This window comes from Tympanuchus pallidicinctus, unplaced genomic scaffold (genome assembly GCF_026119805.1).
Source record: "Tympanuchus pallidicinctus isolate F22 unplaced genomic scaffold, pur_lepc_1.0 scaffold9, whole genome shotgun sequence".
Taxonomy (NCBI): domain Eukaryota; kingdom Metazoa; phylum Chordata; class Aves; order Galliformes; family Phasianidae; genus Tympanuchus; species Tympanuchus pallidicinctus.
The window spans coordinates 7,770,322-7,892,217 of NW_026294813.1; the positions used below are offsets into that span (position 1 = coordinate 7,770,322).

General features: G+C 38.5%; 3 protein-coding genes across 5 annotated transcripts; 2 read left to right on the plus strand and 1 right to left on the minus strand.

Annotated features, from left to right (window-relative positions):
* The first annotated feature begins 40,144 nt into the window (after positions 1 to 40,144).
* On the plus strand, positions 40,145 to 48,372 carry LOC128074421 (molybdopterin synthase sulfur carrier subunit-like). 2 transcript variants are annotated; one of them, XR_008203192.1, is made up of 5 exons: positions 40,145 to 40,243; positions 40,400 to 40,521; positions 43,274 to 43,420; positions 44,479 to 44,614; positions 48,264 to 48,372. XR_008203192.1 is itself a non-coding variant. In XM_052670244.1 (4 exons), exons 1-3 carry the CDS (start codon positions 40,232 to 40,234, stop codon positions 43,398 to 43,400), a joined length of 261 nt encoding a protein of 86 aa, XP_052526204.1. In that variant the 5' UTR covers positions 40,145 to 40,231; the 3' UTR covers positions 43,401 to 43,420; positions 48,264 to 48,372. The 2 variants fall into 2 exon arrangements, 1 of the variants encoding a protein (XP_052526204.1); XM_052670244.1 differs by lacking the exon at positions 44,479 to 44,614.
* LOC128074419 (molybdopterin synthase catalytic subunit) lies at positions 44,494 to 48,372 on the plus strand. The gene is made up of 4 exons (XM_052670241.1): positions 44,494 to 44,614; positions 45,384 to 45,537; positions 46,932 to 47,055; positions 48,264 to 48,372. The coding sequence occupies exons 1-4, from the start codon at positions 44,494 to 44,496 to the stop codon at positions 48,330 to 48,332; spliced, it is 468 nt and encodes a 155-aa protein (XP_052526201.1). The 3' UTR covers positions 48,333 to 48,372.
* A 4,320-nt stretch (positions 48,373 to 52,692) lies between these two features.
* Positions 52,693 to 121,241, minus strand: ITGA2 (integrin subunit alpha 2). Of its 2 annotated transcripts, XM_052670223.1 has the most exons (30): positions 121,113 to 121,241; positions 101,993 to 102,116; positions 94,858 to 94,967; positions 93,313 to 93,404; positions 89,506 to 89,620; positions 88,984 to 89,111; positions 87,557 to 87,705; positions 84,664 to 84,814; positions 84,098 to 84,263; positions 83,041 to 83,114; positions 81,969 to 82,107; positions 79,826 to 79,971; positions 78,991 to 79,134; positions 76,749 to 76,952; positions 75,692 to 75,828; positions 73,622 to 73,761; positions 72,381 to 72,532; positions 70,913 to 71,023; positions 70,266 to 70,348; positions 69,317 to 69,458; positions 67,587 to 67,679; positions 66,509 to 66,585; positions 66,333 to 66,416; positions 63,577 to 63,679; positions 62,595 to 62,705; positions 62,002 to 62,106; positions 61,611 to 61,724; positions 59,351 to 59,440; positions 56,390 to 56,506; positions 52,693 to 55,663 (listed from the first exon to the last, which is right to left on the minus strand). In XM_052670223.1, exons 1-30 carry the CDS (start codon positions 121,147 to 121,149, stop codon positions 55,574 to 55,576), a joined length of 3,528 nt encoding a protein of 1,175 aa, XP_052526183.1. In that variant the 5' UTR covers positions 121,150 to 121,241; the 3' UTR covers positions 52,693 to 55,573. The 2 variants fall into 2 exon arrangements, with proteins under 2 accessions (XP_052526183.1, XP_052526184.1); XM_052670224.1 differs by lacking the exons at positions 101,993 to 102,116; positions 121,113 to 121,241 and adding an exon at positions 97,817 to 97,906.
* Positions 121,242 to 121,896: the final 655 nt, after the last annotated feature.

Below are 121,896 nucleotides of genomic sequence, written 5' to 3' on the forward strand. Positions count from 1 at the left end.
GATGAGGAATGCTGGAGGTCAGAAGAAAGATGAAATGGGAACTGCATCAGGTTACCATAAAGAAGATCTGTCTTTTTGAGAGGAAATATTCCTGCAACTGTTTCTTAATTTTGGATTAAAATACTTGGTATTTTGGACTTCTATTATGAAGTCTGAGAGGAAAACTAAGGCTTCTTTCTCATTTAGGGTTTAAATCTGAAATTGTTTTCAGTAGACACAGGTTCTATGTCTATTATGGGTATATCTTTCTTTGGAAACATTCACTGAAATAATAATTATACTTTCAACAAACATTTATTTTTAATTACATTGTATAATTTCTCAAGAACTAAAGGAACGAAAAAAGTAATGAAAAATGACTAAAAAAGACCCACAAGAAAGAACTGAGGGTCAACATGAAGAGAAAGTCTGTTCAGCTCTAGGGATCTCACCATAAAAAGAAAATGGACCTCTTTGAATGGAGCTTATGGCCAGAGAAGGGCCATAAGCTAAGGGTTAAAGAACTCTCCTATGAAGAAAGGTTTAAGGATCTGGATTTATTCACCAGGAGATGGGACTTTAAGCAACCTAATCTAGTGGAAAGCGTCCTTTGTCCACTGCAGGGGGATTAGAACCAAATGGTCTTTAAGCTTCCTTCCAATCCAAACCATTCTGTGATTCATTCTATGATCAAAATAATTACGTCAAAAAAAAAAAAAAAAAACTTAAAATCAATTTTTTTTTTTTTTTTTTTTTTGTAATGGAGAGAGAAGACTTCATTTTTTCAAGTGTACTCTTTCAGTGAGGGTTGAGGATACTGAACATCTTACAAGATCATGCTCTGGGACCATTCCACTGCAAGTCAGTGGAATGACATTACAGAAAATTGGGCTGAAAAGAGGATCAGATATGTAATATACCCCAGGAACTCAGAAAGTTCCAGTTTTCTTCATATATTCTTATATTATGTGCACTATTACCAATTACATGAATGCCTTCAGGATTTCATTTTCTAACTGCAAGCCATTTCAGTGCAGATATCACTTTAAAAAGAGTGTAAAACCAGGTGAAAGTAAATGCACACAGTTCTACAGTCAGGAGATTAGAAGATAACTATCCAAGAAAACCTAAGTGCATTTCACACTTGGCTTCTGGACTGAGAATTAATTTTTTGCGAGATTTCAAATGATTTTATTGCAGCTACTAAAACAATACACCACTAAGCCACCAAAATGATATTTTTGGAATGAACTGAACTTTCAGTAAAATTTGATACTTCCAAAATACTTTTTGTAATCACTTGAGAGAGATTTTTATTTTTGTCTTTTTTTTTTTTTTTTTCCTTGTGAAGTGAGAAGAATGTGCAAACCAGTATGGGCTAGTAAAGCATATGACACAAAGTTTGGCTCTACTGAAGTCGTAATTGGATGAGACTATGATCCACCCACAGAAATAACACAAATCCTTTAACAAGAGTCTTAAGAACAGTTAACTAAAGCCAACATAGCAACAAACTTCCCCTGAAAACACACCTTATCTCAGGAAGTGAAAACTATTCAGTGTCTAAATTTCAATTAACTTTGTCACGCTTTTCAGAATCACAGCAGTTGCAAGCTTGATTCACGTTATGATGACAGATAATTGCTTTTACAGGTCTGGCTTGGTGGAACTGTGGAAAAAGCCTTGCCAGACTATATTACATGAGTGAAAAACATTAAATAGACAGCTAACATGTCTCATCTCTTCCTCTACCTCCTCTCTCTATTTTTCTCTATCTTTTGTAACCTCCCATAGAGGTTTATGTGTGTGCATCTGTGTGTGTCTTTGTGTCTGTGTCAGTAAAAGCCCAAACATTAGATCACAAGTTCTTGTTTATATAAGCTTCAATTTACCCTTCAGGCAGAAACTTAGAGATTTCCAAACACACAGATGCTTGCCACTATCCAAATTCAATTTGAAATGCTCTGCACAACATCTCCTTTAACTTAGCTAACCTTGTATTGTTTGAATACTTCACAACCTGTTTTGATTGCCAAACATCATTACTAACTTTGCCATTGTTAACAAAGCTAATTGAAACACAAATAAATGGAATTCCATAAAACGTCAAATCTTCTTTAAAAATGCATTCATTTTATTAAGCACATGAATCTGATTTCACAAAGACTTATTAGGTAAGGTTTTTACAAAAAAACTGTAAAAAAATGTTGCTACCTGGTATGATCTAGATCGTAAAGAAGATCCTCCAGGAGTCTGTAGGAATGGACCATAATCTGACAAGAATCTCAGGGCTATAATTTATTCACATAGAGCAAAATCTAAGGAAGAGATACAGAAACCTCAGGAAAAGGAAAGTTTACTTAGGGAATTGACAAAGAATGTTTCCCTTATGGGAAGATTTGAAAGTCTGTAGAATACAAGGATAGAAGCACTAAACTTTGCAGGCTTTGGGGAACATAAGATTTTTTGATTGTGACATGCTATGGTTTCTTTCAGTGGGCACACAGTGGAGGCAGAGGTTCTGTGCTCTAGAAATAACTTATATTGGAGAGATTTGGGAAGAGATAATCAGTATTGCTAACTTTCAAAAAATCCCATACAGTAAATAATTCTGAGGTTTCAGGATCTCACCCCTTATGAATTCATTTCAAGGCGATAAATAAAGCAAAATACAACTAAGTAAGAGAAAAGGGAAGCAGAAACTTTAGCATTATTAATCTCCATTCTTCTTCTGTCAGGCAAAGCATGGTTTATGAAGAGGCAGCACATATCCTTCCTGAAAATCATGAAAATCTGAGTCTGTAGCAATGCCATCATTAATTACATTGCTTGCTGAATCAGGAGATGTTAATCTCTATAGAGGTTCTTCTACAGCAGGTCCCTCTGCTCCTCTCCGAACCTCCTATGCCTCCTAGAAAAGGGATGTGTGTTCCCTGTCTGTAATTTCCATTCTGTGGAATGGACATACATAAGTTGTTAAAATAATTAGCTGACCCATTTTAACTGTTGTTATTTTTTCACTAATGAGCTGGCTGCTGCAGGGTCAGCTGGAGTAAATTTGCAGCAGAGCATTTACCCTGTGACAGTGGACTATGGCACAGTATTGCCCTGCAGTATACCAGAGATGATGCTGTTCACATTTCAGTAAAAGACTTGCAGGATGACCTGGCTGCACTGAGTGATGCAGCAGGATTCAGTGTGGGCATGGGGTGCTGCTGTAAACAGCTGATACTCTAGAAATTCACTTCCTAATGTATCCAATTATCTACCTATATGTTTTTGATATCATACTTCTCTACCTATATGCTTTTGATATACATTGAAAATATGCTTTTCTGTGCCCACAGGATATCTTTATATTGTCCCTTTCTGGCACAACATAAATCAATGGCAGGAATTGTTGCATAGCTTGAAAAATGTAGGCACAGTACATTCTCCAAGATTCATAGCAACATATGTCTGTGTATCTTGTTCAGAGCCGTGCCTGAAACATGTTAATGTATGTGTACAAGTAAAGGCACGTAAAGGGGGTTTTGGTTTAGGCACATTTTATCACTGGATTTATATGGGCATGAGGTAACACCTACTTTTTTCTTCAAAGAACTAATCCACATGTATAATCAAAACAAGTCTTTATTCTGCTCACTAAATATATACCAGATGTATCTCTTATAAATGTTACATTTTGTAGCATGGTGGGATTTCCTAGTACCTGTGAGTTATGTCAACCTTGATGCAAAAGGAAAGAAAAATGAAGAGCATTGCATTGTAGGATATAGGGTGTCCTAGACATTGTCACAGACTAGTCTGTAAATATAGTAAACAGCTACATTATCACCCTATTGATTTACTTTGTGCTACATGATGGCTTGATTGTTGTAAACAGATCATGCCACTAAAATAACAAACAAAATTGATTGTACTGAAGCACACACATTGTAATTTCCACTGGCTTTTAGGTTTGTTTTGCTATACACTCACATATCATAGGGTTGTGATTAGCAGTTCTTCATGGTGTAACAAGGGAATAAAGATGTGAAAACGTTGTGAATACACTTTGTTGCATCCTTGAGAATGAAATTTAAGTGCTGAGTTGCTCGCAGTTTGAAGGCGTTGTAGAAAACTAATCATCTGCGCGTACCTTAGCTCTTGCTAGCTAAACACTCAGGCACTCCTTTCAGAACCTTTCTTACACACTAAGAGTCAACCCTTTAAAAAGTTTTGATTATTGCAGAAGTTTCAACTATTTTAGTTTCCCTGCAAATCTCGTTTGCCTTTAAAGGATGTCAGATATATGCCCTTTTCTCACCAGGTCCAGGTGACCCAATAAAAGGGCTTTACTCCCTTGCTTACCAGCAGAAAATCCTGCGTGTAGTCCAAGAGATACAAAACAAACTGGAGAGAGAAAAACATAACACAGCTTCAAAGCTTTCTGAGATGTTTATCCTCTCATTTGTGCATCTGCTAGAAAGTCTCTGTTTTCACTTAATGTATTAAAAAAAAAAAAACAGCAAAAATAGAAAAGCAACTCGTGAACCAATTACTAACAAGTAAAAGTATAACAGATGCAAACAACGAACTGCAATATTTTTTACCATATGTTTCCAATCAATCTTATTCCTTCATCAGTTGGAAACAAAGCATAATGTTGTGGTTCTAACAGTAACTAACCTTGATCTATCAAACCATAGAAGAACTAATAGTACTTCGACAAGCCATTTGTTCTATTTATCATAAACAGTCAACAGGATTAAGTATGAGTCACCATTCATTTAGAATTATGTTATCTAATGATTCCCATTTCAGCTACTTTTCTAATTGCCCTCTGGTGTTCATACATGCCTATTGCTCATTTGTTAGTTTTTGCTCTGTTCAGATGGTATTTTGTTTAATAACCTCCAATTTCATGAACACAGGTCTGGAGGTGAATGGGTAGTGATGGGGAAGAGGACCTGAGGAAAGGGCTGTGCAAGACTGCAGCTGCTTCCTGGGAGCACAACCGGTGTGGCTATAGATCCCTAAAGTCCTCCTGAGAAATCTACCCACACATGTAGACACCTGCACAACATGGCATTTTTACTGTCTTTAAAACAAGCTCACTCATCTTGAGGTTAATTGCTAAAGCCCCACATATTTGGATCTCTATAATACTGCCTGGGAATCTCAACATGCTTTTAGAAATCAAAGACTCTCTTCTCTTTCTCTTTTCTTTCTCTTTTATTTTACACCTAAGCATTATTCCACATCTTAGAGTTTGTCAGCAAGCAAGATGCATTGGAGGATATTCGGGGTGAGGAACTGAAAAGAATCCCACAGTTTGAAGCTCCAGGTGGAAGGCAAGGCTGGATAATCTCCAAACAACCCTTCCAAGCACCTTTTCTATCACTCTCCCTTGCAGCTTCCTTTTAAATGAACAGAGACATGTCAGTAAGAGCTGCAGGTGCACTTGTCACATGTTTGTACTGTGAACTTTAGAGGCTAATAAGGTACAAGTCTCAGAAAAGGTGCTCTCAAAATTCTTGTTGGGATTCTACCATCTCAAAACATGAATCTAAATCTCAAGATATTGATGCTATGCTCACAGACCGCTCACAGGTTACTTGAAGTGCAGCTCCCTGTGCATACAGCAGTGCAGGTAAGTGCTAGCACTTTGAATGTCACAGTATTTACATGCACACTGTGAATAGTTCAGACTTTGAGCTCCATCTTTCACTTTCCAACCAGCTTTCTGCACTAAGTACTGCTCAGGCTGGTGTTTTGGGTGGTGAATATAATCTCTCTTGCTTTGTGGAGGTATGAACAGCAGAAATTTAGCATTGTAGGTCTGCCAGATTCTCAGCTCTCTGAACCACCTCATCTTGTATTTGCCAAATTTTCTTGAGTGTTGGCTTATTTTCATGAACTCAGTGAACTTTGAACTTAAAAGCAAGGTGAGAAAGCAGTGAGATTAAATGTAAATATGGTTTTCAGATCTAACTGTGACTTTGGGCCAGCTCCAAAAGAGGACTTAAGCACTTTATATGAGATCTAGTTGGAATTCAGGAACCTAAGTTCAAAACCCAACACTGGAAATACGTGCCTAACCCTGGAGGCACCTAAAGTTATTTGGTGTCTGACTTTTTTCTTTTTAACTTTTCTTTCAAAACTGTTCAGTTTGCGTGTCTATATTGACCCATCTTGACATGGACAGTCAGGCTGAGTTCCCTCTTCAAGAGGTTACTCAGAGCTCTTATCTTTTTTTCTTGGAGTGAAATGTTCTGACACCAGGCTATAAGTGTTCTGGGTAGAAGTGCTACACAGAAGTGCCACCGCTACAGCACTATGCAGAAAAACCCTCAAGTTTTATGGAATGACTCAGGAATTTAATAGTTAAGTGGCTCAGCTCTATTAGAAAAGATATGAATTCTGTTCTTTGTTCCAAAGATGAAGTCTGCACTTCAGATAAAATAGGTAAAATACAGGAGTGGTCATGGAAACAGGCATCAGAACTGTGCTTCCTCACTGTCAGTCTAGCTACTAGACTATACAGTCGTGCTCTGCCTCTCTCATTCTGTCTTCAGCATTTTCTGCACAGCAGCAGATTTCCCAAAGGAGTGAGAGGAATGATTTTTTGTATCTCTCACAACAGCGTATTTGGATTAGGTAACCTCTTAGTGATCCATCTTCTGGAAAGTGGGATAAGAGAGATTAAACCACTCTGAGACGAGGAAAGAATTAAGTCTGTTTCCCCTGAGTGCACTCACTACCTGCTGTACACAGATTCTGGCTATGTTTTAATAGAAAAAAAAAATGAGTTCTGACTAGTTCATTAGAGACATATACCTTCCCGTGAGGATCCTGCCTGTACATAGCAAGCACATAAAAGAAATTTCTTGCAGCTCTGAGTAAAGGGTGAGACCTAAGACACACAAGAACCTTGGGGTCTCTTTTTTGGCTGGCTTCTGGCACCTTTATACTGACTGACATAATGTAACTCCTGGTTAACTAGTTCTTAGTTTTTTGTTGCTGCTCAAAGATGCTTAAATTTTCAAGGACAATTTATTGGCAATCAATTTGGGATGCTGAAGTTGGAAAGATTTTGAAAACCCAGATAGGGTATTTCAAATGTATCTAACCATGAGTATGGGCATACTGAAATTTCTCTCTTCATATCTCCAGGTTTTCCTGCCCTTATCCTGCTGTTTACCAGAGGAATGGAGAACGTAGGCAAGGCTTTGGTTCCACAATGAGTGCCTTGGTTTCTGCTTCATTTCTTCTTCCCTTCATTTTTTCTATTTCTCCACTTCATCATTTTCTCCCAGAGAGGGCTGTGGAGGTTCTGTTACCAGAGGGCAATTGCTCTGCCTCCTCTCCTCTTTTGGGTTTATCTGCCACACCAGTTAAAACACAAAGGATCCACAATGAAGTCACCAAGAGGAGGCATGTAGAGACTTCTCATGGACAATCACCTTGACTATTTCAGTATCAGACTTCTTGTGGCATTACAAGTTCATGAATAGATGAATTTTCTGTCTCCTCTGCAGAAAAAATACCTGTGCTTGCATGACCATTTCTTCTGCAGAGGAGAAGAATATGTTTCCTGAAAAGATATTTTTGCTTATTTTTGAAGCATTCCTCCAACGTAAAAGTCTGTGATTTCTCTATAACTCAGCCAAGAATTTCTTCACTAAATATCAGATAACATTTTAATTTTTTCTTCATCAAGGAAGTGCATGGATCTTGACTGGAAACAACTTCATCCTATTTCAGATCCTCTCTTGAAATTTGTATGTGCTGTTACGAGATTGGTAATCGCCTGGTTTACAAGTGACTGAATAAAGGACATATATTCATATTTACAATGAGAAGAGGTAAACAGACAGATGGATTCAATGTCCTTTACAGAAATAAAAGTGGTTAAAGCATGCGTGCACAAAGAGAGATTAGATTACACATCTCCCCCGTTTTCTGTTCAGCATCAAGCCATTATTAGCCAAACAAAATTCCAGTAAGAGCATCATGACTAATTATTAATTATAAAATGGGGCCATACTGAGCACTTTCTGGCTTTACTCCATGGTATCACCCCTGATCTGAGGCTCAACATCATACTTCACAAAAATCCAAGCCAATAGCAGAAGTGAAGGTCTTAGTATCTGGGCTTCTTTTCTCCTGCAGAAATAAAGAGGATAGCACTACAATGCTTCCACATGTGACTGGGTGTACTTGCTTGCTTAGGCTGAAAATGCAGCATACGGTGCTCTTTCTCCCTTACGCTGTAAGCAAGGACAGTAGTTTGCTCTCCAAGGAAAGAATATCAGAACTTAATTCCATGCCACTGCCTGTATGCTGTTCTTGTCCATTTATTATGAATTAACACAGAAAGTTTGAGGTTGGAAAGAACTATTGGAGGCCATGTTGTCTGTGCCAGAGTTGCTATTTTAGGCTTTTTTCTGTTTTTTGGTGAGATGTAACCAGGTTTTCAATACATAAGGCATGCTTTTGTCACAGCTGTGAATTTCCAGCAATATAACTCTCAATTTTAATACCATGTCTGGAGCTGTTGTCTCTTTGTACTTCCTGCTCTTACTCTCTTTGATAGATACTATTATACGCAGCTCACAGGACCATGCTGCTGTCTGTAGATATCCGACCTTCCTTCATTCTGTCACTGTGGTCATTAATGTTTTTAGAAAGTAAGAAAAGACACAGAGCTTTAAAAGGGAGAACAGTTCAAGGTTCAAAAGGTTTCTTTTTTTTTTTTCTTTTTTTTTCTTTTTCTTTTTTTCACACAGAAGAATCTTATGCATACAGAGGTGGACCATCTTATGATGGACACGCTGTGCCACATGCTGTATCTTTCAAAGATGAAAATAAGACAGAGGAATGAATACAATCAATCTGCTGTTTTTTGGACACAAAGGGAGTTGGAGTTGCAAAATATACAGTGTCCCAGAATACTGCATTTTGCATTTTGAGCTCTTCATATGCTTAAACTCCTACTGAATATCTTACATTCCTACTGAATCAGAAGATACTCACTTGTATTGCCTGTTCCCTACAGCCATATGGGATACACTGTGCTCATTAAATATGCTGCTGACTCTGTATTGTGAGGAAGAAGTAGGTGGTGAGTAAGGGTAAAAGCCACAGATAATGGATCAGAACACTTCTTTTATCACAGAAATGTAACCACATGTAAAAGCATTGTGATGGAAGTTGTTTGAAGCAGAAATAGCAGTAGCAAACACAACTCTTTAAAGTGTTGAACTCAAGGAATCTTCTAGTACCATGAGCAAGGGCAAAGAAGAAGTAAGGTGAGCCCAAATGGCTCCAACAAAGGTGAGAAGACCTGGATTTCCTGAAAACATATTTTTGCTTATTTTTGAAGCATTCCTCCAACGTAAAAGTCTGTGATTTCTCTATAATTCAGCCAAGAATTTCTTCAATAACGATACTTATGCTCTAACTCAGCACACAGTAGATACATGCTGGTATTCCTATTCTCATAGAGAGTTTCGTTGTTTTGAAAATCAGGGCAATGGACCCACCATACAAAAACAAAACAACTACTAACAAAAAAAGCTATCATCACTTACACTGTTTCATCTGTATGAAAAAAGTAAAAAATTGCACTGATAGTCTTTGCTTTACACCACTGCAAATGTGGAAAACAGATAAAAAGTGCTTCTCCATTACAAAAAATTGATCTGTCCTTAACAGAAACGCTATGACTACCACAGTACAAGATCTTAGACACAGCAGTTTATAACTGTCATAGAATCAGTAAATATCCCAGAGTGGAAGAGACCCACAAGGATCACTGAGTCCAACTTCCTTTTTCCAAAGGAAAATCCAACATTCAAACTCCATGTCTGAGAGCACTGTTCATGCGTTCCTTGAACTCTGGCACTTGGGGTGGTGACCACTGCCCTGTGCAGCCTGTTCCATGCCCACCACCCTCTGGTGCAGACCCTGTCCCTAACCTCCAGCTGCCCCTCCCTTGCCACAGCTCCATGTCACTGATAGAGAGAGTGGAGCTCAGCACTGTCTCTCCGCTCCCTGTAAGCCATGAGGCCTCCCCTCAGCTCTGGACTGAGCAAACAAAATACCTTCAGCTGCTCATCAGATATCTTCTCCTTTAGATCCTTCACCATCTTCACAGCCCTCTTTTGGATGCTCCCTAATAGTTGCATTTCCTTCTTATATTGTGGTGCCAAAAACTGAACAGGGTGATTGAAGTGAGGCTGCACAAGCCCTGAGTTTTCACACATTTAGGTAGGTTGTATAGATAACAGGAAAACATGGGGCTATGAGTAAGCCACCTCACGCTGGAAACAGAAGCTGGGGTTTCTTCAGCACTATTTTACCTTGCATTTGTTCTTCAGTCTTTCATTCTTGGAACATGAGCTAGATTGGTGCGAATACTGTGTAGATTAGCTGCTTGTGGTAACTCTCTTGTTTCCACTCTTCAGGAAATTCACTCCTTAGTGGGAGCAGGAGTAAGCTAATTTGTACGAGAGTGTGGTGGTTGAGGATTGACTATGGAGTGGCCAAAATGATGCATGGCTCTGTGTCAGTGATCTTATGTGACAAAGTCCTGGTGTAGGTGAAATCAGAGAACCCACCTCTTTCCTAATCAGTCCAAAACAGCAACATCAAATCTTTATTTGCCTTACAGGCTGATTCCTGTGCATATACTTTGTACACCACAAGCCCCTCTTTTGACAGAAGTACTTTCTTATTAAGAAATCAGATACCATCAGTTACAAACAATAACTCATTAGAACAATGCTTGTTATGCTTCTTAACTTCTGTTTTAGTGTCAAAATTGTAATGCGTAAGAAAATTTTCTCAGCTAGTAAAATCCTCTAATTTCAGCAGATAATGCAACAACTGGAGGGTAAGAATGTGGCAAATCCTTCTCTTCTGTTGTAGAGATTTTCAGTGAAAATTCCCATCCTTCTCTGACTTACAGCGTCTTGGGTATTCTCACTGATAGGAATAAGCAGTTTCAGGTGGGATTGAAACTGCATGTGCTTCTCATAAAGGTAAGTATGTCCAAATATGTAAGAAAATACTGATCAACTTTTAGTACCTTTAATTAAAACTGGGTTGTTACTGAAAAGGTATGTTTTAAACTGAATTCTGATCTGAATCAGTGGTGTTTCCAGTACAATAGCTAAACTGGATGTAAAAGCAAGAAGGATACTGATGACGTGACTCAGACTACAGACTCCCACCTCAACATTATGTTTATTTCTGTATTTCTGCCCATTGCGTTGCACTGCAATATTTTTGATGCTCTTGATTCACTTCCAGAACCTGAACAAAAGTAGCAATGTTTGTCTATTGCTGGTGTTGTGAGGTTTTGTGGACATTCTGCACTGGGAAAATGCAGACACCATAAAATACAGGAAGCCAGACTGTCAAATGAGGACAATCAAACTGAACAGCCTGTTCTCTATTCAAGCATTTAATTATGCTAACAGCTAATGGAAATGAATGTGCACCTGTGCTCTTGGTGAAAATAGAGGGAACTGTATGAGGTTGAGGTTATTAACGTGGGTGTCCATGTATAGCAGTACGTTTTTTAAATTCATACAAACTAACTTGAAAGTTCAGAACTTATATTTTCTTTTTTAATATATAATTCTGTGAAAATATATATATATTTTCATATATACTTATAGCACATCATTTATGCATGTATGTGATTTATAATTCTGCTCCCCTATGTCTGTATTAGGCAGTCTTTTGCTTTCAGGAATGATTTGTGAGTGGCTGAATCCTGTTCCAGAGCTAAGAGTAACATTTTTGCAAGCTGAGTATGTGTTGTTTAGTTGGAAACTGGACTGTTGTACAATGTCCTTCTGCGCTTCTATCCTGCCATTACCCTTATAGGTTCCCTCTCTGGGCCCTTTCTAGGATCCTTTTCTTGTTTTAGTTTGTACGAATGAGCTTTTTTATAAACAAGTTTACTTTATTGTTGATGGTATTTGTCAACAGCCAGAAACACTTCCCAAGAAGCACCATAGCTCAATAAATATGTTCCAAAAGTATCCTAATGAAAATAAACAGTCAAATGAAATATTTCTTGGATCAAAACAGAGGTTAGCAAGTATCAACGCCTATGTACACCATAGCTGGCTCCTTTTCATTTCCTAATTTGATCTAGTACACAAATACAAAAAAATAGAAATTTGATTTCATGACTACATACATGTATATATAAATATATATATACATTTTAATGAGACTTGGTAACTCAATCTGCCAACACTTGTGTTGCATTAAAAACAGGATATTGTGTCTCTCTCAAAACTGTACCAGATAAAACTGTTCCCTCCAAATGAGAGGATTTTGCTTTGCAGGAGGGTGGTAACATATGCCTGCCACCATGTATAGCAGAACATTTCTTGAGAAATCCTTTCTATGAGTCTTTTATATAGGTGTGATTTCTTCTTTGTATGCTTACTATTAAGGTTAATTTTATTTAATTTGCCTTCACTGTATTTTTGCATGTAAAGAATAAGGTAGTACTGGCAAACTGTTGACAATTCATAATAAGCATAATTCCTGTGAAAATATGTCATAGCCCCTTAGAAGAAAAAATTGTTGGAAGAAATAGTAAACTGTTTTCTTTATGGATTAAAGCAGTGCTATGAAAAGTATGTGAATAGATCACCACACACATTTCTGCCTATGAAGGTTCTATTTACTTGTTTGTATTATAGGTGCCTTAAGAGTAAGCCTTCAACTTTCAGGAGCGAACACATCATTCCAAGATTTGGCATCTGCATTTAATACACTTAAGAGGAACAAAGTCGAGATATAACTTTAGTGAATACCATTGTATCTGCAAAACTGAGCGACTGCTGCTAATGCGTACTGCCACCACATGGTCTGTTAAATGAAAAGCACCACTTTCCTGCCGTTGCCTAGACAATGCAACCAGTATTCTCAGAAACAGCTTATTTGAAAATCATGTTTTAATTCATGAAATAATTTGGTACTCTACTTAGTATTTCAGGAGTGTAAAGTAGGAAAGCAGGTGTGTCTGATCCACAGTGGAATTATTACTGGATTTAAAAAAAAAAAAAGTTTAATCTTTTGAATCGCCTGTTCTCTCCTTCATCCTTTTTGTTCTAATGTGTACTGCACTGTTCCCTCAGTGACCCTGGAATATCTCCTGTCCTGCAGTTTCACCTTTCATTGCTGCATGAAGGAGCGCTCCTTTCCCCTATGTTTTTCCAGAGATTTTGTTCCTCAAGCCTATTTGGGAACATTACCTTGCCAGGGATTTCCCTTCATTAGGGAAAAGAAAGGAAAACAAAACAAACCCAAACTAACCTTGGAACTCCCCTTCGGTTTGCAAGGGTTTGTTTACTAAATACGTCTTATCAAATTCAAGTGCTGCCTCACAGGCCTTGCTGTACATATGAAGCCTGCTGGGGTTGAATGCTGGCTAATGGCAGATGAGAGGGCCAAACTGGGCCACTGACAGACACCATCCAATATCATAAACTCCCTCTAAGTTCCTGTGCATGATTTAGTGCTGTTTTTTTCAGTTTGCTTGTTTTTTATTTTTTGCTTTTTTGCCAGTCCACAGCAACCAGACACAGATGCCAGTCTCACCTGTTTTATGTCCTTGCATTTGTTTGCTGTATGTTCTGTCTCCTAAATTATATTTTAAATTCTGCAGAATAAAGTTTGTGTCTTCTCATAAGTTTGTATGATGCACAGCAGGACCCAGCATTAGACATCTGGGTACTATTACAAAACAAAAAATGAATCATGCCAATAATAAATAGGGCTTAAAAAAAAAAAAAAAAAAAAAAAAAAGGCAGCAAAACTTATGGTCAGATTTTGGCGTTTGTAGCATGGGAATCTAAGAAGTCCATCTCCTTTCTCATGGTCTCATGCACAGACTGTCCTAATTTTGATACATGGGATAAATTAAAAAACACATAGTAAAAAAGACTATTATTTGGGGTAAGCACATCTCTTGTGCAGTACATACGTATTGTAAATAGTGCACAAGAACTATAAGTGACTTCCAGGCACTTTCCCACTACAGACATACCAACACTGGCTCAGACACCCATATAGTGAGTAGAAGTTTTGCTTCAACCAAGACTTCTCTGCAATAGATTCAAGTGCTGACCATTTACAAATGGTAAAGGAAGAGTAGACAAAGAGCAAGATAAAGCACTGAGACAACTAAGAGTTACACACAGGAGGTATATGAATGGTTTGGTATAATGCTTCCTTTATTTTCTGGCACCGCTTTTCATAAAATAAAGCTGTTATTGTAGTCCATGTATGTCAGCTTGAGGTAGCAATGGTAAGGAAGGATCAAGACACAGTGGAGAAAAAGATGTAAGTGACATCTGAGGCAAAGCAAAGAACTGTACTTCTGAGATGAATGGGGCACCGTATTAAGAAATACATCGCAGTGCAGTAACAGTATATGTAGGTGCTCAGAAGATGATTAAATGGCAGCAACAGAAGAAAAAAGTTGCCATAAATCGCTTTTATCCTTATTATGCACAGAATAATTTGTAAATATGAGGGTTAATTTTTGTTTTTATGAAAGGAAATTCTGCAATATAAATACCTGAGGCCAGAAGATGGGTTCTAGCGTGCCAAAACCACGCTCTAATATACTGTTCCAGGCAGTTCAGTCACAAAACTAGACCTCAGTTAACATAAATGTAAATGCATGCATTTAGGCATCTGAGCACACCTTGCATTTTGTAGACTTATAAAGGAAAGTTAATTCCTTTCAATTAAAGATAGTTATGAAAAAATTATATCCTGGAGGGGAAGACATAACTAATACTGAGGTTTTATCCTCTACTTGTCTGTGGCAACAAAACAGAGAAAAAAAAAAAAAGATTAAAAAAAAAAATCAAGTAAATGGGAGACTTTATGAAACCATGGAAAAATTAGTCTCAGTTCACATATCCTCTGGAAAATTTATCACTGTGATTTTTCAGAATTAATTAGAGTTCTGACTCTGTTCCTAAGATAGAAAGCCAAGTATCAGTCACAATAAAACAATAAGCATTGCATATAATGTCTTTACCTCAAAAGTCATAACTACTGCAATGTCCTGTCTTTTCTGGACCTTTGGTACCCATCTTGCTATTAACATAAACCTTCTGCAACTGTAGCTAATAACATTGTCTTGAGCATCAGAACCTCTTCCATATTGATTTACGGGCCAAAGAAGCATTGCCTAAAAAGCTGAGGAAATAAAGCCTCCCAGAGAGGACAATAGGTTTTTTTTTACAAAACATATGTGCTGAATTTCCATGTTTTTACTCTTCTCAATTGGTTTCACTCAAGACACATTGCAAGTTAATCACTTTCTCATTTTTCAAAAATGCATATAACTCCTGGAAAATAATCACTTTTTGATTTTGTAAAATCACAAAGTGATTTTGCTTTAGTCGAAGGAGGAAAAAAGAGAAAAAAATAGAAGGAAAAGAAAAAAAGAAGAACACTTAGCAGAAACGGAAAGACTTGTGCCAGACAGACTGGATCTGCATTTGTAATACCCTTGCTTCAGGGTATCTGGATGTATCCACAGATTTGATTCAGACCATTAGAGAGACAGAACCCAACTGTAAAATTCTAAGTGAGATCTGAGCAATGCTTAGAGTGTATTTGGATATAGAGTGTTGGCTGACCTATTTAAAGGATGATATTGTGCAAGAGATTACTCCATTATCTAGGCAAGTGCCAAGATATATTTAATAGGAAAAAGTAGCCAAAACCTAGAAGTTTTTCTAATGTGTAAAATCTGCTTCTTTCTTTCTCCTAAACCACTCATGGTCAATTCACAAACATAATGGAAATTAAATTCATTGAACAAAATATGTGCTGTAAGTTAAGCAATTGTCTCAAGCAAGTTCTCTGGAAGCTTTGTCCATTCGATGGCAAATGATTCCAAAGATGCATACATGGATATAACTTCTGATTTCCTTCAGCCCTCAGGATGCTAATCTCTGAGTACTCTACCATATGTAGCATATTTATTCTCCTGAGACCACTGTGATGTAGAGAGAGAGAGTATTAAATCCATCTTAAGAGTGAAGAATAAGAGACAGAACACTGGGATCAAATAGGTGATCTGTGCTTGAGCAGATCAAAGCCTTCCTGATCACAGGCTAAATCCTTAATTATTTAATTTCCCCCTATCCTCCCTTCAGAATAGTTTTTTCAAGTGGAGGTGTTCTGTAGAGCTGGCCAAAAAAATATTTTTTTCTACTTTTGTAATCCATAGAGCATTTTCCCAGAACGGAAGATTGGAAGGAGTTGTAGAGTGAGATCTGAGATACAGGGAATGTGACTACATCTGTAATGTGAAGGTATCTTTTGTGGTATCAGTAAGGTAGAAATTCAAGAGAAGCGTCAAGGAAGGAATGGACAGGAGACTTACCCTGTAGCATTAGTCAAAAATCCACAGGAGTAATGCCTTTCAGTTTGCAGATTATATCAAACTCAAGCACACTAGGTAACAGGTATTACCTACCACACTCAGCTCACCTTGTCAGCGCTTCAGACAGTTTTCATGATAATTTGTCTGACTTTTAATTCTGACCCTGTTGCCTCTTTCAACCTTTTGTTCTCACAGTGCTTAGCCCTGAAACATACCTTTAATTTAGGCACTAAAATTAAGAGGTTACACTGTACATATCAAATCAGTTTTCCATTGTTTCTGTTTCTCATTTTTGCTAATTTCCACAAATTCTAGACTCTAGTTATACTAGGTTGCTCTTTTTTTTTTTTCTTTTTCTTTTTTTTCCCAGGCTGGAAACTCATATTCCTTACCTCTTGGTGTGGACTTTATAATTACTTCCATCTTCCTGAATGTTTGTTTCACTTCCCTTTGTTCTATCATCTGCAAACTTAATTGCTATAGTTTTCCTAACTTCTTCAATGAATCAGTATTGACATGACTCATCCCTGTGACACTGCATGAATAATTTACCAGCAGCTTGACCTACTACCATTAACTATTACTCTCTGTTTATAAACCTTCAGGTAGTGAATGCTCTGCTCATATGCATTCCATTAATTAATTAATTAATCCATTAATTTTCCAAGTTTTCAGGAAGCAATGAACAAGTTCTTTTCTTATATCTGCCTACATCTACCTTATAAACAAGGTAGACTTATGGACTTATGTACCTTACTAATTGTCAATAAACAGAGGATGAACCATCTACCTCTCCTTTACTACTCTCATATGACTTATTTTTCAATAATTCTTTTCAGCAAGAACATTTGATCAGGCTGCAAAGGGTTCAGTGCATCAAATGACCCCTCTCATGGGGGTCACTGTCAATCCATAAAGGAAAAGATTTAAGTTATTTTTAATGAGTTTGCTACTAGTAAAGGCCAGTAGACACAGTCAATTACCATGGCTCAGATGACTTATAACAACTTAACTGTATTTTTGAAACCAAGAGTGCTGAACCTATACTGTAAATGCACATAGCTCACAGTTACATTGTTTTTTATATTTCACTGTACCAATATGTGAACATATATCATACACCACGGAGAGCAAATAAAAAAATGCTTTTACAACTGCCAGCTTTTTCACTGAATGACACCTTGATTCAGATTCAGATGTGATAAGATTTCAAATGGTTATATACAAATAGCCTTTCTAATAAATTACACCAGTTAGAAGACTTGGGACTGTTTAGTACTTGGGAGAAAATGAACATTTTGATTAAACATTTTAGTGAATAACCATTTTTCTCCTCAGAGTGAATTTTGAATTAGCCCTTCAAAGGATAACTGTGTTTCTTCTTCTTTTCTTTCCCCTGCTGCTGAAGGTACTGTTTCTGAGAAGAGGCGAAATGAAGTCTTGAGAAATGAAATACTTATATCCCTATTACTGATTCACGTATTTACAAGAAATCCTTTAAACACATTGACCAAATGCAAATGCTAGTAATTGGATCCGGTCTCCCTAAATATTCCCATTGTTGTTTCTTATGAAGCCATTTTTCTTAACTTCCTTTCTTCAAAAAAGCTGTTATTCCTGGCATGGTCTGGTTTACCCTATTCCTCTCCAGCAGTAACTGTATTTCAGTGGTGGGTAAAGAATGATTTTTATATGTAGTCTGTAAAACTCTTTGGGATATGTCATGATGAAAGGTACTCTGTGTACAACACCATTATTAACTTATTATATTTCATCAGGTTATTCTATTTCATATCATGTCACTCCACTGAAAGACCCTTGCCAAAAACAAAAGGAGTACGATATCACTAATTGAAAAAACAGACTCTTTCAAGAGGCAATGTAGCATATAGATAGCATGGAAGTCCCTGGGAGTTCAGACTGGCATGGCTGTGGCGTGGTGGGACATCTGCGATGTCAGCATGTGTTATGTGTAAAACTATATTTTTTAATGTACTGTGGGATGAAGAATAAGAAATGAATTAGATTGCGAAATATGCTTAATATATCAACTTTTGAGTTAATATCTCTTCAGAACTACTGGAAATGATCATTTATATTTTATTAGTTTATGCAGATGGATGTAATTTGGCAAATTCTGAAACAGTTTGTTAAGCATTTTAGCAGTCTTAATGAAAAACATCTGAGTCTTCTTAAGCGGAAAGCTTCTATTCAATTACTCATTACTTGAAGAGATAAAATAAAGCCATTTCTTATTTCCATTTATTTTGCTGGAAAGTCAATGCTTATTAGCTTTATTAATACTTTTTTTTTTTTCCCTCTTTTTTTTCTAGCTAGTTCTTTTTAATGCTACAATGCATCATCTAGTTTTTGTAAAATTTATGGGAGAGTGTTTCCCATGACAAATAGAAGTTAGGATCTGAATGTTTTTTTTTGTAAGAATTTTAACAGTGACTCCAGAAACCCCAATCAAATTCTACCAGACCTGCTGGTTTTCTACATCTATTTTAAGACAGCTTATTTTAAAGGAGGAAACTATGAGGGCTGCTCTGAAAGTAATGCCTCCAATTTTTTGACTTTTGCTCAAAACATCAGAGGTGGGTGTCTGTTGTATGACAGTAGAGGCTGAACCTTCCCACCAATATACCATTATATTCTGTTGCCACAGCAGCAATAATGGCAACAGAGGGGCAGTCTGGCAGAATGACATCTGACATGGAAGTGTGTATGAAACAAAGATGTGTCACTGAATTCCTCGAGGAAAAATTGGCACCCACTGACATTCATTGATACTTAATGAATATTGGTGGAGACCAAACAGTGGAAGTGAGCACAGTGAGGTGGTGGGTGTTTCAGCAGTGGTGACAGCCAGGGTGGGCCACCTCTGCTGGTGCAGATTTTTATGAGAGTGACATTCAGGTTCTTGTTCATCACTGGCAAAAATGCACAGTTAATGGTGGTGACTGTATTGAATAAGAGTGTTTTGTAGCTGAGAATTTGCTCTATCCAGTAGTGTTATTGTGCTCTTTGTGTGAGTTGTTATTTCCATGGAAATAAATAGGAGGCATTACTTTCAGAGCAACCTATGTAGATTCAATTGAGCAAGATTAAGTAAATTTTGGAATAAAAAAAATCACATCAACACTTTATTATTTGTTTTGCAAATCTTCACACAAAGAAATAAGTACTGCTGTGATTTATTTATTGCACTCCCAAAGCCTCATAAATCAACAGGACTTCTGTGACAAAATACTAACAAGTTTTGTTTTGAAGGTTGTAGTTAATACTCTAGCAAAGACAGTTTCCTTCCCTTAAGGCTGAGGCATGGATTTTTTCCAAGCCTTAAGCAAGAGGTACTTCCAGAAAAGATCAGGATTCTGCTTCTTGTCTTAAGAGCCACCTTCTGCTTTGGCCACCACAGTGATCTGAGGAGGCAGTGGTTTCACCAGGTCTTTGTCTCCTAGATGTGTGTTTCCTAGGACATTGGCCAACACAGCCAGTCTCCTTGTTTTGCATGTCTACAATTTCCAAGTTATCAGGTGGTCCTAAATCATTATCCTTCTTTTAACTGAAAGGAATGCTGTCCAAGATGGATCAGATTCTTTGTTAAATAATGCTGTTTTCGGCACAGGGGAGTTAAAACTGAACAAAGGTCATCTGCCTTTTCACTTTTATAGTTCTGGCCTAAGTTTGAAAGCTGTCTTTTTCTTAGTCCAGCTTAAAGCCATCCACAGACTGTTCAAAATTACATGAGACTCAAGTAGTTCTTTATAGGATTCTTCATGGGCAAAGAAGTAGCTAGTAAATGCACCATGGCCACAACCTCTGCAATAGCTGAGTCCTTACCAGTTCATCACCTTTATAGGGTTAAAAGTGGTACTTGGGTTAAATTTGTTAACACTACTGTGTGCTAAGTGGCAGGTTGCACTCTCTTAACAGTTCTTCTTTAAATACATATTTATGTACTTTTAACACAGAAATAAAAAAAACTATGCTAAAATAATGTATATATTTAATTACAAAACAAGGTCTCTGATTTCAGCAACTGAAGCAGCTAGACCAAAATATTTTTACCATGGTTCTGTTAAAATCACATAGGGTATTATTCTCAGCCCCCTGTGGCTGTAAGCACAATGGGTGGACTGAGCATTCACTCGGCATATGCTACTTGGCTTTAAGTCAGACTTCTTAACAGTATCTCTGTGGCATTTTCCCCAGGCCAATTCCTTTTGTTGTGTTTTTCTTTTACAGCAAAAATAAAATAAAATAAAATACATGTCACTGAAGAACCACATTAGAAACTATCTTAAAATTGTGGCATATCCTTCATCTCAATGAAAATGCCCCCAGTGTTCCATCTTGATGAAAATATTGTAGGGCTGTATCAAAATGTATCTTATAACAAAATAAGCAAAAACTCAAAAAAAAAAAAAAAAAAAAAAAAAAAGACTTGCTACACTAGAGTGTAAACACCAATTTTTCTAGAGTTTTAAATGTCTGATGAAAGACAAGAAAATCAGCAGATGTAAAGCAATAAGGAACAAGGTGAGAAGGCTCCAGCAAGAGTGAGAAGGAAGCTCTGAGCAGAGGCTGCTGAACAGTCATATGTGCCAATACCTTGTATGCTGGTAGTAAGACTGATTTTAAGACAGTTGTTCATTTATGCCCAGTAAAAGAAGTATCGCATATGACCCACATTAATTTCCAAAAATATTGGGTTAAGCTAATCAACTGTAAACTTTTGCAGATTTCATTGACTGGCATTTGTTTGGTAAAATTTTCAACTTATTCCTTACACAAGTAATAATAAAATTAATAAAATACAGATATTAACTTTCCCATCTCTTCTTTCCAAACTTGTCTATACTTTTGGTTTAAGATTTGTTTACTGCAGTGTGTTACTTAAATAGTTTTAATCTTCAATAAATGGTCAGAAGTTTACTTTTTTTTATGACAACTGCATGTTTTTCATGGGTCAAGAAAGAGGCCTTAGGAGAAATGCTGGGATGGAAGAGAGAGGGAAGTGTTTTGAATGTTGTTGGAGAATTAATTCAGAACTCAATTCTTTCAGGCTTTTCATGATGTTTTCTTTTTGGAAGGACATCAGAGATATTTCATTCATGTGACCCCTATGGCATGGAGGACAATGCTTCGATTTTGATTTAATTTTTTTTTTCCCTTTATTATGCTATTTTATTCTTCTTTTTTTTTTTTTTCTTTTTTTTTTCCTGTTATTTTCAGAGGTCTTTGTTACAAATTACATGTGATATTTAAACTTTGCTGTAATTACCAACATTTTTTCTTTTTCTTTATCAATGTTCTCACGTCATACTGTCTAAATATTTTGAGAGCTCCTTAGGGACTGATACAGGGCAATTAATATCTACTGTTGATATTCTTTTTTTCTTGTGCTCTTAGGATCTTATCTCTAATCTAGATTAAAGGGATGGAGGAAAGAGAGGAATTCAAGTATTTGGATCAGGATTGAGAATAAAACTGTCTTCAAAGTCGTGGTTGGTTGTTTTGTTTGAGCCTTCTGCAGTGACAGAGACTATCTAAGGACTCTGAATTTGGATCCAGGTTTGGATTCTTTGGAAATAAGACTCTCAAACAGATAATGATAAACACAAAACCATATACACTAGTTCACTAGCCTAGACTAAGCTCACCTCTAGTTGCACATTTATAAAACTAATTTAGTATCAGAGCAGGGGTAATGGTGAAATATTTATGAACAAAAATAGAGGTAAACTAGGAAGCATCTTAGCAAAAAGCTTCACACTACTGCTAGAATTGCTTCCTCTTCTACAGGCTATTCTGGCATAAAAAGTAATGGCATTAACTTCATGACATTTTGTAGATAAAGAAATACGTTTTCCAGAAAACATTAAAATTTAGGAAGCCAGAAGATGTTTTTGTGTTTCTAAAGAGAGGTGGTAGAGTCGCCGTCCCTGGCAGTGTTCAAGAGGTGCCTGGATGAGGAGCTGCGATATATGGTTTAGTAGCTTGTGGTAGCAGTGGTAATGAGAAGACGGTTGGACTAGATGATCTTATAGGTCGTTTCCAACCTTGTGATTCTATGATTCTATGATTCTATATGGTGTCCCTGAATTTGTTCAAAGCAGTTAAAAGGAATGCATCAGATCCACTGAAAATGCACAAAGGCTTCAGTGAGACAGGCAGAGTCCCAAAGCACTGCAGAACTTGCTTTGCAGCAGTCTGAGGCCTTTGTATCCAGAAATGTAAGCAGTGCCTAATGAATCTACTAGAAGTTACTGGAAGCTCTTTTTGACCCAAGCAGCATGGGATGCTAGCGAGATGCTCCTGATATTTACTAGTAGACAATTATTACATATTGACAAAATGACAGCCAGGTACATGATACTGAAATTCTGAACCAAGAGAGGAAAAAGAAATTCCTATAGAATCCAGAAGAACACATCTGCTGCAATTCCCCTTTCCTTTTCAGTGTGTTTTGCAAATTCTCCCTTCTTTGTAGCTTCTTCATGCTTCACTCTTTCTGAAATTCTATGTCACTTTCTCTTGCAGAGAGATTTCATCATGGGGGATGTGGGGTCAAATCCCAATCAGGATGTGAATCTCACGAATCATTTCTGTAGAAATGCTGAACTTTATTCTTTAGCAGAGTGGTAAGGCCAGAGTAACAGGCATTGTGTAGTACAGCTATTTGCTGGCATGGACTCCTGGGGCACTCTAGATAGTTTGTTGTTCCTTACACCTGCATGAAAAAGATGAGTTACTGTGGCTTGCACATTGCTAGCAAGTACAGTGTTGTTGGCATGTGACAGTGTAAAAAGCAGAAGAAAGAATAAATATGACAGGTCTGAGGGGTTGCTATGAAAATGAAGTTGTTGCACGGACTGTTTAGGATTACAGTTGGCCCTACTAGCTTTTATGCTGTGGCTTGCTTTATATCACCTAACTCTAGGCAACTGGCCAGGTATCTTAATTAGGAATGTATTCATTGTTAGCTCACTCCCAAAAGAGAAAAGGGAAGAAATTTCCAGAGTGTTATTCAGCTCCCTCCTAAATCCCCCGCTGAAAATGTCTCTCATTCTTCGAACAGACTATTAAGGTAGCCTAGGCTAAATGTGCTCCTGTGTTAAGTCCTTCAGTTAAACTTGGTACATCAGGCCTTTGCCATCAGCTTATGTCTCTCAAACCTAAATTTGGTATGCATAAAACTGAGGATGAATGAGAGGAAGAAAGAAAGTGTAGACCTGCAGGCAAGAAAGTGATGCAGCCAAATCCTATGTGATGCTTTTATTCAGTCAGCAGCATAGTGCATGTAGTTGCATGAGCTGGCACCATGCATTTGCGTGTTAGGACATATGGTAACCAGAGACGCCACACTGCTGCTCAGCGCTACAGGCAAAAAACATGCTGGTCTTTGTTTCTTATATCCCCAGGGACTCAGGCAGCGAGAAATAAACTTTGAGAGGGCTGCGAGAAACCCACTAAAATGGGTCAAATAGTGGAACCAGGTCTCCTACTCTACTCTCTAAGGAAGATGTAAAAATGAGGGTATTTTCTGCCTCTGAATAGTTTGCAATCTAATGGGCTGAGAAAAAATCCTGAACACTGGGATAATTCCAGATGTGGATCAGCATTTTGTGGTCCAAGCCCAGTACCTGGACAAAATGCAAAAATCTAGACAATGCCTCAGCAGAAGAAAAACGTGAACTTGTTGTTTTCCCTGTGTCAGGGCTGATGACAAATATTTATAATGCTTGCCACGTGAAACTGTAGTCAAAAAAGCCAGCACACAGATATATTTTGGAATTCAGAATATTAAGAATAGAATTGAAAAATAATTTGAGTTGGAAGGGATTATTAAAGGTCGTCAAGTCCAACTCCCCTGCAAACAACAAGAACACTAACAGCTAGATCACACTGTCCAGAGCCCCATCCAGTCTGACCTTGAATGTCTCCAGGGCGTTACCCACCATCTCTTTGGTCAACTTGTTCCATTGCTTCACTAAAGAAATGACGACCTCGTTTTGATCTCAGAATGTGCAGATCAGTGTTAACCTCATTACTGACAATAATGCTAGACAGCAATAAAGGCCGTTTTTGTGAAAAGAAGTCTGCCTTCTATTATTGGTGACCAAGATTATTTCATTCTTACCTAGTTCCTGAGAAAGTTGTCCCACTTTTTAAATACCCATTTAATTTGTAATAATCCTTTGGCTCTCTCATTTTCTCCTCCACATTCAGCTATTTTATTTTACTGATTAATAAAGATCTGGGTAGGGGCTGCCAAGTTTCAGGAATTAATAAATGTGGTTCTGAGCATGGGGATCCATCAGGAATTAAAGTGTAAGATTTGAAGAAATGAGCATGCTCTGTGGAGGTCCTCAAAATAATAGATTCATAGGAGAGTCTACATTGCAGGGGGCCTCTGGATATATAATCATAGAATAATTTAGGTTGGAAAAGTCCAACCATCCACCTAACACTACCATGTCTATCATTAAACTGTGTGCCTAAGTGCACAGGCCTCATAAATGCTGCTAGGGATGGCAACTATACCACCTGTTTCAATAGCTCACTCCCATGCCTAACCAGCCTATCTGTGGAAAAAATCTTCCTGATATTTGAACTTTGCCTAGAGCTACTTGAGGCCCTTACATCTTTTCTCATCATCCAGTCCATGCAATTTTGGAGGAGGACTACTTTCAGGACAGGCTGCTCAGTGCTTACCTCAGTCAAGTTTTACATTCTTTCAAGGATGGGGACTCCATATTCATTCTGGGCAACCAGCTCCAGTGCTTGACTCATGATGTTGTGAAAATATTTTCCTTACCATCTGCAACAGGTAATTCACAAATCTTTCTTTTTCCTTTCTTTTTTTTTTTTTAGAGGAGGAGAAGAATGGGTATTGCTCTAACTATACAATTACCTTGACCTGACTTTAAGAAGACAAGCCTTTTTGCTTCAGAGACGCAGTGCTTGCTACCCAAATAAAAATAAAATGAAGTCCACCTAGAGCATTCTTAGTAGAGAGGGAAAAAAAAAGATTTTTTAAATAGAAACTTAAGAAATGCACACAATGGAATTATTCTTCTCCAAATTACTCCTCGAGAAAGTTGCTTTTGGAAGAGTAGCCCCTTCAAAATTGGTATAACTAAAAATTATGGAAATAATATAGCAACATTAAAATAAAAGGGGAAGGAAGCAGAGCTACTAAGATCTGTTTTATCTGCTTAAATTTCTTGCAGCATAACCTGCAGTCTTGTGTTTTATATTCAATATTGTGCATTGGAATTAGGACAACAAACATTAAGAGAGACGTCATTGCCATCCATGGTGTGTTGAAATCCTGGGAATATTTACTCAAAACAACTACACTGCTGGCAGTTCATTCTGTTTCAAGGTTGACAAAGTTTCCATGTCTCAAAAACAACAAGGAAAATAAATGATTATTTTAACAGGTCTTGGCTGCAGAGACTCAGAACCATGTAATCATAGGATATCCCAAGTTGGAAGAGATCCACAAAGATCAGTGAGTCCAACCCTTGGCTCCACACAGGAACACCCAAAATTCAAACCCCATGTCTGAGAGTGTAGTCCAAATGCTACTTGAACTCAGGCAGCTTGGGGCAACAACTACAGCCCTGGACAGCCTGTTCATGGTTCTAGCCACCCTCTGGTGAAGAACCTTTTCCTAAACTCCAACCCGACCCTTCCCTAATGCAGCTCCATGCTGCTCCCTCAGGTCCTGTCATTGCCAGCAGGAGTAAAGATCAACACCTGCCACTCCATCCTAGGATGACACCACTTGATTGTCAGGGTTAGTTTAAATCCATTCTGCCACTGATTCAGGAAACTGAAAGTGTTTACAACTATTCTGTTATTTCCCTGTGATTAAATGTAATATTCACATAATGGCCAATACTATTAAAGGCAAGAATTATCCAGCCACAAATTGTGCCAAGCAAAGGTACTGAACTTGAAATAGTTACAAAAAGTGTTGCGTAATTGTATAAATTCCTACTATTTTCCTGTCAACAAATGTCTCTGTCCCGTCAGAGGGACTCTGGTCACTTGGGATTGCTCAGTGAAATGATGCTGGTATGCCTCATAGTCATGCCCAGCTCCAGGGAGTAGAAGTGATTTCCCAAAGGTATGTGTGGATGATGTGTGTGAGTTCTGGGAGAGTTCTCAATACATGTCAGTGATGAGCATACCTTGGTGATTATCTGTGTTGATTTCTCATCTGCAGACAGAATGTTGTTATATTTGTGTTTTCTCTATGCAAATATACATGCTTTACTTAATGCTGTGGCCAAGTGTATCAGATTTTTTTTTTCTTACAACACTTTTGGTAAGGTGCTCTTCGGTAACTCTCTTCACTGAGAGAGTGGTCGGGCATTGGAACAGGTTTCCCAGGGCAGAGATCACAGCTCTAAGCTGCTGGAGTTCAAGGAAGGTTTGGACACAGGTATCAGATATGTGGTTTGGATTTTGGGTGGTCCTGTGTGAATCCAGGAATTGGACTCAATTATCTTTGTGGGTCCTTTCCAACTTGGGATCTCCTATGATTCCATTATTCTTATGCTAACAGAAGGCTTTGTTGCTTGGTACTCCTGGGGTTTCAGGCCCTCGTTCCAGCTTGATGTGTTATAAAGTTTAAGGATACTGTGATAATTAATAATAAATAATAATAATTAAGTGATCTATTGCACTTTGGTCTGCATGAAAGTGTAATTATACAAACTGATCTTAAAAAAGATACTTAATAGCATTATTTTATATATTTTTATCATATTTCATTCTTCCTCTTAGCAATATTGTACAAAATTCTCACATGCTTGGAAATACTTGTTTAAAAGATTGATACTCTTTTTGACATATATCAAATATACTGCTTTTGAACAGAATACAGTTGCTACAGAATGAAGTAAAATCTGCTCCTGACACTTAACACTATTTTTTTCCCTTTGTACTCTGTAAGTTGAAGATAAATTTCTCCACATTTAGTAGATGGTAGCAACGGCTCTCAAGCCTCAGTAATCTGATTCTAACAGTAAAACATGCTTGACGGTGCTCAATATAGCAATATTATGCAGCAGTACGGATGTAGAAACAATAATACTACAGTCTTTGGAAGAAACATGTTCTGCTTTTCCACCTCAGATTCTACTTTTTGGGTATGTTGCTGCATCATCGAGTGCACCCTCAGTAAATTCGCAGATGACACCAAGTTGGCTGGAAGTATGGATCTGCCTGGGGGTAGCGAGGCCCTACAGAGGGATCTGGACAGGCTGGAGAGCTGGGCTGAAGCCAATAGGATGAGTTTCAACAAGGCCAAATGCCGGGTCCTGCACTTCGGCCACAACAACCCCAGGCGACGCTACAGGCTTGGGGCGGAGTGGCTGGAGGACTGCGTAGAGGAAATGGACCTGGGGGTATTGATTGATGCTCGGCTGAACATGAGCCGACAGTGTGCCCAGGTGGCCAAGAAGGCCAATGGCATCCTGGCTTGCATCAGGAACGGTGTTGCAAGCAGGAGCAGAGAGGTGATTGTTCCCCTGTATTCAGCACTGGTGAGGCCGCACCTCGAGTACTGTGTCCAGTTTTGGGCCCCTCACTGCAAGAAAGATATTGAGGCCCTGGAACGTGTTCAAAGGAGGGCAACAAAGCAGGTGAGGGGTCTGGAACACAGGCCATATGAGGAGAGGCTGAAGGAGCTGGGAATGTTCAGCCTGGAGAAGAGGAGGCTCAGGGGAGACCTCATTGCTCTCTATAACTTCCTGAAGGGAGGTTGTAGTGAGCTGGGGGTCGGCCTCTTCTCTCGTGTCATCAGTGATAGGACCAGGGGGAATGGCTTCAAGCTACGGCAGGGGAGATTCAGGCTGGACATCAGGAAGTATTACTTTTCAGAAAGGGTGGTCAGGCACTGGAACGGACTGCCCAGGGAGGTGGTGGAGTCACCGAGCCTGGGGGTGTTCAGGGAAAGACTGGATGTTGTGTTGAGGGACATGGTTTAGTAGGAGCTATTGGGAATAGGTGAACGGTTGGACTGGGTGATCTTTTAGGTCTTTTCCAACCTTGGTGATTCTATGATTCTGTGATTCTATGATCTTATTCATGCACTGGTACTACGTTGCTTACTTCTTTCGAATACTGCTCTTTGAATGTAAGAATATGAATTTTATTTCAGAGCTGCACTGTACTCTAATTTACCCTGGTCTTCTAAAGAAACCACAGGGAAGGAGAATACATAGTTGAAAGAGAAAAAAAGACAAATCTCTGTTTAGTAATATATAGTCTCAAGGTTACAGTTCTTTACAGTTAGTATGTATAGATAAAGTGATACTGTGATTTGCAACAAACACAAATTGCATCAAACTTTACATTTTCTCCATTACCACCTGATCACAGAGAGGGGATTCTGCAGATGTAAAAACTAAAAAAGCTGTAAAGCTAAAACAGGTACCCAGGAGTTTACGAAAACAGGATTGCCATACATCCAGAGAGTGAAAAATAGGCAAGTAGAAATGACTCCCAAACCATATTTCCTCACTTCACACTATCTATTCTCCCACGTAAGCTGTAAGGTAAAACAATGTCACTGTGTTGAAGACAGTTGAATAGGTGAACTCTTATCCTTCTTTTTGGAGAGAAAAATGCATGACTATATTAAGCAACAACTTTTTTTCAAAAAGAAATCACAGACTGCTCCATCTTCTTTCTGATGAAGTTCAAGTGAAAAATCCGAATAAAAATCTCAAGTTTACTAACATTATTAGCTACAAGCTTCCACTAACCATGTTAATCCATACATGGATGAGTATGTGCATTATTCCAAGCTAGTTATAAAGAGGCAAAAACTGGAAATGGCCAGTTTTAAATTGGACTGATGCCAGAGCTATACAAAACTGAGAAACTCCTGGGAATTCAGGAGGAGAGAACTAAAAAGAGGCATTTTCCCTCAGTCCTGAAAAGTCTTCCCAAGATGATTTTTGCAAAGGAGTAGGAGCTACAGAAGCACTGAAGAAAAGAATGATTACCTTGGGATCACTGGAGGAGGCTGTATAGCTTTTGAGCCCATATTAGATTTGTTACAGATCACATTCATTTCCCAGGTCAGTGTTCTGAGTTCTGAGCCCAAAGGAAATTCCATATCAATTTCCACTTTGGAGAATTAACTTTTACAGTGAAAGCTTTATTCCAGATTAGTTGAATAATCCATAGGCCCTCACTTAATGGTAAGAGGTTACTCAATATTCTAGAGATTTCTCCAAATTTTCTTCAAATATAATTTCTTTAGCTTAAAAATGTCACTTTTGAGTTTTTAATTTGAAAAGAGAAAAGAAAAGGGAAAGGAAGGGAAGGGCGGGGAAGGGAAGAGAAGAATGGTCATAGAGTTTACACTTACTCTCACAGTAAAGGACAACATTACCTCAAAGACCCCACCCCTTGGTCTTCCCACAATGACAGTTCTGTGTCTGGGGGTACAGGCACCCTGACTCATCAGCTCAGCTGCTGATGAGCATGGACAGAAGATGAAATGCACTCAATTTCATTAAGTCACACCTTCATTTATTTGATATCAGCATGCCACCTTTAGACACAAATATTTAAACTTGTCTGATTTAGTATTGAGAGAACAATATCATTCTGATATTGAAAAACTAAAGTTCTGAAATCTAGGTTCACATTTATGTTCTTAGATTTATGAATTACTAACAAAAGACTTTATCAGCATGAATTTCTACTTCCATATCAGTGTAATATTGGCAATCCTCAGTCAGTAGTCCCATGAGCAATTTATTTTGGCACGAACCCTAGACTGCTGCTGAAACAAATGATCCCACCTTCCCACTACTTGTTCCCACCCATACCTTGTCTGCTGAGTTGGCATCAACATCCATGCAGCTGCAGGGAGAAGTGATACTCTTTGCTAAGGTTTTTTTGGCTGGGCCTAGAGGGTTTTCAGCAGCTGCCACATTTGATGGTGAGGCTGGCAAAGGTAGCAGAAAGTGGTTACGGGATGAGAAATGCTATGTGTGCACAAACTACAGCAGCAAAGGCTTTCACGAGCCTTTTAATACTAGATCACTAATTGTTAGCATTAAGTTGATTGGACTGTATCTGCTTATTTTAAAAACAAAAGGTTAGTGCTAAGCAGTTATCTGCAATACTTGAAGAGTGTTATAAATTTTGACAAGACATGCAAATTCTTTCAAGAAGATTGTAAATGTCCTCCTGACAGAAAACACACATAACTGCAAAACTCAAGCCCACCACTCCTTGTGTTAAGCAGACAGGGTGTGCTACAAAGTCCAGCCATTTATACCTCTCCTTGTTTAGACAGACAAGCTTAAGAGGAAGACACAAGGCTACCTACAAGTGGGATCACCTATAAATTCTGACCAGTCAGGAAAACATGAATTGCAGTAGTGGTGTTAACTCAAGTGCCATGTTTAACTATAAAGATACATTTATTTATTTTAATCAATACCTAATCATTTTAATCAGCATTTTCTACTTGTATTGGTACTGCATAATATGATGGAAGGACATTAGCTCTTTAAAAAAAACCCAGGTTCACTATTCCCAGAACCTTATAATGTTAGGGTACAGCAGCACAGAGTCACTGCAAGGGTGGTGAGGAAAGGGTTGCTGCTCTCTTACCTTCAGACCAAACTTCAGCTGGGCACAAGCATGTCTGTGTCCTGCTGCTGCTTGTGAAAAGTGGCTGCAGTTCCCTTGTAGTGCATGTAACAGTGAAAGCTGAACTGAGCATGGAAGGGAAGAACAGAAATATGCCCAGAGGCCAGAATATACAGAGGGAAAAATAACAGTATATGCCCTGAATTTAAAAAAAGTTGTACTATAATTCTGCTTTACATAACATCTGGAAAACGTGCCATTGCTGCTGTTTGCCCTAATCTCTTTATCAAATATATCACTATTTGATCTCCATGGTTGCAATATCTGGTGAGTCATCTGAGTTAATCCACAGACAATATTTTAATACTTCTGCTCATGGAAGGATTATTCTTTTAATATGCAAGATCTGTGTTATGCTTTGTTTTCGTCTGTGTGTGTGTGTGTGTGTGTGTGTGTGGTTTTCCTTTTTATTTTTTTACTATTGCTTTTACTATTTTTTTTTGAATAGCATTACTCCAAATGCAGCACTGGAAAAGTAGAAACCTTTCAGAAAACTTTATGACTTGTATCACACAAATTTTGTGTTGACACACTTGGATTCAGTTTGTGAAATAGTCAGTTTGAAACAATTTACTCCATTTATGATTTTAAGTGGTAAGAGAAACTCAATACACGCAAGATCCAAGCTCTCCCTGTATATATATAGAAAGAGAGAACAGCAGAGGGAAATTTGACTTCTCTAGTTATGACTGTAACCATTTTAAAGAGTCAGCATCCTATATAGCAACCCTTGCTGTGTGTTCAATGTCTGTATTATATGTTTGCACATGTATAACTAAGCATCTAGACCACTCCTCTACTTCACAGCTTTCTCATTATTTTTATTAAGATATCACTGATAAAATGCTGACCAGATTCAGGAGCTTCCAGAAGCCTGAGTAAGCAGACTTCCAGTTGGTTGGTCTTGTGGTACAGAGTGTTACAAGCTGAAAGGAGATAAAAAGTGTTAGGTATCTAATCTAGTTCCAAACTGAAGCTTCACACTTGTCGTTAGATAGCAGATATTCTACTGAGAGTAATTATAAATGATAGGCTGGCTATAGAAGAAGACTAAGCACTAGCACTAGTGCTACCTAAATGACACTTGGACAGCTAAAGTTAGGTGAAATGGGTGCCATTATTTGTGACAAGTCTTAGTTCTGAAGCTAGCTAAACAAACTGAAGCTCCTGCAACTGGCTTTGACAACGCCCCACACTCCTGTATGAATTTACAGCCTTTTGTTTTTAACCCTTGGGACTAGTTCTTGTGATGCCTTCAAAATCTCTGAGAAGTCACTTTGACTGTGACTCATATGCACTAAATGGAGTCTGGCACATGGAGATATGCCAGCTTCACAATTACACTTGGTTGTCAGTACTCCTACAGTGCTTAGGGGACCAATAGTCTTTGTTTTACTCAGCCGCTTTTGCTGCATTAATTCTTCTGTCTTAACGCACATGTTGAAAATCTCAGTTTCCATGTTATCATTAGTTTTGTTGTCTCTCAGGACATGGAAATTTTCATTTCTCATACATTATCATCTGTGTTAAACTAAATCGATGTCCATTCTAATTTATAATCAGTTCTAAAGTGACTTTAAACGTCTTCCAGTGTCTACAAGTGTGTTCTATCAAACTAAAATCTCTAATCTCTTCAATAAAGTGATACTACAGTGCATGGCCATCTTTCCTTTTCATCTTGGAGGTGCTGTTAAAAGAAACTAGACAGCAAGTTCTCCATTCACTAAGCAGTGCAACAGTTTCAAACTCATTCTCATTTTTAATTGGTTTCAGAGGCAGCATATTGATAAAAAAAGCTTACCTCAATCAGTCAAGTTGACAAATCACGTTTGTTAACTGATGAATATATACTCACCTAACTTGGTGTTCTAAATAGCTCAGCACATATGTTATGGTTCAACTAGAATTTCTATTATTGCAATATTTAATGACTGCTGATTATTTCCCCTTAAAATTGTTTTTGAAAAAACGCAATGCAAGAAGACAATCAAATAACTCTTATTCCACTCTTCCCTTTCTCTAAGATACAGCTATCATTAAGAGTAAATTACTGTCCTTTCAGGTGACCATTATTTCTTAGAAAATCTAATTTAAAGATTCCTTAAAGTCACCACTCTGCATCAACACTTTTAGTAGATTTACATAATCACGACTGTTTCATGTCCACACCTGCTCTCAAGTTTGTTCTCAAGCAATAAAATGTGCTTCTGCCTAATTGAGGGTAGTCCTCAGATCAAACTTTATGAATTTTCCAATTCTTTGCCTTCTTGGGGATGCAAACATTTTCTGGATTCTTCCCATTCCAGAAGTCTATGTTACATGATATTTCTAATCTTTAAATAACAGTATTTCCCTGCCACCAGGAAAGCACTCACAAAGGTGAAAGTAAGCCCAGAGAGCCTAATTTCTCTAGACTACCCTAACAGTAAGTGGAGCAACAAGCTTTGGCCAGAGGTAAGCAAGTTATTTTAGCTCTTTAGAATGACTTCAGAAAAGCACACAGGTTTCCACTTGAATAGAGTCTAGAGAGATCACTCTTACTATGTTAAGACAGATTTCCAAATAATTTCCAGAGTGTTTTGGAAGTTCCTGTCAAGTTTCTCTGTTCTTCAAAAAGCTGCTCAGTTGATTTTGAAGAAAAACACCCTATGCTTGGCGTAACCTTTCCTATTTAACAAATACATTGTTACATCCTCCTCCTAATGTGCACTGTGCTGGCCTACTGAATAAAGTATCATGCCTCTGTACTTCTGACTGCCTGGCACATTTGGAGTTGGAGAGGAAATGTGATTGTTCAGGTTCTGTGTCTGTTGGTGGATGTTCTTGGAGTTCAGCATGGAAAGGAAGGAGGCAGACTTGGTCCTGAATCCTCTGCCTAACCCAGGATAGAGCAACAATAATTGCTCTCTGTTGTTTTTTTTTTTTTAAAAAAAAAAAAAGATTGTATAACTTCTACAAATTGATTGTTTGCTGTCTGCATGTATGTGTGGATTTAATAAAAATGAAGCTAAAATTTGCGATTTTTTTTCTCATTTCAAAGCTAAGAAACAATAAACATTACCAATTCTAATGAGAGTTTATTTCTGTGTCATTATGTAGCCAGGTTAAAATGGGATTTTAATTTTATTTCATTAAATATTTTAACATCTTCCATCTCCATGTGATTAAAAGTTTTACCTTAGGGTATCTATTGAATATAAGATGCAGGGAAATACAAAAACATTTTTTGGTCTTGGAAAGAAAGAATAAAACAATGTCTAGGAACTGTAATGTTTAAGATTTCAATCTTCTCTCTACCTTTGTAAGTATGGAGTGACCACTGATTGACACGTTCATTTCAGAACCAGATTACACAATGGTCTGAGAATAAGATGTCTGCTGGTGCCCTCATGTGGATGTCTGTGCTTTCAGATATGGAAGAAAAAAAACTTTTAAGACAATGCAGAGGAATAGAAATTTTAGCTGCTTTGTTTTGCACACAGAATTTGGATGCCCATTAGGATAGCTTTCACCATTTTTCTGAATTGCAGGCAATCCCATATTGTATAATTGTAAGCAAAATTTCCTACCTGCATGTCAGGATATGGTGTAGTTCATAAGCTAAATTTGAAATAAAAAATTTAACTCATTCTTAACTATATAGTTACAATATCCCTCATAAACTACTGCTTCATATTAAAATGTCAAAGTTATCAAGTGGCTGGCTTTCAGAACTAATCACAGAGCATTTTTCCAGGTCTAGGAAAAATTTCAACTAAATATTATGTTTTCTGAAAAAAATACTGATCAACACAGAAAGCATTCCAGATGTCAACCAACACATGTAAGACTTGAATATGTATAGTGTATATAGACTGGTGGAAATAATTTCTATTTAATCAGCCTCCATAGATGTTACCAGTAAGGATCTAGGCATGTTTTTCTGGTAATATGCAAAACAGATGAATGAAAACAAAAAACTTCAATAAGAATACTGGTCCAGTTTTCTGTACAGTTTGCATGATGACCAACATTTACAGACCATCAGAAAGGCTCCTATGTAGGCAGCAATGAGGCAGATGCTGGAACATGGCACATTCCACATTGAAGACAACTTGCTAAAGTAAGGGCAGATCCACACCTGGTGTCTCTAGTCACCTGTGATAGATATTGTCCATGAAGAACATCTGCTGCCCGTGTATCTTTAGAGAGTTTATAAAATTGTTTGCACTTTTGACTCTACTACATAAAAACTCTCAACCTGAAGTGTAAAATTAATCAAGATATCAGCATAACACTCTATAGCATCAGATGTATAACCTTTACACAGAAAGTGTAAAGAAAAGCTTAAACGAAAAACAACTGGAATACTTTAACTGATATTGAAAGAACTGATCATGTGATGCAATCGGAATCTAAAACTAAGACTGGCATTTGCAGAATGCCCTATCATGATTGCACTGTGGGCACTTCCAGAGGTAAGAAAAGAAACTGATGTTAAAAACTGGATAAAGTTCAACAAAATTTCACTTTTCTAGCAAAGAATTTATAGTGATTATAAATACTTCGTAGATAGAGTAGCTGCAATCTGTGATTTGATATGACAACCGTATACCTGAAAACTCATGTTACTGTTGTGTAGAGATGTTGATTTTGTTTTCACGAGTCAGCAATGGATTGAGGCAACGCTAGTGGAATTCCATTGGCTTCAGCAAATCTGTATTGTGAAATGCACCTTACCTTGTTCCGTGTTTCAGATTCTTACACATTCTGGTAATTGGAAGGCCAACAATTTAATCTTGGAATATAAACTAACACTGTATAAATAACCTGCAGTTGTCCCCATCTTCAACATCTCTCTGTGCTGGCTGATATGCAAAAGGACAGAAGAGCATACAAGCCAAGTGAAATCCTATGGATGAGAGAAATTTTATCATTTTAAATGCAATATCAGAGATGTGATTTGTAGATTTGATAACACTCAAAATTCTTTGCCTTTTCCATTAGTTTGTTATTTGAACCTCTGTAGTAAGCACTGAATTTTTGACATTATTTTATTTATTTATTTATTTTTTTAAAACAGTGACAAACAACAGAGTTTTAAATATGTAGGTTCTCCAGATCAGAGAATGCAGAGGTGCAGTTCTGTACCAGGCACTTTGGAAAACAAGGTTCTTAGGTATAAAAATTTTGTTTTGCATTGGGATTAAAGATTGTGGAAACAGTTTTTACCTTGGCACCATTACTAAGTACCCTAATGCTCTCTCCCATCATTGTTTAGAACAGTTGTTATACCACTTAACAGACACCCAAAACTCCACAGCTAGCTTGATTTGAATGATGCTGTGTGCATGCTGGTTTAATATAACCTTGAGCTACCCTTTGGGCAAAGGAGAGTTTGAAAATTAAAAAGCTTTAGAAATACTTTATCCATCAACAGAAAATATTTTATACAAACCCGAAAGATTGTGGATTTTTAAAATCTCATTTAAGAAGCTACATATTTTACTTACTGCTGTTGCTCAATGAAAATAAAAAAGAATTTCTTATAGAAAAAAAAATTGCTTTAAATGAGACACTTGAACAGAAAGACTTGTGTGCCTATGAACTATGAAGCAGTTCCAGACTGCTTATACTCTGCCTTAAAGCTGTGTATTTTTCTCAGTACTTATGCAACGCATTTATATTGGAAGGCCCTCTTAAAACTGGGTGATCTATTGGTTTAGGGAGCTAAAGATTAATTCCAGATGTAGTCATGCTACTCTAGCCTTTCAGAAAGTAACTACTGCACCATCTGTTTTGTAATAGACAATTTCAAAGAGTGCCAAGGGGGATGTTAAAGACATTGGTCAAATGGCCACATATACCTCACACACAGGAATTCTGGAGGTCACAGTGCCTCAGAAAGATTCATATTTTCACTTCCCCACCCCTCCCTATTCTTCCAACATGTAAACTGAAGGAACAGCTTTCTTTCCTCCAAAAATAGGAAGGAAATGTTTTCCAGATTATTAGCAGTGTTGACACATTTGAATCCAAATTCAGACCTAAATTCAGTGAAATGACTGGAATTCTTGGTGACATATCTGTTATACCTGCCACACTTTGGGATCCTTGTAAGTTATGATGAACAGCTTTGTTTTGTTTTAAATGAACTCGGTAGCAGGAGGTTAATGATAAACCGACTAAATCTGGCTGGGGACCCAAGATAAATGAAGGGTACAACAAGTAATGAAGGGTTATTCCAGATCGTGATAATTCTCCCTGGTTATTCCAGGAAGCGTGAAGTAAAGCAATTGTGTGCATTTTTTTAAACTACAGTGTTACGCATCAATACCTAAATGTCTGGTGTATACCACAGATGCACTCAGGTGTAGCTAAATTCATCACAACTGTAAAGTAGGAATAAGAGAAGTTCTCTCAACACTTCCTAAGTATAGATTTGAACTTAACAGCAGTAATTCATGATCTATACAAATAATCCTACAAAAAGATCTAAAATGAAAACAAAATGAAACAGAAGATACAATTATAAGTTAGACAGTCACAGTCTTGTGCAGTTCCAAAGAGTCACTTGTGTTGCAGTGACACTAAGTAAATCACTGGCAAAAATAAAATAATAAAATTAACAATATGTGAACAGTTCATTTCTATTTAGTTTTCCCAACATATGCAGGTAGGTTCTGTAACAAATTCTGTAATCAATTATTACAAAAATAGCTTAGGACTAGCAGACTAGTGTTCCTACTTAGGTTTCATTCGTTCTGCTTTGTTTCTCTCAATTCAAGAGCACTATGCAAAATTAGTACCTTAAACTGTAACCCTTGTGCCTGGGTTCAAAGTAAGGCAGGTAAGATAGGAACATCAGTTCCTTAGCGTTTGCCCCTCTTGGATTTTGTTTGAATTTGTAAGTCAGTTTCTATTGCAGTGGTATAAGGGAATTCTATGCAGGAAGATCTGCACTTTTTCAGTATTAAATGATACTAAACAAAGAATAGTTGGAAAACAGAACGAGAAATGTCTGCTTTGGAGGTCTTTATCACAGTCTTTAAAATATCACCTTAAAGTATCACCTAAGATGCTAATATACATATGGATGTGGGAGGATGCACACACATCTGTTCACAAAAGCAAAGACCACACCTTAGGACGAGATTTAATTTAAAATATTAGACTCAATAAATGACACTTAGAACTATCCATTACATTCTGCAGCTCAGGAAGAAAATGGCACCTAAAAAAGGATCCAAAATAGACGGTATGTTAGGGGAAAACGATGAGGACAGAGATTAAAGGAATCATTAAGAAAAGACAGTTTTGAAATCTCAGCATTTACAGAGCTAATGTTTTTAATCCTGGTCTTTAGAAACATCTCTAATGTCATTTTACAGAAGTACCCCTACTCACTATTAAAAAAAAAAAAAAAAAAAAAAAAAGCCAAGCAAAAAAGTAGCAATTTCAATAAAAGTCACTTTTCCAATCCAATGAACTTCCTGAGTCTGGTCTTCTTGGAAGAAAATAACTCCAGATCTAAGAGGTATTTATGGACAGTTTTTGTTGAATGATGATAATACACCTCAGTTTTTCTTAAAAAACTGGTAACTTCTTTTGTTGGTCCTAAAACACAGTAAACAATTTCAAGAGTCACATATGCTGTTATACTTCTTTGCAGCGTAGGCCAAATTTTGCGTTTGAGTCACACAACACAGAACTAAGGACTGAGCCATCCTTTCAAGCAAGCTCAAGAAGTGGCTTCGGCAAGTCATTAGCTGGAACCCAAGGAAAATCAAGAAACTTGAAATCTGTAACTAACTGCTCTGTCCTTATTCCATAGTGGACCTCACTCCAAATCCAACTCCAACTCTAAGAATAAATCTTTCAGAGTTTACTGTTTTGTGAACTGAGACAATAATTTGCTCCAGCTGAGCCCATCTACTCATCTGCTTGACTATGAGGACATGACACCCATGATACATCTTTCGCACCGGAAAAAATGTGCCAGCCACTTGCTAGCCATTGGGTAGGTCATCCACACTTTGTTAAAATTATCTATTTTGTTTAAGTTGTAAAGATCTGACACTATGCAGCCCAGATAAAAGAGCAAGCCTTTTATTTACTCGACTTGAGTTCAATTTGTGACAGTAGTTAATCATTCACAAGCAAAAGAATAGAGTTTTAAAAAATAACACATTTGTTCCTCACCGCAGAAAATTAAGACATGGTGTACTGTTTAAGAAGTACAAAATGCATACTCCATGGGCTCAATTGTGTTTCTACAGCACGTCTTTTGTAAAACTTTGTTATCACTGTAACTTTCATTGCACAGTAGGAGACTGTGCTACTGCCCTCTCTTTATAAGTTGGTGCCAAAAATTGTACACAGGAAGGCCTGTTTCCATTCTCAGTGATCTTTTGGAATGACAGGATACTAGTTCTTATTTTGAAGACTTTTTTTTTTTTTTTTTTCTTTTGCATCTAGTCAGGATGCCACCACCTGCCCATACCACAGTTTTGGCACGCTGCAAGCTTCACGTCTCCACGAGTAATTACAGATTTCCCTGTTCGGTGTGACGGGAGGAGCTGTTTGCTGGCCAGGGGGTTACAAGCGTGATCTGATGAACAGTACAGAAATAATGCTGGCCACAGGGCTCGGGGGCACAGCTATGCTGGTAGCTTGCCAAGGTCTCACTAGCATGTGTCCTGCTGTGCTGCCTTCACCACCAGCTCACGTTCCTCCCAAGAGAGCAGAAACTGAAGGCCTGCAGCTGTCCATGGGGAGACAGGTGACACCGTGCCACTGCAACCTTTGTACTCCAGAAAGGTTTTCAACAATGTTTTAACAGACTCTGGGCTTTGTAATATTAGGTATATCTATGATAAATATAAATGTATGAGAAGTTCCGTGCACTGAACGCGTAACATCTGCAACTACTTGCAAAGGCTGCACCCATCTCAAAATCTGCCTTTTAAGGTTCTGTTCCGAGAATTTACAGGCCATTCCAAACCGGACTCCCCGAAACGCAGCCCTGCCCTGCCTAAAACCCGGGGCCGGGGCCGGGGCTGCAGGCCGCAAGCGGTGGGCCGGGCCTAGGCGCGGGGGCCGCCGGGAGGCCGAGGGCGCCGGGCTGAGGACGGCGGCTCCATGAGCTGCCAGGTGAGTGCCGCCGGGCGGGCGCGAGTGGGCACCGGGCACTCCCCTGGTCTCCAGCGGGGGCATTCTCGGTTCTCGCGGCAGAAGCGTCGGGCGGAGCCGCCTGCAGTAAGCGCGGATCCACGGTCGCCTACAGAAACGTCCCCCTGTCGTCCCCAGGTGACGGTGCTGTACTTTGCCAGGAGCGCGGAGCTGGTGGGGCTGCGCTCCGAGAGCGTCTCTGTGCCGCAGCGGATCACCTCCCTCCAGCTCTGGGAAGAGATCGTTAAGATTCATCCCAGGTATCGGGGAAAGCGCCGCGTACAGGCGGTGCATAAAGCCTGACGTTCGTGGGGTGGAGGATTTGTTTGTTTTGTTTTAAGAAATACAAGTTCATCTTACAGGCTCGAGCTAGAGGCTGCAGCAGTGCTTTGGCATCAGAACAGCAGTGAACTTCTCTTTGTGTTGTAATAACCTCAAGTGAGCGTTTTGGCTGTGAGCCAGTTGCAAATACTGCTGCTTTACATCTACATTAAAAAGGCTAAATCCGATAAACGCACCCCACAGCTGGGTATTGGAGAGGTCTGAGGTCCTGTTGTCCAGGATGGCCTCCACAAAGTCACTGCATAAAGACAGAAAGCACTACCTGTGGAAAGGCCAGGTGTCCCAGGAGGGGATGCAGCCCAGCTGCAGCGATAAAGTAAGAAGGTCTGATCGTAGGCAAGTGTTTTTTGATCACTTACCTCTAGCTGTATTCTCAGTTTATGGCAGTCTCTGGAAGGCTAGTGAAGAAGGGAACTAAGGCCCTGGCCCAAGCTTCCTGCCAAACAACCCTTACACAAGAAATAGGCTCAGCTGTTTTCAGCCTCTTCTGACTGGGGGAAAAAAAGACACTCTTGATTGCATTTCACAGGGAGTCTTGTTTTTTGGGGGCGACAGCAAGAGTGCCTTCATTGGTCAAGGCTGAAGAGTGTGTTGGAGCCTACTGATGATAAATCAGATGCAGAAAGGTGTAGCGTCATTTAGTCAAAAAGAATAAAAGTATAGCGCATAACAGAAGTTACGGGCTTACTGCTGAATGCACCAGGATTTCCACCATTTTAGCTCTAGTTTTCTAGTTTCTTCCAAAGTTTTCCTTTGTGCTCAACACTTCTGTGCTCAAGCTAAAATGTTATGAGAAAAAGAATAAAAATTTAGCAATGCTGAGTGTTTCTAAAGGAGTTTTAGAAGAGGAAGGGATGGGTAGAATAAGATGGGTAAGTAGAGCTTTAGAGTAAGGAATGGATGTATTTTACTTTGCAACGTATTATTCTATTTGGTATCAGAAGCACTAGCACCTTTGACGGTTTATCGTAGTTTGTCAAATTCACCCTGTTTTGAAAGGTGACTTGCTGTCCTACATTTTGCATGTGCACATGCCTTTCACAGTGGCCTTCTTGGAAAATGCTTCTGTTCCTAGATTTTCTGGAAAAACTCAACATAATTGTAGGGCACTGACCACAGACTTCTATTCACGTTGCTAATGGATATTCAAACTGCAGCGTGAGCATACTTGACAATGCTCTTCTGTTCCACCCATTTTCCCCAATGAATTAACTTGCAAGTGACATTAATTAGAAACCATCCTTTTAATGGGCACTTCAGTTCCGTAGTTGTAGTCTGTTCTTTAATGGCTTGCTTTACTTTTGTACAGTCCCTCCCTTCAGTCTGTCCTCCAAGACAGCGCTACTGATTTTCGCTCAGACAGTGCCTTGCCTAGCTGGCTTTAGTCTAGCTGGCTGGTAGGAAATAAGTTGAATTTTACATGTACCCTTTTGGCATGCCTGCTTGTTTCTAGGCAGTGCAGCTATTCGCTGTCTGTGCCAGATTCTGTACTCTCAAACAATACAGTTATTATGCTGCATCTGCTAAAGTAAAAAGTTGGCATGATTTTCTAGTGCCTCAATGGTGTTGTCCTCATACTCTCTGTGTGACTGCACTTTGTTGTGAAAGCAAACCTTGTTTCATGGTATCCAGAGCTGTAGACTCTCACACCAACATCTCAGATGTGAAGGCCAACAGATATACGCAGAATCTGCAGAAATCACAGAGTCCTCACAGAATCACAGAATGGCCTGGGTTGGAAGGGGCCTCAAGGATCATGAATCTCCAACCCTCCTTCCACAGTCAGGGCCACCAGTCTCCACATTTAATATCAGACCAGGCTGCTCAGGGCCCCATCCAATCAAGCCTTGAACATCTCCAAGGAAAATGCACCCTATCTGCCCTCTTAGCAATGCTGTCACCCTCATCAGTAGCAGACTGCTGATCTGTAAGTACAGAAGACCAAAAGCCTTTTTGAGGTTACAGAACAAGAATAACAGTCTGACCACTGAATCTTCATGAGATCTTGAAAAACAAAGTATTGAGGGATGGTGTTCTTGACAAAAATTGCTGTGCAGTGCAACCACACTGAATAAGGAGAGCATTTCCTTTTAATCCCAAATCAGACAGTTTGTATATTCTTGAGTTATCTAGTTATTAGAAGCTTCTAAAGCGAGTCTGGCTTACGTTAGTTAATTTTTAATAAAATCCAGTGACAAATCCTGACTTTTGAAAATTGTCCTTAATTAGTTTCTCCCTAGCTCCAAGAAAAAAAAAAATATCAATGAAGTGGGTGCTTATAATGTATGGTATTTTTTTCTGGTGGCAGTGACAGGACCTGAGAGAATTGGCCTGAAACTGTGACAGGGGAGGTTTGTAGCACTGAGGTTGCTGTAGTTTGAGGAGCATCTGGACAGTGCACTCAGTCATGTGGTTTTGTCATTTGTTTTTTTGGGTGATCTTACTTGGAGCCAGGAGTTGGACTTGGTGATTCTTATGGGTCTCCTCCAAATCAGGATATTCTATGATTCTGTGATTTTGAGAAGTATATTGGAAGAGAGTTGCTTAAATCTCAGCAGCATTTACCTCAGTTGCCCCAGACTGTCTATCAGTTTGTTGTTAATGAAATCTCGTGGTTGAATGTAAACACTCTAATTAGAAACCTAACTGTGTTCCTGCCAATCCCCTCAGGCTTGCTGTCATCCGGGAGCAAGTGGTTTTTGCTGTTCGGCAGGAGTACGTGCTTCTTGGAGATCAACTTCTGGTCCTGCAGACAGGAGACGAAGTTGCAATCATCCCACCAATTAGTGGAGGCTGAATCTGTGCAAGTTCTGAGAGGTAGGTATCACTTCTTGCTTCACGTCCTGTAGAGGATCATCCAGTGTTAAAGTATCTGATGCATTCTGTACAATCTTTTTATAATATTTTCCTGGTAAGATTCTGAGATTTGGTATGCAATTATCCCCATCTACATCTGGTACTCTTTGGAGAAAGCGTAACTTTTGTTTCCTGCAGGAGAGAATTGCAGTGCTGACCACAAACTATAAGCTGTTGCATGAATAAATGATTAGCACACACAAGTAAACGGAATAAAATTGGCAATGAAGTCAAGCACTGTTTTGTTTTGTTTTTGCTTTTAGGTCTTATTTTCTTTGGTAGTTTTTTTCTGATTCTCAGTAGATATCCAGCTTGCATAAGTAAGATTTTTAACTGAAAAGATGCCACTTTTTAACATGAAGGATGATACAGAAGGAGAATTGTTTGCCAATTAAAAAAATACTTTGTTTTTTGCTGTCAAAGGGTCAAGCGTCTCTAGCACAGATTCGTGCTTTCCAGTGTAGCTTATTCTACTCCTGCTGCTCAGTCCACTTATATTCTTCCTCATCCTTAGATGAACTGGTAACTGGTGTATATACAAAGCATTTAGAAGTGGCACCAGTGTCATTGAAACAGCTGATAGGATGAAAACTTGCATGTTCTGGTGAGCATATTAAACTTTGAATTAAATGCAAGTTTAAACTGTGATTGATTATAGGATAAGACAGAAGGAATGGGCTGACAGGCTTACCAGAAATTTGCTAACATAGTGGTTTGTGCTAGTAGATTGTACTGTTGAACTGAACCTTGAACTAGTTCTTGTTTTGTCCTACTACACCAGACTTTCCTGCAAAGCAGGAGCCCATTTGCCTTAGAAAGAGATCTTCCCATGGTATTTGCACTTACTGTTCTCTCAGCAAGTCTGCTGAGAAGTGAATTTGCCATGAAGACTGGTCTCTTGGGGTGAGTAAGAAGATGGTACATGTTTTCTGAATAAATTGGGGCATCAGTATGGGATAAAAGGCAGTTGGCAAATGTTAGTACTGCCAAAAACAACTGCAGAATCTGTTTGGTTTTAGCCCTTCTAGGGAGCCATGGTTGAAAGAGAGGATGTGCCGAAAGATTTTATCAAGCTCAAGTCTGAAAAGCTGTCTGTAGATGAAGTGTCAGAACTGGTCATTTCACCATGCTGTGGGGCAGTGTCTCTTTTCATTGGTGAGTTTAAAGTTTTAGAGCTGGATCTCTGGATGTGTTAATAGTCTAATAAATGGAACCCAGCTTGTCCCACACCCCAAACTCGTGCTTCTCAAATAAATGCATTTCTGGACTGAACCCAGGACGTTTAGAAAACTCATTCTGAATTATTTAGAACAAGACCATGGCAACTCTTAAACAGTGCGTCGAGAGTGAGTGGTGAGAAGCTTCCCTGCTGGTGTGGCTGTTCTAGGACTGAATGGAGCAGCAGTGCTGGAGAGCAGTCCTGCTTATAAGTTACTCTGCTATTTCCCTGCACACAGTTTATTCAAGATGGAAAGTAGTGACTGCAATAAAACACAGGTACTCAACTGTGTGAAAACTGATGCAGTTCAGGTCTTGTTGAAAACAAAGTTTTGTTCTACCAGTGGGCCGGTGCAGTTTGAGTTTGCTGGCTCCACCCTGTTGTTTAAAATACGTGGTATAGATCTTCAAACTCTTTTTTTGCTTAAGCCTGAGTACCTGTGGGCTTTTAAGTACTAAGCACTTAAATAAATTAGCATAAAAGATGTTCCAGCTTTGAGCATTACAGACTGTGTATTTTCGTAATCTGTAGGCTTATTCCTTGTATATTGAAATTTCTTTTGTTTGAAGAATCTCTTTACATAGCCATAACTGGAGGAAGTCATTTATGTTTAGAGTGCTGTCCTTGGCCTTAGCAGGAGGTCCTGAGTTTTGCTCTGTTTTTTTTTTTCTGTTGCTTTCCTTTTATAACTGCATTTTTGTTTAGGTACTACGAGAAATAATTTTGAAGGGAAAAAAGTGATTCGCTTAGAGTATGAAGCATATGCTTCAATGGCAGAGATGGAAATAAAGAAAATCTGCAGAGATGTTAGACAGAAGTGGCCATCAGTCAAACATATTGCAATGCATCATAGACTTGGGTATGTACGGATAGACCATTCTTCTTCAAATGGTATACTAATCTTTGAATGACACTTGCATACTTGAAGGTTGTGCAGGAGTCTATAAAAGCTGTAAAGCATCAAAGCTTGCTACTGGATCGTGCTGTCAGTAAGGAACTAGGTTTCAGAAATAAAGTCTTGTTTTTCAAAATATTTTTATTAGTAGTATTTGCCAGAATCCATATTAAGCTGTCAGAAACCTCAATCCTGCTGTTATGGTTTAAGAGTGGAGAAAAGAGATCAAGATTTCCTTGCAGGAGAGAGCAGGCCATTATGTTTGTGAGGTTCTCTTCCACTGCTGCAAAGTGTTACTATTTTTTTTCCTGTCAAGTTTAAGTAATGGAACCTAAAATGTCAGAATATGAGGTTGAGAGAAAGGCATTGTAATTGCCAGTCATACTTGTAAAAATATCTCTTGTTATTCCTTGCATTGGATACACATTTTTTAATTGGATATAAACCATAGAATGGTTTAATATAGTCCTAAGCTTTCAATGTTCATCAGATTTTTGGCTGAAACTAGCAGGATTGGCATTGTGTGTTGCAAATATTTGTTTCCTTTTTTTTTTTTCTTTTTTTTTCCCCGCAAGAAGAACTTAGAATGAGATCACAAAGGTTAATATTAACTCTGAGGGGTAGTTTCTTTGGATTTCTTCTACAGTCAACAGAGACAGGAATTAATTCTCTCTGAAGAGCAACTCAGAGTATTTGAACTTAGGTTTTTCTCTGAGCTGTTTGCCAATGCAGTGTTGCTAAGTAGAGAGGGTTGGAAGGCAGCTTTTGGGAGTACTACCCTTGTGAGGAGTAGTACAAAACCTTGTGCAACTTCTGTTAGCTAAGTAAAAATGACCCACCAAATAGAAAAAGAAACATACTTTGAAATCAACATTTCTCAAAACTAAAGTTATGCTGCAAAATCTGTGTACTTTGAGACACATAGTATCTTTTTTCACATATCATCTCAGTTTGCATAAGAATTTCTGATATTTTTAGTTAGCTTCCTGTTCCAGACCTGTTACTGTTCATTATTAAGCCCAACTTCTGGAGAGTTTCCTTTGTTGCAAGATAGTAATTTTCATCTCTTAATTCCATGGACTTATTTTTAAAAAAGAAGAAAAAATAGAAAAAAAAAAACCTGTGACTGGTGGTTCTATTTATTTTAAAGCATGGAATTCCTGCATCTGATGTTGATTTTAGATGTGGTTTCCTTTCTGTTTAAATGTGCATAATCTTTTGGACATGGCTTGACAGTTGCTCAGTGTGAATGAGTCAGGAGTGCATGTGACCAGAATACTGATGTGACACGGGTACAATCTTTGGGTGCTGTAGATGTTAAGCATTAGCTAAAACTTCTGTTGTTGTTCTCTCTCTAGCGTGGTTCCAGTAACAGAGGCAAGTGTAATTATTGCAATCTCGTCTCCACACAGAGCAGAGTCCCTTGAAGCTGTAACACATTGCATCAACAGTTTAAAAGCATTTGTCCCAATATGGAAAAAGGTATGTTTGGGACAAATTTGGTTCTAGCCACTGCAAGGATCTTAGACACTGCAAGGATCTGGACTGCTGCTGGCTCTTAGGGAAGGAGCCATAGTGTTATGGGCAGCAGTTGCTCCTGAAGAGATGCTTTTTTCTTTTTTTTTTAACTTTAATGCAACCAGGCCTGAATGTGGCATTCAGGGACCAGGAAAACCCTCTCTTGCTTGTGCCTCCCAGCTACTCTTCTTCTTAATGCCTTTCTGGGGTAAGAGTGAAGGATTCTTGAGCTCATCTCTTCTGAGTAAAGTTCAGTTCTGCATATACTAGTGGAAGCACTTAGAATGTATTGTCTTGGATGGCATTGCAGTTTGCAAGTGGAAGTGGCATTTCTTTCTATTTTTCTCTCATCTCTATGGCTATGGATAGGCACAAAGCATTAAGAAGCAGGACACAGACATATAGCAACAGCACAGAGTGAAGGAGTATTCAGTGGTCTGAAAGCTCATTTAGAGACACAATAATGTGTGTAGAGTGCAGCCTAAGTCTAGAAAGAGCCACATTGCATAACCACAGGATTACATGCAATTGGTGGACATTACCTCTGCCTTCTCTTACTTTCCAAACTTGGCATGTAGTAACAGTGGTTTCTTGAGTTGCTCAGTGTAGAACAGTATCTTCCGTATCACTTTTCTGACACCTACTTCAGGAGACTGAAGTTACATGATTCCAGAAAGAATAATTGGGTTCACAACCCTGCTAAATTTGCTACTTGGGACTGGACTGCTGTTGGGTAGTCCAGTCTATCCTGAAGATGTAATGCTGTATTTTGAGACTTGGTGTCATTTTTTTTTTTTTTTTTTAAACACATTTTCTAAACATTTAAACACTCTAATTCCTAAAATGATGGTAGTATTTAGGACACAAGTGCTGTGTACTATACAGCTTCTGCATCCTTTCTTCTAAATCTCTTTCTTTAAGTGACTTCAATATAGATGAGGCCTTCTAAATGTAATGGGTTCAGCTCCAGGTTCAGCATGTGCCCACATGTAAGTCAGTGTTTTCTGAAGATGATCCCCCTTTTCTGTTTGCCAGCTAAGTATAGTGTAGTCCTGATGTGGTCAGCAAATAATTGCAAGATGGCTGTTGAATTGTTTGGCCTGGCTTATGCAGGCTGTGACTGTATGTAGTGGACTCCCACAATATTTCTCATTCTTTGTTTATATTCACAGGAGATTTATGAGGACAAGTATTCTTGGAAGGAAAACAAGGAATGCTTTTGGACAAATTCAGAAAAATAACTGTACTCTTTTATAAATAAAGTGTTACTGCTCCTAATGAGTATTCTGTTCTAGCTTTGAGTTGTTCTTACATAGAATCTATGTGATCTTAAGCAATTGTAATAGGCATTTCAATCTGAATAATTTAATCAGGACTGTATGAAATTAATGAGCAGTAGTTAGGATTTTCTTAAAGTGTTAAGTGTTCTTAAATCCTTTGAAAACATGGAGTCAGTTTTTAAAACTATCTTTCCTAAAATTCATGGCTGCAAGACATTTAATCCTCTGTGATACATACTGCTTTAGTTCTTCTGTGTTTGTAGTCTTTGTTTGCTGTTTTCATGAGAGGTCACAACAAGACAATTGGATACTAATACTCTGCCAGCAACAAACTTGCACTAGCAATAGCACATAAACTTGTATTTACCTAATGATGTCTAGACATGATTGATTTTGAAGGAGTTTTTTTGGATGTGTAATTTTGTGATTCTACAGGAAAAACATCCTCAAGAATAAGTTTAATTAGATTTAGAAGTTTGACCTAAGGCAAGTTAGGATGCAATGTCATCAGAATGGATTAGTTGTTGAAAGAAAAGTTAAATCTATTGCGTATGTACATTGCAAGGAATTCACAGCTTATATATGCCTTTAAATTCACATTTACATTTTTAATAGTTTTTCACTTATGTTTTACAGTCTAAGAGAAAAGGACGGACATAGTATGCCTGTTCTTCCACTGTGGACAATAGGCTGCTTATCTGATTAGAATTGTTTTCTTTATATTATTCCGTACCGCAAAGCATGGTAGATGTTAAAAGTTCAAGGTGGCATTGTGTGTGATATTTTTACTAGTGGCAAATGGCAGATTTATCTAATTGTTATCGATGTAGAGAAGAAAGGTATTCTAAGAAAAGGGGAATGCAGTTAAGTAAAATCATTTTTACTGAAGCTGATATATCATTTCATAACACAATACTTAAGCCTCAGCTGTATGAATCCGTTTCATTGTGTCTGCAATAAAAACCTTCACAGCTGCTAGCAGCACAAAATGAAACTGGAAAAATAGGCAGTGATCGTTTTCCCCAGTGATGTCAGTCATTTTTAATGCTTAGTGATGGTTACTGTACTGGGTTACATAAACCCCAGAAAAGCACGCAACTTCAGGTAAACAGGTGGTTAAACTGGTTAAAGCTTTATAGCTTGCTGCTGCACTTTCCCTCAGTGGGAGTTCTTCCTCTGAAGGACAGCAGTTGCTCCTTGTATGCATGTGTATACACAGTCTTCAAACCATGTTGGCTCTATTGTCTAGGCAGAGCTGAACAAGTTAAAGGTTGCATGGATGTTGGAGAGAAGCCCCCTGTTAATTTGAGTGTCATTTTTGGTGGGAATTGTATGGAATCCTGACTACAGATCACTTCTTCAGACAAGTAATTATTTTTGTTCTTAAAAAACAAACAAACAAACAAACCCAAAAACCAATAAAAAACAATCAAAGACACAAACAGTTTCCAGTGTTTTTGTGTTTTTGCACATTAATTTGTTTGTTGTTACTATGCAACTGATTAATTTCAAGCAAATGGCTAGCTTGCCTTGTGATGTAAGGTTTATGATAGAAGTAAAGCCTGTACAATTTTTACATGCTCAAGTTGTGCTTTAATGCAGGAAGACTGATACTTAGAAGAGTTAAATTGTACTTGGAGCTCTACAGATTCAGAGAACCTTAGGATGATATAGGTTGGAAAAAACATTCAAGATCATCAAGTCCAATGATTGAGAGCAACTCCTGTGTAAGGCAAACTCTGTTGCCTTCGTACTTCTCTGGTGCTGCAGTCTCTTTGAGGATTTGTCCAGGGTGACCTTAAGTGCACCTTCTCCTTCAGCAATGCAGCTGGGACAGAGGGTGCAGAAAAGAAGAGAAAGAATAATGGTGTACTTCCCTGCAGTGACCAGGAACAATGAATGGAAGAGATGTTGTACTGAGTCACAGCTGAGTGCTACAATGTGTGTATGCTGCCATGGTCAAAACAATGAAATGTCATTTTATGTCCCTAGCTGTGCATGAGGCAAGTAGTGCTTTGTTCTGGAACAATGATGCATCAGTATTGTGTAACTTTGGGTTCTTCTGCTGGCATCTGAAAGCAAAATGGAAAAGTCCCTAGGAGGGATGATGTGCATAGAGGTAAAATGTATGTAACTGAAATGTAAATACATAACCTGAACTATTTGTTCAGGCTCCTTCTGTTGTGCTACACTCTGCTAGAGAAATTATTTTAAGATGGCAAATTACTCTTCTCTACCATAGCTGCCTGAGGCTATGTCTAGAGCAACCCAGAACTGCTTCCAAATTTCCAGGCCTGGGGATGAACTTCAGCTGCTTAACTGCATGTCAGAGAAAGATGCGGCTGCACATGTCCTGGTTTCACAGAACTAGGCTGCTGGATGAAAACTACCGAGTGTTCTGATGAATATGAGCTGGACAACAGAACAGTATAAATGCAGATCTTGTTGTCTGGGATGAGTGCAGCTTTTTCTCTGATTTGACTATAAGTGAAGGTAATCCTACCTCATTGCTGCTCTTCCAGCTGTGTCACAGTAAGCTATAGAGATGAGGCTGTGAGGAGAGATGGATGTTCCTGGAAGCAGACCCTGTAAACCAGAAGGTAAATCTGTCACTAGTGTAGTGACCTGCATGACAAAGGGTACACTGGGGGTGAAGAACGTGTCTTCAGAATGAGAATTTGTCCTTCTGAAATGTCTTGGATTTGACTGGTGATATTTAAATAGACTGTTCCCTTTGTCTGTACATCAGCATTGCATAAGTTTAAGTTTCCTGCATCAAAACTTTTCATTTTGCTCTGTTCACAAGAGAAGCTCAGAATGACACATTTTGAAAACACAATGTGAAAATGCAACTGATGGAAGAGACACCTACCCAGGAGATGGCAGCAGAGGGACAGATGTGTGTGTGGGCAGCGGCCTGGGAGCACAGTCGCGCTGTGCTGGGCTCCATCTGCAAAATACAGGTGCTCACTTCTGTAATCCATGAAACTACCACTGTTGTACTCAGTAATGAGGCCTTTAAGTTACTCAAGTTTAAAGTAAGCTGGCTTTTCTTTCAGCTCACTTTGCCTTTAGCTGTTCAGGGAATTTCTGCTTCACAGACTATCTAATCATAAAATCATAGGCAGGCTTAGGTTGCAAGGGTCCTTGAAGACCCTCTAATTCGACCCTCCTGCCATGGGTGGGGTTCCCACCCACCCGATCAGGTTGCCCAAGGCCTGTCCAACTCGGGGCCCTGAACACCTCCTGAGATTAACTTCTTTGTGTAGCCTGTGCTAGTGCCTCACCATGCTCTGAGGACAGAATTTCTGCCTAATGTCTGATCTAAACCTCACCTCTTTTAATTTAAAGCTATTTCCCTTTGTCCTATTACTATCCACGTAAAAAGTCAGTCTTCCTCCTTCAAGTATTCTCTTCAAGTACTACTAAAACTGTTGATGGAGTATAATGAAAGTAACTTCGCCCTAAGCTCTGAAAACTCAGTTTTGGGCTTCTCCATTAAGTGCTGTCTTGCAGAGGTGTGTGAAGAAAGAGTTAAAAATAGGTGGGTAACTATAAGTGAGCATATCTAAGGACAGTGATTTTCTTGGTCCAGATAATATGAGTCATGTTACAAAAATTAGCATCCTTATATATTTTGATAGTGATTCTGTTTTAAAAGTTTGATTTCTGCTACTTCGAGAGAAAGAGGTAAATCACTGTTAAAACTACTAACACGTCAAAGCCTGTGACTGCCTATGAAAAATGAATCATAAGTGAAGGCACAAAGGTTGATTGAAAAGATAGGACTTGGCTTTTCTGAGGTTGTGTAAATTATGTATGCTTTATTACCTTTAAAGGCAACAATAAATTGAGGTAGTTAACTATCGATTTCATATTTGTATCATTTCTTTAATATGCAAGGTTTTGTTGCTCTCTAGTTTTGTATATAACAGATAATACATACTAGTTAGTAGATAAGGAAGCTGGATTTCAGTTTTCCTAAACAGCAAAATGGGGTGAATGACAGAATCTCATGCCTTAAGATCAGAAACATTTGATTCTATTTTGTGGAAATTCTAAGGTTTGTAGCCGTAAAGTATATAGACACAAAGCATGGGGCTGGCAGAATACGGTGCAATTTCATAGAAAATAGAAAATAATCATATGCATATAGGAAGGCCTGGTGCTGGTGCAGCTTTGTATACCTCACAGAGTCACCACCTTAGGTTTTTTTGCTGTGTGCTATTGGAATAATTACATATTTGACCCATTTTATGCAGTGCTTTTTCAGTAGCGTTTCTTTCCTTTAGAGTGCTGTATAAAAATAACCGAGTCTCTGTTCAGCAGTATTCTTGTTTTTATTATTATGATGCTATTAGGCCTTCAGGTAGGCACCACAGAAATACAGTCCCTGCTCTCAGAGAGCTTACACACTAGTTTTCAGAAGTCTGTTTGCTTATAAACTCTCTTTTCCATCTACATCTAGTCTCATGTGAAACTCCACGTTTAGACTTTATTCTAGTACTTCCAGAAGTCAGCAGCTAGATTCAATTCTAAGGTCAAATATACCTTGAGATTGTTGAAAAGAGTTCCTGACTTCTCTGCTGCAAGCACAAACAGAAGCACATGCTGAAGTCCAACATTTTGAGTATTATTTCATTTGCAACATGCTATTTTTTTAAAAAAAAAGTAAAACTAAAAAATCCATAATACAAAATATACATAATATTTCCAGCATTATTTGTGGCTGTGCCAACTTAACTTAAAAGTGCAGTAAAGTAACCCATAGCAAAAAACTGAACTAGCCAAGTATTAATTATAAAAGAAAAATAAAACTAGTAACTTGAAGTGGTTAGGATAGAAAACTTACACATTGTTATGCTTTCCCTTTATTTCAGGGAAAGTATTATTCCAAGGATTAAGAGGACTCCTGTTGTCTGGGACAAAATAAAACCTATTGTAGACTGGTGAGCAGAATTGTTGCTGTCTATGAACTGTTAAATAACCAAGACGTTGGGTGTCAGATATTGACCTGTATTTCACACCTGTGATTGAAGAAGTAAGTCTGGCTCACTGCCTACATCCTTTCCTGTATGGCAACATGAGAAATGACAGATGCTACAGTCTGCTTTGTTGTGAAATTCCTCCTATGGCCTTGATTATATGACCCTCGCACATGTAGGTGTAGGATTTTGTTTTCTTCCTTACAACTTTATACAGTGATTGAGACAGACAAATTTTTATCTTTACTTTTAGAGCATTTGCTTGCAGGGTTCATAACTATAAGTCAGGACCACATTCTTTAGGTTTGAACATTTGCTTTTTAAAAAAAAATTAAAATAATTGTTTTGGTCACAAACTCAGCTAATGGCAACAATCTTGTCTGACAGTCAAGATCAGAATCCAGCTTGTTTTTCAGAATGTTAAAAAAACCTGAACAAATGTATAACTTTCAATTGATACAAAATAAATCCAAAACGCATACAATTATAGTGAGAACAATCCAGCTGTCACTGCAAATGAAGCTGTTATTTGCCAAAGAGATAATTGTCTCATGACTGATTAATCTTTAGTGATTTAAAAAAAAGACTGAATAAAATTTCCAAACACACTCAAATGTAATTTTTTAAACATCCCACAGAAAATAATTCTAGAAGTGCCTAACTGTATTCACAAACTAGTTTTTGGGGAAAGAAAGCGTAACTTCAGGTCCTGTATCAGTTAGGCACATTTGAATGTTTTACTCTTCAAGTAAATCACATCAAATCAGAAACAATCTTAGTTATTTGGCAGCATCCATCAAGACAACACATGTGTCTTCTGTCACAACTGCACTTAAGTAACCACCAGCTATGAAAGTGAAAGGCAGACAGAAGGCCAAATCCCCTGACTGTTACCAGTCTTACAGGGCCTTCTGACTTATCTATCATTAAAACTGGGCAGCACATGATAAATTTGACGTGTGTAGCTTACACAAAGACCCAACTGTGCTCAGAGTTCCTGCAGAGCTTTACAGTACTTTATTATGTAAAATACAAGCTAATTTCCTCAAGACATGAAGACAAAGAACCAAATAAAAAAAAGACAGGTATGTAGGTCACACTGAACTTTGGTCTCCTGGAGGGCACAGAGATACTTAAAAAAGCAAGTGCAGTGTGTAATTTATCACAGAATCACCAAGGTTGGAAAAGACCTACAAGATCTTCTCCGTCTTCTGTCCTAACATGTGCATACGACCTCAGTCATATCCCCTTTAGCTCAACTCATGCACTTACTATTGCAAAATCTTCCAGTACAGAATTAAGGGCAAGATTTTGACTCTGTTCTCTATTTATGCCAAAGCTAAACTGATGTCAGGTGGCCTGCGCACATAAAGCCCAGCGTAACAGTATTGGTAGTTCTTCTCCAGATGAAATTTGAAAGCCAGTCATAACATGACAGAGAACATGGTGTAAGTGATTATGAAATTCTTATTTTCTTCTCAGAGACAGCATTCAGAAGGCAGTTACATGTATCATTTGGCAGTATTTTCCAAAAACAGTATACTTCAATAATTTGTGACCTTAGTGCAAGAAAATGCTGACCTTTTGGAACAGTATGCCCATCCAGTTGCTCTGTAGCACACAGATACATGTCTTCTTACATAGTTCTCACTTCATAGATTAGTTAAGACAAAGGTTTCCTTGTATGAATTTGTGTAAAACAATAAGGATGGAGCTAGTCAATGAAAAAATGAATTTTTTTCTCCCAGTCTGGAAGCAGTATTCACCACACATTCATCATCAACGTAATAGAAAGTGTCCTTTACACATATGGTACTTGTCAACTGAATTACGAACTGATGCTGTTCAACAATAATCTGAAATAAATTGTTCTGTTTCACTCTGCAGTGGATCAGGAGAAGTGTTGCTGGCACAATACGTTACTGTAAACTCCGGACCTGCCAGTTCTAAGGGCTAAGTTTGTTTGAAAGGCAAAAATATACAAGAAAAGGCACTATAAATCACTTTTGAAAAAACAAAACCAACAAACTGTCCTGCAGTTACTCTTATAATAGAGCAGAATCTGTAAAATATTTTCATCTATAAAAAAAACACCAACACTTTAATTAAAAATGTTTAAATGTTATTAAGCTTTAAGGCACTCCAGCTGAAGAACAGATTGGATCACAATTTCTATTGGTGGCTCAGATCCTCTCTCTTTATCCACATAATACATCTTCAGTCTTTGTCTTTTGTGAGTTCTGTAATTTCATCGATATCTTCTATATCCTGTGTCATTTTTTCATACTGTCTCTTGAAGAAGCCAAACTGTGAGGAGTATGGATATAACACCACATTACAGTCAGTCATCAGTACTTATATTTCTAGGTTAAGCTAAATACTGTGATGGAAGAAATGCATGATATGTGCATGCACACACATCATGGAGTGTTTGATTTGTAGATGATTCCTAACTGTAGAGAAGCTGGACCTTAATTTCCTGCCTGGGGCAACAAATGCCAAAATAGTAGTGCTGAACAGCCAGTCTCCCTGCCAAGATAAAGGGATATCTAGGCTGTCTTGGTGTGCCAGGGTCCCCCAAGAACTAATGCTCTGGCATGAACAAAAGATTTTCCTTTCCTCTTATCAAGGTATCCTTTGTAAATCACTTTTTGCTGTCACCCTTCTCTGTTCTTTTTGCCTGTTCAGCATATATTCTGTCCTTGCTTCTTTTCCCCAAACTTGCTCACTGAAAATACGGTTGGTGAACTGTGGAGGGAGATAGGGAGAGGGACAAAAATGCTGCTGCTCTCATTTTAAGGAACTGGCAGCACATTTATCATTTTCACACTGCCCGTGTCTATGGTGATTCACTTCAGCATTTTGATTTTAAAAGCTCCCATCAAGAGTGGAAAGCCAATGCAGTATTATTCTTGTTACTAAACTGCGTATGCAGTTTTGTTCAGCGCTAATAAAGAGAGGTTCCAAAGAAAACAGCCCACATGTACTTATCCTGTTCTGCTTTTCTTTTTAAGAATATAAACACCTACTTACTTTCCATAAAACAGCAACCAGTACTAACAGCAAGAGGAGTCCAGCCAATATACTGCCAATCACAACACCAATTGGTATCTCAGCTTTCTCATCCGGCTTTATTATTGTAACTGGGATCTGAAAGCAGAGAGATGTGGTAGGGGTTAACATTTTCACAGCATGTAAAGCAGGATTTGTAAACCAGGAACTTATTAAGGATAGCTGTAGTGCACGCATGCCAAGATCAGTGACTGGAGCACACCAGACAACAGCAACCTTTTCACTGGGGTCCACAGGCACCTGCCTGCACCACAGTAGCACTGGACAGTCGAAGATTAGGAGCTCTCATCATTCTTAGCCATATACAACAGGCATAGAAACAATCTCTTCATGTCAGCTTTCTGTCTTTTTGGTAACAAGGGTACTTTCAAAGTTATTCCCAGAGCATGGACACCCTGCTACTACGTAAACCACAGATACTGACATGCAGGCTGGGAACAGCTGTGCTTACAACCCCGTCTACCCAAAACAGACTTCATCTGCATCAGCTAGAGAAGGACTACTTCCAACTGAGTTTTCATACTCCATTCTCTGTAGTGGGCAGCCATTAGAAACAATATTAATTGTTAGATCTTCTGGTATTAATCTGTGTTCTCCTGAGTTAGCTTCAAGAATTTGCAGTAAGACATAGGGGTCAAACAGAAGCCTCTAGGACATCTGTGCATCCCAGGAAATACCAGAGAGCTTGCAGGATAGCATACAGTGTCTGGAAGTTCATTTTCAGGTGATACCCTATCTAGCTGGATTGCATATGACCAGCTATCTAGTTTCACATAATGTAGTGGCACAAGGAGATACTGCTGTAATATTTATGAACTGTCAAATCTTTGGAATGATGTGCGTTTAGCATGAAGATTTTTTTTTCTTTCCTTCCTGAAACATGATAAAAGAAGTCATGTCAGTTTACTTTCTCAGGGTTGCTTGCTCAGTGCATTTGTCTGGGGTAATTTAATCTTAAGCTTTCCGGGAAACTTGCACTGAGCTGACATCTCAGTGATTTAAGTCATTTCTGCTGGAAAGCTCTACTGTTGTGTTAGGTGTGGCTCTATGTATTCATTTCACTGAGGCAGGCTGGCTTTATGTATTCTCTAACAGAGTAGCTGTAATGATGATTATAGCAGGTTAACATTCTGTCCTCCAGCTGGCAGTACTTCCCAACAAGGAAAGAATCTGAAAGCTTTTACGCAAAAGTATCAAGCAGTTTCTCCACATAACATCACAAGGTGATATTAATTAATTTGACTACATAGCAATCTAATTCATCATAATTTTAAAAAGGCAATCTCATTTCTACATGCAGTCTGTCTGGTTAGAATTCACCTCATCTATTGCTATACCTACAGAATAGCCATTGGTTTCCCATGGAAAAAGATTGGCCTTATTTTAGGACATCATTCACCTTACCTATTTCTAGCAATCACCTTTAAGATGTAATTAACTGCATCACAAATATACCTATTCTTTCTACTGGTAAGAGTTAATAGAAGTGCTAACTGTTGTATGGATTTTTAATGTAGATACTAAGTTAGATGAATCCTACCACTCTAGCTGCTTTTCTAAAATAACAGTATAAGTTGGAAACAAATTCAGATTGCCACTGCACGGTCCCATTCCAAAGAAAGAGTGAAGGGACAGAGAGTGGCCATCATTTCTGGCCTGCCATGCTATGTGACCAGTTCTTGATGCTGGCTCCAACACTGAGGTGGCAAAGGGAATTGTCCTAGAAGAGTCTATGGTCCACTGCCCTTTACCAGCTGGCACATTTGCCACGTCTTCTCACAGGGCAAGAACCTATTAAGTAAAGATGGGACTAAACTTCACCAGAACATAATGTGGATAACTTTCATGGTCTGCTCATCCACCATGTCAGAGCAGTAAAAGTCTCAGGGGCAGATATTTCAATGGTTGGCTGAAAAAACTACCTTTTGTGTGTCAGCTGACTTAAACAAGAATCACTGAAATAGGTACATTCTGAAATCACTGACAATGATGCTGGAAATGCAAATTTGGTATGACTGTGTTCCAGCTGTACAAGAATACACAGCCAAATATAATCTATGAACTAGCTAAAAAGCCTGTACAATAAGTGGAATATTTGTACTGTATGTTAATGGGTTTCACCTTTTGGCAGAAATACTATGTCACAAAACAGAGATTCCCAGCAGACTTCAAATACAGGTAATGTAATTTTTCTGCAAAACCATAGCATTACTTACAGATCTATACATATTTTTGCCTTCTTCAGGGATTTGAGGCTTCCTTGGTTATAAAAAGATCTGTTTAGAGGTTCTCTGCAAAAACTGAATTATCCATGAGAAAATAATGACAAAAATAGTACTGAAATATGGTCTCATCATCACTTTGAGATAGGTCAATCAGTTACTGTTTTGGTACATACTTAACTGAATATTCCATTGCCTGTGAATGGACTATACCACGTTTTCTTGAAGATGTTTGACTCCCTTAACAGCTTACTTTGGTCTTCAAAGATCTGTCTGCAAACTCCAAACCTACTACAAACCTACGTTATGGAAGTAAGACTAAAAACTAGATTTGGTAAAATGTTTCCCAGAGCTTATTTATCTACAACAATTAATTCTATTGAAGAAAGAAGTTCAGTTTGATCTCTTCATGCAGAGGAAGCTGAATGAAATTCCTAAGTCTTTAACTGCGTTTGCTGATACTTCTACAATCGTTTTAAAATCTGAAGATTTTATCTCTGCTTTAGGTATTAGTCAGATGAAATTAAAATGTTTTCATAACTTACAGAAGTTTGTATGTAGCCAAAAGAATACATTAGTTCAACATATTTATTTATATGTCACAAGAGGTTGAAATTTGCTATGTACTTCTAAATATCACTGTAATATCATCAGTTTAACACAGTAAGAAAAAAAAAAATTCTAATTATCCATCACTTACAGTTAGGGTATTTTCTCCAATTATAAATAAATCAGTATTATGCACATTGATTTCTGCCTCAGCAAAGAGTTGCAACGTCTGGAAAGTGGACTGAAAGAGAAGATTAACAAAAATTATAAAGCTCTGTTGCAGGACAACTCAATTAGAGTACAGACTTTTTAAAAACTCTTGTTTTTAAATCTTCATAAGTCTTCAGAACCATAAGAAATTCACAGTATTAAGAACAAGATAGTGCATCTATGAAAGCAATTATGTAATGCTGACAATTTCTTTATTTTGTTTTTATTTATTAGCAGTAAAACTGTAAAACTCTCCCCCTTTTATCTTCTTTAACAGATCAAATGAAATAATCTTCTTTAACAGATCAAATGAAATAGAATAAGTAAAATTGTTTTTATAGTTATTTCAAAGCTATCGCTGCTGATAGCTGGGAAGAAATGAGAAAAATATAACAGTGAAAAAGGGAGAAATCTCTCTGGCTTTTGAAAGAAATGGAAACTGGATGTTCTCTCCCTGTTTTTCCTCATGACCTCTACCCAATTCTTCTCTCTTTTTCCCCCTTTATTTTTTTCCTACCACTGTCTGTTCCTCTCCACTGCTTAAATTCTGACCTCATGTCCTCAGCTTAAACAAAGAAGACAAAAATCCAGGCCAGTTCCCATTTGAAAAGGGACCATGTGCCAGATACCACTTCCTTTGCAAAAGCATCCAGCTCAGTGCTGCTCTTATTCCCATGCCACCTCCCATGTCCTGCTAGCATGCTGGTCCCAAATTCTGCAGTGTCACTGGAGACAGCTTCTGGTTTGTAAGACTGCTTGCCAGTCATCTCAGATGCAATGAGCTCTTTGTCCTTTTGCCTCCTCAGCCTTTTCTCTGGTTCTGAAAACCCTACCGCTACTGCAAGTTCAGGTATGGTGGGTTTGACACTGGGAGTGTGAGCTACTGTGATCTCACAGCCATCAGTGTGCACTGAATGGACCACAGCATACAGCATGCCTTGCGCCATGGCAGGCTGTCCTGCAAACCTGAAAACTGGAAATCTGCCCAAGCATGTTTCAAAACACCTTCCCAATTCTTAAACACATCTTTCTTTGCTTTGTTTAGCAGGTAATGTACCAGGAAATCTTACGTCTTCATCCTGGACTAGGGTGATGATTTGCATTTTTGGCTGTTTGTACGAGTATTTGCTGAACATTCACAGTCAAATAGAAAACAACAAAATGGGAGAAAACAACAAAACTGTCATTTTCCATCTTCCTTTCTCATCTCTGAGTGGTAAACAAATTGTTTCTAGGCACTGTCTTGTACAAGTAACAACCTTTTATCTGGATCTCCACCTTCTGCACATCTGTCAGCACTAACAAATGCTCTTGACCCAGCCAATTTGAAAAACACCATCTTTAAACATAGGCAGATGCTTTTCTTCACATACTTGCATAAGTACATTACATTATCAGCCTGACCTTTTCCTTTTAAGAGCTGAATGGTGAAGCTGACAGCAACCCTGCTGTTAAATGTCAGTACCTGCATCATACTTGCCAGACAGGGTAATGAGACTGCGTCATGTTCTTGATGCTCTGTGCAAACCTGGGTCTCTAAGACAGCCTGGTTGGATGCCTAGCTGAGAAGCCAACATGGTCTCTTTTCAAAAGTCTGGTAATTCAAGATGATTAATGTCCTGGAGGACACATGATGATTTAAAGTGGGAAGGTCAAGGTATTATTGATGAATATTTTTAAGCATCCTGTAGTTCTTTAAGCAAGGACAGTTTCCTTGACGCCAGCTCTAATAAAAACAAAAAGTCAATTAAAAGTTTTCCATGTCTTCTGTAACAAATTAACTGGCAGAGCTAATAGGCTTTTCCTATTTTGGTGTGACTTGAAATGATCACTACGATGTTCAAAAACTAAAAGCAATATTATTTTCTAGACTATAACTACACTCTACTTTCTTATGCTGAATTTTGTGGAGCTATAGTTCCCCTTAAACTAATTTAACAGATGCAGAAAATGTTTTCTACAGCTGTGAAGATCTACATTATTGCTGCATTTTCCTAAATTATTTGCTGGAATAAAGGTTCCCAGCTCCATTATCTAGCCTTACTCCTTATTTTACTTCTTGGTTCAAGTTTTCAATTCAGACAAACATAATAACATAATATTTTTAGAATTGAAAGTTCTCTTTAACAAACTTTGTAAAGCATAAAGAACTAGAAAATACTTGGGTATTGATTCATCATGAATACACCAGTGGTACTCACAACAGCAAAGGTACCGTTCCAGATTTGGGTGGACACGTTCACAAAATACTCTCCCTTCAGCACGAGGTCTTCCAGTTTGCATGTGATGGTACTGCACTTTGCATTCTTACAGTTCTTCGAGGGAAAACAGCAAGGAGAGACAACAGCATGCATTACAAATTACACTTTAAGTAATGATCCTTTAACATGTAGGTAAAGTTTTACTCTCCTATGCCCACACATTAAGTGTGTGCACACTGTGAAGAACACACAGTGCTTCGTCTCTCTAAGGCAGATGCAGCAGATGCATCACTTCTGCACAGCAGGCGAAGAATGCCATGGCCATCACAGCGATCCCCACAGGTGCAGCAGAAAATGTCAGCCATGCACCTATGTCCTGGCTCTTACTCACCAGTTCTTTCACAGCTCTGAGGTTTTCTTTCTTGAAAGATGCAGAGTAAGGTCTTTTTCCTATCTGCAGTGGATTTATCTGAACTTGACAAGTAACGCCTCTGGCCTAGGAAATGGACAGCAGAATTAAAATTGGTTGGCATGCTCTGAAGTTTACAGTCATCATAATATCATATATTCCTGATGGCATGGTTGATGTGAAATTATAGGTTGTGAATTATATAATACTGGATAATTTAGAAACCAATAGACAGTCTATTTTTTAGTCTGCTCTTCTGGTAGTTTTTTTCCTCCTATATCATGCTGAAAATTTCGTGCTGATCAAAAAAATTCCACTTTTACTGTATTCCTTTGAGGAGCTTGGAGAAGAACCTAGTTGAAGAGTTCCAGGGTGATATGAAAACTCAGCTGTGCACTGCACAGATAGACACCAAGGACTAGACTTAGAGTACTGCTGATGGTTGTGATCCTCCCTCACACCTTCCCATCTGTGACTAAGAGACAGGAAGCAATCACAGCCACACTATGAAGGCTGATGTACATAGTGCTGGCTAACTCTCAAAACATGGCAGCTTATATGGCTCAGTTCTTCACCTGATCTGTATCAACTGCAGTTATGTACATCAGTGGGTTGTCTTTGCTGGTTAATTCTGGAAGATGGATTTTCACAGATGCCATCTTCACTGGAATACTCCCTGTTGTTACCTGCAAAACAAATAACTCATAATTAATTCAGGAAGCGATACTTACATATACATATATGTATATATATACATATATGTATATACATATACATATATACATATAAATTATTTGGTATATCAAAAGAAAACAAAAACAGGGATAATTAAGATATAGAACAGGATTCCTTTTGCATCAGTATTTTTATGTTGGTAAATTTAATAGGGTAAATAATGACAATATGCCCTAATGGAAAGTGTACTATGCTGTACGCCTTCAGAGTACCGTATATACAGCATAGCTTTGGGTACCAGTCTGTTTCCTTAGCAAAGCTCTTATTAACTGGGTGAGATTTTTTTTTGAAAAGCAAATAAGCCTTAACAACAGCAGTTACAGGAATGTAAATGGAACATAATTTAAGTTTCTTCCACGTTGCATATTTGGATCTAGGGTTTTTTTGTATGTAATAAATGTTGTGATCTGGCAAGTCCTTGCATCTGGTTTGAACACTTAACCCTTACCAAACTTAAATTTCAGAGTCCAAGCCTGCAAAGACTTATTTTCCTTTGTCAAGTGAATAGAAAACAAATAAGCTCTGTGAACAAATAGTATAAATTGGACTGAAGTTAAGCATTAACCATCTTCCAAAAACATAAACAATGCAGGACCAATCCCTCCCCAGCCTACTCATGCATTAAGTGCAAATTTCATTCTTGACCTCATAAGACTGTAAGCATTTATCCTCCAGCTATTTGCCATTTTTTTTCCTATTTGACTGATTCAAAAGCATCAAAATCAGACAGTGAAACAGAACTGTTTTTTCAACTGTGTTTTCGGTCCCATATAAGAGGAGGTAAAGTGGCTTCACAAACCAGAAACAGAAATATTTACTAACCTTCACTGAAAAGTTGAATGTGGGGCCAATATCTTCAAAATTATTCACAGTGGAAGGAATGTTATGACCAGAGTATACTTCATAGAAGTTGATGTTGGCAAGCCTAGGTAGCAACCACAAAACAATACATTACAGCTGGCAGCTACTTTGAAAACATAAGTAACTGAATCTGCTTTGGTTTGTTTTAAGTTTGTGGGATGGGTCAAAAGTATAATGAGAAGAAAAATCAGTCACTTGTACTGGTCTTTGAATTTTACAAATTTGTTTATGAAAAGAAGGGCTATACTGAAGCCCAAAGCCAAGAAAGCATGTGGAGCCAGCAGTGCAGCATCAGATGTGGCCTCTGCTCAGCCTCCTGCACCCTACAGTGCTTTTGGCACTGTACTGCAGGCTCCTCTCCCAAGAACAAGTGCTACTTTTGGCCCTAATGTGCTCTGTTCCACGTGGGTTTATTTCCTCACGGTCTGGGTGTGCACACACAGCACCCTGCAAATGTGCATGACACATTCTTACACTACTCTGGGACACTTCTTTTTTTCATTCAGAATTCCCAAAAGAACATGAAGGTGATGCAGCCCAACATATCAAGCATGAAATGATGGGTGTCTGATGGAAGAACATGGTGGGAGGGCTTGTGGATGTTCAGGGGTTCAACTAGGTGGGACCACGCTCAAAGACAAAAAAAGCATCCCTACGTAAGTAATTGCTTCCGTGTGCTCCTGGGGAGCAGCTCTTCTGCTGAAACATCTCAGAATTTTATAGTCTTCATCCTAGAGAGGAGTTACTCAAGCAGTTAAAAAAGCAGAATCTGGGAAGTGAGTTGGCAAGAAGCAGAGGCCATCGTGACTCCTTCCAGCAGCTCTGTGTAGCACAAACTGCAAATCCCTTCTGTTCAGCAGGGCAGCTCTATCCATTTAATCTGGGTAACATCTGTGCATACAATGCCAAATTAACATGTACAGTCTCAAAGAGGCACTTCCTGATGAGGTGCTCTTCCAGGGATCCTCTGTGATCCTCCATGCTTTTTCCCATGAGGTCTTTCCCTGCAGGGCAACAACTCACAGGACAATCCATGTGGAGCTCTTTCTCTTTCTTATTGCTCAAAATCTCCAATTCTTCTAGTTTGAAAGTATCAACTTCCTGTTCTTGCAGTTGTCACTGATAAGATTGATTCCCACCTCTGAAAACTCAGAAGATTTTTTGCCAGAAAGGACGCCCTTCAATGAGATGACTTCTTTCCCTCAGTTCTTATTTAAAAAGTTACTTGCTAAAAATTACCTTTCAGAGGAGGAAACTATTTCCATATTGATATTTGCTAAGAGTTACTAAATCCAAGAGAAGTATTTAAAGTTGTACACTGCCTTAATGTGTACTTCCTTCAGTTCTTTTAAGCTGGTTCATCTCCAAGAATAACTGAAAAACTTTTCTGACTAGAGATTTCTTCATGCACTTGCATAGGCAATTACTTTTTCTGATACTTCAGGAGATGCAGGTGAATTTGAAATCCTATTTTTCCTTGGGCAACTCTTCTATAAGCTTTCTGTCTGTTTTTGTGGGTTTTTTGTTTGTTTTTTTTGTTTTTCTGTAATTATTTCTCAGATAAAATAAATTTGCTGAATCAACTTTGCACCATCTGAAATTCCTACTGACTTAGTCCTTAATTTGGTGTGATAGCTACCTACTCAAATCTTTCTGTAGCCTTTGTGCTCCTGCCAACTTGAGTAACAAACACTCTTCTCCTGTGACTTTCCCAGGGAGCTGAAAGAACTTGCATTGCTGGTCTAAATACATGCTTTTCAGCAACTACAAAAATCGGAAAAATTCTGTCATACTCTAGACCTGGTGGACCCAACTGTGTTGAGCCCAGGGCCTTAGAACAATGAAACTGCAATTGCAATGCAGTTCATTAAAATAAGCTTCTGTGCTATGATCCAGATTCAAGGTCAGGTCACTGCATGAATCTCTTGTGTTATGTGTCATGGTGGCTTTGAAATATTCATTTCCTAAATTCATCATTGCTGTGCATTTTTAAACAGCTTTCTTACTTTCATATTTCTGTCATTGTTTGAATAACTACCATTTGTTTTCTACCATTTTCTGTTTATTGATTTTGGAATGCTTTGGGATGCAAAAGCATTTTTTTCCACCATTAGTTTGTGACCATGTATAGCTCCACAAATTTTATCTGAAAATTCAGCAGCTGGGAAAGATAACCTTTCTTTGATGAAAGTAAAATCGCATATCTTAAACTGTGAGTCAAACGAGTGCATTTTCATTTCATTTTCAGTTTCAGTTAAACTTTAACTGGAATTATTCTTGTTGCAACACTATCAGACTAACTACTGTTTCAGTGCATCCCAAATCACTAAATGTTCACAGGGCTGAAAAAAGAGGTTTCAAAGGCTTGAAGTCAAGATCAGTCTTACGGGGACTTTTGTCCCTCTCTCTCCTCCTGACTAACTCGCTCTACTCACAATCTGCATTTCTCAGGATACTGTGTCTTACACACACCAATCTCAGTTGCCTCCCAAGTTGAGGGACAGGCTCATGATCCTAACCCTGGGCATGTGGAGAGAGGACGTGCTGCTCCTGCTGCCACGATAGTTAGGGTGGGAGCAGAAAGAAAAGCCAAGGGAATTTCTTGTGACTTCCGTAAGGACAGAACAAAGTTTCAGTATACTTTCAGTGGTCTTTCAAGACTGTTTCTATATTTTAGTTGAAAAAATGACAGCGACTCCTTTCATTATTCAGCATACCTTGTGAAGTGAATTTCTGCATCATACCGCAAAGGAATTGACAAGCTGATCTGGTTGTCCAGTTCTTGCTCTTCTTTACTTTCACTGTTCATCAAAATAGATTTTGATCAGGTGTTTTCATATTATTTTGTACAAATGCCCTACTAATACATAATTTGCTTTATAAAACACTTTACCTCAATGCATGAAAACTTAGAACAGCCATATTCTGAAGATTCTTCAGGTTAAAATCAAAACTAATATCAAAAGACACCTATGGAAGAAACAAGGAGCACAGAGTAAATGAGTCGACGATACAACACCAAGAGAACTTAAAGGTTATTATTCATATGTACAAATATCACCCTCTGTAACCGATTTCTCCTGTTTCTGTGTAATATTTCAAAAATCTCTTAATCCTTCAGAACTGCATTTTCCTTTCTTTCATGCACAAGTCAACTCTGTTATGTAAACATTAGCTATCTGTATTTTTAAAAGATGTGTAACTTGCTTCAGGCTGCAACTACAGGTCTTTAGATTGCTTTAGTTACTTATTTTTACATGCTTAAACACCAGCACTCACACAGCGTTTTCCGTTTCTCTTCCAGTCATTCCAACAGGTCTGCTTTGACCAATGCAATTAACAATTAAAAAAGCCCCTTAATGTTATGCATCTGATGGGATTTCTTTGGCTTTGCAGAATATCATGTTAATATTACTTCTGGAAAGTCTCTTATTCCTCCAAGTGACTGTGCTAAAGGCTGGAAGCCTACTTCTGTTCTGCCTCAGGAATAAGAGATTAAGTTCCATAAAACCAGGGATATCCTGAAATTTATGGCATAAATGAGAAAAAGGATACATGATCTATCCTCAGGCTCTCCTCTCCTCTCCCTTTCCTCAGCACCACTTCCTAGCAGAGCTGAGCTGGAGCAGCTGCCCAGGTTTGCTCAGCAGTGAGGGTTTGATGCACTGCACAGAGCCCCCAGCAGGCTGCACGTTGCACCTGGCTGCTCATCTCTTGTCTTCTCCCCAGCCTCACTCTACGTGGGTTACAAAGCTACAGAGGCATTTGGATTGTAGGGGCACAGAGAAGTGTGCTTTAGAGCATTTTTTTTCATCACAGTTTAGGCTCCGAGTTGCTTCTTTTAGTGCCTCTGAAATCCAAGGGGAAGTTACCTATTGCCAGCCCTATAATCTTCAACAACAGGGTATGCCACAAAACAACAAAAATGCTTTGGTACGTCTGTTGAGGTTATTCAATTGTGCTAGCTGTACCTGTTGTCCTGTTCGGAAAACAGGATAGCTTATCTGGCAGATGACTGTAGTTTGAGATGTTCCTGTCTGACATGAGACTTCAGTCCCATCGCTCTGCAGGGGAAACAGAAAAGTCATCTTAATAGCAGTTTCTAATAAAAGACAGGAAATTCCCAGCCCGCCTCTTCCACGTGAGCTGTGTTACAGTAAGAAGCAGTACCAGAGGTGTTATAGCAATAATTCCTAGAGATGAGATGGATGGGAATTATAGGTAGGGCTGGGAGTGAGGCAGGAGAATGGCTGAATAAGGTTTGATGCTATGTAATTTCTCTGGACTCTAATGATCTTACAGAAACTTCATGCTGGACTTGAAAGAAGGAATAATGACCATAGTGTATAGGCCACCTACTTCATTAACACTTACTGTGCTTTTTATAATATTGCTGCAGAACTTCTACAGTAATATTTGCATGGCCTGAGAGACAGTTAAGTACTCTCACCATAGAAATTAGTGCGTGGAAGAGAAATCGTATCATATTTTTTTGTAGGAAAGTCTACAGTACTTAAGAGTTTATTTATTACTCTTATTATTATTTATTTATTTATGTATTATATTATTACTATTATTATATTATTTAGCATGTCAGCATCTCACATCAAAGGAAACACAAACTCATAGACTATGGCCAGTTATCATCACGCTGAAGATAATAAAATGTACTGTTTTTTGTAAAACACATCCCTACCACATACTTACTATTCATGATTTATATTCTGAAAAGAATATAAGCTTTGAACAAATAGCTTATAATATTTCAGCTTTGAAAAAGGCATGTTTTTTTTTGGGAAAAAACTTCACTTGCAGGCTGGAATACTTCTAAACAAATGAGCTTTTAAAGTGGAAGAAAAGCCTAGCTCCAGTGTGGTCCTTTGGTATGAATGGAGTGAGTAATTTTGCTGTGCAACAGGATGGGGAGGTAGAGGGGCACACTCAGCACAGTATGGAGTCCCTCTGCCAATTCATTGTTCCAGAAAATGTGGCTCTTGGACAGTGATGAATGCTCCTATCCCTTCATTACTGCTCTGGATTTCACCCCTCGTATTATCACGCATTTCCCCAGTAGCAGTCTAACGCATAGGCCAAGCACCAAAGTCTGGATTTCATCCTACATGAATTGTTTTGGAGAAACAGTTCACTTTAAAGATCTACTGTATTCCCTAAAATAGTCTGTAAATTCCTTTATTTTCCCTTCTAAGACCAAATCTGTTAGAAGAACTTCTGGTATAACAATCATTTCAGTCTGATTAACTGTCTATAGCTGGAATATGTGGTGCTGGCAGTGAAACCTCTTCTAGATCCAAAGTCTTGACTTTAACGTTGCATCTGTGCCGCATGCTTTATCAAATATGAATTCCCAGCAACTGTACTCAGGCATGTTTTTGGGAGTCAAGCAAGAGATGTGACTGCCAAAGCCTAAAGTGAGGAAAAGATGACTTGAAATACTGACGTGAGGTCAAACTCAACAGGTTGCCAACTTTTATGCTGAGTTGGCAGTGTTTCTCCTTGACCTATATAAAACTGATATGCTGAAGGGAATAATTCTGGTAGCCAAGAAAATAAACTGAGAGAAAGATCTGCACACACATTCTCCTTTCTTGGGACAGACACTAATAGACAGAAAAATACACTTTTTGGAGTAGCTGGAAAATCGGCAGCAGTAACAGAAACAGTGAAGATGGGTACCACGTACCGGTAAGGAAGAAGAAGCAAAAAACAAGTTGTCTGAAAACGTGGCCTGGATTCTGGTGTTGTATGCATTTTCTTTTTTATTTTTCAATTTCATGTTGAATGTTAGTCTTTTGTTTTTGCTGCTGACAATGAACTGCTGTTTGCTGTTGGAAAATGAAGTTCAATGTTGTAAACAGAGGTAATAGAACAGCTGTGGATCATGAAACTGTATCGTACTGTGTTGCCTCTAGCCAAGAAAGAATAACAAGCACAGCAAGACATTTCCTATTTTCTATTCATATAAATCTTCTGCTTTCTAAACCCTGTGACATGAGAAACTCTGTGATGATGTTTTTCAGAACCAACTGGAATTAATGTCATTGTTAAGTGCAGAACTGATCGTGTACAGTCAGTCACTTTGCTGAACTTTCACAGTTTCCACCATTCTGGGAAAGGTGAGCAGAGAATGGGCAGCTGAGTCAGACAGCAGCTTCAGGAAGAGGCAGTTTTGTCTGCATACTGTAAATGTACATGTGTCTGCATATGGATTTAGAGTACATGCTTATACGCTATCTCCTCGTCCCAGAAGCACAGCCTGATGCAGGAACCTCTCTGTTCCTCGCAGGAGGGTCTGAGACTGCTGCTGCAGCTGCTTTCCCAGAGCACTTCTTCTGACACAGTCTTCTGAGTTTTCAGTGTTTACTCATTCATACGGTACAAAAAATTAGTTTTGTCTGCACTTATAAGAATCCTGCTTCTGTATCTCTGTTCATATCGCACCCCTTTTTCCTTGGCTAGTTATTTAGACAGAAATGCTATTATTTTCTTTTTTTTTTCCTCTGCTATTTCTAAATAGATTTTGCACTGAAATGGTATTCTTATTTAGAAATTCATTCAGAGCCTAAAGGTAAGCCAATCCATGAAATCCAATAGGAAAATGTCTCCACCAATCCCATTTGTTGAGGTCTTACCTATCATCTCCCTTCTGCTGTACATTCAGAACAAGATCACAGATACAAAGCTCATCTTCACCACAATCTTTAATAAAAGGAATCTGCCAAAAACAAATAAACAAATAAATAAATCCTGAATGACACTGTTTTACTTTAAAATTATCTAGGGACAGTAGAGTCTTAAACACTTTATAGGGAAAGAACATCACTTCAAAGCACGTTAAGAATTCTGACAAATGGAAAAGCTATCCTGAGAAGCATGTTACTACACATCAGCTGATCCATAAGAACAATGCAGGCAGAGTGTTGCTAGCCTACACCAATCATATAATCTGAAGGAATCTACATTTCCCAGTTACTCCTTTATTGTAGGCTAAACTGACTAAGACTTCACAGTACAATGCAATAGAAATTCACATGTACAGTGACTTGGCTCTACCAAGATGCTTGTTATGCCATGGTGTCTGTTGTGTGCTTGTAGATGAGCAAAGATTATGTTAAGGTATAAAGCAACAGGGAGAATATGTGCAGGTGCCTGCTTTCAGTCCAGTGACTTAACTAGAGTACGAGTTTTTACCTGTGTGCAGTTCCTTAGTGATTTTGTAGGTCATGTTAGGCACAAGTGTATAGCAATGCATTGTCCAACAGTGAGACTGTGTACTTACACTGTAGGCCACAGATGCAGGAGAAGATGTATCAAGTACAGGGCTGGTGCCAGGATTTGCTAGGCCAATGTCAATGCGCACATTAAGGGAATTGACTGCATCAGAAGGTTCCTGTAAAACACAGATGGTAGCTCTCAGCATAGCAAATAACATAAAAATGGTAATTCTGTTGTAAATTTATAATGCATAGTAAAACAATACTTTCTCTAAACATGAAGTAACAATGTAAAACTCCATTTATTTACCAAAATACTTCTGTGAGATTGCCTGGTGTGGTATCCTCTTGCTAAACAGCTTTTATTTCCATTTCTGTGATAAAATTCCTTTTGCAAGTATTCCAAAAGACTCTGTTCATCACATACATGTATAGACTTTGCATCTGCAGAAGCTAACCATTAAAAGCCAACAGCAGGTTACTTTCCTTCTCAAACTGCTGCAGGAACCAAATTCCTATTCCAGTCTGCGTAGGCAGCAATAAAACACTATATGCCTTGTATCTCTTTAGTTTCTTTGTTCTGGGTGGATACTCTCCTAACTCATGGCTCCAAGATGACAATAAATGTGATCAACAAGTCAAAAATATTTTCCCTCACTGAATTTGGGTATACAATAAATAAAAGAAGGAAGAATCAGAAGGAGGGATGTGAAAACATTCCTATTTACTGTTCAGCTCTAAGCCTGCTGGTTTTAAGTATTGCAAAGTAAAGCAGACTCAAAATTCTCAGACTTTCTAATACCTGACCTGTCACAACACAGGGGGCTTACTGCAGGTGTTAGGGCTGTGTTTGGCCTTGATTCTAGAGAAAGATGGACACTTTATCCCAAATACAACTTGTGTGTACTTAGGGTTAGCATGCATGAGGTAGAGAAGTCCACATCAAGTGTTCATTTGAAGTAAGACATTTGTATGTATTGCTACTGGTCATGCATATAAAATTGATTGATACTAAAGGGAAACTGACATTTATTGAAACTATGGACTGCTTTTTTCCTAAACTAAAATACATAGTTAAGAATGGCCTCTTCTGCCTTAAAAAGCTGTTATAAATAAGACAGTTGTTATTGTTTTCTTTGGAACTGGCATCTCACTCTGTGTTTTTCGATATTGCAGAATTTAAGAAACTTAAATCCTACATGAGGCCATGTACACAAGCTGGAATGTAGGAAATTCAATGCAAACATGAGGAAAAAATTCTTCACTGTGAGGGCGACAGAACACTGGGACAAGCTGCCCAATGAGGTTGTGGAGTCTCTTTCTCTGGAGGTATCTGAAACCCACCTGAAAACTTTCCTACATGAATACAACCTACTATAGGGAAACTGCTTTGGTAGGGAGATTGGATAGATGATCTTGAGAGGCCTTTCCAGCCCCGACAGTTCTGTGATGGAAATCATCTTACAGACATAAAATTCATCAACATCTTCTTCTGATCATTTTTGTCACAAGGCCCTTTACAATTGCACTTACCTGTACATTGAAGATGTCCTGAACACAATTCATGGAATGAGTCACCACAACATCCCTCTGCATGTACCTTTCATTATTTTCTTTGAAAAGTCCTCTAGAATTCACTCGGGAGGCCTGGAGATCTGCATCCAATGTTGCATTGCACTTTATAGCTACAAGAAAAATAACAGTACTTTTTTTTTTTTTTTTGCTGAGCCATACTGCCTGTGATCTCATTGCTATGCTCAACACTGCAGAATGACCAGACTTTCTAAACCACAATAAATATTTTACTTTTTTCATAGTAATCACAGAACATTCTCAAAATGATAAAATTTTCTCTTGTGTTTTCCAAAGCAGTCAAACAGTTTTAAATCCTGAAGTAAGTTCTCATCCATAGAGAGCACATTAAATGGCAATCAATTCAGTCTCCACTTCAGATGGCTGAGCCTGCATCTCAGGCAGAAAGCCAGTTAGCAGGGCCAGGACGATAGCAGATAAAGAGGCACTGCAATCATATCCTGAATTCTGACACGACTATAAAAAATCTGCATCTTTTCTTCAATCACATCATAATTTCTGTCTTCTTCTTTTCCTAGGATGACTAATACACCTAGAAAGTTCACTTTAATTTTATAGCTAACAATCACAAGTTCCAAAAGGCACTGGGTGTAGGACTGAAGCAGTCCAACTGGTGTTGGACTAAATGGCTTCATGAGAGATGAGTGCAGGTCTCAGAAATATTCTGAGCTCTCCTGTTCTCTGAACAGAAAAGGTTCTCTCCACGGACTTCTGTACTGATCTTATGGAAATCATTTTTGTGCTGAAGAAAGAAGAGTCTGAAGTCTGCCAATGAAACAGCAGCTCACAAAGACTGTACCCAAACAAGCATCCTCCAGAGATACCCATTCACCCTTACTGAAGTGTGTTGCCATATGTGAGTGACATCAGCTGAAGGAAAAAAAACAGAACTGGTGAGCAAAGGCTAAAAACATAAAGTAAAATGAAAAGCTTCTCAGTATCAAAATTTTCTGGGTTTTGTCATACCGATTTTCTTTATATTGTTATTTCCTCACTTTTACAAGATTATGGAGCCAGTGATGACCGTAGATTTTAAAAACACTTCCTTAAGCACTTAAATTTGATAGTGATTTCACCTTTCTTGACATCTAATGCATTATTTCTTTAAAATTTCCACTATACATTTGAATAATGGATTTCTGAAGAAATTAATATAAAACAAGCCATTGAAATACTCTTACCCACTTGATTATCTCTCTTAGCAGGTCTAAATGTAGCCTGAAAACATATTTTGACAGTTATTTCAGTGTTCTTGTTCAGGAGACTGATTTTCTCAGGTATAAACGAGGCAATTATGGACACATTTGCAATGCTCTGCGACCTGTAAAACATTTTTAAAGGGTTACATGTGATTTTCAACAGCACTGGGTAACTTAGACACCATTCTCTGCTACTGTTTGTAAATGTAACATAGATTTTGGGTTCTCAACGGAAACAGTATTTATGGCACTGGCAAAATTACTTTTATTTGCATATAACCGAGTCTATTAATACAGCAGCTTTGAGAAATTAAACAAAAAAAGCTTTGAGATAATTAAACAAATAATGTATCATATCAAATTAATGGCTAATAAATGTCTTTGTCCTAATGACCTAATCAGTCCCTTACGATAACAGAGAATGAAGCCCTTGCCCTGTTTTCCTAACATGAAACCTTCTTCTGCTCCTTTGGGGAAGTCATTGAGTTCCACTGGGAAGGTAAAAAAGGGTAATTCTTCTTTTTAATTATGCCTTTGTTTTTTTCAGAAAAACATCTTCCATGTAATTAGAACATTTTCAAAGTAACCCTTGTAAAAACAAACACTTCAATCAAAAATGAAATGCATTAATCAGGCCAAATTCCAGAGTGAAAGAAAAATGAGCATCTTCATTAATCACACAGAAATAAATGCCGGTACTCCAAGGAGCATAATTTTCTTTAACACAATCTCCATCAGCACCAGCAGGAGTTCTCTTGTAGATCAAGGATCCAAACTGACCATTCATTTTGTAAACTCTTGCTTTATTATGAAATAAATAGCAATTCAGTGATGTTTTTCTTGTTACAATGGGGACCCTCAGGCAAGAGGAAGGGTGACAGATTTGACAGCAAGCTAAAGTTTAACTTTCCTCCCCACAGAAGCAGTGGAAAATACACAGTATTTATGGAGGCACAAGGTTTGGGTTCTTGAAGGCCTTCTTCTTCATTTTGTACAAGTACTCAAGCACTGACACAAGATTGTGTCAGTAAAGGCTACTTGCTAGAAAATATGGGTTTCCGGTCAGAAGTAGATGCCAACTCAATGGCACTGCTTTCAGTCCATACCCAGCAGAATCACTCTTCCTTCATATAAGCCTATCAGCTTGCAATGGCTCTGCAGGTTCTGTAGGAAGAAGCTTTGTCTCTCTCAGTACTGGAATTACCTTGTAGCTGTTGAAGAGTGCTGTTACCAAAGTTGCTTGTCGCATCCCACTCCCCTCTGCTATCATTTCCTTCCAGACCATATGCCCACGTGGGAGTGTTTCTTCCCCCTACCCTCTCTGAACCCCTCTCACAGTCCTCACTATCCAACTTCCTCCTCTGCATCTTCACTCCGCTCTCAGACTGGCTTGGCTTTTGGTAGTTTGATTGTAAGTACTCAGTAGAATCATAGAATCATAGAATAACCTGGGTTGAAAAGGATCACAAAGATCATCTAGTTTCAACCCCCCTGCTATGTGCAGCCAATGACCAGACCAGGCTGCCCAGAGCCACATCCAGCCTGGCATCCACAACCTCCTTGGGCAACCTGTTCCAGTGCTTCACCACCCTCTTTGTGAAAAACTTTCTCCTACTAACCTAAGCCTCCCCTGTCTCAGTTTAAACCATTCCCCCTTGTCCTATCACTATCCACCCTCGTAAACAGCCGTTCCCCCTCCTGTTATACACTCTCTTCAAGTACTTGAAGGCCACAATAAGATCTCCCTAGAACCTTCTCTTCTCCAAGCTAAACAATCCCAGTTCCCTCAACCTTTCTTTCATAGGAGAGGTTCTCCAGCCCTCTGATCATCTTAGTAGCTCTCTTCCGGACCCGCTCCAAGAGCTCCACGTCTTTGTACTGGGGGCCCCAGAAGTGTACTCTGAAGCTGTGTATTAGTGATGAAGAAAGTGTGCTAGCTCTCTGAACACATGGAATAAAGAAGCTTTATGATTTGTTTTGCTGCTTAATTAACTAAATGCTCAACTTTCATCTGATTTATTAAGTACTGCTTTTCTAAAAGAGTTTACTAACCAAAGCAGAACCACGTTTCCATCTGCACCAACTGATATATCAGTAATGTCATTGTCATCTAAGTCTCCACGGCCATCTACTGATCTTCCAAAGAATTTGAGCCGTTTTCCAAAAGCAGAATCCGATCCTAAAATTTTCTGGGAAAGAAAGTTTGGTTACTAAGTTGCCACAGCAGTCACTTACAGCAGTGCTGTAAGCCTGTAGATATCAGACCAAACAATGGATTTTTGCAGATTCTCTCTGTATACGTAACATATTGTTTAAACAAAAAAACTTGTGTGAATGTTTTCTCAAATGCTGTTAAGCTCTTTTTCCTCCCCTGTTGGAGGAGACAATGGACTAGAATTTTCTGTCATGGTAGTAAATCAACTAGCTGACTGCTTTATGCCAGCAAGCACTTACTGGAAACTTTTTCCATCTTACATTGAGCAACTCAAAGAACAGGAAGCTCAACAGGACTTCTAACAAATAATTTCTGCAACTAGAAGATCTGCATGGAAAGTGACATTAAAATTATTACTATTATATATTTTGCATTATATGTATTATAATACATATAAAATACAAAATATATAACGTATAATATATAATATATACATATACACATTACATATATATTTTAATATTGCATACCTAATATACAAATTTCTCTGAATTACTTTTCCTCAAATACATATTTTCAATTTATTTATTTCAAATTTACAGTGTAAGGACTTATCTAATCTTCAATGCTGCACAACAGCTTTAGAAACTTGAATTGCAGGTGTCAAAAAAGATAAAGGAAATGAGTTGACTTCATATGCATGCACCAAAATTATGAGAGGCTCAAACAAAGCATCCTGCAAGCAGTTTTCCTCTGTACACTTCAGCTGTAAGTACCACAACAGTATCACTCAGGATATGCTGACAGTTGAAGTAAGAAGGGGGATAAAACTTGAAATAAACCGTGAAAATAACAATACTAAGAAGATGAAACCACAGGCAATAAAAGGATAGAAAATCCTTCAGTTTTCCTCCAGCACACCTGAGTTCAACATTGTACAACATAGTTATTTACCTGAGAATATTTGGTACGTATAGTCTTTTGAAACCCATTGTAAATATAAATTGCTCCAGAGTTTTGATTTTCCAGTGGTGCACCTATTACAACATCATTAAAGCCATCCAAGTCAACGTCTGTAAGTGCTGCAATTGCTGATCCAAAGCGAGCATTTTCTGAACTTTGTGGGCCTTCCAAAAGCTCTTGTTGATCCAAAATTCCCTTTATAAAAGGAAAAAGAAGAAAAAGCCAAAACATAATTATCATGACACCAGATTAGACATAGCAGCATTATCTATGTGCATTGTTTTTTGCTTTTTTTTTTCCCCCAGTACATTCCCCTTGGACTGCTCAACCCTGAATTCCGTCCCCATTGTATTGCCCATTCAGTTTGCATTATGTCTCAGAGTCTTGGCAAGCATTACACAGCAAAATTAAAGCATGCTATCCAGAGTACTAACAGCAAATATAACCATATGTATAAAGCTTAAGTGCTCTCACTGTCCTCATCTGACTGTTCTGAAAGTTTCACAATACATTGAAAAATACAGTTTCCAGTTTTGGATTACCAGTTTTTATGCAGAGGGAATGGAAATTATGTAACTGGACATAATTCTTTGAAATAGAAATGGAATTTCCTAACTATACTAATGCAAAAAACATGTGTCCAAATGGTAAACTCCTGACCTCTCCAGTGCCAATGAAGAAAGGAAGGCTGGAGATCTTTAGAGTTAAGTAATCACATTTATATTACCTTAAATCCAGCTCTTTGGCATGTATCATCCTCATCTCCAACCTAAGTTATCACACTGTGCTCAAAATTTTATAAATACCAGCCAAGTTATTTGTTCAAAATGACTAGAAATGTGTAATTTACGCAACATAAACACAGTTTTGCAAATTCAGGTTTCGTTTTTTGTTTTTAAACCACTCTCTCACCATATTTAACTTTTAAGTAATTTTAAGTCCAATATTTGTCAAAGATTAAAATTTGTAAGGACAGCCTTTCAATGTACTCATTTTCTGAAACATGAAAAAAACCACCATCCTTGTATATTTTTTTGTCTCATTTCACAGTCACATTGACCAATCCAGCTGCCAGCAGTACTTCATCGACCTTAAAATTGCCCCAGAGTACAGCTTCATCGTGCTTCAGGATAATTGGACCCTGAGCACTTCTAAAGAGGATGGCACTTCATTTCTGTTTGTCTGATTGTAATTTACCTAGTAAAATGTCATGTTTGCTAACAACTGCCATTAATAGGAAAAATTTACTTTGTGTATTAAGACATCCATGACTGTTTGTGAGACTGTTCAGAACTACCAGATTTTTCAGGATGCTTAATACAAACATTCTGAAAACACCTACCACAGACCTGAACAAAAAACATCACATAAATAGCACAGCTATGCTGACAAAGGAGACAAGTATTAGCAACCACCCGCTGTAAGGTCCATGAAACAACGCATTGGCAGAACAGTGTTTATTAGAACTATTCTAGGAATACTGTCAGGTTCTGAACAGATTTCCTAAAATTACACAGAAAATTAATTAGCGGAAGCCACAAGCTAAATCTTATAGAGAAACAGTCAACTTGCATTGCATTCATATACTGTGTCCAGCACAGTGCCTGAAACCAGGGTCAGGAAGGAGCGAGCTGCAGCAGTCAGCCCTTAATCACTAATACTGCTTAGCTATTAGCTTGCCTCGTGGCTCTCTTTCAGACTGCTCCAGCTGGCTTATTACCAGATTATGTCCATGAGTGGTTCTGGGGAGAGTTTGCACCTGCTTCTGAAAAGCAGGACAGGAAAGACTGTGCTGGGAAGGGTTCCATCTGCATCCTCTGACCAGACAGCCTTTGCATCACTTACCCCTGCCCTTACACTACACCTCAGGCAAAGCACATGCTCTGTGTGTCTTAATAAAAACACTGCTCTCAGCATTTCAAATGCTCGGAGAAAGATAAACAAAATAAAGGCCCAGTAAAAGGCTGGAGCCAACGGATTTTTTGCATAGCTGTGTCCAGCTTCTGCAAGAGGGTAGTGCTAAGCAATGCTACCCTTGGGCCACTGATCACTCCTTAGATCATTCTCTGATTTAACAGAACAGATGTTGTCACCAAGTTCTGATTGGACTGCCCTGATAAAACTATAATCCAGGGAAAAACAGTGAATCCCAGCTGAAAGTGAAAATGCCAGAACTCATTATGGAAGGATATGCAAGAAGCCAATTCCAGGTTTGCTACATGTCCATTCTTACCTTTGTGATGGAAAACATATATACTCTCCCTTCCTCTTTCTTCAGGTCATTCATAAACATTGGTGCACCTACAAGCAACACGTCTGTCACAGAGTCCTTGTCAACATCCACTGAACATACCACGCTGCCAAAATAGGAGCCAATCTGAAAACCAGTAAAAAACTGAGTTTTTATGTGGATTTTGCAAAGCATAATGCTTTAACATCTGAACCAGAAAACTCTTAAACCTGAAAAAGGCATAGTAGTAATGAAACTGCCCATTGGCATGAAACTATTACATAGCATACTCCAGTATTTTATGAATCACAACCGTACTATTTGTTCACTGCTTCTGCCTAGTAGTTGCTACCATGGCCTTACTACTAAACAACAAGAATGAAAACAGAGAACAAACAATGGAAGCTATGCTTTTTATATTAAACTGCACACATTATACTCCGCTATCTTTATCTTACAAAGTAGAACAAAGCAAACTGAAGCCATCTAAGTTTTCCATTCTTTCCAAAACTGAGTAAAAGAAAAAACTTCCAAATTTCTCCCTTGATGTCATCTACTTCACAGCTTCTCAGGCAGAGTGGAGCTCACCAAATCTCTCCCAGTTAGATGCGCTGACAAAATCGTACATTATGTGGCTTTGTGTATTATCTTGTACCACTAGTAGAATGACATCATAAAATATGCTTCAGTTAACCTCACGAAGTCTAGTGGTAGAGAAAAATGGAAGTAGGATGCTAAGTGCACTGGAGAAAGGAATTTTTCAAGTACTGCAATCTACTCCTCTATCAATACGAACAGATACCTTCAAAATCTGCAGTCATAAACAAAATATACTTGCCTGTTCACCTCTCTGGGACTGCACAATTGAGATATTACCTTGGCTGTCAACATCATAAACCACAACCCTGCCAGTGTAGTTGGACCTTGGTGCACCAGCAACAAAATAGATGGAACTCTGAGTTGAGAGAACAGCAACTGAATATCCTGGGGGAAGAAGACAGTATATAACATGTGAGAGTCTGAGAGTCAGGTTGTCAGCTGGTTATCCATAAAGGCACAGACGACTCAGTCTGGTGCATTAGTGGCAAAGGATGGTGCCTACAGATGGGAACTGAAGTTGTCCCATATGCATCAAACCTCTTCTGGAACGAACAGAGGCACAGAGATCTAATCGAAGAATGTTTGCAGACCAGCATGGACAATAGCCTAGCCTAAACATAGACCATTAAAATGTCAGTTTTATGAAGGAGATAGGAAAAATTGCACAAAGAGTATCCTGGGAATGAAGAAATAAAGAGAAACTTGAGATAAACATATGAGCCAGTGCTCCAATCAGGGAGAAATACCTAGCTTTGGCAAAGCCCTCATTGCATTTTCTCACAACTCACAAAACCACAGCCCAGTACTTTGGCTGAACACAACAGACCATAATAGCTTGTCAGCTGAAGGGCTTAGTTGGTTGAATGTCTTTCAACATTTTAATCTTCATTCACATTATTCTAACATTTATTTGCTTTCAGGAAACATCTTTTAGTGCCCACAGATATCTTACAATGTATTAGCACTGTAAGGATAGTTTTACTACACATTTTACATTTCTGTGATTTAACTACACCAGATTTATTTTAACACAAGAAAACAAAATCACTCTTTCTAAAGTCTGTAACTAAACTGAGTAACAAAATCCCAGTGATTGGGCAGAGCATGCAGGTCTTCAGCAAGCTGTTGTACAAAGCAAGAAGCACAGACCAAAGGGATTATGCCTTGATCATTACATTTATCGGTCTTATACAGGTTTGTGTGCAGTTAATTTGTGACTGTTTTTCCAGGAAGAGAATGTCACTGGAAGCTTAAATTTCAAAACAAGATTTTATTCCACAGCTTAAGGCCACAAGTTCCTAATTCGAACAGCACACAGCCACTTGAAATGAGAAGGTGTAGTGCAAAACGTAGGCCAAGCTAGCAAGCTGTGATGAGCTAGCAAACCCTTTAGCGTGGGCTCCTCACTGACACTGGGGAGATTCACTGGGGAACAGAAAGAGGGAAAGGAAGGAAATGAGAGTACAGCAACAGTACCAAAGGAGGAGTAAGAAAAGATAGTAACATTGTTTGCTCAAAAAAGAGTAAGCATGATGCTCTAGATAACGTCTAGTGGAGAAGTGCTGCCCAAAAATGACCTGACCTTTCAAGAATTATTCTAACAGAGAGAAAAGTAAAAAATCTGAATTTATCAGACATACAAAAAAGCTACTGCTGTCTAAACTATGTTTAATAATTTCATTGTGTCAGATACAAGTACTGCTAACTCATAGGGAAAAGTGTAAATATCAGCGGGAAAAATAGCACCTCTTTAATAACTTCACACATTAGAAAGCCATAGTTAATAAACACAGTGCTATTATTCAGGAACAAATTGCTAGCATGCATACTGTAGCTTTGCAGAAAACATTTCAATGAACTGAGAAGACAAACTGCCTAGCTTCACTGGGCCACAAAAGCATGTGTCAGAACATGAATGGGAGTTATAAATAAGATCTCTGCTAAACTGTTGTGTTATGCCTAAAACTATAAAATTGACTGGAAAAGGCCAAGAAATGAAAAAGCACAGATGAAACTACAACAAGTCAATCAACTGCCATGTGCAACTGAGAAAGAACATATAAATATTAAATATAAATTATTAAATAATAAATATTAAAAGAGACATTAAAAGAGAAGTCATACACTACTACAAACTGGCCTTTTCTCAAATCTCATGATTTTTTTGGATTTGTGACAGAACATTTCGGGTTTTTTTTCTTCCAGCTTAGCATTTTTGATAGGAATAGAATTTTAAAAACACAATAAAAGACTACATTCAGTGTTCCAGTAAATAAAATATTTTTGCATACAAAATTCTTTTCTTTGCAGAGAGAGATAAATTTTCCAACTTATTCACCAGAAGCTCGATGCATTTCTAGATTTGCATTTTAGTCTTTTACCTAGATATGAACTATGATTTCGGTCCTGCAGAATTTTCTCAAACACATTGCTTGGAAAAGTAGTAACTTTGTTTGAAGACTCCTGAACTACTGTTCCACTCCAGTCATAAGCCCCAACAGCACCCAGCAGCAGGACGTCCTTTAAAAAGTAAAAATCAACACTTTAGAGCTGCTTATTTCAGAAAAAGTGTGAACAACAACAACAACAAAAAACAACACCAAAAAGCTGAAGTTACCATATGTAATTATATAAAACATCACTGTGTTTTGATGTAATGATGTGCATTCTAATGACTACAAGCAGTCGATGTGAGTTGTTTAGTTTTCACTTGCATGCTGGACCTTACTACCCTATTAAAAAGGATTTCCACCCTTCTATTGCAAGAGGATAAGTGATAGCTTTAGTGCCTGAGCACTGCAACCCAACTTTCCTACGCCTGGCTTCTCTAGAGCTGGTCTTGCTAAGCATACACTTTTACAAACTCATGATCCTTCAGAGAGTGTCAAAACTGATTTAATCAAGATAATCTTAAAATTGATTAGAATGAAGAATTGATCTGATTTATTATAGTAATTTCTAAATGAAATGTTATTTAAACAACTATTATTGATTTTATAAATATTGGAGAAGTTGTTTTCTGACTATTTATATAGAGGTCAGAGCCCAGAAATACACTATCATTATAGTATTGTTTCAATTCTTCTGAGTTATTCAGCTGCAGAATGTCAACTTCAGTGACTGAATTTCTCATGATAGGTGAACTCAAAATTGATGAAAACATTAGATTAACTTTCTCAAAATCATTACAGTGAAGTGGTACGAATACATGTAGCTGTCACTTAGCTTCACTTATGAGCAAATATTTTGTCTTTTTGAGAGAACGTATCATATGTTAGAAGTCAATTTTGTGTTTTTCTGGTAAAAAAAAAAAAAACAGGATAATTTGACATTCTCCTGGTTATAACAATCTTTAAAAAATTATCAATTTAAAATCCTACACTGTCGTGTTTCAATGCAGTATGTCTATCAAATAAAATCTACTTATACCATTGAATAATTAAATTCATATACCTTTTTTTGTGAGAAATATGCGCTGAAGCCCACCTGAGACATTTCCATTTGGAATGTATCACCTTGATCTGTACCTGGTAAAATAAATGTTCACATACAGTTAACCCAACAGAAGCACAGAGAGAGATCCAATCCTGCTGCTTACAAGTATAACTTTATAGAGTCCCTATGTAATTCCATCTTTTCTCCAATTCACCATTTCTGTTAAAACATTTGCAAACAAATGAAATCAGATAAAATGTTAAAATATTTTCACAGTGTTGCATGGAGCCATATTACAAGACTTCTCCAAAAGAGGCAGATGATAAGGATGGCCTGGGTCAGCCTGCATGATACTGGCACCGTAGCTAATCAGCTTTTATGTTCTATAGGACAAGTAACAAGAATTCAAAAGAAATACTCAGCAAAACTCTAGAAAGTGAAGCTCAACTGATTCACTTGAATATGGTAACATTGAAGCTACAAAGAGCTCTGTAGCATGAGCTGAGGTCAAGTCACAGGTCTCCTGAGGAAGGCGCAAATTTGACTTTAAAAAGCTGGGTGTCAGGAGAATGAAGTGTCTCTGATCCACAGCTGGTATACCCTCATCCAAAACACACATGGATGATGCCAGGAACGGAGTCCACCAGAAACCACATGGATTGCATTACCGTAGCTTTTCAGCTTTGTAAAAGGTAACTCAATCTTCTGACTTGCTTTTTATCTTTATTTTTGCTTAACATTAACAAACACAAGCAGAAAGATCCCTTCACTGTCCAGTGATGGCAGCTCTAAAAAGATTTGGATGCACATGGACAAACCCTTGGCTGATGCCTGAAACTGAGGACTCAAGTGAAATTTTCAGAAACTGAGGAACAATTCCCACTAATTCGCAGAAAAGTGAAGCTCAGGGTTATAAGGGCTTTAGTAGCTTGTACAAACCATAGGCCTCCTGGGGAACCTCAAACATGAAGCAGTTCCAGCTGCTCCTTCTGACATCAAGGTGAAGACAAACAAAATTCTCACTCCCGAGCTGGGAGAATCTTGTCTAATATTTCAGAGACATTGAGTGTTTTACCTTCTATGCTAAAAATACGCTCTCCAAGTGTTCCTGCTTCTTCCAGTAGTGCAGCCTCAGATGACACATTAAAGAAATACTTGTCTGTTGGATGACTAGCAATTCCTTTGATTTCTTTAATTAAGTTTTTAGTATCAAGTTCATTCCTGATTAAGTATCCCAAAACCTTGGGGGAAGAGGGGGAGAAACAACATAGAAAAGCAGGGGATATCATGTTACTTCATTTCCTTGTGTATCACTTGAGTAAGCATTCCAAATATGACAACAAAAATAAAACTAATTTCATTTATATTAAGGAACTGCTAATGTTATTATACCTTTACAATGGACCACTCAGACAGAAAAAATACATAAACCAAAGCAAAGGAGAAATCCATTGATCGAATTAAAACATTTCTGCTTTTTTTGCCAATTAAAGAGGTCCTATATTTCACTAACTCATGAAGATACATTTAACCAAATTTAAGTTACTATGTTATTATATTATATAATTATTACATATAGAACACAACACACAGTAATGTGATCTTTCCGAATCTGCCATACTATAAGTAATTATTACTTACAGCAATGCCAAATCTTGTTATATTGTCTTCATTGCATCTACCTATCACAGTTTTCAAGTTGGAGCCGTCATGCGATTCACCGTCTGTCACAACAACCATTACTTTGGTGGCTGTAGGCCGTCCCCCTGACTCAGCTGAGAAGGCATGCTGTCTGTTATAAAACAGTGGGTTTACCAGAGTGAAATTCACAACAGATGGAATTATATGCATATATACCAATGAACGTCTATCACTGACATAGAAAAAGGAGAATCTATATTTTGTAATACCAGAATAGCTAGGAACTGCCTAAACTAATTTCAAATAAAAAGGGATAAATATTAACAGTATGCAAATTTGGACTCCACTGAAGGTTGATTCCTTCCTTAAATAAGATTTTCAAGATCATTTAGACTTCCAGACGCTTATGCCTACAGCCCTGTCTAGATCCAATCACAAAATAGCATCTGCCTATTGAGAAATGCACCTGGATTCTATGTGTGTCCAGAATTCACAGTATATCATTTAAATATTTTTCAATTTTTTTTCATGCTACTAGTGATGCAGTGACAAACTGACAGCAGAAAAGGGACTTCTTTTCCCTGTATTTAACAAACATGACCTGAAAACTCATATGTTACCACTTCCATTAAATTTCTGGAATTTTTTTACTACTTTCAATTATTTTATATCTCTCCCAAAACATTTTCAGTGGTGCTTGATGTGAGATGTATCCATTGGGTACCAGAAATACTTAGAATCATAGAATCATGGAATCGTTTGGGTTGGAGGGACCTTTAAGACCATCTAGTTCCAACCCTCTGCTATAGACACCTCCCTCTAGACCAGGTTGCTCAAAGCCCCATCCTGCCTGGCCTTGAATGCTTCCAGGGTGAAGACATCCACAGCCTCTTGGTGTCATCTGCCCTCAGCATGATGCCATTTGCAAATTACAGAATCACAGAATGGCCAGGGTTGGAAGGGACCTCGAGGATCATGAATCTCCATCCCCTCTGCCTCATGCAGGGCCACCAACCTCCACATTTAATACCAGACCAGGCTGCTCAGGGCCCCATCCAATCTGGCCCTGAACACCTCCAGGGACGGGGCATCCATAACCTCTCTGGGCAGCCTGTTCCAGCACCTCACCATTCTCATAGTAAAGAATTTCCCCCTGACATCTAACCTAAATCTTCCCTTCCTCAACTTAAAACCATTTCCCCTTATCCTACAGTTATCAACCCTTTCAAAGAGTTGATTCCCCTCCTGTTTGTAGGCTCCCTTTAGGAACTGAAAGGCTGCAATGAGGTCACCCCACAGACTTCTTTTCTCCAGGCTGAACAAACCCAGCTCCCTCAGCCTGTCTTCACAGGGGAGGTGCTCCAGTCCCCTGATCATCTTCGTGGCTCTCCTCTGGACCCTCTGCAATGGCTCCCTTTCTTTCTTGTACTGGGGGCTCCACACTTGGACACAGTACTGCAGATGGGGCCTCACAAGAGCAGAGTAGAGGGTGACAATCACCTCCCTGTCCCTGCTGGTCACCCCTCTTCTGATGGAGCCCAGGATACCATTTGCCTTCTGAGCTGCAAGGGCACAGTGCCGGCTCATGTGAAGTTTTTCATCTATCAAGATCCCCAGGTCCTTCTCTGCAGGGCTGCTCTCAAGGACTGCTCCTTCCAGTCTGTACAGATGCCTGGGATTCCTCCGGCCCAAGTGCAAAACTTTGCACTTTCCTGTGTTGAACCTCATCAGGTTTACCCGGGCCCACATTTCCAGCCTGTTGAGGTCCCTCTGAATGGCATCCCTTCCTTCCACTGTGTCAACCGCACCACTCAGCTTGGTGTCATCACAAAGTTGCTAAACGTGCACTCAATTCCTACATCGATGTCATTGATGAAGATGGTAAAGAGCACCGGTCCCAAGACAGACCCCTGGGGGATGCCGCTCGTTACCAGCCTCCATCTGGACATGGAGCCATTGATGACCACCTTTTGTCTGTGGCCTTTCAATCAATTTCTTATCCATCAAGAGGTCCACCCATCAAATCCACATCCCTCCAATTTGGAAATAAGGATGTGTTGGGGGACCATGTCAAAGGCCTTGCTCAAGTCCAGGTAAATGACATTGATTGCCTTTCCCTTATCCACCGATGCTGTCACTCCATCATAGAAGGCCACCAGATTGGTCAAGCATGACCTTCCTCTGATGAAGCCGTGCTGACTGTCACGGATCACACACCCATCCCTCATGTGGTCTAGCATGTCATCCAGGATGATCTGTTCCATGATCTTCTCAGGCACAGAGGTGAGACTCACCGGCCTGTAGTTCCCAGGGTCCTTGCTGCTCCCTTTCTTGTAAATGTGAGTGACGTGACCCTTCCTCCAGTCATCTGGGACATCACCTGACAGCCACGACTTTTCAAGCATGATGGAGAGCGGATAGCAACCACCTCAGCCAGCTCAAAACCCTGGGATGCACGCCATCTGGCCCCGTAGACTTGTACACATTCAGTCTCATGAGGTGGTCTCGGACCTGCTCTGTCCTCATAGTGGGGGGGAATTTACCACCCCAGTCCCCACCTAGAGGTTTAGGGATGCAGGGCTTAGGAACGTGAGAAGTACTGGAATCCCGACTGCCAGTGAAGACCAAGGCAAAGAATTCATTCAGTACCTGAGGTTAACGTTAAGGACTTGATTTCAGCAAGCTGAATTTACGTATCCTTGCCCTGCACTGCAGATGATGCTACATATGTACCCAATGTATAGTTATTTGCATGTACCTGTTTACAAATACACCCCCTTGGAGACTCTAAGGATGTGTGCTCTCAGAAGGAACCAAATTCAGGATGTGCTCCTTGCCTTGTGAGGTAAGTTATGATAGAAATCACACCACAGTAATCGTCGCCACATTTTACCTTGCATAATCAATGGCTTTGAAAGTATTAGTCAGATCTCCTCCCTGTTGAAATGTTTTCTCTGTTGCATTAACAACATCATCCTTTGTTCGGTACTCATTCAACTTGAACACTACACGGGGATTATTTGCATACTGAATTAAACCCACCTATAAAATGAAAGATTTACATTAAATTACTATGTATTACAATCACTTAAATGATGTCAGGATGCATATCTATTTGTCAAGCAGGAGCAGAAGATTTGCAGATGCATACCATTTTATCTCAACATATAAAACCATTTTATACTAACTAATTTGGAAAGCAAAAAAATCTAAATACTTTTGAATCTTACATCATTTATTATGGACTATGATATGTTAATGCAAAGAATTTGAAATAGTAGGCATTTAAATGTTTGGTTACTTCTGGAAGAGCTTAGGAACAGCAGTAACACAGTGAACTATGCAAAAATCAGAAAATAGTAAGAATTCTACAAGCTGACAGCACCTCATTTTGATCTTTTCTAGGGAAGTCCCTAGAAAAGGGACCTAGAAGGGTTAGTTTCTTGACAGCACTGCAAACCTTAGTTACTTTCAATACAGGTGAATGCTATGGAAATACGTTAAGATGTACATGTAACATGAAAGAAAAAAATAAGGGAAGATGGTAAAGGTAAGGTTTAGAAAGGACTCATGACGCTGAGCAGGAAGCCTGACTTTTAAGCACCTCACTTCCAAAGTAGCCCAATGAAGAAGGCAGCCTTTGGGAGAGAGATTTCCAGTGCCCAGACTTTGTTCCCAGAATTGTTTATGGAAAATGGACAGCTGCAAAGACAGAAAATGTTTAAAAACAGGAAACAAAATTTTCCTTACCATCATCAGAATAAAATGAGAAAAGAATCAAAGATCAGACAACAATCAAGTGGGGAAAAACTCCTATTTTAAAGATATAGCAGTTGGAAAGTAAAAGCCACATGAAAACCTCCCACAATAAATAAATAAATAAATAAATAAATAAATAAATAAAAAACAAACAAAAAAAAAAAACCAAAAACTCAACAAACACACACACACACACAAATTTACTTATACCACATTTCCACAGACTACATTTTAATTATTTTTATCTATCACATTATCTTATATATCTAGAAGAGATCTGTGTCCATTATACATAATTTAGACTTCTATTTAGGTTGGTCTGCATTTGGTATCAAATTACTAGTCATTTTTGGAATAAATAAGGTGTGAGACTAAAAAACAACCAACAAACAAAATACCCAGTACTGAAAGATAAAGGACAACTGCATTATCTATGGCCTTGGGGGAGTTACTATTGTTAAGGTAAAATAAATGTGGTTTACTTTAAAATTGCCAGAATTTGCTAGTAAAATCCACTGCTTCCTTCCCATGATCCTTATCCCAAGGTTGCATTTTACTTACCTGGGTTTTGTTAATGCCTATATCTAAACCTTGGACAAATTTCTTCAAAAATGCCCGCACAGCATCCCAGGGATAAATGCTGTTTGACTCATCACAAACCACTACAATATCTATGACGGAAGAGCACTCTAAAAAAAGAAAAAAAAAGGTGGACATCACTCTCAATTTACTCACAAGTCTTCAATGAAATCAAGAGGAGCATATCTAGGTCTCACAAAGGCAGCACTTCAGATAAGGAAGGTTTCATCTGAATGAAGACTCAATGATATCATATGCAGATTTTGAGTCTGTAACAATTTGCACTGCTCCAGTGCAGTGCCTCTGAATTCTGAAGAGTGAATCCAGATTCTTACCAGCATTAGATCAGTATCCGTGAATCTTCCTTTATGTCAGAAAGGCTTATTTCAAGTCTTCATATACATTTTTTCTAAAATCCCAAATTAAAGTGTCCCCAACACAATATATCTTAATTTTGCTTGATCCATTTTTTTTACTGAATCTGTTTTATAAATGTTGTCTTACTTTGAATAGCAGGAGAAAAGCTTCTTAGAATCTGGAAACTTGGGCTGATTTCAGAACAGACTCCTGTTGCATAGTACTGGCTTCCACACTGCTGTGCCCACAAGGGGCCACAAGTCTTTAAAAGTAATAACAAGAATAAATTATAAAATAACAAGTACTGGTCTCACTGCATCCATATACAAAAGCACAATAAGCTGGATGAAAGGAAGATGGGATAAGATGAGCCCCCGTGGGTTATCAAGCTGAGTCTCTTGCTGTCACCACAACAACATCAGACAATCCCCTTCGTGTACATTCTCATAAAAAGGACTCTCTATTTGTGGCCATTCTGAAGTCTTTGCAAGCTCCTTCCTACAGAGCATTTGCATCTATAATTTCTAGTGTGACACAGTCTGCCAGGAACTTGTGCTGCTTTATCAATCTGCCTGCTCTACAAACTATCGGCACAAAACTAGAGTTCATATTTCCAAGTTGTTTTCAACCATGTGGTGGAGTTCTTCTATTAAACCAGGAGGTGGCATTATATCCACGAGCATCTTCATAGCTCCAGACAGCACGCTCTATTAGCCCACACAGTGACAGGACTGACAAATCTTAAGATCACTGCATCTGCACATGGATTTATTAATTTGAGAAGACTTGTTCCCAAGGGAAACTAACTTTGCCAAAACATTTGTGAGTTGAGTTTCTTCATGGTCTCCCCAGTTTACACAATCTGACTTAGCTGCAGGCTGCTGCTGAAAAGATATTTGGCCCCTGCCTTCCTCAAAAGTAAGCTTGCTCTGCAGAAAATGATCTCTACAAAAAGAAGATTTTTCAGCTGATCGTATAAAAGTGAGAACTCTGATCTTAGAAGGATTTCTACAAAAGTAACTAGATGAAAAGACAAATACAGAGACAGTACTTTATCATCAGGATATTTGGGAGGTTCTTATTGAAAGAAAATTATATTAGGAGAAAACATACGACTTCTGTCAACAGTTCCGAAAGAAACTGTGTCCAGTTCTGGGCTTCCCGGTACAAAAAAGACAGCGATCTCCTGGAGAGTGTCCAGCAGCCACAAAGATGATAAAGGGCCTGGAGCATCTCTCTTGTCAGGAACAGCTGGGAGACCTGGATCTATTCGGCCTTGAGAAGACTCAGAGGGGTTCTAATCAATGTCCAAAAATACCTAAAGTGCAGGAGGCAAAGGGACATAGCCAGACTTTTCAGTGGCGTGTTGTGATAGGACAAGGGGAAATGACCACAAACTGAAACAGGAAGTTCTGCACAAATGTGCATAAGAACTTCTTCACAGTGAGGATGACAGAGCACTGGAACAGGCTGCCCAGGGGGGGCTGTGGAGTCTCCTTCTCTGGAGATATTCAAGACCTGCCTGGATGCCTACCTGTGTGACCTGCTGTAGGGAATCTGCTTTGCAGGGGGTTGGACTCAATCTCTGGAGGTCCCTTCCAACCCCTACAGTTCTGTGATTCTGTGAAATGATAGCTCCCATGCAAATACTTTCTGATTCACCTATCAATTCTGTCAAAGTCAAAAGAGTCTGGATAACAGAAAATGCACCATCTCCATGTCAATAGTGAAAGGAGAGCAATAGAAACATTACCCTTTTGACAAGAATGCTGAAAAGAAAAAGAAGTAACTAAAGGCAGAAATTAATAAAAAAATGACATAAATGTCAGACAGGGATATCAGTGGCAGATGGCATCAAAATATTCTAATATATTTTATAAGATAGCAATATTTCTAGACAAAAGAAACTGATCATACCTATAGATAAGTTCAAGTGTTCTAGTGTGGTTACAGTCAGAGAAGCAAGATGCACCATTAGTGCAGTGGAAAACTGGTAGGTAAGATAAGTAGAACTGATGAACTTGAAAAGTGGAATATCAGAAAGGGGAAAAGATTTGTCCTTAAGGACTGATCCTACAAACTTTGAATGCAAACTGGGAGCTCTCTGGACTGAAGAGACCAATGAGCAGATGGATCACGTGCTGACTGATTACAAGGTGGCACAAAGGCAAATGTGGCATGAATGGCCTGGAGGTATGTAACAAGAAGCACTTGCAATTGAGACAGGGAAGTACTAAACACACTGTGCTGTGTCCAGGAGAGATTCATGTGGAATACAGCATACATCTGGTTTGTAGTATTCAAGACAGATATATTTTAAAAATCTCATTTCATCCAAAAACCTGTTTGACTAGCAAAGAAAAGAATAAAAGAGAATGCCGTATTAAATACTGAAGTGAGATTTTATATCCTGGGGATTGGTGGGAGCTCCTTCAAATTACTGAACAACAGTGTCCCAAGAACAAACTGCTAGGAACGAAGCCTGGAAGTTAAAAAAATAAATATTTGTTAGCCATCAGAGGAATGAAACTCTTAAACACTATTCAGCAGGACTAAGCCTTCCTACAAAAAAATGTAACAAGCATGTGCAAATGACTGCCCGGTTGTTAGATCACTGTGGGAAGCAATCACATGACATCAAAAAGCTGAACACACAGAGCCCTCAAGCTGCAACACAGACATGCCAGGATCTGAGCAGTCTGGAAAGAGCTCTGAAGAGGAGCAGACATGGGCACAAAAGTTTGGAGCCTGGGAGAAAGGCAGCCACGGGAGGATGAAGCATGAGCTGGATAGGAAGTCCTGAGCATGGTACAGAGAGCCCATTGCAGAGCCCAGCTCCCAGAAATGTGTCCCAGAGTGAAGTCCTGGTTGGCAGCAACCTGCAATTAGGAGCAAAGATAGTCTCCACTTATTGATCAATGCTAGTGTATGTAAATAACAGGGCTTTTGAAATTCAAGGCAGCTGAGACACAGATAAGCACCCATCTCTAATACTCACTATTTCAGAAAGAACTTCCTTTCCCAAAGATATGGCAAATAGTTCATGCCTTAGCATTCCACTTTTTTCCTGTGTGTTTTGCTTTGCCTTGCTACTTCATGCAGTTTGGATAATCATCAGAGCCACATGAATTGGGAAATTCTTTTTAACTGAGAAAGTTCACGTATTGCTAGAAAATGCATTTTTTTTCTTTGTGAGATGTTTTATACTGCCTCAGTCACTGATACTGGTTAAAGTAGTTATGCAGGGGACAGTGTTAATTTTAATTAGAGATATTACTCAAAAGATAGGATCACACAGTCCATCTGTATGAGAACAGAGAACTGTTGCTGTACTCTGAGCTTATGATCCACCTAAGTAACACTAATAGAACTACTGGAAAGCTTGTAATTAAATCTGCATCTATCGTAGTAGTTCAGTGAACTGGGTTATATGATGGTGAATATAAACAGTTGAATAATTTCATGATTACTAGGAAGATGCAACTGAAAAATAACAAGCTTAAAGGGATGTTCAAATCTCATTTTCCAATACTGTTTCACTTGATTACCATTTGTACATCATAAACTGGTACATATCTACTTTTCAAGAGTTTTCAAGCCTATGGCTAACTGTGTAACTGTGTACAAAACAGGCCTGAATTTACTCTCAGTTACTACATCCCAATTGCACAGAATTCTAGGAGTTTTCACAATATACATATAAAAACTCACTCCCTCTACTTCACTATTCAAATAAACCACACTGCTAAAGCAAAAAGCAGACCCACAGGACTGGAAATCCTGCATGGATCCTAGGAAATAAGAGCTTGACTTTAAATAATCCGAAGTATGTATTTATCAAGGCTGCATAATGAAACACATCTGGCTCAGGCTTAACTAGAAACTACAGAAATTCTAGTTTCTTCACTGTCTTCATGAATTTCTGTATCTATTGAATGTATCCTCAATACATACCAAAAATCCTCCTGTTTTTGAGTTCTGGATCAGTGTCAAGCCAAGGTTCATGTCTTCCTTTATCTCAGTTACATTTGGAATATTTATTAAAGCTGAAATAAAAAGAAAAAAAAGTGGCAAAACAGTAGCTGAGGAACAGAAGCAATTCAGTAAGTTACAATTCCTTCGTGTCTTAGAATTTAACATGCTCCTTCCAAACACCTGCATAATATTTTGAGACAAAAAAATGAAAACTAATCTTTGTCATAAATTTGCTAGCTAGTAATAGACATTAATTAAGTAGGGCCATTTAAAGTACCTGCTCCCAAAAGAGCAAAGGCACAGGAGAGGAAGAAATTGTCTTCCTTCCAACTAAGCATTTTTGGCTGCCTTCATAGATGCAGCTGAGCAGCTCCTGTTACATTCCTCAGGATACTAAGGCTGCCCTTATCCAGTAGCACACTTCAGACAAAAATGTGAAAGAAACAGTGGAGAACAGATATGTCACCACAATTAAACATGAAGTACACATCTAAACTATTATACTGTGCTGTACTTATTTTCACTGTATGCAAAAGGGAATCTCATACTTAGTCTATAAACACGCAAAGCAGAAATGCCTTCATACATTGACCAAATGAAATTTGAAATGAGAATGTAATAAGAATCCCCAAGTATTAAGTAAAAGTCTTATAAATATTAATAATGCGAACCCTGTTAACAGGGCTGCTACAAATGACAAAGAATGTGTTTATAAAGGCAGAACAAAAAGTGTTCCAGAAAAGATATAGAAAATAATAATAATAATAGTAACCATATTACTGATTTTTTTTTTTTTTTTTAGTTTTATTTTATTAAAGAGCATATAAACACGGGGGAGAATGACTGTTTATGAGGGTGGATAGTGATAGAACAAGGGGGAATACTTTAAACTGAAACTTAAACTGAGGGGAGGTTTAGGTTAGATATTAGGAGGAAGTTTTTCACACAGAGGGTGGTGAAGCACTGGAACAGGTTGCCCAAGGAGGCTGTGGATGCCCCATCCCTGGAGGCATTCAAGGCCAGGCAGGATGTGGCTCTGGGCAGCCTGGTCTGCTGGTTGGCAACCCTGCACATAGCAGGGGGGTTGAAACCAGATGGTCTTTGTGGTCGTTTTCAACCCAGGTCATTCTACGATTCTATGATCGTTAATTAAAAATACTTGAAATAAATGACAGAAAGATTAAAAAAAAAAAGCTCACATCAGTATCATAAGGTCAATTGTAAAAAAATATGCGTAAACATTCACCAACAGTTAATTTTAGAACTCAGAAACAGTTAAATGAAAAAGATAAGAGAAAAATATTTTTATTCATCAAGGAATCTGAGACCACTGAATACTGGACTTGTCATTGAAAATGAAATTCCTCCGACTTCCTCTTAAACAACATTCATGCTTACACTGCTGTTATGTGCTTTTGCTACTGGTCTTACTAGCTTCCAGCTATTTCATTAGATAGATGCACCTGGTACAAAAATGAGAAAAGCCTGAATAATTGCAATGAGGCATTATTCACTATAACTTACCTTGCAAGTTCAATTTTTTACACGTGGTTTTGGGTGTACCAACAGGACATGCATAGATATCTCCGGTTCTATTTGCTGGATAGCCACTCCAGGGTGAGCCAACCAGCAACCTGAAACAACAGGAATGTCTTTTACCATGCCAAAAGGGGCAGCAGCATTGACGCATTTAAAGCTGAGGGGATCAGGTAAGGAGGCTTCCACCAGATATAGCACCTAAGACTTTCAGGAGTTTTCTCCAGAGTTGTTTGGATGCTGGGTTTTACTTTACTTATACGTTAATACAGTTGAGTGATGACTGGAAACCCTGACAGCAATGCCTCTAGGAACATACTGCCCCAAGCACTTATCCCATGGGTGTCCAACCTTTTGGCTAGTATGCACTGCACTGAGTGGAGAGGAATTGTATATATATTTAGGTTGCTCCAAAAGTAGTGCCTCCTCTTTATTTCCATGGAAACTACAATGGATACAAAGTGCACAAACATCATTTGATAGAGCAAGTTGTCAGCCAGGAAGTTCTATTTTTCGACAGTCACCACTGTTAGCTATGCAATTTGCATCAGTGAAGGTGATCCAGTGTTGTAGCCTCTGCTGAAACATACCTCACACTGCCTCACTGCTCACATTCACTGACTGGTAGTCAGACTGCCCTTCTGCTGCCATTTGTCACAAGGCAATGAAGTGTAATAGGATATTGGTGGGAAGGTTTAATCTCAACATAACACCAACACCCACCTCTGACATTGTGGTCCAACATCCTAAAGTAAGAGATGTTACTTTCAGAGCAGCCCTCATAAAATATATAAATGTAGTCAATGTATATAAAGTAACAACAACAAAAAATTTTTTTAAAATATCTTTTTATTAAAACCTAAAAAAGGAAAGCAGAAAAATCATAAAGTTGGTGGGCTATTTGACCCTGTTTTTGTGAAACTATTGCATCAGTGTTCTTCAGTGGCAGCTTGAGCTGGCACTGTGTTGCACCCCATGTCCTGCTTTCAGCATCGATAGGGTTAATAGTGCACCAGTGTTCCAGTGGTGCTGAGAGAGAGTTTTGAGCCCAGGCTAGACAGCAGGCAGCTGCATTGCAAGCTGTGCTGCGCCACATGGAGCCTGTGGGACTCGGGTTGAACCTAACTGACTTGTGACACTGTGTCACCATGTCAGAAGAAATAAAGCACAGGTGTTAATGTACACCAGTGCATACAAATTTAGAAATATATGCCTTATGGAAGGAGAGAGAAAGAATTTGATTCTCCTGTCAGGTAACAGTTAACTGCTTCCTTTTAAGTTATTCTTTTAACTGATAAGAAGCACTTCCTTCAGGCTCTGCTCAGCAACAGTATGGTTCTTATGTCTGAACTTGAAAGCTGCCACACCTTGACAACACTGAGTAAGAAAGAAAATACTGCAGGTGATAACAGACTGCTGTGTGAAGTATTTAATCCTGAACAAGAAAGTTAAAACTTCAGTAATTTATGGTAGTAGTATGAAATGATTCACTCTCCCCAGCACTTTTCTTCATTTGCAGTTAACATTCCCTCTCCAGAGCCTATTCCTGAAAACATCTCTCTCATTTTGTATGAAAGCGTTCACAAAACCAACAAATTCAACCTGTGGAAATGCTGCTGAAGAACACCTGTCTTCCAGCACTATTCTCTGAGAGAGAGCAACTAACAGGAAGCATAGGGTAGTGGAGCTCTGGGGGAAGACAATTATTTCCACAGTTTAATGTGCAACAAAATGAGGGCAAGACAAAATACGACTATAGGAACATGATCTCTACAAACACACACACACAAACCAACAAAAAATAGGTGATTAGAGAGCAGCAATATGACTTTCCTTTCATGAAGCATAATCTATGGTAATAATCAATGCCTTTGTGGGACAGTAAAAAGGACAAACAGTACATCTTTTTTTCAGTTCACCATGCCAACTGCCATTCCCTAAAATTTCACAGGTAGGTGTTGTAAATATTTTGCACTGTAAAATAAATTATTTTATGAAATAACTATGCTTTGAAGCAGCTTTCTTGAATGATGATATGCTACTAATTTTTGGAAGACTACCTGATTTTATTGCTCCAATTTTGTAACTAGTTCAAGTAAAATTGCTTTGATGAAAACACATAGTTTTAGATGCAAGAACAAAAGTTTGAGTCCTTCAAGTCTACACAAGGCTCTCAGATATACAGTCAGATTTTTGAGTGGTTCAGTATGGAGCCAGGGGTTGAAATGGATGATCCTTATAGGTTCCTTCCAATTCAGGAAATTCTATGATACCATAATTGAGATTTCTTAAAGGAAATACTGCTATCTGTATTTTTTAGTTTATTTCACATCAGCCAAATGCAAACCTGATGACACAAATAACGTTCTTCTCCTTTATTAACTCAATTGCCATTGTGTAGGAATATTTTAAAAATACCTGTCCACTTCTCAATTACCTTACAGAAAGACAGCAATTGTTTTGTCGTGCAGACTAAACAAAGAAAAACTAAGCTAAAAAAATAAGCTCCTCTAATTCTCTCCTCAAAACAATATCTATGCAAACTGTGCCTAAAGCAAATGTAATTATAGCTTTTACTTAGTTTACATTCCTCCTAGTGTTCTGGATGTTATTTTCATACCTTCTCTTTGCTGGAATTAGCCTTCAATACAGATTTGTAAGATCCACAAATCTCAACACACAATTACACCACAAGCAAAAAAATGCATTTATACACAGAATTTAACACTTAAAACTCATTATTACTGACACTCTGATTTTCAGAAATTAACTATTTAACATCTTTTCTTATTTGACTTAACTAAACTTTCATCAATATTTTCTTGAGAAAAAATGATTAAACAATTTCTGCCATGCCTAGCCTACAGCGATTTTTTTTTTCTGTCTATATGAAGATCCTACCTAGTAGATAACGTAATGATGATTTCTTTTATATCCCGAGACTTACGTGAGTTTAATACCAGTCTTCATCTTCTAAATCAGTAATCCTCATTGTATTTAAAAAGTAGAAGTAAAAGAAACTGTTACAGTACACAGTTACACAACAGTGTTCTGGGAAAATGCGTATCTTTCAAAAAAATCAGAAATGAAGAAAGAGAGTATCTGACTAGCATCTAGCTAGCAACAAAAACATTTATTTACTCTGATTAAACAGGATGTAGACAAAACAGAGTGAAACAGAATGTATCAGGAAAGAATGCAAAAAATGATTACTAAAATACTTGAAAATACTTGCTTTAAAATAAATTGTATCATGCACAGTGCATTAATTATGGGCCCTTCTTAGGCATGGGTTAAATATTTATTTTAACAAAACTTCATTATGTATCTTTGTAGAGTAGTTTTACACAATACCATTGTGATCACTGTGTAGTATTGGCACGGATTTCATCAGTCAGCTCTTTAATCAGTCTCCAATGCTATATACAAAGCAAGAAGTCAAGTAAAGTTCAGCAGCAACATACCACACAGGCTGAAGGAGAGGCAGATCAAAGTGTAATGGGAATTATTTCCATGAAATTACACCATGACAAAGCGAGTAACTGGCAAAGTGTGATGTTGCAAAAAACATCAGAATTCAGGGTGAAGGGCTACATTCCCAGCTGTTGTCAAAGCAGTTTTTAAATTGCCTTGTTGACTTTTTAAAATGCATTTGTTCTTTAGTGCAATTTCTAAACAGAGAAGACTAGCTGCAAATTGCAGTAATAAAAGTAGAAAGGACCTCTTAAATCATCTGGTTCTTTTCCCTTCAACTACAGGAAGTGATGAATAGATACAAAGATCAGGAATCTTTTCACTGTCATAGCTGCTTCTCTACACATCCTAAAGTCCTGATCACCATCTAAAATTTCCAACTCTTTGAAGAAGATACTCAAAATCTCATAAACTATGAATTATGGCAAGAATTCAGACCGATAGACATAGAAAGCCATGAAGACAGAAGCTGGCAAAAGGGAAACTAGGTCACTCAGTTGATAAAGCAAAAGGCTGCGAATCCAGTGTTAGCAGTTGCTGCTGACACTTAAAAGCAAGAGTTGTAATAATGGCAGCATTTTGTTAAAAAATAGAATAAAATTGGCCAAAATGCATTCTCTTAATTATAGTATGTAAATGTATCAATTTCAATTAAGTTGCTCAAGAAATGTGTGTTTTTGTCAAAATGTTTTTTTGGTTGAACAAGTCAGCAGATCAACAGATCTCCTTAGGAGAGAGGCTGCTATATTTTGATCAGTAATCAGCATTTTGCAATCATTTTTTTTACATCTGTTCAGTAGTGCAAGGATTATGTGATGCTCCAGAAATGATAGGGCATGTCAAAGCATTTCGTAACTGACATGATATTAAGTGTAACAAAAATATAAAAAATGCAAAATCCATACTGTATGTTGCAAAACAAAATTTAAAAATCCCAAATCCTAAGCACACATGTACAACAGAGTAGAATGGCTGCACTTTTATATCACATACTGAAATTTCAGTCTATTAGTTCTATTGTGGAATGTATCTCACAATACTTAATGCAATAACAGAGAATTTATTCTCAATTTAAGACTCAAATGCAAATAATCTCATGACAAGAAGAGCCATATTATAAACTCAGTGATGCTTCTGCTGTGGCTTATTACTTCCATGACTATCTGCCTCTTTTTTTTTCTATTTGACAAGTTTCTTCAGTGTTCACAATTTTATTTGACCTCATTAAAGAGTTCCTGTCTGAAAATTCCCACCAGACACTATGAAAAGCTTGAGCTTTGCATGGCTTGCAAATCTGTCCTTATTTACAAGCATCACATGCCATCAATGCACAGCAGATCAGTGTCCAATTATCCTGGATCTTCTGACTCTACACAAAAAGGGCTCCCTTGCTGGTTTGTGTCACAGCTTCCCTACATACAGTAGCCCCTACTATATTCAAAAGGAAAGTCTAGGAAGTGATGAAATCCTTGTGGATCTCAGATTCTGGACAATCTCTCCCTTGGAGAGAGCTGCCACCTGTGGTGTTTGATGTGGAGAGAAACTCTACTGTGCCCCAATAGATTTTACAAGTGCATCACACACTTGCTGCACAGTTATGGTCTTGCCAAAAAGCACATAGTGATAAATGTTCCTTTCTGATACAAGGCAGCATCTCACCGTTGTGCAAGGCCTCAATTTGCCTACCTCCCTCCTAGCTTAGATATGTCAGCCGGTGCTCCGTACGTAGACTGCAGTCAGTGCATCACCTATAGGAAAAATCAACTCTAAAGCAGCTTGAGTGCTTTTAAATAACATGCACAAGCAAAAGTGCTATTGCCCCAGTAAAAAGAAAATAGCTTAGATAAGAAGAGAACGAGAGAGTAAAATGGGAGTGATGTTTTTTCCTGCATGTTTAATAGTTACTTGAGAGGAAGACTGAAAAGAGCTCTTCTTCATTAAGAGTCTATAACAAGCCATGGTTACTGAAACAGCTGCTAATAGAATTCTTCTGAGTTTTGGAATCATGGTCAGACATTATGCAGTGAATGAATAAATGATAAAGAAGTGCTTATTTGCAGAATACAGCCCCAATTTCATAATACTCACATAGATGGGAGAACAGATAGGGAAAATAAATCCAAATTTACTTTCTTTCCCAACTTCAGCATACCAGCCAGTAAATTTGTAGTGAAGGAGTTATTATATTGGAACTAATTATAAAACACAGACAATAAAAGAACAAAAAATGCCTTAGTTCAGTCCTGAACCTGGTGTTCCTGTTGTAAGCTTAAAGATAAATTTATAAGGATGAAATGCATGACAATTTTTTCAGAAAATACCAAAGCATTTAATTGACTTTGGGCAAACATTCTTTCTCTCCTTCAATAGTTTCACAAAGAAGAAAGAGTGCTCAGAACTATGGGTGGCTAAACACATAATTAAGGCAGGCAGAAACACAGCAAGAAACTGTTACTGCAACCAGAGAGAAGCAGGGGAATTTCATGCTCAAAGGGGTGAGAGGAAACACTGAGCTTCTACTCGGGATACAGCTGTGCTCTCTTGCTTTGTCTCCTGGTCATCAGCGGTAAACAAGGTAATGCAAGAGAAGCAGTGGGACCAAGGAAGTCTTACATTGTTCCATACGCAACAAACTGTGCTTACAGCAGTGACTCTGCATAGTAAAGCATCTCTGCTAGCTTTTACAGTTTTGTCTGGGCTTTTGCAAACACTGAGATCTTCATACGCATTTCCATCTTTCTTTTTACTGAAAAATAGTTCAGCTACTTACTATCTGTCCATCATCAATTAAACATACCAGTTTGTTTTTTCTTTGGCTATGATACTGTTTCAATCTGTAGAAAATGACGCATTTAAAATATTATCTCAGCTTATGATAATATGTATAGCTTGTATGACTTTCTATTGGTCCCTGCCATAAAAGATGTCTTAAGCTTTGTGGTTGCTGAGACTGCAGAAGGAAAAAGTACAATGTGTTTAAATGTACATGGTTTAATATTTTAAAGTTCTTTTTGGAACCATCAATACCAGAAAAAATATTTTACTAATTACTCATTAAGCTGAATGTTGTGGCAACAGAGGACTTCACATGAAATTTTATGCTTGAGGAAATGCAGCAGACATCCTTTGCTAAGATTACATTATGACACGTTGCCCTTAAGAAGCAAACAATATAATATCAGAAAAAGATGTAAAAAGTTCAGTTAATTTTAATAACTGGAAATCCTTATTCCTATCGATTTGTGTTAACTTTGCTAACATTAAAGCAGAAAATATCCTTAACATATACAGTGTATAATAGGTATGTTATGGCTACAAGAGCGACTGAGATCAGAATTAAAATGCTACAAGTAATTGTGAGTCTGAGGAGAGTTATATATTGGAGGGGAAAGTAAAAGGTTAAAAGAGATAAAGACTTCAGATTACATTGTGTAGAGGAAAAAGAACTGGAGCATTCACATGAATGCATCTTCAGAACATTTTCACTTTTGTTTTAATAAGGTCAGTATTTACTAGTACAAAGATTAATATAAGAATGAACTAACTGAAAGTCACTTAATTGAAATCTGGAATCATACAATAAAAATAAGTTGCAGGTTTTTTTGCTACCCATTTAGTTTGACATTTTCAAGATATTCAAACTGCTTACCATTTGCCTTGCTCATTTATGAACTGTTGAACTGCATATCCAAACTGCTCTCTTGATGGACCAGAAAATATTTTTGCTTTAAGGAGCCCAACATTGTAGGCTTCACAGCAGTTATGAAGAAAACCTGTTAGAAAAAAGATTATCATTACCACAGAAGCAATTAAAGAAGAATTTAGATGCTGGTGAAAACATTTTTTCATCTGTGCCAACTGCCACAACAGAAGAAAAAAAAACACAGCCTTTGACACATGCAATAAAAGACAGCCTATGGCATCCATCTGCCCTGCCATGTGTACAGCCTGTCTAGTACGCTGCACAGGTGTTATAATATTGTAGGTTAATGACTCATTCACTGTTTTGCTCGGCAAATCTTGAGGCATTACTAATGAGAGCATTTTAGTTGAAGCAAAGCAGGAAATGTGATTCAGAGGTTCTTTACGTTAAGACATAAGCCTGTGTCCCACCCAAACGCATCAGCTGCCTGCTGAGGAATACTGAAAGTTCACAGAAAGTAATTATTGATACTGTTTGTATTCTAGTGTTTCTCTGAAATTTAATGTTTGAAACACTGGAACAAAATCAGATTACCTACTGCATCAGAGAACCTATGGTTTTGAGTCATTTCATTATCACAGCATGTTTGTTTTCTGTCCAAACAGCCAGAACGGTTGTCCAAACAGGAAAACTTAGAAATACAAACATGGAAGTTATCACAGTATTAATAAACTACAGGACTTAATATTGAAATCTCACTTTGCTGTGACCGTGATATTAATTACTTTGTGTTGGGAAGTGCAGGGATTCACTCCTCATTCATAAAGGATCTGAAATATTTCTGATGAAGGCCTGTAAGAGGATGTTAAGAAAAATGTCTACTACAGAAGTTGCAGGAATTTTATTATTACCCACTGTATGTAATTAGAAATCACTAATTGCCACGAGTAGATTATTCCCCCTTCCACGCAGAAAGATTGAAACAATGGTGGGATCCCAAGAATAAGCTCATGGACACCTTAGTGCCCCAGGAAAGCCTCTGAAAATGACAGCAAAGGAAGAAATGGTGACCTCTGTTTGCACTGCAGAGGTTCTCAGGTAGGTTAGTTCACAGAGTTGCACAGTGGTTAAACAACATCCCTGATGCTTTCCCTCCCTTCCTGTCTATCCAGACAGGAAGTGTTTTATCTACTCTACATACAAAATATTTCTCATCACAGTTTTTCAGTACGAGTCATTCTGTAGTAAAGTAGAGGTCTTTATAACAATCCCTTATAACATTGATCCTTTAAGGAGGTATGTCGATCTTTTGCACTTGAAAATCTGATCTTAAATTGTATTTCTCTATCTTTGATGTGTGGAGTGCTAATTGTTGGTTTTTCACTCTTCCAGGTCCCTAAAACAGCTTCAGTAGAGTTCAACCACAATTAATTGGCATACAGTAGCCCATCACAGCAGCTTAGCTGTAATAGTAACAACAGTAACAGTTATCATCATAGTGATAACATCGAAATCACAACTGCAGGTTTGCAAGTAAAGTTCACTACATGTAAAAAATTTCAATGACTTACATATCACAGCCATGGAATAGAAAGCACAGAGGTTATGCAAAAGAGTAAATGAAACTCACACACTTCCTACTTTTTGACCACAAACTCAAAACAGGAAATCATACATTAGTTATTTCAAACAACCACTATCTACAGATGGCCTTTGGAAACCAAACAATTGCTTTTTGCTAGAAATACAGTTCCTTGAGAAACATCATTAGAGAGAAAAAGTATTTTCTCAGCCATGTTATTTGAGACTGGAGAAGTGTGTGTACAGACACACTACTCTGTGTATTGCAATACTTTTGACAGTAATTACAACCACTTAAAGTTACACCTCAAATCTAGGTTTAGGGAATTAGAGAAAAGGAGAGATAGATATTGACCATATGTAAATTAAGATTACTGTGGAAACTTTGCCACTAATTCTTTGGTGATCTAACATGTTTGTATTTTATCAAAATATTTTGCTTGTGTCCCATCCTATGTATTTTTACTTTGGCGTCTATTGTTTTTAAGTTACATTACACTTGGTGAGAAATCACAGAATCATAGAATCACAGAATGGTTGAGGTTGAAAGGGACCTCTGGAAATCTTCTGGTCCAAATCGAGTATCATTTGGTAGTGACTCATTCTCAAAGACCATGGAAGGCTCTACCACAATGCCATCATATATTTTGACTTCCTCATGCAAATTCAGGGAAAGAATAACTCTACAAATTAGGTGATATACATACAAATAAAGCTTGTATTTGGAATGAAGGGCTAAAATATGTCACTTAGAAGCATACTGTATGGTTTTCCAAGTCTGTATGCTCATCTCTGCATCCTTGCACTGAGTTACTGCTATCATCAGTTGCTGTACATCTGCTATTAGGAAGCAGTGCAACATGTGGCTATGCCTTACCTGGATGGAGTTGGGCACAGAGGATAGGGAGAGCCCTACTTGTCTAACAGAAAATAAAAAAAAAATTATCTTAAAATATTTTATCTTCTTGATGTCATCTACCAACACTGCAGCTATCCCAGATGACACTTGCAGCTCTGCAATAAGGTGCCAAAAGATTGACTTCTGTTTGTGTGACTTGAGTGAATACATCTTAATACTGCTGCTGTTACTGGCCAATTATCACTGGGTAAAAGGGAGTACAATCATACTTTAGTGCTCCTGTGTTTCAAAGACATATGTTATTTTTAGCCTGCTAGATGAATTGTTACTTAGCTAAATATATTCTAAGTGCAACTTAGCCAGCTTAGGTGCAAATGCATTGAAGATTCCTCCTCATGTGTCCGAGATTATGGTATTATTAAATGCAAGAGTGAGGGCAAAAATTGACAGAGGTTTATAAAACTGCAAACATCAGACGCCACAAATAAGAGCCTGAAGAGAAATTCCCGTGTTGACTGAATTTCATATAGGGCATGGTGTCGAATTAGATAGGGTTTGAGAAAACACTGGCTGGGTTGCACATTGCCTGTCCATCTCTCCCCTTGCCTTCATGTGGGCACCGCAGTCCTCCTCAGACCAACCACATTTAAAAAAAAATAAGGTGAAGTTAAAAAAGAAACCAGAAAATGGAGTGTCTAGGGAGGCAGTGCCATCTGCAATATTCTTGTATATCAGCTTTGCTTCTTACTACTACTTACTGCATGACTACTTGCAAAATCAAAGTAGAAAAGCAGGCAAATACATCTGACTCACTTCTGACATTATTAAGGGAATCAGAGTATAAATGTATTTCAGTGACAGTCATTTTATGCTCCATATTTTGATAATTATTAGCAGATTTTTTATTTTAAATTTACGTCCCACACATCAGGTAGTGTACATGCAAATAAACCTTGGCTTTGGAGTGAAGAGCCAAAAGAATCCTATGGCTGTAGTAAGATCTAGAGAAGAATAACATAGCAGGCATTTTCCTTCTTTTTTCTCAATTTCATATTGTGCTTACAGTATAAAGACATATTTTATGCATTTTGTACATCTATCTATGCACACTACTCGGAACAAGAAATTCAAGCATTTGTAGCAAGAAAAAAAAGAAAAAAAGAAAGAAAAAAAGAAAATGCTGTTTGCTGCAAACCTATTTTAAGACTGTTCCAGAATAAGAAGGTCTCTTATGCATTAAAGGAATGTCAACTACTGAAGAATCCGAGTTCAAAGTACTGCATATTCTAGGCTGAAAGATTCAGTATCTGTTTCTGCCTTCAGGAAATGAACTTTGATAATCTGAATATCTCAGAATAAAGAAAACTAATCCACTATCTGGATTTCAATAACTTTTGGTGACAGAATATTACTTTGTGACCTAATAATTACAATGAGAAATTAGTCGGGCAAGGAAAAATCCACTTTGCAACTTCAGTCTGTAAATGACAACCTAATTACAGTCAAATAAACAGACTTCATGAAACAAATGAAGCCAGAAGCAAGACCGAAGTTTCTGAAGGGGCCTCTGAAGACTTCAGTGTGTTTTTTGCTTTTTTTCTCTTTACAGGCTGGATAGGGAACATAGGCACTTTGGTTCAAAAAGGACAGCTTCATCAGGCAGTGTGGCTCCGAGCAACATTTCAGAAAAAAACAGTAGTTAGAAAAAAATCCTTAATGGAATAAAAGAGACTGCAGGATATCTAATAAAACTCCAGTACCAGTCTGCATTGCATTTTTTCTGGGAATTACTATGTTTCAATGATTATATTTTACTGCATATGAGAGATGCAGTATAGTAGTGCTGCTGCTTTTATACATCTGCACCTCTGTTTTCTTGCTTCTAGCAGGATGAAAAATAATACAAGTCCTGACTGAGCACCTTTAAGCCTGAACATGTGGGAATTCTTCTGTAACTATAAAAGGCATGTCTAATAATGGCTATTACGTCTTCGCTACTATTGTACTAGTAAGTACAAGTTGAAGCAAGTTTCTTGAAGCAATGGCTTATATAAGGTACCCTGAGTTTGTAATTGGTTTGGTTCTGTAAGCAAAATACAGAGATTTCAGTAAGCAAGTATAAAATACTGAGTAATCAATCATTCAATGTCATGGTTATAACAACAGTGGATGTAATCCTTTCTTTTTATTAAGGAGCAAAACAAAAAATAAAGGTTAAATAGTAAGATGAGAAGAAAAAAAAAGAAACATGACTCTGTGTGTCTAATGGAGTCATAGAATCATAGAATCATTCAGGTTGGAAAAGATCTTACAGATCGAGTCCAACCATGGACCTAACCATACTGCCCTCACTCTAACAACCCTCTGCTAAATCATGTCCCTGAGCACATCTAAATGGTTTTTAAACACATTCAGGAATGTGTGACTCCACCACTTCGCTGGGGAGCCTATTCCAGTGCTTTACAACCATTTCTGTAAAGAAGTGTTTCCTGATATCCAACCCAAACTTACCCTGGCACAACTTGAGGCCATTTCCCCTTCTCCTTTAACTTGTCACCAGTGAGAAGACACCAACTCCGCTCTTGCTGTAAGCTCCTTTGAGCTACTGGAAGAGAGCAATAACGTTTCCCCTCAGCCTCCTTTTCCCCAGTTCCTTCAGTCTCTCCTTGTAGGGCATATTCTCCAAGCCCTTCGCAAGCCCTGTGGCCCTGCTTTGGACCTTACTTGGTTTGCCAGGAAAGTTTGTAATAGTTTTTAAAAATATAGTAAGAATCTTATTGGTCTGCATTTTGTTTCATACTGTAATAATAACCACATCATTTTGTTTTAAGTCTGAATACTAAAACTGAATTTTCAGTCATCAGAACTACACTTAAAAGGTGATGCTACTGTTTAAAATGGTGATAATACACAATAGAATCCTATAATCATACAGTATCATTTTTACTAAGTCTCAGCTCAGATATATAGTACAATAAAGGCATTTACTATTGTTTAGTTTATATTAAACAAGTCTTACACTCACAGTATAGAGAAAAGAGAAGACATGCAGGAACTTGATCACTGAATCAATAAAGACCCACTTCATACTAATCATTAGTATCAAATTTATCCAGTATTAGCCTTGTCAGCAGAAAATTCTCAAGTGATAGGAAATTCATCATCTTTTTCCTCAATTACATGATAATTTGTTCAAAAAACTAAAACAACAAAAAGCCAACACACAAAAAGCCACTACTGAGAAAGTTCATTGCATAATACAGCTGAAGCTACGGGTAGTCTTTATGCATGAGCCTTCATTCCATGAATGGTGTCAGGAGAGGAAACACTGTTGCCCCTATGTGAAGTTCTACTCTGCCCTATGCATAGCCACAACTACAGCTGCACTGTGCAGCATCACAGCTTCAGAAACCCTCGCAGCACAGGGCAGCAGAACCTGGCAAACACATATGCAGTGTAAACTACCTCTGCCAGATTTGTCATCAAACTGCAATGATGGTGAATTGAAAAAACAAAACAAACAAACAAAAAAACCCCACAGAACTGGCACAATTTTTTAACAATAATTTGGTTAATTCTATCTTATGTAGGGGATATAAAATAGTATTACTGCCTACACCTACATACAAGCAAAAACAAACAAACAAACAAACAAACAAACATTAAGAATTCAGGAGTGGAAGTGCCTGTAGTCACTGAAGAAGATAAAGGTCACAGTATAGCAGCATAGTAAACCATGATGGTATTTCACACATTCCTGTGTGGTCTTTTAAGTCCACGATCTGCTTTGGAAAATAATATTAAAAAAAGGTCACTGGGTGACAATCACACTGGGTGATTGTCTGCTTCCTGAAGCAGTTTCATAGATCGGCAGCCAGTAAGATGTGTGTAACCTACATTGCCTCAATTGCTTAGCCTAGCAATTTTTAGAGTATCTAGTTTTTCCAGAAGACAAGTTTGATAGCCCTTTCACATTGGCCTTCTCCAGGAGAATCTCCACACCAAAGAAAATTCTACCAAGAGATTTTTCCCTTTGTTCTCAAAGATTTTTTCCTCCTAAGAAGAGAAAGTGTAGAAGTGGTGCGAGGCAGGAGAGAACATGGTAACTCCTGTTTCTTCTGGCCATACCTTTCCTGGACTGCACATTTTGATGGATTTGGTGGAGACTGCATTCTTTCTGTATCTTTCTGTAATCGTTCTGAAGCAATTCTAGGTGCTCTTTCAGGGGTTGATATTCTGGTATTTTGTAATACGCAAGCTTATGTTGAATGTCTTTACTTATTATAAAACTGGTAAAGGCACTTTTGCCTCATCCCAATGCCAGCTGTTATTGTTATTGTTTTCATTCCTCTGCAAAGATAGCTGAATTTGGCTTTCAAAATTAGCAAGGGAGTATAGGCACTCACAGCTTTTCCTCACACTACAATCACCTCTTGTCCTTGAAATACTGAGCAGAAAGGTGGAATGAAGGCAGGAAGAGAAAGTAATAAAGTTATGAAAGAGTGCAGTCAGGAAGTATTTGCTTCATTAAATATATTCAATGTTATTTTATTACTTTTTCTAAAAGGCATTTTGGTATAAAAATAAAGTTATTCCCTTACTATTCAGAACTTGTGCTATCACAGCAATAATCCAACTGAAATTAGTCAACTGTCGTTGCAGAAAGAACCCATAATTAAGCAGCTCTTAAAGTGCATTATGTTTTTTAAGGTTTTACTGACAAGACTGTGAACACTTAGAGAATAAAGCAACCATCATGCAATTACTTGATTCTGTTGAATTGCAGCACAGATATTCTTCACTGTGCCTTCTACAAGCCACCAAGTAATCGTCTCTGCAATAAGCTTCTACAGGGAGCAAATCTGACCAAAAGTGAATTTCTTTTTTTTTTTTTTTCCTCCTAATAACAAATCAGCTGTCAGCATTACTGTATTGCTGTGTGCATTTTATGCATGCATATCAAACAAAGTTATTTTCACGTGAAGCAAGTAATTCTGTAGTGGATGCGCTCATTTGGGCTTTTCTGAATGTAAATATGAAACACACTTTTTATATATCTTTACTGTACTCAGACATTTGAACTCAGTCTGTATATTGGAAAGTTTTACTAATGCTCACCTGCAAAGGTCAAGATAACTGAAAAATAATTTCTCGTTAGAGTTTTGCTGAGTTTGTACTCTTTTCTCCAATGTGCACAACCTCATAAGTATATATTTAAAGCAACATTTAGAAATCTTCAAATCATGCACTAAAACGCCACTTTTATAATTACATTCATCAGTTTTATTTTAAATCGGGCATATCTCTCATTGAGAAAAACCATCTTAAAAAAAAACAAAAACAAAACTTAGAGAGGAAATCAAAAGGAGAAAAGAATGCAATTGGCAAGACATTGTATTTTTTGTATTAAAGGCCAATCCCCACTTCAATTACTTTGTTGATATTTCATTACATTTGAGCCTTAAAAGGTAAAACTTGATTATTTGAGCATTTTTTCTTCTATTGGTTTATTTATTTTTATCTTGAGCCTTAATTATTCTTCCCATTAGGTATAATATCTCAAACTACTTAATAATTAACTGAGACAGGTTAGAGTATAAACAAATTTGAAACTACAACCAAAAGAAAAAAGGTTAAACAATGATTCATTTAGTTACAAATCCTCCCTCCCATGCCTATTCTTTCCCCTCCTTTTCCTCCCTCTGAAAAATTTCCTTGGCTTCATCGTCCAACTGTGTTGTCCCGGAAGTAGGTCAGCTCTGAGCCTGAAAGCTTCTGTGTGTGTGAAAGTATGATTCACTGCCTTTGAATCACAACTGTTTATGAGAAACTGCACCAAAGGGTTACCAGTAACCTGCTATGAACGCAGACAGGATATAATTCAAGTTGTGAATGAAAGGCAGAAAAGCCTGGGAGAATGCTGCTGTCTCTTTAACTGCTTTGGCAGTACTACAAAGTTGTTGTATGAGATCTACCTAAATCTACCCACAACTGCATTAATTACTCTTGGAAAGTCTGTCTTGATAGTTTCCTGTTTCTTGCCTACACACTGCTCTCCTCCATTCCCAGAATAGACCAGTGTGCTGCTCTTCAGCTGGAGCTAGCAAACCTCAACAACCTCCTGTACACGGAAGGACTGATTCCAAAGTCACATTCAGTAGAAGCTCCTGCTGGACTGACAACTTCCTATGTGCTTCTAATCATGACAGCAAGTACTTGGACACAGAATTACTATCCTGCCATACTTCCATCCTTAAATCCAGTGGGAATAACTTTCTTCCACAGAGAACTCACAGGAATTGCATCTTCTCAAAATGACTTGCACTTTATTTTCTTCTCTTCCTTGATCTGGGTACAACAGACTGAATTACACTGTCACAATTTGTTCTTAGTAGTACCACAAAGAGATTAAAAGGATACGTGGCTAACAAGTTGTACATACATACATGCTATATACGCATTTGTGCCATTTGCTTCCAAAGCACCGATCATCAAAAAATACTTCATGTGCTTCTCTATGATAAAAAAATGACTTTTCACTCCAGCATATACTCCTTCCTCACACTCACATTATCAGCTTTGCTCAAGCCACCAATATTTCCTATTTCCAAATACAGACAGAGCAGCATGAGCTGCTTAAGGACTGTAAGACAGGAAATGCAAGTCATTACACAGAAACCAAGACTGTTATCTCTGTGCCCTACTCACTCAGCTGCTGTAGAGGTGTACTAACAGACTGATGAACAAGCATATTTGTATAGAGACACCAAGAAGACCAAAAGATCTGTGTTCTCCTGTGCACAACAGACCGTAGGTTACACAGAAATTTCAGTGTATGATATAATGTAAGAATACTATATCATTTTACACAGTATCACTGTTAAATGGCACCTGAAAATGCTGAATTACAAAAAGCCTGAGGAACTTGCTGCACAACAATTCCAGAATCACAGCTTGCAGTGTGAGGACTGCAGTAGCTTGAGAGCAATTCTGTTGGCACAGTCTTCAGGGCACCACATTTAGGACCCTGTTCCTCCATCTCAGCTTCTCAAGAGCAGGTCAGGAGCTCAGCTTTCTTGGCTACACACAAGAACTGAATCAGCTATTTGGTACCCTAGTTTCCTGCAACAAGAAAAACCTCAAAGCACCACAGGATATATAACACAATAGTTGGAAGAGCTATAATTACCAGATCTTTTGTTTTCCTATAGTAGACATAATGACTATTTGTCTTCACTGGCTAGAAGGAGAGCTCACAGCCCAGCAGACTGAATGCTAGGTGGTCCCAGACATGGACCTGAAATTCACCATAATGAACATTGAAACCATCCGTTTTGGCACCAGGCAGAATGTGGTCTTATTAATGTCAAGAAAACAGCCCAAGAATCCCAGACTTCAGCAGCTGCCTAACCCAGACTGAATTAAAAATTATCTGTCACCTAGGTTTTGTAGTACAAACTCACATACAATTTCAAAATACAATACAGATGCAAAAACACCCCTAACAGCAAGGTTCTCAAACTGAGATCCACTCTGCAGGCATGGCCAGGTGGCAGGTTCCCAGATTAATAATGTCTGCCCTAAATAAATGAATTATTAAGCTAAGCTAATGCATTTATTTTAATGCACTACCTATTTACCAAAGGTAAATTGCATGAGCAGTCCAAAAGGGCCAGCCCAAAACTCCTCACAGCTCAATGCTCCAGCCATTAGGCCACAGGCAAAATGTGTCTTTGCATGTCTGCCTGCAAACACAAATATGCATCCTGGGATGAACACAAAGCAGGTTTCAAAAGCAGAGGTTGAGAGTGCCTCTCTAGCTGCTTTGCTGCCTGGTAAAAAAGATGCTTCTAGAAAAGTGAGAGAGTTCACATTCTACTAAGTCTCAAAGGAGAGCTAAGTGAGAGTTAAGTAAGACCCAAGTATTATCATCATTTATCAGGTACCTGCACTTTCTTGAGAAAGAGCTCATCACCTAAATCCCTGCTTCAAAGAATTTTTCCCGTGCGCATAACTCAAGGGAAGGAGACCCCTAATGCAGGTTTCCAAGATGAATGGAGTCCAACCACTTCTCCTCAGCCCACTGCTTGATTTGGAGGACCCTTCCTATTTCACATGCAAATATTTTCTTTGCAGTTAAAAGTGCCTAAAAGACTCCATTAGCTCTGCCACTTTGACCCGCTGCATCTAGGGTAGGGTAGGTGGATTTCGGGTGCTGTGAGGCAGTAGCATGCACTGTCCCAGCCTTCAACTCATACACCGGAGTCTGGCATATCTACATGGTTGTGGTCAGGTGGGTGATGCTATCTTTGATCAGAGTTCAGGAAGTTCTTCATTTGTAGAGTGCAGACATGCTACATTATGGGAACTGAGAGTGGGAACCATGTACATTTAAGAAAATAATCTCCATTTTCTGGAGGTAATACTTCCACTAAAGCAGAACGGTTGTTTTTTGTTGCCAGAGAAAGAAAGTCTATTGTAGTTGTAATCAACTTTGTCAAAAGAGAAATCCGGAGACTCACAGAGTATTTTCCACAGTGTATTTGTTAATATGATGAACTGGCTCTGGGCAGTTTGGAAAAGAAACCAAAACAAACCAAAATAACATGAAAGGGAGTGAATAGATACGGTGAAATGAAAGGGGATTTGGCTAGAGTCAAGCAAATCACTATAATTAGCAGAATTACCAAAGGACTAATATTCAAGCAGTGCTACTGATTTTTTTTTTTCTGTTTATTGTTTTCTCCATCTTAATAAGGGAGTTATTTTATTGTCAAGTCATCTCTACAGTTCTAAGTTTAACTTCTATGTATTTCACATCTAAAGGTGAATGCTATTTGTTGGCATAGTTAAATGTAGCATTGGGCCAGTTCATTTTTTTCCTTTTACGAAAGGTCAACTAAATTCTAGCTAAATTTATTTATTAAAATTTATTTATTTAATTTATTACTATAGATAAATCAGTTCCATGTGCAATGGAAGTAGTGTACATAGTGATAACTCAATTTTATACCAGAGATGAAAAGGAGGCATGGTGCTATAGTTTACTGCCTGTAACGCAAATTTTTTAAAAATAGGGTGTTTTATAAAAGGGGAACTGTAATTAAAGAATTTGCACATTCTCTAATTACTACCATTTCAGAATGATCTACAGTAACATGGTGTTCTGTGTCTTGCTTTTCATACAGGTGTAATAATAGGCATTATTATGTATGAAAAGCTGATCTGTTTTTTAAGTATTTTTGTTCTGCATAGTAAAGTAATTCTTCCCATTAGTTCAGTTGCTGAAAGGAGATATTACTAGCTTTGTTCATAATGAAGGAAAGGTAGAGTGTCCAAAGGAGAGCTATGAAGATAGGAAAGGGTCCAAAGGAAAGATGCATGGGAAGCAGCTGAGGTCTCTGGGTTTGCTGGGCCAGGAGCAGAGAAGCTGAGGGGTGACCTGATGGCAGCTGCAGCTCCTCACAGGAAGCGGAGAGCAGCACTGAGCTCTGCTCTGTGTGACAGCAACAGGGCCCCAGGGAATGGCGTGGAGCTGTGATGAGGGATGAGTGGGTCAGGTTGGGTGTTAGGGAGAGGTTCTTCACCAGAGACTGGTTGGACCCTGGAACAGGCCAGACTTCAAGGAGCATTTTGACAACACTCTCAGACACAGGGTTTGGATTGTGGGTGTGTGGAGTTGGATTTGATGATCCTTGTGGGTCCCCTCCAACTCAGATTATTCAATGATTCTATGCTTCTATATACACTGGATTAAACTGCTGTCTTCATTATTAGAGCAGTACATGTATCGTCTTATTAACATATACAGTTAAACAGTAGTATGAGTCAGATGGGTAAGTAATTTTACAAAAGTCTATGTTAAAATGCTGTGCCTGTCTTCAACTTTATGGGGGTTGGACTCGATGATCTCTGGAGGTCCCTTCCAACCCATACAATTCTGTGATTCTGTGATATCTACTGTTCTTGAAATAGAAAGTTCAAATAAAGATACATGCATGGCAAAATTTTACAATGTTCTTGAGTCTCACATATTGCAGCATTACTTCTTAACTGTCTAGGACACATGAATTGACCAGGGACAAGACAGCCTACTTCCTTCTGTTTCAGACAGGCCTGTATGAAGGGGATTCCTTCTTTCCACAGAATAATGTCGCATCTTGCCAGTTTCTCATATTATTGAGAAACTAGAACACTACTTCTTGACATCGGCTTTCCTCATTCAGACACCTACACAGACATTTACCTTACTAAGAGGCAGTAACTTAAAGGAAATTTAGATTTGAAGTTCTGTAGTTTACTGATTTGTTGTTTTAGCAATTATGCAATTCAGTTGAATTTCTTAGCGCACCTTCACCGTTGAAAGGAGAACTGCAGTATGCATTGGCTACCACAATAGTCACAACACTGAGAAGTTACAGGTGACTGCTGCATATTTGGAAAAGGTAGACACCTCGTTAGCAACTCCACCTGGCTTAACTGTGGAAAACATGGAGCACAGCACAACACTCCGAAAAGTGGAACCCATTCCTATGGTAAGTTCATATAAACCAAGCACAGGTTGGATATTCCTCAATCAAATAAGAAATCATCTTGCAGTTGGCTGAGAACATTCTTAACTAGCTAATCCAGACAGTCAGACACTCAGGCATCTGTGGTCTTACCTCCACTGATTCCACGCAGTTTTGTGTTACAGTCTTAACTTACTCATAGCATCAACTGTTGCCAGATGTCTTTTAGAATGTTAGCATACATGAGATAGATAAAAAGTAAAAACTCAATTCAACATTTCTCCACCACCAGACTCAATAAAATCCACTATTTCTGTAAGTAGATCTATTCATTTTAAGAATGGTCCCTTCACTGTGCAAATATGCTCCCTCCCAGATGTTTGCTGTGAACAGTAATTTTCCTCTGTTCCTCAGAAACAACCATATTACACAAAGAGATTTATGTTATTTATAAAAATATCCTGAACAAAGTAAAGAAAGAATGATAAACTTGGGTGCAGGATTAAAAGGGCAAAATAAATCAGGGATAAGGCAGGAGATTTCCACCAGGGCTATACATAACTTGCAAGTCCTTCATTCTTGTCTGTCAGCGATTTGAAAGGGACGAAAGAATCAGTGACATTTATCATGTGTGACATTCAGCCATGCAGATGCCATTCAGTTATACACAAGATGTCTTTGCTCATACAGTATTCAAAGAGATGGTGTTTACCTTACTTCTTTGCCTGTTCTGTTCCTCTTTTAGGTCCTGAATAGCGTGCAAGTCTTACTGATTTTTGAATAAAATGCATCTCCACAAGAAAATAAAACTAACTTAGTCACTAAATGGCATTTCAGTATCCTCAAAGGATTAATTCAAACTAAGTTGCTGGCACTCAGAATATTGAATTTATTTGCTAAATGGGAAATACCATCCTGATGTAGAATTGATGCAAGCGCTCAAACAGCTTATATTAACTCCTCTAGATTCTTTTAGCATCCACCACCTCCAAAAAATGAGTGCAGAATGAGCAGAAAGCAAATTATCTCATATTGCTTTATAGGCTTGCAGACTCACACTCAGTTAATATAGACAGAAGGTATCATACATCCAGTGTATTCACATCCATTTATTTTTATTGCCCTTTTATCAGTGCCATGAAAAAGTGTGTTCAAAGAACTATTTAGCACAAACACGTCAGTCCTTCACTTAATTGTTTTTTTAAAAAACTTAAACTTGCTCTGTTACCCTTTTTAACAGAAATGAAAACTTAGGCCGAGACTGTTCTCTGATGCCTTGACTAATCTGAACAGGAACAGTACAAGTTTATTTAAACACATGAAAAAAGAAAAGCTTGTTGATTCTCTTCCTTTCACTTTATAGGGTCTGAAATCCTAAGCTCTGCATCACTGGGCCAGGGTTCACTTTGTGAAAGAAGTCCTAAACATGAACATTGCCAATGGAAATGTCTTAAAACAAGCAGATAACATGTGTTGGTATGCAAGTGCATGGCTACGCCGAGGAGAAGCCAGCCTATGTCCTGTCTGCATTTCAGCATGGTAACCATGGAAATGGGAACCAGCCTGCACAGAGTCTAACAAAGGAAACCTTGAAATGAAAATAGCAACAGTGGTGAGAGACCAGCCAAGATTTCTGAGGGGGAAAATGACTGCTCTGAAGATGGATAAACTCCCTTTTACCTGCACTAACCCTAAGGGAAAGAATTTTATTCCCATTTGGCTGTTTAGACACTAATATATTATACTGGTAGCTCCAGTTATTAGCATTCGTGAAAATACATTACACAAAGCATATGAAAAAACTACTTTCATTCATTCAAAATTAACGACAGTGAAGAAAGACCACAATGAATAACATCTGTGTAGTAACTATGAAGCACAATGAAACCAAGACTTGTCAGTCCTTTTACTAACTCCTTTGATCTCTTAAATGAAAATTCTGTGCAACTGAATTAAAATAAATAAATTTTAAAAAATAAAGTACAATTATAAATTGTTCCAGAGTCAGAGAGCACATAGCTCATAACTTGTTGGTAAGATCTCATGTTTGCTCTGCACGAATTATGCACAAATAAACATTAGCTGTTAATGTGTTTAGAAGTGTGATGGTAATACCCTGTATGCTGTCTAAGATAAACATCATTTGTACAAAACACAGTCCTGTAACACAGCATGAATGAAAGGCAAAGTTCCAAGAATAATATATAGTAACGGTCCTGCTACCTGACAAGTTCTCTGAAAGTAGTTCCAGAAATGAGAGATCCTAAGTCTCATTTAAAAAAAAGAAAAAAGAAGAAAAAAGTAAAAAAAAAAAAAAAAAAAAAAAAAAAAAAGATCGAGGTCAAAAGTACTACCACTTTTGGATATATAATGATTCAGCTAAAAACTTTATTTTTTCAGAAGGCATTGCACATTCAAAATACAATTTTGACTTCATTCACAGCTGTGAATACACAGCAGCCTTGCATGTCAAGATGCACTTTTGCAACCAGCTCAAGCCAGTGGAAGTGTTGGCTACCAGTGAAAGAAACTTTTCCAGCTTCCCTCCCACCTCTGACCACAAGTTCTGACTGTCCCTTGTGCCAGCACTGACACCTAAATACTGACTGCTCAAGTGAACAGGATCAGATTAGCTTATCTCCAAAACTAACCTGCCTCCCCCAAAAAAGGGAAAATATTACTGTCCCCAAACCAAGCTCCAGTGGCACCACAGGATACTGGTGGAAACACGCGGTCAGGAGTGGATGAAATGTCCTTGCAGCAGCAGCCTACATTCAGGTCAGCTTAACCAGATTGTGAAAATGCAGCTACAGTTTTGAGAACCCCTGGCTGAGCAAAGAGAAAGAGAGGAAGACAAAGGCTCCAACCACGTGTCAAACATTTAATTTAATTGACTCGCCTGAAATTGCACTGGGCTTTTGTGACCAAAAAAAACCCCAAAAACAAAACCAAACCCAAACAAAAAACACAGTGAAAGAGCCCTATTCTGCAAAGAACACAATCATTTCTCTCCATCGTACCCTTCATCACCATTTCTAGAGCATCTTCCAATTTCATCAGTAACAGAGGTAGAACTTCCAGCCCCTTTTCTGATCACACTACAGCCACCTGTCCACAGTCAGCCACAAAGCAAAGATGCAGACCTGAGTCCAAAAGATTGCATGATACACAGGTTTCAAAGAGGAAATAACCAGCATCACAGAATGGCTCTCTTTAGGCGGGACCTTAGGGATCATCTGGTTTCATCCTGTGCCATGGACTTGGATCAGGCTGCTGAGGGCCTTCATCTGACCTTGAAGGCTGCTAACTTCCTAACTTTTTCACATTTGACTCAGTTGTTGTTTTATCACAGTTCATATTCCCTGGGACATAAACATAACTAATCCGAAGAAAAAGATTTATGTTAGTGGAGTCTTCCCCTGTATCACTGCACAGCTCTTCAGCCCATTGCCATCAAGGCTGAAGGACACTGCTGCTTCCTAGGATAATGTGACGCTTTGCATCAGCAAGGGTGAGATATTTACTGAAAAACAGAAGAAGGATTACATTTGGAAATTATGGAGTCCATATGAAGTTTAAGAGAAAATCCCCCCTTCTTCATTTTGCACAAGATTGATTCTTTCTCCAGTCTGACTGGGTCTAACAGGTTGAAGCAGTACACCTGTGTCCTCAAAAACACACACCTTATTTAGCTGGGATTTTTCAGTTCAGAGCAGAATGGTGTGAGGGATACATGTTTGAAAGAGTGGGGATTTTAAGAAATAGCACAAGTACACAAGGGAGACATTTGCAGATGTAAACATAGACCTCATAAAGAAACCTGCAGACCACTGCCACTGCAATAGCAAATAAAGTCTGTCTGAGCTCCATACCAAGGATAGACAAGGTTTATGTTAAAATCAAGCCGATAAAAAGAAATTTCTTTCCAGAGGAATGAAATTTTCCAAAGGTTTTTTTACTTGGACTAATTTAGGTAGATTTTCAAGACGATGCAAATAACATCTCCCTGCCAAACTTCAAATATCTGCTCTGAAGCATGAGGGCACAGGAGCTTTCCAAAGAAAATGTTACCAGAATTGAGCCCAGGAAAGGCACTGTGTTTTCCACTGGCTTTGCTCCTTCGCTCTCAGGAAGAGCTGGGGTATTTTGGCTCAGGTTTGTTTTTTTTTTGGTTTTTTTTTTTTAAGAACAGGCTAAGAAAGAATCAGCATGCAGATTTAAAGAATTACATTAACCTCTAATTTAAAGAATTCAAAGATTTAAAGATTTGAAAAATTACAAGTACTTGAGATCTGCTCAAAACAGTCAATATGTTGCAATGGAAATTATCATGCTTTGTCGTACAGGTTGTACTATTAACTCCTCCACTTACTGTTATCGCCCTACCATAGTCTACTTCTATCATACTGTACTTCTTTGTCCAATGAGTATATCTAAATATATCTATGTTAGCAAGGTTGTAATATCAGAATTTTAGTTCTACTGTTTTTTTATTTATTTACCAATTGTGAAGTCTGAATGACTTTCCAAACATAAAAATACACAACAAAAGTAAAAAATGCATACTTTTACTAACTGTTGCATTACTTTTGGTTGAGTCTGGGCATACAACAAAGCCCTTATGGGGTCTACTTAATATAGCTGATAATTTGGAAATGAATACTTATATAAAATCAAACTTATTTTGTGCAAATTTATTTTCTTGCTGGACTGCCTAATTCAACTATCATAGCCCAGTTACACTCAATAAGCCTTTGAATGTTAAAGAGCTCATCACCATTCCATCAACACAGTGGGACTGTAAATTGCTTAGAGAAAACTCTCCCTTCCTTCTAGTTCTACAAGATCAAAAAAAAGGCTTTAAAGTATTAACTCAGCAATTACACCTACTAGCATCAAATGTCACGAATGTCACATTTGAAATCAAAAGCATGTCTGCTTTTCACGCAGCTGTTTCACGTAATCACAGAATCACAGAATGGCCAGTGTTGGAAGGGACCTCGAGGATCACGAATCTCCATCCCCTCTGCCTCATGCAGGGCCACCAACCTCCCCATTTAATACCAGACTAGGCTGCCCAGGACTCCATCCAATCTGGCCTTGAACACCTCCAGGGACGGGGCATCCACAGCCTCTCTGGGCAGCCTGTTCCAGCACCTCACCACTCTCTCTGTAAAGAACTTATATAATGTACAAATCTGGACAAACCATGGATAGTGCCTGAACAAAGCAGGCCTATCCCACTTCTGTCAGACTCATTGCTGGGGGAATTCTGCTCCCATAACCAGTCCTTATCTTCTGGTTTCTGCACTGCTTGACAAATCCCTTCTAGTCTTAGGACTTTTACGTTGGGAATTGTAACGCTCCTGGTGTGCAGTGACTATAAACAAGAGCATAAGAGATGGATTAAACAAAAGAGCAGATGGGTGTTTTGCCCCATGATGCTTTTAAGAATTTTCATTTCTTAAAAAAGAAAAAACAAAAAACATAAGCCTGTTTGTATACCATGTATCTCATCACAGGACAATATTTTTGCATTCTACTTTATACCCTGCAGCCGCGCATTCCACTGCAGTATTTGCTACAGCTACTGAAAGAACAAGTCAGAACAGCTCACATGTAAAAACTCATTCTTATGCCTCTTCTTCAGTGACTTACTAATTAAGGGTTTGAGTGAGCATACAGTAATATTATCACTCTGAAAGTTCTTGGGAATTTGCTTATGGCAAGTGAATATGACGGCGTACATTTCCCAGGAAAATATATGTAATGGTAATTAAGCAAGCCAAGAGAAGGAGGAGATGGTTTAAGTTTCCCAGTCCTTTTCCAAGCAGAGGCATCCGCGGAGCAGAGTGGGATAGGACGTAAAGGATTCTTGAAATCAGGAGTGGCATTCCCAGCAAAGAGCATCACCTTCCCTTTTCGGACAGCACAATCCCCACAGAACCGCAAACGCGCAGCAAACCGCACGCACACCCCCGGCCTCCAGAACTACCATCACCACCATCTTACTGAATTCCCACAGCGGTGCCAGCCCAGGGCTCGAACCTGCCGCTGGAACGCACGCTCTCCGCTCGCGTCGGCCCAGACTCCCGCCCCGCGCCTCCCTCTGCCCCGTCCCCGGCGCCGCGGCGGGAGGCTCAGCGGCATCGCCCCGCTCCGCCCGGAGCCTTACCCAGCGCCAGCAGCAGCGCCGCACTCGCAGAGGCCATGGCGCAGGGCGGTGCGGAGAGGTACTGAGCAAAGAGCGCGGTGCGGTGCCGGCTGCGCGGCACTGAGCGCCACCTGCTCCTCGCTGCCACGAAATACCCCTCCTCCTCCTCTTCCTCCTCCTCCTGCCCGCCCACAGCGTCCCGCGGGGTCCCAGCAGCGGGCCGGGAACTCCGGCCCTCCCCCGTTTCGCTCTCGGGAGGGGCGGATGGGTGAAAGCCCGCCGGTGCATGCCCGCCGCCGACAGGACCTGCCGACGTCCGGCTTCAGAACCACGAGTTCTGAAGGGGTTCCACTGAAACTAATTAAAATCATGGTTTATTTCCGTTGCTTTTTGTTTGTTTGTTTGTTTTTGCTTTTGTTTTTTTTTTCCCCTTCTGGGAGCACAAAGTCTTCCTCGAGTGCAACCATATTTTCTTCTCTATTGCCTTAAACCCGCATCTTCTCCTTTAAGTGAAATTCCTGCAGACCATGCCCTCAGCTGTGAGAAGTGCAACAGGATGTGGGAGCATTGCCACTCCACCGACTCCAGTGCTGGCCATGCATGGCCATGCTCATGCAAAATATTGCCCTAGGTGTCCGGCCAATATCCAGGGGCACAGTGTGAGTGAATACCACAAATGATGTGATAGTAAGAGGTCCTACTTGGGAAGAAATTAGAAAGCAGTGCGATGTGTGGGATTATTCCTGTTCTGTGTAGTTTCCAGCCTATGTAGGCCTATTAGCAGTGTTTGTACCCTACGTATTCA

Coding starts and splice junctions, on each gene's coding strand:
- LOC128074421 (XM_052670244.1), top strand. Junction 40,522..43,273: donor ATCGTTAAGATTCATCCCAG/GTATCGGGGAAA, acceptor CAATCCCCTCAG/GCTTGCTGTCATCCGGGAGC.
- LOC128074419 (XM_052670241.1), top strand. CDS start 44,494: ATGGTTGAAAGAGAGGATGTGCCGAAAGATTTTATCAAGCTCAAGTCT. Junction 44,615..45,383: donor GGCAGTGTCTCTTTTCATTG/GTGAGTTTAAAG, acceptor ATTTTTGTTTAG/GTACTACGAGAAATAATTTT. Junction 45,538..46,931: donor GCAATGCATCATAGACTTGG/GTATGTACGGAT, acceptor TTCTCTCTCTAG/CGTGGTTCCAGTAACAGAGG.
- ITGA2 (XM_052670223.1), bottom strand. CDS start 121,149: ATGGCCTCTGCGAGTGCGGCGCTGCTGCTGGCGCTGG. Junction 84,264..84,663: donor TAACAAGATTTGGCATTGCT/GTAAGTAATAAT, acceptor TCTTCCCCCAAG/GTTTTGGGATACTTAATCAG. Junction 61,725..62,001: donor TCAGAGCTGTGAAAGAACTG/GTGAGTAAGAGC, acceptor TTTCCCTCGAAG/AACTGTAAGAATGCAAAGTG.